Source organism: Copadichromis virginalis, linkage group LG10, assembly GCF_057382275.1.
Source record: "Copadichromis virginalis isolate Kocher_CV1m ecotype Utaka linkage group LG10, C_Virginalis_male_GT1.1, whole genome shotgun sequence".
In the NCBI taxonomy this organism is placed as follows: Eukaryota; Metazoa; Chordata; class Actinopteri; order Cichliformes; family Cichlidae; genus Copadichromis; species Copadichromis virginalis.
Window position 1 is genome coordinate 10,346,240 of NC_140627.1, and position 144,179 is coordinate 10,490,418.

At 38.4% G+C, this 144,179-nt stretch overlaps 4 protein-coding genes, 1 long non-coding RNA gene and 1 pseudogene across 6 annotated transcripts; 4 read left to right on the plus strand and 2 right to left on the minus strand.

Moving 5' to 3' along the window:
- Nucleotides 1–908: 908 nt before the first annotated feature.
- Nucleotides 909–83,884, minus strand: LOC146699845 (roundabout homolog 2-like). Its single transcript, XM_085469766.1, has 27 exons — nt 83,389–83,884; nt 79,783–80,109; nt 38,077–38,234; nt 37,796–37,916; nt 37,511–37,649; nt 34,930–35,066; nt 30,810–30,934; nt 28,901–29,072; nt 26,419–26,624; nt 24,334–24,415; nt 24,051–24,216; nt 23,345–23,511; nt 23,127–23,248; nt 21,383–21,614; nt 16,420–16,544; nt 16,156–16,327; nt 15,006–15,182; nt 13,911–13,937; nt 13,712–13,751; nt 12,021–12,148; nt 11,087–11,359; nt 10,125–10,287; nt 8,727–8,984; nt 7,674–7,876; nt 4,298–4,459; nt 3,903–4,157; nt 909–2,550 (listed from the first exon to the last, which is right to left on the minus strand). Coding segments are annotated over exons 1-27 (4,194 nt in total). The 5' UTR covers nt 83,444–83,884; the 3' UTR covers nt 909–2,548.
- On the plus strand, nt 12,529–15,113 carry LOC146699846 (uncharacterized). The gene is made up of 3 exons (XR_014922483.1): nt 12,529–12,650; nt 14,890–14,955; nt 15,047–15,113. It is a non-coding gene; the product is annotated as an uncharacterized LOC146699846 (long non-coding RNA).
- A 22,575-nt stretch (nt 83,885–106,459) lies between the features above and the next one.
- On the plus strand, nt 106,460–108,893 carry LOC146699847 (uncharacterized). Its single transcript, XM_085469767.1, has 3 exons — nt 106,460–106,474; nt 106,891–107,208; nt 107,477–108,893. The coding sequence occupies exons 2-3, from the start codon at nt 106,946–106,948 to the stop codon at nt 108,603–108,605; spliced, it is 1,392 nt and encodes a 463-aa protein (XP_085325893.1). The 5' UTR covers nt 106,460–106,474; nt 106,891–106,945; the 3' UTR covers nt 108,606–108,893.
- A 16,664-nt stretch (nt 108,894–125,557) lies between these two features.
- Nucleotides 125,558–127,157, plus strand: LOC146699848 (uncharacterized). The gene is made up of 2 exons (XM_085471362.1): nt 125,558–126,170; nt 126,303–127,157. The coding sequence occupies exons 1-2, from the start codon at nt 125,889–125,891 to the stop codon at nt 126,954–126,956; spliced, it is 936 nt and encodes a 311-aa protein (XP_085327488.1). The 5' UTR covers nt 125,558–125,888; the 3' UTR covers nt 126,957–127,157.
- Nucleotides 127,158–130,803: 3,646 nt separating this feature from the next.
- LOC146699849 (uncharacterized) lies at nt 130,804–134,949 on the minus strand. Its single transcript, XM_085471469.1, has 4 exons — nt 134,759–134,949; nt 134,085–134,165; nt 132,154–133,463; nt 130,804–130,855 (listed from the first exon to the last, which is right to left on the minus strand). Exons 1-4 carry the CDS (start codon nt 134,801–134,803, stop codon nt 130,804–130,806), a joined length of 1,488 nt encoding a protein of 495 aa, XP_085327595.1. The 5' UTR covers nt 134,804–134,949.
- Nucleotides 134,950–135,033: 84 nt separating this feature from the next.
- Nucleotides 135,034–136,210, plus strand: LOC146699850 (uncharacterized; annotated as a pseudogene). Its single transcript, XR_014922697.1, has 3 exons — nt 135,034–135,181; nt 135,258–135,362; nt 135,693–136,210. The product of XR_014922697.1 is annotated as an uncharacterized LOC146699850 (transcript).
- The last annotated feature ends 7,969 nt before the right edge of the window (nt 136,211–144,179 follow it).

Genomic DNA, 144,179 nt, shown 5'->3' on the forward strand with positions numbered 1-144,179 from the left:
TACGCTTCTTCTGGGCTATATTCTCAGCAGCATATTAAACATATCAGGTCCCCATAAGGAGAATCATGTGCTAACGGCTGTCTAAATGACTCGGGTAAAGTTTGTAGCATGCATGCTTGTTGTTTTTGTCTGCTTCCACTTGTCTTTGCACTAGGATGATGTCGGCGTAAATGTGCAGTCATATTCATTGTATTCCCACTAGTGCTGTCAGCGTTAATCTGAAATGACGTTAACGCCACAACACGGCAAATCTCCGTTAACAAGCTACAGCGGATCGCCCGTGCGTGGGGCTGGATGGCGTCAACACGTTAACGAGCAAACTGCTCTAACGCACTAGTTCCCACCCATGTAATTGAGCATTGCGTGGCACATCCGACATACTGTTTTACTTTTGTCCATGACGCGCTTACCTTCAGTGTCATACTTCACATGAAAACCAAAATAGTTCCAAAGGCCAGATCTGAATGAGGGTGGGGGAGGTTCAATTTGCCATGTTGCAACGAGCTTAGCTTCTGTCTTGCTAGCTTGTGCTGCGCTCAGTGAATCTGCGCTCGACAGTGCAACCTAGGCGGAGGAGTCGAACGCAGATCCACTGAGCTCTCAACACAGACAGCATCGTCAGAAGGAAAGTTGATAAAATAAATTAAAAATTTTGTATTGTTCGATACATATGTGTACCAAACCGTTGGACCCCTATAAAATATATATATATATATACATGTATATATATATATATATATATATGTATATATATATGTATGTGTATATATATATATATATATATATATATATATATATATATATATATATATATATATATATATATATATATATATATATATATATATATACATACACACACAGAGAGAGAGAGAGAGAGAGAGAGAGAGAGAGAGAGAGAGAGAAAGAATGACATTTCTTTAGTTTAAACTGTAACTGTGGAGTATATTTTAAAACCATTTGTAATGTAAAAATAGGTTAATTGTTTCAGAAAAATCCAAAATGGGCATTTCTTGTTAAAAACAAATCATATTTCAAACTCAGGCAATTGTGAGAAGAGAATTTGTGAATTTTCACATACACATTTTATTTTGCATCATAGGATTGGAAAAAAAAAATGGCCCTACTGTATGTGGCTGTGTATTCCTGAGGGCAAACCAATCTGGCATAAAGATTCTTCATAGGGAGAGCCATTACCAGAACAACGGTCAGAACATAACCATCCAAACAAATGTAAAGACATCACATTCCCAATCTCACTGGCAGAAAATGATAATTGGCTGTATTTTTTTAAAACTTTACAAAACATCTTTCAATTTGGCAGTCATTCAAGTCTATACATGTTGATGATAGTGGAAATCCATAACCATTCTCTCTGTCGTTCATAACAACAAATTTGAACAGTATCATTTCTTTGATGTTTAACATCATAAACACATGTCATTAAAACATCCTATTTCTCTACAAGTGACATTGGACATTTTTAATTAATCTATCCAATGCATTATAGGTGACCTGCTCCAAATTCCTGTCATCTTCTCATTTCACAAACTGTCATATTGTATTTTTAAATATTGCACTATCATCATGTCACTGGATGTAACTGTAAAAGGAACAGATATATATATATAAATATGTATTAAGAGATTAATGCTGGGAATGGCAGAGAAGTATATTTCCATTTGTGTTTGCTTTGGATATCACAGCTGATGTGTTACTTGGTTACCATACAAAATCTTCTATTAACCATTTGTTGAGAAACATTTTTAGTATAATGCATAATAGGTTTCCCAGCAAAAGAAGTATGAAACACAGTTAGTTATTTTGGCATATTAGTTTTCGCCTGTGTTTTTTGCCTCATAATTCTCAATAGATGAACATTTCTCAAAAAAACAAAAAATACAGCACAGCCAAGTATACATGTCTTTTTGTTTATGTTCTCGATTCCCCTCTTTGCCATTATGATTCTCCTCCTCAGCTTAGCTGACAATGGGTTTGTGCTTATTTTCACCAAAATGCTCTGTGCAAAAATACAATGATACAGTAGCTTCATCAAAACAAGCTAACAGTTTGAGCATTAATGAAAAAAAGGACTCATGGTAATAAATCACAAAAAAAGACAACATTGGGTTTGGCTTGCATAGCAAAGCAAAAGAAAGAGAAAAACATTTAAAAAATCTATTTACAAATTATGCAAGTCCGTTTTCATTTGAATCATTAGTCATTTTGTTAGTTGTGTGTTTTCTTCCTCATCTCCACTGTGTGAATTGTTGTACACCATGTGACAGAAAATAGAAGAGGACATATAACGCACTGTTTACTCTTTTGAAGAGGGGGATGAAAATAACACTGTGAGAGTGGTGTCTGTGTCTGTACATGACATTTACAGCTCTGCATTTTATCCTGCACAATTTTGCTTCTTTGTCTTTATTCTGTCTCCATTTTCCAAACGTCATACAGTGTCACTCGCAGAGAAAAATCTCATAGCGCTTATAAACAAGGTGTCCTGGGACAGGCAGCAACTGCGGGGAATGATGCTTCACATAAACTCTGAAAGAAAGACAGACAGACACAAAGGAAACAATGTAAAGTCTGGATGATATAAAAAACTTTACTCTCACAATCTGGATGTTCAGCTGCCACTCTCAGGATGTGTCTGAGGTGACAAGACAAAAGATTTTGTTCAATCTATACCAAAACTGTATTTTTTTTGTTTTTTCTAGGTTATGTATAGAATTTAATAATAAAAAAAATCCCAGGTGAATTTACTTTATTTTATTATTCCCCTTCCACCAGATTCTACCAGATTTCTTTTAACTGAATTTTACCATTCATAGGAACAGCCTTTTTAACTTTGGGGTTCACTGTTAGTAGAATATAACATCACTGCTAATATTGCAAACCCTTGAATGTGGTATACTGTTCCAGAGAACACTTAGTGTTTGTTAGATTTAGGAAAAACTGGCAAGCATAAGAGTGTCAGGAACATTGCCAATAGCCAAAATGGTATGGCTACACTACTGGTCAGAGCATCTCAGTCCTGTCAGTTGATCCCACATGACTGAGATGCTACGTTTTGAACATTACATACAAAAAATACAACAAAAGATAAGTTTGAACTGGTTGCATGAAGAGTGAATTCTAACCTGTAGCATCCACTGCTGAAAGCCTTAAGGCTGCTTATGAGAGAAAGGTGAAAACACAATGGATCTATATGCTTGGTGGCCTGATCTTATACATCACATTTTCAGTGAGGTGTGTTTCCCTGTTATGCAGGAAAGACACTGGTGCATAACAGGAAGCTATTATACATTGGAAGAGTGATGCTCTGGCCAATGCACTCATGTAGTTGATCCTTTAACATTTATCAACTGCCTAAACATTCTTACAGACTATCTACACCCCTTCATGTCCCCTTTAATTTGATTGATGATTCCTTCATACCGTAAATTTCATTCAAGACTAGGGTTAAAGTTTTCTAACTGTCCTCCAAATTTTCCAGATCTCAACTCAACTGAGCATCTGAAGGATGTCCTGGAAAAAGTCCAATCTATGGGAGCCTTACCTTTACATGCTACTAGTCATATTTAGAGGTTAAACGGTATTACGGAAGTGGTTTTAATGTTGTGTCTGATCAGTGTATGTAGTATATATATAGTATATAACTGAACCTGTCTAATGTTAATCTTTGCAGAGTGAAAATTATTAAATGCATCAGAATTCATGAAAACTTGCATGTTATTACTTTCTTGCTTGTGTTTGCTTTACAAGAGATATCCAATATTTGTAATGTGCACACATGTGTGCACACACACACACACACACACACACACACACACACACACACACACACACACACACACACACAAATACAGTAGATCCTTTTGAGGATGAACACTCACAGTGTTCCCTTTTCTCTGTGCCGTTTGTGGAAGGATGCCCGTTGTGGGAGGGTTCTATGCCAGCTCTCTTGTTTGAACCCCTACTCAGGGTGGCCCTGCTGGATGATGTCGTGCCACTCCAGGATGCCATATGCTGCCGCTCCAGCGTGGACACACTCACCATGCACTCCTCAGAGGGGTCTGAGGGAGCAGCTGCCCACGAACTGTGCATGTGGGAACCCATGCCGTGCAGGGACTTCATGGCTGGTGTGTGGGCTATTGAGTGGATGGTAGATCAGGGTGTTTGGCAAAGGATACGAATCAGACGTCACGATATGGGCATTCTCATTAAATGTACTAAAAAGACTTAAAATAAATAAAAAGTAATAGCTGGGGGTATTAAAGTCCAGACTCACCGTCTGTGTTAGTGTCTCTTCGTCTGGGAAGAGTTCCAACCTTGTCTGTCTGAGGCTTGTTAGCAGTGAGTGGCGCCCTCTTGTGTCCAAGGCTATGCGAGCCTTGTGTACCATGGTCTGCTGTGCCAAAGCTGTCTGAGAGACACTGCTCAGAGGCCTTACCTATAATGGACCGAAATGAGACAGTTATTGAATATTAAGGTTTGGGTATGAATTCAAAACCAAGTATTTGGAAAACCCATAGAGGATCAGCAGATCTATTAACAAGCCAAACGTGTCAGTTGGAACGACAGCGGAACTCAAAGCTGCGATTGAAATCAACAAATACTAGAAATTTCAAAAACTGTCTGTTCTACATCCTAGCCTATATGTGATGTCGAAACAGAAGGTATGAGAGCATATTGCTACTGAATGCCAGAATCAGAGTACAGAACTGTTTTTCTTTGTTTGAGTGACAATAAAATCAAGCTCTAAAACCAGACAAGCATTTGAAAATAAATAAATAAACTATTTAAAGAAGTACTCCACAAATGCAATATGGCAGCCGCTGTGGAAATACTGCCACCACAAAAAAACCTTATTCATGTTTTGATTCACTGGACTGAAATAATTCCCTCGCTGTGACTGAATGCACTTCTAAAATAGGAAGAACTCTTGACAGCTAAATATGAGTTCATAAAATGTTTGCATTGCTAATGTTGGTAAATATTTTTAGTCACACTGATCTGCATTTTGCCCTGCAATGGGTTAATAAAAGGGCTTAAAAAACACATATTCTCAATTCACATTTCAATTTTAACCTTTCAAACAATGGAGTCTAAAAATGGTACAATCCTGTCCCTGTGGGAGAAGCCATCAAGTTTCTCTTTAAAGAAACATTTTCACACAGTAAACCTATTTATAAATGCATCAAATCTTAAATGCAAGATGTGTTTCTTTTCAGTAGAGCCCTACTAAAGATGTTGAAATATCATATATTATTGCTTTGACATCTATCCACGGAGGACTTCAAGCAGCTTTTAACAGACTGTCTTAATATTTCTTTGAAAAAGAATAAAGAGGTATTAATGGTTAACCCTAAACTATCTGAATATCCTTGAGATGATGAAACTGTTTTACATTTGCCCAAATGTATTGTCTGCATCACATTGCGCGCAAATCGCGGTCCAAACGACCAATCAATGTCCTAAAAGACCAGAACAGTGTACGGGGGGCTTGCATGCATGTGATTAAATGATCCATTTTATGCTTTTGTGTTTGTGTTGCCGACCCATAATTGATTAGCAAGGCTACACACTGCAAAACATTTTCACTTCAAGCTTCAGTGGCCCAACCACATTGGCAGATAGAGTGTTGATATTGAAGAAATCTGCAATGCCTTGGATAGTTAGAAAGCTGATTTTCTTGATTATTCACTGCTGTTTTTACATTATTTACGTGTGATAATTGGATAGTGAATATTGTTAAAAAGACAATATTGGTTGTCACCCACCATAAAAGGCACTTCTTCTTGTTGCGAGTTAAAGAATGTATTTCAGAAACTATCTGACATGAATGCAGTTTCTCAGATTGGCTGAATGTATGAACAAGAAAAGCAGAATTGTCTCCTCTTTGATATCGTCCTTTTCTTAAGTACCCCATTCAAAATCTCTGATAAGAGACAGATTTCCTTTTGTTGCATTTTGACATCTGTATTGTTATATGTTTTAAATCTACACTTTTGTGGTTTTTCAGTAGTGATGACAGCAAAACACATGTTTCCTTTCAGTGAATCATAACTATATCCACATGTCTCCCATTCATATGCAGTCATGGTGAAAAGAAAGCACACCCTCTTTCAATTCTAACTTTTTCCGTATCAGGACATAACAAATAATCATCTGTTCCTTAGCATGTCTTAAAATTATTTAAATACAACCTCATATGAACAACAATGCATGGGATATTAGATAGTGCCATTATTTATTTGACAAAAATTAAGGAAAAATGTTGAAATGATGTGTGAAAGTCTAAATACAGCCTCACTTATAGCCTCAACTAGGTTACTAATCAAATGCATTAACAGCAACTACTTTTAGCAGTTTTAGTCTGGAAAATTCAGGTGTGTGCTAACACGATACCAAGGAGGAAAACCATCCACAGTGATCCTAGAGAAGCAGTTACTGCTGCCAATCAATCTGGAAAGCATTATGAGGCCATTTCCAAACAATCTGAAGTTCATCATTCCACTGTGAGAAAATTATTCATTAGTGAAAAACATTCAAGACAGTTGCTAATTTTCCCAGGAGTGGACTCTGCAGTAAACTCACCTCAAAGAAACTGAAAAAAAGAAAAGAAAAAAATCTACATCTCAGATGCTACAGGCCTCAGTCAGTATGTGAAAAGTTAAAGTTTGTGACAGTTTAATTAGAAAAAGACTGAATATGTATGGTTTGTTTGGAAACAGGTTGCCAGGAGAAAGTCTCGTCTCACGAAAAGAACACGGCAGCAAGGTTTAGGTTTGTAAAGTTGGATAATCTGGATAATCTGAAGACTTCCGAGTGGAGATGTTTGGCCATACAGCCCAGCACCACATCTGACAAAAGCCCAAGACAGTATATTACCACCAACACATCATACCAGTTGTCAAGCACAGTAATGGAAGGGGGATAGTTTGGGCTTGTAGTTTGCCATGGGAACCAGGAACCTTGCAATCACTGAGTCGAATATGGACTCATCTGTGTTCCAAAGTATTCTAGAGTCAAATGTGAGGCCATTTGTCCAACAGCTAAAACTTGGTGCTAAAGGTAATTGTATAAGCTACTGAATCATGGCTTAGTTTTTCACACACTGCTTCAGCATTTTGGCTTATTTTTTGCTACATGGTGTAATATGCAATGCATTGTTGTTCATCTCAGGTTGTATTTTTAAAAAAATGTTTTTTTAGTTATGTCCTCCAATGTAAAATTTGGAAATTGAGAGAGGTTGTACTTTCTTTCTTTTTATCATTATGCTTTTCATCGACTACACTGAAGATGAAAAACTTCTACTAGCTACATTCTCACATGGGAATGATATTATTCTTAAAAGTGGCATGCCTTCAGTGAGAACACATCAAGTGAAAGCTATGAATTAAAAATGGGCTCCATAAATAAGTAATAATCATACCTCGGTTTCACAAATCATCCATATTCCTAATGAAAGTGCTATCGGTGAACTTGGTGTAGGCATATAAAAATATAATTAGAGCATGCATGTTAATATCTGTCATATTTTCAGCACCTATGCATTATTATTTACCCATATTTCCATGTGAGCATGACCTCATAGTGTCAATGACTCAGTGGTCTATTCACTTAAAAATGAAGACAGCAATTAATTTTTAAAACATTTTTACCTGAGCCCTCAAGGTTATCCATGCTGTGACCAGGAGTGTATTCAAAGCCACACAAATTCTTTGACACCACAGCATATCTTTCATCCTCCTCCTCCTCTTCCTCCTCGTCTTCAGAAAGGAGAGTGGTTCCCAAATCAGAACCCAGTGTACTAGACATGAAGTCGATTGGGGAGTTGGACACGTTTGGACTGGTTTTCATATGCCTATTTAAATGTGGGGAAACAGTGTGTATTAATAAAATGTTTTTAAAGCAACAGAAGACAGATAATGGGCGTGAAAAATGCTGCAAAACAAGCATTACAAATTCAGAATCAGTAGATATTCAGGAGGGTGGAGATGCAATGTGCATACACTATGAATGCCTGCAGTGATTTTACTGATTACTTTCTCAGTGCTGGTGTGTGTTGTGCTAACACAATGGAGTTGTAATTGGACTGGATTAAGGATATCTGGATGGGCAGGGCTGTCACCAACATGCCTGTTATCTCCCGCACAGCTGTCCTCCATGATGGCTCGCATCCCACCATAGAGGAGATGCATGCATAATTACTAACTCTATTTACTGATGTCAGAACAGCATGTAAGACTAAACCCAGTCATTACCCTCCATGTCGCCACTGACTTGTCAAGTTTTCCAATGCTCCATCAAAGGTGTAATCAATGGAGAGATGTTTTTATCGCTTGCAAGACACACGGGCCGCAGGTCTGAGCTGACACATGTAAATACCAGCATTGAAAGGCACTCAGACATTTTCCATTGATATGCAAAATCCAAACTTTCACCAGAATAAAATGAATAAAATTACATGCATCTCTCTAACAGAGCAAAGCAAACATAGTTGAATGGATCTGCGTTACCATGCAAAGCTTTCACACTTTCACATTATTACCAAAAACAAGAATATGAAAGGTGGTCTTAAAAAGCCATCTTTGCTTTTCCTTGTTTGCTGTTCTAGCATTTTGGTTGTGAAGCATTTTGTGATGCTTACTGTATATTGAAAAGTGCTATATAAATAAATTTTTATAAAACCTAGCTTTACAAGGGAATCTTACCATGCCTGTTTGGCCACTTCATACTGGTAGGCTCTAGTCAGCTCATCCAAGTGAGCCTGCAAGATGGACTGCATTTCTTCATGGTGGGCAGAACTGAGAGAGGACGATGAAGGCTGACTAAAAGTAGCTGCTGCTGGGGAGGAGGACCTTCCTCTCAGGGGAGGAGTGGGACCTCTCTCTTCCTCTACTTCATTTTCCAAATTCTGATGGCGGTAGGTCTGGACAGACATTGGTGGTGCCCAGCTTCCGTTGTCATATCTGGCATGTGGACAAAATGTTTTCATGTTAATCACCACATTGACTTTCCTAAATAACTGATTAGAGATGTATGCCAAAGACAGAAAATACCTGTAAATATTCCACTAACAAAAGTGTTCTCAACACTTTTAAATGATCAGAAAATAGCAGCCACAATATGTTTAGGCTTTACAATGCAAGTGTGACTGTGCAATTCAGGATGGCAAAATGTGGTCCTGAAGACATCTGCTCTAGAAGATTTACCACACAGAGAGTAGCACTTTAGCCACCATTCAGAAAAATCAGAATCTGTCATATCTCATCATCATATCATATCCCAAAAGAGCACTTTGCTCTCTAAGTGCAGGCTTACTTGTGGTTCCTAGAGCTTCCAACAATACAGTGGGGGAGACAGAGCCTTCAGCTGTGAGGCTCCGCCCCCGTTAAACCAGCTCCCTGTTTGGATTTATCATAATCCATAGACAAGCACCTAATATGGATATCTTTGGTGTGAACCCACATAGGCACAGAAAGATCCCCAGCTAGTGGTTGGGTTCAAACACACCCAGTGGTTTCACAACTGTAGAAATGGTGCTAGATAAATAACAAAAAAAAGGAATTCACTCCAAGAACTTTTTAATTTTGTTGAGTTAAATTATAATGTTTTGTTTATATGTTAATTAGCACTTATTAGCAGCTATGTTAAGGATATAGCTTGCTAACTAAGCTCACACTGTTAGCGCTTCATCATGTGGTTTAAATATAGTCACTTCTAACTCGAAAAAACATGGCATAGACAAAAAACAAACAAAAAGGCTTCACATTGCAGAGTTCAGAAATTAGTGTGGGGCAGCATGGCGACCACATCCATTTTTCATAACAAAGACTTTAGCTTAGTCTTAGCCAAAAGGGCTAAATGTAGGCCAGCAGTCACTCAGCTAACTAGGGTACTAGCGTTTAACAGGCTAATACAGCTAATTCTTTTTTCTTTCACAAGGTAAATTAAACAGGCAGCTTATATCCAAATTCTGATAATAACACAAAGCCACCCATGCATACACTCTGCTTGGGCCCCAAGTGCAGGCTCTGTGTTTGCATGTGTTTCTTTTCTGTTTTTATGTATTTTAGTACAGAGACTGATGACATATGAATGTACATTACCCTCCTCCATGATTTTCCTGGGGGTAACAGTCAAGGTCAACCTCAGTCCCAGGCAGGGGGTTCATGGGTGGTGGTGGCAGAGGCATGTTAGCCCAACATGTCCCATTTGATTTAGAGGTTTTTGTTCCACTTTTTAGCTTCTTTTTCTTCCCAGCCTTTGCACCTGGGGGTAGGCAAAGAGAGGTTTAGCTTCCTCTATACAAAATACGCAAGAGTATTATTCTACTCTCAGTCCACACACATTCGGTTTTGCTTGGAAAAAGGTACCTTCTATTTTTCTCTGCTGCTTCTCTCTGTGAACTTTTACCCAAACTGTCTTCTACCCAGTTTTCATTATTCGTCTCTCCTGTGTGCTGACAGCACATTACAACATTTTCTAAATGTTGACATTTCTTAAATAGGCATCAAAACCTGCGGCAAACCACTTTAAGTTGCTTCTCCACTTGTTCTCTTTATCTGTGGTTAGCTTGACATTTAACTGAGCACACGGCCTATAGTGCAAAAAAAAAAAAAAAAAAGAAAGAAAACACAGAAAAGCCTCCACGACTTTACTAAATGTATATAAGCTACATAAATAGCTCCAAACACTGAGGGATTTTCTTCTTCCATCTAATCAAATTAACCCAAAAGAAATGTGTCATGATTGCGTGACATTTCTAGGCAAGATAAGCTCCCAGGGTAGAATTGTGATGAAGACAGAAGAGTAATTAAGGACATTATCCTAAGGGTTTATTTTTAGTGAATATGTAAACAAATTCTCTCCTTCCTAGTTTGGTCTTTCCTTGGTTTAGCTCCCAGTAATTTAAATGATAGGGAAAAAAGTGCTTGTGATTTTGCTGCAAAGATGCTACACTTAGTTCACAGAGACCCAAGGAGTTTATCATAAAATGAAAAAAACCCCAAAACAAAACCAAAAACAATCAAATAAACAAAGATCTTGATCATTTCATCGTGGCTCATACCACTGCCAGGGCGTCTGTCAGTTAGCGAGTAGCCCAGGTTTGCTATTTCCTGCTGGGCTTGAAGAGAAGCCTTCCAGCGGGGATCTGGCCTATCCACCGCCAGCTCGTGGAAACTATTGGACTGAAGTATTTGAGTGGTGGCATAGGGGGTGGGCTGAGTGCCTCGTGCTGGGCTGCTGTAGCCTGCCTTCCCCATGAAGTCGATACTGCTGTAGATGGCACCATCAGACAGCATGGTACCAGTTTTCTCCACCGCTGCAGACGGTAAAACATCTGAGGCAAAAAAGAGGATGAACACAGAGAGGGGAGGGAAATGGAAAAGGCATCATGGAGAGATAAGTTGACATGAAGTTAACGATCTTTAAGGTCATTAACACTCCCTGCTGCTCCAGCACTCTGTATTAGTTAAATACATTTCTCAAATGGACTTGATATAAATGAAAGTGATTATCAACAACCATAATTAGCATGCAATGCTCTGTGGGAGCCGGGTGGAGTGCTCACAAGAGGGATGCTCAAACAGTGCTAACCTTCAGCTCAACAGTCTTGCACGAATAAAGCCTGAAGCTCACCAGGGTTCCATTGAACTTTGAGAACATGTAGGCATACAAACACATAATGGAAACCAATATACTTCAACCACTGTGCGCAACCTCGAAAAACGGACAATGGCAGAGCATGACAAAGAATGATGGGGAAAACAATATCTAAACAGTGCAAATTTAAGCCAGATATCAGGCTTGTCACATCAAATTAGTAAAACAGAGCCCTTGAAGGCTGTTTTAATTTGTGTGTGTGTGTTAACCTATTTGTGTATATGTGCTTAAGTGTGACATCCTGTCAGCATGCTTCCCAAGGGATCAACATCAAAACTGTCCAACTAGGCATCGCTAAACCGTATTCTTCATCGCTCCGGCTTGTTTATGTTTCTTACCTCCTCGGCCAAAGTTGCTGCCGCCTTTTGGACTCCCTAAGCCCCCGTTAGCTGGGAGACTTGTGGAAGGCCAGGAGTCAGCTAACCAGGGGAGGCCTGGATCACCTGCTTTTAACAACCCTGGACGGCTGTGAGAGAATGTTTAAAGTCAGACAAAGGTGGATGAGAGGTGGAAAGGACACCAGAGAACCAGTGACATTGTTAAATATTCAGCCTGCCCTGCTTATTTTCTTCCTGCTGCATCAACAACAAATTGATGCGAAAACTCATTCAGCATATTCTCGCCCGTGGAGCAGCCGAGCACGCAGGCAACAATAAACAACAGAGAGACATAAAATGGCAAGTCTATAAATCAGACTTCTGCCTCCCCTCGACTCTACCACCCCTAACTCTCCCTGGAGAAGCAAGGCAGGCCTAAATACACACTAAATCCACTTTAGAGCCTTAGCACAACAGAAATTTACATTTTAAATTGAGAATCATGGACAGCCTCTGGCAGATCAGCTACACTGCTGCTCAGTCTCCATAGCAACAGAGACAGCAAAAGCCCATTAGGTGGTTTAGGAACGCTACCATGTCATTTTGTCTTTGTGAAGTACAACGTCCACGAATAAAGGCGTTCGCTTCAAGGTAGGAAAGTTGTGGGCAGCAATTCAGGGAGGAACAAAAAATAGAAAAAGACAATTTACACCCCCTCTATATCAGCTGCTGTAAAAATGGCAAAACATTCACATGCCTGCACATTAAGTAAACATACCGTGTGTCTGCATATGTTTACTTAATGTGCAGCTTTACAGTGAGTTTTCCACTGAGCCTGATTTACCAAGTGCCAGGGGAGTTGTTCACAGCTGACTTGGTGATGGCTCAAAGGTGTTCAAACAATTACGTCAATAATTTCCATTTTAAACTACACAAGCATAATACATATATTTACATATATTTCCTTGGAAGAACAGGGCAAAGCTATGCACAGTAGCGCAAGCAGTCTGTGCACCTTCAGCGTGGAGAAAGGCACTCATGCAAAAGGGTTTTACAAGAAAGCGTTTATTTTTAGTCTATTACTTGCAACATTTGTTCTGGCTTTGGGCTTATCTGCTTGCTTAGGTGTAACAAATATGTAGAGCAAACCACTGTCCACAGAGCAAATTCACCTCTTTCCCCCTGTTGTTTTCAGGAATACTTTGATATTCTGTGGACACGCTGTCTTTGCTTTGGGCATTTTGAGCAGTCTGGAAATTCTATCGGCCACTGAGAGGAGTCTCAAGGTCCGACGCATTGTTCTTCTGTCTCCACATAAAACCCATGACTCTACTTACTCTAGGCCAAGCTTTTTAAACAGCACATTCATCACCTCTCCCCTCCTTTATTGACCTCTGGCTCACTCAGATGAACTGAGAAGCGCGCCGGTGACTAAAACACCTGCATTAGTTGGTAGCTCTCAGTTCAAAGGAGTGATTAATGATTTCATCACAGTGAACAACAGTGGAAATCGTGCACTGATACAATATGAATAGGCGGGGGTGGGTGAAGGGGGGGCATAAATGCAAATTCCATTCATCAGGAGAGAACTCTTCATATTAAGTTTTACGATAGCATGGTGTCATTAAAAAGTTCACCATGTGACACCGAAATGTCCGCTTGGAAGCTTTAGCAGTAGGGTTTCTGAAGGTTTTTAGTGGAGAAATTCTCACCTTCCATTGCGAATCAGGCCTCTGTCTCTTTGGAATGTCACTTGGAGGGAAAAGAGGGAGGAGAGAGAAACAATTAAACTGTCAAGTAATCAACAGCATGACTGTAGATTTGAATGGCTGATACATTACTGCTGTCAAGAATGAAGGCACCTAAATTGCCGGGATATTGTATATACAATGGCACAATGTAAAGACATACCTGCTCGAGTGAAGGTGAAGGACTGAACTGCAATTTAAAGAGACATAAAGAGTGTGCGTATCAGAGGGCATATCAAGTGGCATAAAGAGTGCTTAGAAATATTAAAATGATTCAAAATGCTCTCGTGTTCAAAAGATATGGATTGTGTGCTTTCATTTTTGCTTTGTTTGTTCATCCATCACTGATATGTCAGCACTGTGATCATATTTTGATGAAGCTTGGGCAATAACGCAGCTAACATTCCAGCATTTTCTGATTTACACTGACTGCCCTGAGGGAGAAGTTTAAATGAAGGTGACATTTTTAACCTTTTATTTTTTATTTTTGCTCGCCTCAGGTGATCTGCACTCTCATCATAATTCTATTTTTTTATGAAATCCTTCCAAAATACATCTTGAAACAGTACGTGTGCAACAAGAAAGACAATTACTGATGCAATAGCATTTTTAAACTACTGCTATAAATTATTTAAAAATGAAGAAATCAATGAATTTTTTAAGTCAATGGCTCTTATAGAAAAAAAAAAAAAAAGAATCCATTGTTTTCCAAATGGAAATATGAAATTTTGGACTTAAACTCCTGCAGTTTTTGAATAAAGGGATCAGAAAACCAGCCCTCAATCACATAAATCCCTGCTGAATTAGGAAATCGCACTGCTCTCTCCCCAAGTCACTAAATAAAAGCTGCAATACGCATTATGAAATTTGCACACAGCTTCATGCTCGACTCGCAGTGGAATAAAAGAACATTCCATACATAAACCTAGATGTACCTCATGTTAATGTGCAAACAACACCAGGCATGGTCTGATAATGGAAGGGGATGTTAAATTACTTATCTCGCATGAATGTATTAGAGTGTTGAGGTGTGCTGCTGATGGAACGCAGCACAGTCGATGCACATCAGTGCACAGTGAATTAAAGTAAATAGGGCCTATTTCCATCCGCGCTGAATACATTTTCTTTGTTCTGCGTTTCAGCCAGCTCAAATGGAGTCACATCTGTGATGGCATCAGCTTCCGCTGGAGAGAGACCTACTTTGCTTTGTGAGCCAGTTTTGATGCAGAACCATGTAAATTGATTTTTTTTTTTTTACCTGCATAGTTGCTAAGTCCTTTCCTCTTTTTTCTCCTCCAGTACAACCAGGCACTGAAGCCCATGAGGACAATCCAGCAAGCCCCTCCCAAAGCAGCGATGAAGGCCGGCTGCTTCACCACATCTGAGATGCTGTTGTTGCTGTCCGATCCTGTCATTACGTCCCTCAGTTCTGCACCTGGAGGCACCACACACCCACACAGGGAGAAAAGGGAAAGAATTTAGAATTTTAATTTCAGTATGAGTGAATGAATGGGATTAAAAAAAATATTGAGCAGGAAAAAATGCAGTTCAGAGAAATTAAATTGCAACAAAATTTTATTCAATATCATCACAATGTTTGACATAGAGATAAATAAATATGGTGAAAATGTACAAGTTTAAGCAAATCAAAGAAGTGTGGAACACACTATGTATCAAACCAGGACACATGGACTACAGAGACCACCGAAAGATGAGCCCGTGAAAAAATACAAACACAAAGAGATAAAAAAAAAAACCAGCATCAGTGCATCCAATATAGCGTTAATCAATTCAGCAGTGCACTTATCAACTTGAGCTGCAAGACACAAGATTGACAGAGCAGCTCTGACAGAGTTTGATTTTCTGTTGCGGCTACTGTGCTGTGAAATTAGATTCACAGTCTCCAGCAGGAACCACCCCCCCATCATTAAGCTTCATTCCACAGGCCTGTTTCCCTTTCTCTGGGCGTTAGGGGTGTTATTATATATCAGTCAAAAGTCACAGATGAAGAGCATCTGGCCTGAGCTCCCATATTGATTCTGGGCTTATATACGCTGGGCATCCTTTAGTGATTTCATAAGATGTGATAGGCTGATAAGCTCCTACAAAAACACTGTCTACTTTGTTAGCGCCAGCTGCACACATATTGGAGAGGATTATTGATATGGCTAACAGTACTTGGCACAGTGTTACCAGGCACTACACTTAATGAACTGCTATTGATTTCTCTATAGACATCTGGCGTTGTAAAGCGCAATTTTCTTTCTTCAAGTGCGATAAATTGATAAATCATTTTCCCAGACCCCCAATCTGTGATAGAGACCTAGGTCTCCTATCTTGGGGTCATTTTATTTGACTCGAGGTTTGGCGTGTGTGTGTGTGTTTGTGAGAGAGAGAGAGTGGATTACCCAAAGTGATGAGCTGGGGTATGCTCTTGACCCCCACCCCTGCGCTGGTGCCTGCAGCCACCTCTACACGGTACTGCACTCCAGTCTGCAGACCCCCAACTACCACTGAACGGATGGTCGCGTCCACAGACTTATTGACATGAAAGCGAGTTTCGTTGGCCAAACACCAGATCTGACAAAGACAGACACACCAGACAGATTTCATTGTGTGGTTGTACATCACTAAATCACTAAACTATTCAGTCTGGAGAAGCCTGGGCTCACCTTGTACTCTTGTATGATGCCATTCTGTTGGTCAGAAGGAGGAGGGTCCCAGGATACACTGATGGATGTGCTGTTGTGGTTTCCCACTGTCAGCACTGTCACTTGCTGTGGAGGCGCACTTGGTGCTGATGGGTCACACCGGGAGGGGGTAAAAAGATTAAAGAAAGAAAAGGTAAAAAAGAAAGAAAGAATGAAATCACTACACATAGTTTATTCTGAAAAACGAGTGTGTCTTGTTTTATTTATTTCTTTTTTCATATGTCAAAGAGGGATTTGTCTCACTCGCTACCTCAATTCATATTAATTCAGCAAGCCAAACAACATGGGTTTTTCCATTTCCTAAGCCAGCCTGGCAGATGGCTGCTGGGAGTACTTCATCTCAGTTTCTTATCTTAATAGTGAGATTCTTATTGTGTTGCTGAACCCAGTAAGTAAATCACTTTCATCATGTCCTACGCGCACTACACCATATTGGCCACATGCAAATGCTTCCAGTGTAGATGCACTCAATTTAGCATGTCTGTTTGAATAAAATTGGTCAGTACCCATGTCTGATAATAAGTTTGAGGTGATTTCTTGGTGTGTATGTGGAGACTAAGGGCATAAAAAACAAACTTTAATAGTTCTTTTTTAAAATTAGAGATTGTGGCACCCTCCATAGATAGATGTAAAATTTAAAGAAACTATAGGCAGCAGGAGGCAAAAAGATCATATCTATGGAACTGTGCAAATCAGGCAATCCCTGGGCACATAGTCTCTCTCGATTCCTAATAAAATCATCATTACGTTCTGACTGAATGGATGAAACAGCTAGTTTGAGCCCGATTAAGGAGGCTTAAAATAACAATACTAATCACAGTGTTTCAATATATGGAAGGCACTGTCTTACTGTACTGAGAAGTAAAGGTGGAAATGGGCGTTGTGAGTCAAATTCTCAAAATGGACATGGTGTCTGTACTCTCAAAGTCAAAAGCACCAAGCCATGTATTAGCGCATATGAACTAATGACACAACAGCATATTAGAAGTGTATGACAGAGCATTTGTGCAAGATTTGATCCTGACCTCTGCCAGTTATTTGACATCTGCAAAGCTCAACATCAGCCTCAGGTAATTTACATAGCAAAAAGATGACAAAACAATAGATTTCTTTTGTTGCCAGATGAAACAAATCTCCCTGTATAATGTAGCTTGTGCTTAAAAGAGCGGCTATGAACAGATATGGCTGTGTCTGCAAAGTACTTGACAGGCTGGCAGGACAAAGGAATTAAATCAGCCATAGGAGATGCGGTTTATTTTTATTACATTTAACAAATTAACTGAGCTCAGTTTGAGGATATCTATATTCAGACATTTAGGCAGTATTGACTTTCCAAAGCAATTACCGTTAAACAGACTCACACAAATTACTGTCCCAGTATTGAGATGACTATTGTTCAGAAGGAAGGAAAAAATACACACGCAATGAAGGAAGAGTCAAATATAAAATACAGGATATTATATTATACCATATCATCCTGCCACAAATCTTTACTCCTTTCATTCAAGTAAACATTTACAAGTAATTCCAATTTGATTACAGGTGAAGGAATTCAACTTTCTAAGTCATCAACAGTCTGAACAAAGAAGGCTCCTAATATTCATCTTCGGGCTCATAATATTTGAGGCAATCGTTTTGTCTCCGAAGACAAAAATCGAATCATAATAACTAATCTGATGGAGCAAAAAACAAACAAACAAAGCATTCCATAAAACACAGACCTCTACAACTGTTTGAGGATTTTTGGGGGGCTTTCAAAACCTCAGCCAGGAACAGTTTATTTGTCAGTTTTGTTTGTTTATCTTTTCAGTTTTGATTTTCTGAAAAAAGGAAAATACACATATACAGATAAAATCAGAAGGTATGCTATATGTCAGAAAGTACACAGAATAATGGGCATGTATACGGTTCCACATTTTTTTAAATAAATGAAATGATCATAATTTCTGATTATACCACGTTTAACATTTTATTTCAAAAGTATTCATTCCTTTTGTCATTGCACGTTATTCTGGAAATACTACCACTGTCTGTATATTTTATAATAATGCTGCTTCATACACTTTCCACAAGGCACCTAGTAAGCTTAGAGCAAGCTTAGAGCAGTAGTAGAGTGACCAATAAAAAAAAACTGCAGGAGGGCAGTGACCACTAAATGCCTTCAGTGCTCCAAGTAGGGTAATATCAGGTCACAATTATCCAAGTAACTTTCAGCTTTCCAGATGTCATTTCAGAGGTGCTCTTTTAGCAAACAGTGCCTTTCCAGTCAGTCAAAGGTCTGCATTAGGAGAAGACAGGAACCATTAAGTGCAGTTCTACAATTTCCATATGTACCACAACAATCCCCTTGGATGAATAATAGCTAGAATACCAGTAATGACTCAGGATAATATTACTATAAATGGCTGCAAAACCAAGAAAAGGTCAAAGATTATGTTCTTACTAATGTGACTAATACTTATATTAGGACTGATGTGAACTGTAGCTAGAGAGTAATTTCAAGCAATTAATGCTTCCAATGTCTAAGTAAACATTTCAGGGGTTTTTTTTACCCACAGCTGTGCAATTAAACAAAAGCTACTAAAGCTGCTTAATGTTCTGCTATGCAGGATATGAAGTAGTAAACATAACCTGTTATGCAAATGGATGCATAATTTAAGCTAATTAATTCATGAACTGGTGAACATTACTCTACAACACATCTGCCCCCGCCCCCAAAAAATAAAAACAAAAACAAAAAAACAGTAATAAACTCTATCTAGCAAGAGAAGGGAGCTCTGTTTCATATGAGAATTTCAGCTTTTAGCCTCACTAATGTCCATATGAGACCAGGTCAGATCAGAGGTTCTCATTTTAACAACTATACAAGCATAGAACCTTGACTCATGGGTTCATTTGACTTGCTGTGAATACTGGCTGAAAGCCTACACTCCTCTTTAAACTCACTGAAAGGTTGTGAGGTGCATTAGTATACAAATTCTCCCTTGTGCAGTAGGGAACTTCATTTCCAATCTACCTTTGATGGATAACAAGTGATTTTCTTGCAATTTTTGCAAGAATTGCATTTCTGTGCAGTAGAGAATAGGTTGAGCAAGGCAATTTTTTTCCCCTCTACCACAATGCCTTGTTTCTAGGTATCCCTGAGCAGACCATATGCCCCCATCTGCAAAGACCTCTGTGATCCTGTGTGGCCGTTTTAATTGGGCTCCAGTGAGGTGAGTCTCTCTTTTTTCCACCAGCTTTATCCCCTAGACTAAGCTAGCCCTGTTCTCCTACTGGGGGGAAGATGCAGCCCTGTGATCCACTCATCATCAAACACAGATGCTTTGGGCTAATATTTTCTCTGACATTAATGGCCTTGTCATGACTTGTTTTTCAGCGCAAGCCAAGTTCCACACCATTCAAATGATGCAACACCTGAATGATGCAATGAAGTAAGTGAAGATATTGTCTTGTTCACCCACAGGCAACATATGTAGCTGCTGTAAATGAATGATGATACAGTGCATTCACTTTTTTTTACTCTTGAAGTCCAAAATGCAGTCTCACCTTCAGGGGAATTGATTAAATTTGAAAACAGTGTTAACCTTAATGCCATAGCCTGTATCACCCGATCATGTTTGCTCAGTTGTTATGGAGATCTTTTGCAAAGAGAGGACAGTAACTCTCATTGCTTTTAGCACATTTTCAGATGAGCCGGTAACGGCTTGCAATTTCGGTGAAAAGAAAAGCTAGTGAGTGGATGTTTAGTTGGGATTGTCACACAACCATATTCAAGGTTAAAGTGGATTTTCACATCAGGGGCTTTAAATAATAAATATTGGGTGATTTGACTGGAAGGTATAGAGAAAGTTAATGAGAATCAATGAGAGCATGAATCCTTTAACCTGAATGAGTAGCACTGATTCAGTGACTCCACCTGTAAGATTCATATGCATAATTGAAATTTTGTAGTTCTTTCAAAGTTGTCTCCTTAGTCAGCACTCCACCTGCCTAAGATCTTTCACTCCACAGCTGAGTTGGTGCATCTTAAAGCCAGTGTTTTTGACACCACAGCTGAGATAGTTTCCACCAAATGTTCAAATGCTCCTTAGAATTCTTATAGTTAAGCTCTGTACTGACAGGTTGAGTCCAGGGGTGAAGAGCCCATTCAATGAGAAAACACAACGAGAGTGATGCAGCAAATGAAGTCGCAGCCATGACCTGATTCTCTACCTTTGGGCTTTGTGCACTGTGGTCTCTTTCACTTCAATCTGCTTTTTCACCTCCGATCACAGAAAACCCAACATAAAAGTTGGGGTTCATCTCTTGTGATGTTTGCATTGGCAGCATTAAATAATTTATATTATAGCATTAGCATGCAAAGATAATTCTTATCATTTCCTGTTTGCAAAGAATTGAGAATGAATAGAGAAGTCTGATATTAATAACATTTCAAATAGCCGATGAATAACACGAGGAGAAAGACGAAATCAGGAAGTGTAATTACACAAAGAGCTCATTGGTGTGTGAGTGTAAGTGAGGTGGGAGGTCATATCATGTACATTTAGACAGAGACATGGCAGCAGGCACAGACGAGATGAGAGAGAGTTGAGCTTTACTGCTCGCCCTCTTTGCCCACCAACCCACAGAGGCTCGGGGTTGTCATAGAGCCCTACTGCGCTGTCTGGGAGACCTGCTTTCACACACAGGGGACATAGCACTGCAGCAGTGTGCGTATGTGGGAGGGTGTACTTGAAATGCCATTATCCATTCCTATCTAGCCAAGAAGCCATTAGTAGGAGCAACTAAATATGAAAGTAGGTAGAAACATTTACACAAGAGCTCCTGCTCATGCATTAGTAACTATATCTTACTTCTTTCGAACATTAAGTCAGCAGAGAAATTAATTTTTATCAGAAATGCGAATTAATTTGTGGCTCACCTTCTTCCATGGTGCGTGCTGTCATGGATTCACTGTCGGCGCCCTGAAATTCATTGAAATACGGCCGCACTTTAATCTCATATACAATGCCTTTCTTCAGACCAGAGAGAGTTATGTCCCTCTCTGAGGCAACCTTCAAGTCCTGTATCTGCCACGGCCCTGGGGAGGGCAGCCCTGAAGTTTGCCGGTACAAAACACGGTAGCCTTGGATAAACTTGGATGGATTCTCCACCTGAAAAGAGAGGAGAAGGAGAAAGAGAGAGACACGCTGCATTGTAATTGTGCGGAAGGTGTCATAAAAACTGCTATGACTCAACATCCGCTTATTTAATCACACAGTTCAATTAGCAGAAGAGAAGCAAGAAACCGTACAAAAACAGTAGTAGTGCATTTGCCATATCTGCACAGAATATGTTTTTCCTCTTGTTTTTTTTTAATTTTCCCAGGTTCTTTTCAGGACAGGTACTTCTTGACAGGGGGAGAAGCAAGAAAAAGCTTTTACAAGGAAAATAACACACTGGATTATCACCAAAACAGTGCAAGAGTGGCTCTTTTCTGGCTTATTTCTTTTCTTTCGCTGTCTCTCTGTTGTCTCAGCTTGTATGTTCTTAACAAAATGATTTGTGCATCTAAATGTCCCATAAGCCATCTCTTTTTCCTTTTTTGCCTATGTTTAAAAAAGGAATTACTGTTATTGGGAGTGTGAATAAAAAATAAACACAAATTCCTATTTTCTTCAAAAGATAGAAAAAAGTAATACAATTGATCCAAATTTGTGGAAGTTTGTGCACGCCGGTTCTTACGTTCTCAAATCTCATTACTACCAAACCCTTATCTTTACAGAAATGTGATTTTTCATAAGGCAGGAAAAATTTGCTTTGTGATTTTTGATGTCTTAGTGGAACTGTTTCTAGTAAATGTAATGTCTGATGTAATCCTGCACAAGCTGTGCATATAGGCCAGAAATGTGGAGATCCAAGTTTAACAAGAAGTATGCAATGAAGTTCTCATCTACCACACAGACAAAGGTGACTGACAACTTTATGTTCTGAGCAACAAAGTACTGAAATTAAAGTTGAGTAAAATCCAAAAAACAAAATGGGAAATGCTGTTTTTCCCAAATAACATGCAAAATACAACAATTAAGAAAGATTCTGCTGCAACTGTTTAATACATAAAGTTTGGGTACTGAAAAAACTTCTGTTAAATGGAGCCAGGTCAAATAACGCCTGTGAACCTATTCAGATCCACCACAAACACAGTTGTCTCAGTCTAAAAGCTGTGTGACAGTACACGGTTGTCATGCTGACAAGCATGAAATAGCAGACTGCAGTAAATGTATCCAAGGTGTGTTATTAACCTACAGCAGCAGGCACTGGGACACCTTGCCAACAGACAGAAATAACATTTCCCAGATAAAGCACTGCAAACTGCTTCCAGAAGTGACACATGTAGTGCCTAATGGTGATGTATTTGTCCTGAATAGAAACATTAGTCTTGATTCCTGCATCGCTTCACACCAATCAAAATTGATGCAGCAGCAGCTGTTCATTCTACAAATGTGTATCCATCCCCTCATATTTATTCTGTGTGTGTGCCAGCTAATCCAAAACAAAGTAACGTGCCAGGTATAAAGTTCTCAAACAAGCTTAGACCAGATTTGTTTTTCTTATATTGCTCCAAAGGTAACAGTCGGTACTTCGGCTATACTTTTACAAATCTTTTAAGGGTTGTGGGTACTCACAGTCCAGGTGACCTGCACTGAAGTGGAGCTGAGGACAACAGGATTGTGCATGTTGACTACAACATCCCCCAACTCTTTCTGCACACGACGGTGGTCCACTCCCTGTGCTGTAGGACTAATGTCTGTGACAGAGAAAAAAACCAAAACACAAGCAATGTAAGTGGGAACAGGAATTCTTATCGCTAAAAATTTATTAGAATCCATTCTCATTTCTGTACCTTGAGTGCGAACGGGCTCAGACATTGGGCTCGGATCCCCGAGCCCTTGAGCATTGACTGCCCTGATGATGAACAAGTAGACGGTATTGGGTCGTAGATCTTTGACTGTGAACTCTGTGGTTTTCACATGATCTGCCACGGTCTGCCAGCTGTTACTCACTGACTGACTGTAAAAAGAATAAATTAAATAAGCAGTGAACAACTTCAAATGTAAGAAATCCAGACAATTCATTTGAGATAACTAGATGTACTGCTGAGAGTGGGAGCTCAAATGATGTGCCACATAGTAATGAAACGCCAGAATAACTATTGAAAGGCTTTGAAAAACATTTTGTTTGGTGAAAGAATAGTCAGTCCAACAAACACAAGACACACACACATACACACAAAAAGTGTGCTAATCATATTCTGCTTAAAAACAACCAATAAAGTTATTATTTACATTTAAATACAAGCTACTTTGTACTCCTTGGAAATTAACTATATATATATATATATATATATATATATATATATATATATATATATATATATATACACACACACACACATATATATACATATATATATAAAAGAGCTACTCATGAATGTTCTCCTTCAAACTGCCCAGGCTTGCTTGACTGCCCACAGAAACACCCACATCTGTTACTGCCATGAAAGTTCGGGGTCACTAAATGTTGCTCGAGGCCATAGGTCGCAGACATACCCAAAAGCCTCAATGACATAGGAGGACACTGGGGAGCCCCCCTCTGGTCCCGGTTTCCATGACAACGAGATACTGCTCTTGGTAACATTAGTAACCTCGGGTTTGGAGGGAGGCCCTGGGAGGGCAGTCGAATTGTGAGATATGAAGTCAACGAGGTCAGTAGCGTCTAAGGAAACAAGACAGACACAATTAAAGCAAAAAACCCACACAAAAACAAAACAAATGCAAGCCATGTTATAAGTGATATGCATAAAACATGTGAATCATTTCTACTGAAGCAGACCTCTGACATCCAAGTAGGCACTCCACGATGTTTCTCCACTGGAGCTGGTAGCAACGCAGGTATACAGCCCTGAGTCAGACAGCTAAGAAAAACACAATTTAAATTTCAAGTTAATTCAAGCTCCCATTTCATCTGAACTCTACAAGAACTGGGCAGATTTCAAAACTGCAACAGAAACCAAATTCTTTTGGGTTTTTTTCACTAAAAAACAGTAACTAATGATAAAAAATAATAATAATGATTGCAGACACTGTGTCTATTAAACTAACAAACATTTTCTGCTCATCTGCATCATAATACAGCTTTTCGAGTGTACTCTGTTGCTTTGTACAGCTGAATCCAACTCTGATCCCAGATGGTTTCCAGAAGCTCTTACGTCACTCTGGGCTTTGCACCTACTAGTACAGTAAAAATGCATTAACCTCCACTGGCCTGCATTTGGCTCGAGAAAAGCCGGAGAGTGGATGAGAGGGAACTTTAATGCTGGCCAATGAAAAAAAAAAAAAAGAGAGATCCCAGTGAAAGCTTACATTAATTTTCTTAATTGATTTGCTCCAGTAATGGTCACCCGCCATTCCAAAAGCCATCGACATTATCATCACTAGTGCTGACACAGGAAATAGTAGATATGACAACCAATTTCATATTGGCAATGCTTTAGGAGAGACTGACAACTATGTTATCTCTCGAGAGAAAGTACACGAGTGAGGAGCACTTTGACATTGTGACAGTACAGCGTATATTGGAGATTCTCCATTTTATTACCCCCCTTCACACTTCTGAATTCAGACTATATAAAAGACTTCAAAAACTAACAAAAATCTATACTCACTATTCATCATTTAACAGCAACCTGACTGTACCTGTTCATCTGTAATGCATTAAAGCTGACATCATTTATCAGGTACGTAGATTCCTCTTTATTCTTTCACACGCAATGCAGGGTGTGAAAGCTACACATGCAAAAACAAACAAAAGCCCCATAGACTAAATATGTTGTTTTCCTTTGATGTGTTTATGAACTGCATTCACATTCACTTCAATGTCCTTCTCACCAAAAGAGAAAGATTTCACTGCAAAATATACGAATAATTTACAGGTCAGAGGAATGTGAAATATGTGCAGTGGGATTAATTGAAGGCACAATAATCAACAGGAGATTCAACTGATATCCTGCTGAGAAGATAACAAGGGCATTTTAATTTTGGTGGTAAAACACTGTCTCCAAGATTAATTAACTGTCCTTTATTTTGATTAATTAGTCCTGAGGACCTGATTGAACTATTGCAAAGGACACTTCAATTCCGTCTGCCACATCTGGCATAAGGAAATATAAAGGTCGTACGTAATGCTAACTGGCAGAATGTTTGCTGCAATTGTGGTTTATCATTTCATATATTTGGTAATTTGTTTATCTCTTTTAAAAAAATTAATTAGACTAAACCAAGTGAACAACTAAAACCTAGGAAAACAGCTGACTGGCAACAAAGATGGATTGAATGCCAGGAGCCCAGCCAGCACTTAAAAAACAAAAAAGAAAAAGAAAAAAGAAACACTACTCTATATGCTTTAAACATCTACAGACTGAGCAGAAAAGTTAGATGTAACTGGAAAGTGATGTCAGTGAAGAGTCTCCTAAAACTCAATTCTTTCTAATGACAGGCATGGAGAAACGTAATTTGTTAGAAACAAGATTAATTATCTAGAAGTCTAGAAAAAGAAAAAATACAACTTTTCACTCAGCAAGTATGTCTTACTTCTGAATCACAAATTTCATTTAGAGTTCAACGAACACTTAAGTTGAGCATGATTCACCACTATTTTGTGGCAGATCAGTTGCTACTCTTTCCAATAATATAAGAGAAAATGCCTTTAAAATAAGAGTCCAGAAACCAGTGATCTATGGTTAACCCATCAACTTCTTCCAACTGGACTTCAATCATTTTTTAAAGCAAAGTTATGGGGAAAACAATTAAATTAGCAATTAGAGCTATTCTTTGGTGGTTAGTAGGCCACTGTCCCCAGAAGAAACTACAGTACATATTACAGATACAAGGTATCGCTCGCTACTTCAACATAACCCACCCTGGTACTCTGGATCTGAAGGCTGCCATGTTCCAGAAGGGAAAACCTTGTGTCCTTTCCAAGCAGGTTGGCTCCATTCTTCCGCCAAGTGATTGTAGGCTCTGGGTCCCCAGACGCCTGACACCTGAGTAGGGACATGCCTCCCAAAGCCTGAGTTTGGTTGGATGGGCCCTGCCGGATGATCGGTGGTGGGCGGTCCTTCAGGGCTGAGTATAACAATCAAGAATCCGGTGTTATTATTTGAATGCTTTCCTAACATTGTAATTTGAATGTCATAGTCTTGGCAAGAAACATGCAACTGTTTTCTTGGAGTTATCAGATTTGTGGGAAAAAATACATGACCTTATCACAAGGTGTTAATTTGTGATTGCAATAATTATATTTGTGGTTGCATGCCCGAGATGTTAGGGTTCAATCTGGTGGATTTGTTGTGAGAGGAACTGACTGTTTTGTGAGGCTTTTCCACAGTAGGGCGGAGTGTTCATGGCACTGCATCACACCTTTGAGTTTTAATTACTAGGTGAGGATTAACGATGCTTCACCCGTGGTGCTAATTACCATACCTTCTTTATAACACCTTTCAGCACATTCATGCCTGTCCTCTCTCTTTCCACTTTGACTCATGGCTCTATCTCCACCCTTTTGGCAAGTCCCCCACAAACACACATGAACCAAACTCAGAATTAGCATGCCAAGCAGAACAACAATACAACTATTTTAAAGCTTTTTAGAGCATGTTATATCATCCAGAAAACAGCCTCTGCACTCTCAAACAGTAATTTCGGTAGTGTTGAATCTCTCTAGGCCTTGTAACTATCCCTCGCTTCCAATTTCCTCACTGCTGCTCTCCACTGTTATCAGGGCTGTCTCCATTCACACAAGTGTTTACAGCAGGCTCTCCCTGCCTTATCTTTCATCACACCTCCTTCAGGACAATGAGCAATACAGCAACTCAAGCAGAATAACAGAAAAATCAGGTACAACTAGGCGCAGCATAGTGTACAGTAAGCAGAACCGCATGTGATTTTCAGAGAGCTAAATTGTTTGCACATATATGGCAATATTATCACGTTGTGTTGTTGGAAAGTATATATTAAGGTTTAACTTAGATGTAAATGTGAACATTAAATAAATGGGAAGATGCCATTATTACTTTTTCTAGTTCAACACAAAATTAGTTTATGTATTATCTAACAAAAGATGCTCTAGCAAACTTTTTCTAATATTACATTTGCTATAGAGCACGCTCTCATTATCCCAAGTGATTACGGTATAAACAAAAATATGATATTGCTGTTCCTGATTTAGTCTGCTCTGTGAAAAATGCAATCATACTCACAAACCTTGGTGACAAAAGTAAAAATTACAATACTGCTTTCCAAGGTTGTTACAGGGATGCAAGAGAACACTCTCCAGTATTAGTCCCTGCTGCTACTTATTGAACTGTATCAAAACACTAATTACTGATTATGCATAAGAATATCAATTTCTACACTGCTGGTCCAGGTTGGTACTCTTCAATCAAACATCACAGCTAAAAAAATAGCTAAAGTTATAGCTATACTTACATAGTTATAAAGTACTTTTACACTCACACATTTATGGCATATTAGAGAAACCAGCACTTCAGAAAATCCTAATCTAGTGGACACATACAGTATGGCAGCTGATCTTACAAGCTTAGTGCATGCTACAAAACGATACAATTCAAGCTTCCAAACATCCCAGGCGTCACGCCAACTCTATCCATCTTTGTTTTCAGCCATAAGTCAAAGGAATTTATCCTATCCCTTGCGCTCTACACCTTACATTTTGATATTTATCCATCTCCTCTGAGTGACAGAACAGAAGTCATTTGCTCTCCAAAAAAACACTTCAACAGATGCTAATTTAATAATGTGTGGGAGAAAAAGCCAAGAAACAAATGGGGAGAAGGGCATTAACAGCTCCCAGCTGGCAGCAGCTCAGCACTTAATGCTGACATTAAAGCTTTGTCAAAAGAAAAAGAAGCATTGCATCTCTCCATGAAGTAGATCGTTTTATTTTACATGTTTTCAGTCTTTAAAAAAGTAAGGTGCATATGGAAAGGTTCATTATCAGTGGCTGGCTTTTAGAAGATACAGATGTATCTTTGCCAGTAAATGTGGGCAGATAAATTATCTTTGATACAGTGGTGTTCAGTGTTTGAGTAATGTTATAAGCTATATGTGCCCCATCAAAATAATAAACATTGATGAGACTCTTAAGTTATGCACAATGTTATTATGCTGATATACTTTGCACAACATTGCAAAATCACTGTAACTTCAGGAAGCAAAGTTTTCTTTAACATCTCTCATCTTTCTTTTATCCTATCTGCTCTTTAATCCAGCTGAACTGTGTATATATAAATTGCATAACTCGATAAGTGTTATTTTCCTTCATAGGTAAACATTTTCTCTCTCTGTGAGGATGGTGTCTGCTATATCTACTCTCGTCTTACCGTCTGCTACTTCAAGCTGGGCCTTGGCCATGATGCTTCCGGCCACAGTGAGGGCTTGGCAGATGTAGTACCCCGCATCTGAGCGCTGTACAGGAGAGATGGTCAACTCTCCATTCACAGACACAGACACTCGGCTGTCTCCTTGTGCTTGCTGACTGGGGAAAAGAAGATCCTATTGGGAGGGACAGTGGGGAGAAATGTAAATACACTAGATGATGTACTTGTTTAGTAGCACAAAGGTTTGGTTCATATTAACACGATAGCATCACACAGTTGATGTAGATTTGTCAGCTCCACATCCATGACACAAATCTCCTGTTAAACCACACTGCAAAAGAGCTCTGTTGGATTGAGATCTTGTTACTGTGGATGCCATTTGAGTACAGTGAACTATGTTTAATGTTCCAGCATCCTGCTGGAGGCAGCTATCAGAAGATGGGTATACTGTGGTCATAAAGGGTCGACATGGTCAGCGAGCAGACTCAGGTAGGCTGTGACATTTAAACAATATTCAATTGGTACTTAGTGCCCCGGTGTTTGTCAAGAGCATACCTCACACACCATTACACCTGCAGCCTGAGTTACTTAGCCAAGGCAGGATGGATCCTGCTTTTATGTTTTTTATGCCAAATTCTGACCATACAAGCTAGCTGTCCAGGCAGAAATTCACACTCATTAGACCAGACAATGGAATTCCAGTGTTATCCAAAATTGTACTATGTTGAGCCCGTGAAAATTGTAGCCTCAGTTTTGCATTTCTCTGATGTGGTCTTCTGCTGCTATACCCTGCTTCAAGATTCAAAATGTTGTGCATTCAGTGATGCTCTTCTGTATAATTGCAACAATTGTAACAAAACAACCTTATCTGACTAACTGTTGCCTTCCTTGTCAGCTGGGAGAGGTCTGGCTATTCTACTCTGACCTCTAACATCAACAAGGCATTTTTTTTCCTCAAAGAACTGCCACTCTTTGGATATTTTTGGATCATTCTCTGTAAATCCTAGAGACAGTTGTGTAAGAAAATCCCAATAGATCAGGGTGTTGTTGCTATTCCAGCCTGTCTGGCACCAAGAACCATGCCAAAGTCACTTAAATCTAATTTCTTCCCCATTCTTAAGCCTGGCTTGAACTTCAGCAGGTCATCTTGACCATGTCTACAAGGCTAAATGCATTGAGTTGTTGACATGATTAGATTAGATATCTGTGTTAAAGAGCAGCTAATCATATTCATGTAATTAAGTGGACTGAGTGAGTGTTCTGACAATGCTCGGGTCATGTGTTTAGCTCCCCAGTGGTTGAATATGATGATACGCACTATTCCTGATAGTTATAGTTATTATTAATTATTTCAAAATGATTCTTCAGACCAAAACAACATCAACACATGCTTTCAATATACTTGAATATTCACTCCCCTGTGTACAATTCGGTTAGAAAAGTGGGTCAATGTCTCTTTCCTACAAGGTCTGAATAGCTGTTTACCACAAGAGTGCTAATTCTACTGTGATAACCTGAAGTCATGGTCATAAAACTGAGGCATCAGCGTTGTCCATTTCTGCACCCTAGGCAGACAAGCTGATGGGCAGGAAAGGACATTAGCCTGCTTTCATTATGTCTAATGACTCTAATGCAGTACATGACATTGTCTCTTGCTAAGTGAATTGGCTAGTCAGACCAGTGTAGATTGATGATAAATGACCACTTCATTATATGCGTGTGGAACAGAACCGCACTGCTTTCCATTGGCTTGTTCCATGTAGTCAGATTTTGACCATTTTTTGAAAAATTATTATGATAGCTGTGGAATCGATGCCTGTATAGGAATGCAAGCCTAAAAGAGACACGCACACCACCCTACTAAAAAATAAAAATAAGTACATATCGTTCAAATCACAGTCTTTATCCTTACCTGGCTCCCTTCTCTTTGCCAGAAGACTGTGGGTTGAGGTTTTCCTCTGGTCTCACAGGGAAAGGTTGCTGTTCGTCCTTGAGCGACTATTTGGTCACGGGGACGCACCACAAACTGAGGTGCCTCTGAGTTTAAAGGCAAAAGAAAACATAAAACAACTGCAAAGCAATTTTACAGAATTCTGATTGTGTTTTTAACAGGACTCCAGTTAAACTTTCAAAGTAAAATCCATAAACTGAATGTCCAGCTGCTAATTGAAGGGATTCATGCACTGGGTTTTACTCACTGAAAAGCTATACAGCTAAAATGAGCTAAATCCAGCTGCCAAAGTATCAGAATATTTAATAATAACTCATTAGAGTGCCCATATATCTTCATTTTTTTCTAAATAAGGCACATCTCAAATATCTGTAACTCCTTTTATTTCTTTTTAAAGTGACGTGGTAAATTTAAGGACTGCGGGAATAAATCAGTGGTTGACTAAAACAACCTATATATGCATGTCTAAAATTAGTTTGATGGTTGCGTTTGTGGAATGCCACAACGGTACATGCATACTGAACAGGTGTGTGATTAAAAACAAAGAGCAGCGCATGCACAATGGGATCAGCTCTTACTTACCAACGGGGCGAGCTGATGACACAACAATGGTGTGAGTGAGATTTACACACAACACAGAGAGAAGGAAAGCAGAGGAGTAGAACAGAGGGACAGAAAAAAAAAAGAAATTAATGAAAATCAGAGATGAATGAGATGGAGTTGGGTTTCCATCCATGAAACTCAGGGACAGGGAGGGTAAAAATCAGTCACCAAAGCAGGTGATGACGTGGACCTTAAGGAAATAGTACCTTGTTGGTGTTTGTGAGATAAGAAACTGATGGCAAAAAACTGCTGAACAGTTATATCGCTAATGATTTATCAGCTTTAAGACTAACACACCTGCAAACTTAATAGATCTGTTGGTAGATTAAAAGTCATGTAAATGAAATGGATCATTGATGAGAGCGGGCTGATTAAAGATGAGATATGTTGTGTACATTATGCTGTGTTTTCTATGCATTTGTTGTTAAGAAGTTAAGATAATTAAGAAGATAATTTTAGGTGATTCAAAATAAGCTGCACTTGGTTTCCTTTCTTCTGTCATACATACAGTCTGTTCTATCATCAAAGTGTCAGCTGACATTTAACATGTCCAAAGTTTAAAATAAGAAGGTCAGAATATGTGCTGAGGTAATGTAATCCTTTTGAATCCATAATTCAGACTTTAGACCTCCATAACTGTTTGTTTTTAGGCTTTTTTTGTGTGATGTCATTTAGCGCAGATAATCTTAATATGGTTAATTCAGACACACAGGTCTGGTTGTGGACACAGCATCCGCCTTCCATTCAAACCTTTTTGGTTATGTTTCGTTAAGAAAGTTGGCTGTGGGGCCGGGGGGCGCTGCTGCGCTGGGCCCCGATCTGGATGGGCCTGGGCCCCCTTTCCCTGACGGGTTGCAGAGTATGGGAGTGCCTACTGGGGTCAGCGGGGGAGCTGGCCCCAGGGAGGGGTCACCTGCCCCTCCCTTCCTTCCCTCCCCATCTCCAGCTGCCTCCCTTTTCCCGCTCCACCACAACCACCCACACATGCAGGGCCTTGGAGTAGGGGTGCAGAGGAGGCTACCCCCCCCTCTGTCCCCTTCTGGCTGCCTCTGCCTCAATTTTATCCCACAACTTAGACCTTCACATTACTCACACTCTCATTACACATACATATAGGATCTTGGGGGTGGGCACGATACACGGAGTCCAAATTACCATCAGGGTGTACACCTCACCCCTGGCGTCGTTGCCCACCTCTCAATTTTGAATACACGTAGACATTGAGGGCTAGCAGGAGGGACTATGCGCTTACCTGCTGCTCTCTGGCAGGTAGCTCCATGCCCTCCTGGGTTTTAAATGCACCTTAGAACACACATGCATCAACACTACAATGAGCGGGTGGAGGGAGGTTTGGAGTCTTCTCTCACCCCCGTTCTCTGCGGCCTGCTGGAGCGGGGGGGCTAGGAGGAGGAGTTGGCCGTCCGACTGCGGTCCGGAGTGTGGGGCCTCCCTGCTGCTGCGGAGTCGGGGCGGTCTGCCTCTCCCCACCGCAGGGAAAAGGGTAACACCACCTGGGTCTGGGTGCAGTTCTCCCCTCCAGGGGCAAGGGTACCTAGACCCGGTTCGTAGAGTACGCTTGGGGAGTGTGATTGTGTGTACAGCGTCTCTTTATGTCTGTCTTCATGTTGGTTGAGTGTGGAGTAAGTGCATATGAGAGCATGAGGGTGGGAATGGATGTTTGTATCTGTGTGTGCCTGTATGTCTGTGTCTATATGTCAGGTTGGGTGTCAGGCGCCACCTCTCTGGGGACATCTCAGGCCCTCCAAGGTTTGGAGGCCTATCTCCACCCACCACCACTTCCCCTGCCAGTGGCGGACTCCCTCAGGTGTCGGTGCGTTGGTGGTTCTTTGTGTCTGGGGGTGGGCGTCCAGGTACACACCGGCTCACTCCTTGGCGGCCGCTTATCGGGGCCTGGAGCCTGGGGCTTGCTCGGGCCACTTCGGAGGTGGGGTGCCCCCGGCCTCTCGGCCTGGGGCTCGGTCACTCAGGCACAGCTGGCTGCCGGCGGAGCTCACGGGCGCGTCACTGCAACTCCCCTGGCTTCTGCTCCGCGGCTGCTGAGTGAGCCCTCATCTGGGACTCTCCTCAGCTCTTACTGGGACAGTGGCGCGGCTGCCCCTCTGTTGGTCTTCCTTGGTCTCTTGTGTTCTGGGGGCCTCTGAATGTCTGGAGTTTTGATCTCCTCCATACCTGCTTCATACCCTGGAGGACGGGGCTGTGGCTCCCCACACTCCCTAGCAGATCGTTACATGGAGAAACCTTTGGAAAGCAAGCATGCTGATCCACACAGGTATGCACACAGGTGTACACACAGGTATTCACAGACGCGGACTACAGCTTTCTTGGCTGCTGCCTCAAAGCACATTGTGCGCTGTCTATCTTGCGTGCTGCACAATATCGTTTATTATTTAGTATCTACTGTTATCTACTGCTAGCTAGTTTATTGTGATGGTGCCGTTTTTTTATTATGTTGCTCTTTGTTGTTTGCTTTCTCTTCTGTTTTTTTTCTCCATACAGGTGACCCAGGTGTTTTGTTTTTCTTTTTTTTTCTTTTTTCTTTCTTCCCCCCCTTCTCACCGTCTCTTCTCCCCTTTGGTTTTCTTTCTCTCCCTCTCTTTCTTTCATTCTTTCTCCCTGTCCTATCCCCCAGTCATGTCTGTCCCGTTTGTAGCAACTGAAAATAAAATAAATTCATAATTATAATAAAGGTCAATCAAATGGACCAATATGGCAAGGCCATGATGATCCACTTGGTAAAATAAATCCGCTTGGCATCTTTCTTGGCCTTAAGACAACAATTCTGATGGCTAAAGATCCAAACGGGACACACAAAAAAAAAAAAAGAAAGTTGGCTTAAAGTGAAGGAAGGAGAGCTAAACCAACTCATTTTAGGCAGCGGAGAAAATACACCAAGGACAAGTACAAGAAAAATAAGGATTATTTTGATGTTTGAGTCACGTGAAGCTACATCAGTAGAGTCCAGGAACAAATATGTGGAGTGTATGCAAATGAGTATCCCCTTTTAGCTCTGTCAACAATGTTTTTTCATGCATAAAAAAAGAAGGAAAGAGAAAAACGAAAAACGGAGATAATGTTATTGGTCTGAATTTGGCTTAATTTTTGCTTGAGCTTTTCAAAGATGAAACAGCTTCTTCCCACTGATAAGGTGTAAATATGGAGTGAGTGGCTGGATGGAGAATTAGCCCCCCAGGAGAGGTCATAAAAGTTCACTTAAAGCTGGTAAGATTGTTCATATCTGGCGCCTAGCTGGAGATCTAGAGCAATTAACTACATCAGCCCACTGTATGAAAGAAAAGCTGAGGCCAGGCCTAGCCTTTCAGCAGGGGGGCAATAATGCTCATAAAGTGGGCAATAAAGGACTGATTGTCCTGTGGCCTGCTTTGGGAGATACAAAAAAAAAAATATTAGGGATGGGTTATGAGCTTTGCCAAGTGTGAGTCCACAACCAGTTACCCACCTCTGATAGTCAGATAGGCGGAGGCCTCCGCTTTACCCACACGGTTCTCTGCGAGGCACGTGAAGGTTCCCTGATCAATCACTGATGCTTTCTTTATCCTCAAAAGGAAGTCGTCTTTTTCATATCTAATGTCATACCTGGTGACAGAGAGGAACAGTGACAGCAAGTCAAGTAACATTCCCAGCTGATTTAATAAAGCTGGAAGCATGATAACGGTTATATGCAAATTAAAAATCTCAAGTTTAAAGTGTAGTGTAAAAACAACAAACAAACAATGATATCAAATTGCTGTTGTATAAACTACCGTGTGATGTTTTAGATGGAAGCTTTAAAAGGGTTGTGTCCTTTTTTTTGATACATTACAGGCAGACTTTCTAAGGCAATTTCTACAGTGCTAGAAAAAGGGAAGTAATTATATTGTGATGAATGCATGGCAAAATGAAAGGTGCTTTCAGCTGGAACCCTGACTGTTCCACTTTTTCAATATTTATAATGACGAACCACCCACTGTGGTGTGGGCTGTGCAGTATACTTACGTGTGTGTGTGTCTAAGTGTATGAGTGTGGAAGAGAGCAACGAAAAAAGACAGAAAGGCAGAGGGAGAGAGAGAGAGAGAGAGAGAGAGGAAGAGATAGACAAACAGTCTGAGAATAAGGGAGTGGCATAGTCTGACAAACAGAGTATGATGAATGAGCTGAGCAGTAAGAAATGACTAATTCATAGAGATGTTCCATGCATCAGTGTGTATCCACCAGTGCAGCATACTGTAAGTCAGCATCACTGAAGTTAGAGTGAGAGAAACATCTAAGCTACCAGAGTTTAGATAAGTGCCTCATAGGGGCTACAGACAGAATGAGTAAAGGAGCAAGGAGTCGGGCTCTCCCTCTCTCGGGTCCCTTTTGGCGTGAGCGATCCTGTGAAATTGTCTAGCCAGCCATACTGATTCAAAGATGGGAGACAAGTCGAGCAGAGAAATGGCACAAGGGGTGAGAAAAAGTCACATCAGAAATAGCTCTTCCAAAGGGTGTGGGCGGAATATCGATGGGAGTTGTGGGGTCTGTCCAGAGTCTGGTGAGGACTCCATTCACAGCACATCCCTGACCCAGATACAGACTTCCCAAGAGGCTGGTGGGTTTCGGAAAAGAATGAAAGAAGTTGAAGGAGGGAAGTGAGGCGAGGTAGGCCTGAAAGTAGGACATGTTTCTGGAGTCAGGGGGTACTGAGGTACAGGGCATAACATAGGTAAGCAGACAGACTGCCAGACATAGGGCGGCAATCAGTTGTTATAGTCTAACTCAAAATATAATCTAACACAGAGGCACTTTATAGCGTGTTAATGGCTTACACCATGTTTATTTCTTTTTAAAAATAAAGCCATTAAACAGCATTCATTTCGACATGAATAATCACATTTTTGTATAAAAAAGATGAACTACTATGTTTCAGCTAAGGAAAACATACCCTTCAATGCTTTAATTAACTAATATAGCTGATTAATTTCGAAGCAGCTCCAAAAGTAATTGAAAACATCTCCAAGAACAAAACCTATAATTATTTTTGCATTACAGCTGCAAAATTGAATCTCAGAAGCAGTTCAGAGAAACAAATAAACTAGTTAAACAGTCATAACTATAGACTGCTGTTGCAATTAGCATAATTGCAGTGTACCTAGAGCTGTACTCGCTGATAGGCTGATAATATTTATAATGAAATAGTTTAGACAGAATGCTTGCCATGGTTGTTTTTTTTTTAAATTTAATTAAATGTAATTGTCTGTTACAGTTTGTGATAAAAATCTGATTCATATCACATCTTGTAAAGTCCTTGAAAAATGCCTGAAATGACGAGCTGATGTAAGTTACATACTTCAGACAATGACAATTTATCAGTCTTCAGACTTCAAACTTCAGTTAGAGAAATGTAGTGACTGAATCACACTGTTTCTATACAGAGATCATATATTTAAAGCATATAAAGCACAAGACAAACAATGATAGGCTAATAATAACTTTTTTAAATGAATACTCCTATGTGATACACGCATATGCATATGATGTGATCTAAATGTGTGGAACAAATCGCAGGAACACTACATATTATAATGCAATCCATTGCAAAATTACCATAAACTGGATTAAAACATGACATGATTAAATAAACACCATTACAGCTGAATATCCAGTTACTAGGCTATTGTAGTTTTTTTCCTTTATACTATAGACAGTATATAGGATCCTATTGTGTTTCCATCTCTTTTAGTGCCTTTTGTGCCACAATTGAATTGTACAAAGCTGGCATTAGTAAAAAGAACAAAAGGACAGACATTCATGTGCTTTTTGGCCGAGGAGTTCAAACAGCAAAAAAATGAGATTCTCTGCAGCTAATAAATAATTTTTTGACAGACTAATTAAAGTCTCCCATGAGTAATACAGTATGTTAAAACTTCTTTTCCTGATGGGACTCATTAGCTCTCCTCAAACATTTATCTATTATCGTTTTAGCATCGGTACACATTCACACAAACACGAACGCGCACATGGCACACAGACGTGCACTAAACACATTCAGTCACAGTCCTCACCTGCCACGAGTAATATCCACATCCTCTTTTTTCCATCGCAGCACAGGCGGCGGGTCACCATGGACTTGACACCTGAACTCTACGCTCTCGTCAACTAAGACCACCTGGTTCACTGGCCGTTGCACAAACACTGGTCTTTCTGGATGTCGGCAGGAAAGATAATACAGAGGCGAAATTTACTTTTGATATACTGGTTAAATGATGTAGGTGGCAAAAAAAAAAAAAAAAAAAAGCTATGATCTATTATTTTCTGAACCGAGCATATGTGCGTGTCAGACTTCTTACCAAAAACTGAGAGCTGAGCTTTTTCACTATCTCTCTCCCCAACCATGTTGGCTGCCACGCAGACATAAATCCCTGAATCACTCTTCTTGGTATTTGAGATGGTCAGCTTTCCTCCACGGACCTGAGGAAGAAAAGGCACCTGTAACTAGAATGAACCGGGTTCAATACAAAGTCCTTTACCCCCGTGACAGTTCCGGGTTAATGTGAGTAGCTGAGTATGTGATTTAGTGTATAGGTCCTGAAGCAGCAAAGGAGTCCCCTCCCTAAGGGAATTAACCTACTGTGATCCTGTCGTCCTTGAGGTCAAGACGAGTTTTATCTTTCCTCCAGAAGGTGGTTGGTTCCGGATGCCCACGTGGCGGCTGACACTCAAAACTCGCAGTCTCTCCAACTGCCACAACCACGTCCTGTGGATTCTGTCTGAAGTCATCACGCAACACTTAGAAATATAAAAAAAGAGAGCAAGGGTCGTTACCATTTCTTTAAGAAAATCTACTTCAGGTCACTAGTTTAAATTTTCATTCAAGTTCAGCTGTTCCATTATGTGAACCAAAAATTACCTTTAAGATTGAGCACAGGCTAACAGAACTCTATGACTTTTTTTTTGTAATTTAAGAGTTCAAAGATAATTCTGTCAAGTAGACTGTCGCAGGAGACAATCGCCCATCTGTCTCCGATAATACAGTCATCACTCTGAGGGCATACTGAATGTATGGGCTCTGCAGATAAATGCAACACCATGTATATATCTAGGTGGGGTTAGCGGTACAATGTGCAAAGGAAAGACACACCAAAACACAGAAAGAGACATGAAAGCAAAGCACAACTATTAAAGACACACAAACAGGCAAGTCTAGATAAGAAGTAAAGTAAATGATCATGCATTAAAAATTTAAACTGTAATAAGTCTGACTACTTGAGGCTGAATCACTCAGTGTAAAAGTACCTGATAAAAGCAAGTGAGCTACACTCTGGTAAGTGCACAAAAGACATTGGCATACGGACATAGACATCAGCCTATGTGACTCTATACTAGCAATGATCAGGTCAACATTGAAATACCTGATTGGGTGAGGTGAAAAACTTTGATCATCTTGCTACAATGCAATGTTATCCTTTGAGTAGAATCTACACAAAACAACCCTGATTCCATGAGGTCACCTACAGCCTACGGGATGCAAGGCTCCACAGCTAATGGGCTAGTGCTGGACACCACAGTATCCTCCTCGAACTAAACACACTCAGCAGGTTCAATCTCAGGGTACCATGAATTATCCCGGCACTTTAAAACTACTAATTTTTCTAGAAAACTTTGATAGTAAAGTACACACTGGCCTGAAATTCACTGGGTCCCTAATTCATTAAAATTCATATTCTGTGAATTTTGAATACTCCAAAAGCAGCCCAGTAAAAACATGAATAACTCTCTTCATAAGTTTAATAGCCAGAACTTACTATTTACTCACTTGCTAATGAAAGTTCATGAAAATGGATACTATGGTTCAAAATGATATTAGGCGTCGGTGTGTTATGGCTATGGTGAAATCAGGCACCTTGAGATGATTGAAAATAGTCACTCTCCAATTCATTATTGTGTTTACTTTAAAACACTACCGAGCTGCATCAAAGGCTGCACAGCGGACTCTTAAATAATTCAAACAGTTATTGAACATTTTCTTATACAAAATCGATGATTTTCAATGTTTTATGAAATTCATTACATTCATACATTCATTTCCTGTAATATTTCTTGACATAAAATATTTATTTATTTTTTCTCTTTCTGAGACCTTGGATGACAACAACGGTTGGTAATGGGCCTGAATTTTTCAGCAGACACAGGGTCAAACTTTGGTTTATTAAAAAGAAGTTGAAACACTGCATATAGGAGTTAGGAGAGGTAGTGCAAATAGTGAGTGGGGATACCAATTAGATCAGACTCTGTTGGTGGATGTCTATGAAAAAACACAGGAGCAGGAACAAGGCCAGATTTAGAACTAAGGATAAAAATTTGTTTCAAAACAACATCTTTAACAGAGATGCTCACGTTATACCTGAAGTTATACACTGACATGATATGCTATGACACCTGGATGAAGTATGGTGGTTAAAAAATATGCCTTGTTTATTCTAATTTTCTGTCTAGGGAGCTGTAGTTCATTAGAATGCCATTCATGAGCACATTCTCCTTTCTTCCTTTCTTGTCAACATTTTAATTTACCCACGGCAGGGATATCTGCTCTTGATTTTGTGTGTTCAAAGGATCCGAAACATCAAGGATTGTCAAGCAGTCCCTGTAAAAACCATGCATTTTGAACAGATGTATGTGATAGCCGCTGCTAAGTTAAAGGTTAATGCTTCAAAAACTCCCCACTTCTGTCACAGTTGTTTTCCACATATCATTTTTAAAACTAGTTGTTTTTTTTAACTAACCACAGGATTGACTGTACTGTAAGCCATCACTGAAATAACAGTTAAAAATAGATATCATGATCTGGTTCATGCAATGAGCTGTTGCCTCTTTACATTAACAGCTTTTGACGTCTTTTATTTATTTATTTTTTTAACAAGTCTTGCTCTAGGCCTGTTTTAAATTACAAAGTGTGCTGTATGGCAACAATGATGATTTACAAAATTAAAAATAAATAAATGAATAAAGGGAAGTTTTCAAATTAAATAACTGTCTGTTGTTTAATAAAATTCTGCTGTTTCTAATTTTCAGTGAGATGAATTAATGAAAAACTAGAGCACTTTATCATATCCCACACTAGATGATAGCCTGTGTTTGCTTTTCATCCACATTACTGCCATAAGCTATTCTGCTGATATACTGTAACATGAATTCCAAGTCCCAGAGGACACCTCTAGTGAAAAAGCAAATCAGGAAGGAGCCAACAGCCCTTTGGCCTAACTGTCAATCACATCCAGTAGCTAGAGTAAACGAGCCTCAGTCGCAGACACTACTTTGGCACAGACATATGCCTAGCTGGCTGTCACGTTGTACTATACGCTTGCTGACCCATTCCATGAAGGCAACACTGCACTCATCCAGTCACACAACTGCTTTCCTGTTTTTGTGTTGTCACATCAGAGATGCTTCTCTAACAGCTTGTCCCAAGAGACCGTGAAACACACAGGAATAACTGGAAAACCAGTTAGTTGAAGATGAAGTGAAAACCCAATTACAAGAAGTAAGTCAGGGGAAAAGGCAGTCTGTCTTAAACAAAGGTTGCTGGTTTAATGTAATGGTGGAGTTTATAACTGTCACACTATGCTGGCAATACCATAAAAAAGAAACATATTCTAGGCATGATGTCTGGTGTCAGATACTAATCCATTATCAGCCACTTGCAGCTATACAGTATCTAAATCTAAAGTACCAAATTCTCCCTGTCTCAGTGTGAGCTTGGTCGAGCAGCCAAGAGCCGAAATGTGGAGGTCACAAGTCCAAGAGGAGTTTTGAAATATGAAGCACATTTATTTCTTCTTCCAAAAAACACAAGAAAACATATTTCTAGCCAAAACCTCTAGCCAGACACCAATTCAAAATGCAACTAACATAATCTCTACTCTACTTTAATCCTATCTGGTGCATACCAGATAAAGAAAGAGTTTCTTGCACACACACAAAAATGCTCAATATCCACATAAAAAGCACTTCCAAAGCAATTTACAACGTCTATCTATATTGACAATTCCCCAAATGCAAGTAAATATCATTCAAATAAATATATTAATACATCTAAACAGTAACACTAAACACCCTTCTAACTAATACACACTTGATAATACTCTCCAGGAAATAATAAAAGACTCTACTGGGCCTAGGCTTCTGCTTGAACATATCGAGACTGTGGAAGAGGCAGAGGTAAATTTGTATAATGGATGGATTACATTGTAGTGCTTGTGTGCTAGTAGCTGGGCAGCAAATATCTGTGTATCAATTACTCCCATTATTAATAGCAATGTTCTGTGGTAACTGAATATAACTAGCAGTTACATTCTGATACACTGTACCTATTGTCTCTGGGCTATTTTTACTTGTGATGCCACACATGATTTAAAATAACAATTTATCTCTTGATTTACTTTGGTTTGCCATGAATGGTGCACACAATCGGTTTTATCTAAATAGTTTTGGAAGAGAGTAACTTACAATTTCTTGATGATGGGCTACTGCAAACTTGAAATTTGGTCTCATTAACAAAGGCTGCACAGTTACAAATTATACACTTTAAGGCGCAGCGTAGTAGTGCAGGGGTTTGCACTGCTGCTGCATTGTAAAGCAAGTTCTTGGTTCAATCACCTGTCGGTGTCCAGTTACTCTGGCTCCTTCACACAGTCCAAAGATATCTAAGTTAGGTTAATTGTTGATACTAAACTTTGTGACGTGAGATACTTAAAGTGTATGAGTAAAACCAGAGAAGTGCTATGTAAATGGCATTCTGTGAACATTATCAGACTATACATAAAGCAAAAATAATAAAGCCCAGCAGTCTGACTGCTGCTTTCTCTCCGATACACTGAAGTAAATATGTTTTCTTATACAGGAGAGATAAGATTGTCACAGTACACAGACTCGTCCTGTCTATTTCAAATTATTTTGATTCACTAACTTACACGAGGCAGAAAGAAGAAAATTGTTCCTTCTGTATGTTTCCTGAATTTTCCATGCTCACTTATTCTCTGTGCAAGGAAAGAACATTTCTACACAGATATTAGTGACACCCACTGAGAGGTCTAGGCAGGTTTCTGTGAGTGCTAAACTCAAACTTATGCGAGGAATAAGGTTAAGGTGATGTTAATCTGTTGATCTTAAATGTGGAACCCCTGTGGAGGCAGCATCCATGCGTAAGCTGCCACCACTGCCTAATGTTGTCTGATTGAGTACTGCTCAATTATTCAAACAAGGCATTCAGAGGACTCACTCATTTGCCAGTTACATTTATCAAATCAGAAGGAGAGTGACTTGTAAATGGGCTTCATTTCGTGGCACAATGGGTGGTAAAAATATGTGACAAGGTAGAAGTGTCTGAATACAAATAACTATACAGAGGCTCATTCTATGATTAATAGAAAAAGGGTGGTAATGTGGCAGTTGTAAATTCTGAGATATTCCATCTCACTGTTTTGATTTCTTGAGACTCTCTACAGGCTCACTCTACAACTGAATTTCATTACAGCATTTCACCAGCACATCAAATCTGTGAAGATCCCACTTGAGTACTGGATGCATGTTGCTCAGTTTGCAAGCTGCCCAGATGACTCAGAAATAGAAAATCATCTCCATTTTGTCACAAGTACATGGATTTAAAGCAGTATTTATTAACTTACAGCAGGTGATGTTTCAAAACATGCCTTGCTCTATACAGACAGGGCATTTATTAGACGCTGTATTATCTGGTATAACTGCTGTCTCATGTACCCATTAGGCATGCATACATTTACTGCAGAGTCTATCTCCAACAATGCACATCAGCTTAATATTAGTCATAATGCATCGCTTCTGAAAAAAAGTCATAGTCATGAATCCATAACGAATAAAAATTGATTTAGAAAAAGTTAGCCCAGAGCAGCTCAATTAGATAGCTAGATAGGTGAGGTAATGATGTAGATATGTAAATTGGGAGGTTTATTCTGCGTATTTAAAATATCGGAGAAAAATCTTTCAGGTCAATGTAAGAAAATGCAGATTACATTTTTTAAAAATCATTGTGGACCTGCTAGTCGAGTCATTTCAGAGCAGTAATTAATCATAAAAGGCATTTGTACAATATACACAGTGACAGATGGTGACTGTGTATATTTAAATTACAAGCAAATTAACACAGGAAGAATTCTGTGTCTCATTTCCTAACATATAGTGTTTAGAGTGCCTTTATGAGTCAATGTTATATAAACTGCTTGAGGTATAGCAGCGCTATACCTCAGGAGCCAAAATGAAAAGAAATATGTGCACAAAGTATATGACTAGTGAGGAAAGATGAAGATAGTAACATCTGAGTTGTTGTGTGTAACAGATGGCTGGATTTCCATTTGGGACTCACAGATGCGGTGAAGAAATGAGGTGCTTCATGTAGACAAAGCTTGACACATACAGTCAACATATTATACATTCAGGTTTAAACAGCATATCAGCCTTTATTTATAGAAATTGTTATAGCAGCTCTATTTCTGTGATTACATTGTATTTGAGCATAAGGAAAATCCTGCTATTGTACAGCCTTTTGCAGTCAATGATCCAGTGTCCACGAACAAACTACAGTCGTGCCATTTCTTGTGACAGAGGTCTACTACATTTTTGTTTTCTTTTTCAAGTTTGCTTGAGGTTGTTTTTTTTTTTTGAACAAGATAGCCTGTAGGGACATGTCATGTTCTCAGCAGCAGTCAAGGATGTCCCATATCTGTCACATGCATAATATCTACACTGACATACACGCACATATACACATAAACAAACAGAAAAACAGCTGGCCTGTTCCTATATCACAAACTGTGCTGATGACCATAACACATCATCACTGTTCAAGAGATAGAAACAGAAACCAAGACAGTTATGCCGACACGCACTCATGGAACAGGGACAGGGAACATGGAGTCAAGAAGGCTATTCGCATTGGGCTTTTTTTTTTTGAATAAATAAACAACTTAGCATGTCTGTGCCCTAAAAAAGTCATCAGTAATCAGTCAGGACTAAGATCAGCAGGGAGATGAGGAACATTTACACAATGTCCCCTGAGGCTAACAGCCCAGTACAAACGTGCATTACCTATTATAGTTCTGGCTTCCCAACAGGAAGACACAATATGAGTAAATTAAGCCCCCCTTCTTTATATAAACAACACGGTAGCCTGAATATAGAACTATATACACTTGAATTTCTGCCATAATTGCAAGGTGTAAGAGTATCGATGACATCAAATGTAGCAGAAAACAATAGACTGCATTGGCTTGAAGCCTTATTGGTGTCTCTACACACTTTCCAAGTATAATTTGTATTCCTGACAGCTCCTTAAATATATATATGTGAAAATCTTTATTTAATTCAGCTATACTTATTAGTGCACATTACTATTAAGTCCAATTATGACCCAATTTTATTTCCATTCTTGCAACATGAAATATAGAGGGGGAAGACCAGGAGGTACATAGTAACTGAGGTCAGCAGCCTTCAAAAGTATGTTCAGACAGCCCTAGCACCGCTTTGCTTTGCTTTTTTGGCATCATTAGTGTCAACACCAATTAGTGTCAATACGAGAGCTGAAAATAGATGAACGGTGAAATCTGTGTACGCCTGTGGCAACACAAAAATTTAGCAGAGTTTTAGATGCAATTTCGTTTTTACTTTGACTTTAGCTAGCACAGGCAGAATTTAGTGAATGCTATTTTGAATTGCTGTTTGTTTAAACGCTCCTCCTTAGCTTCATTATTAACCATAAAAGGACATTTTACTTTTCCCCTCTTTTCAACCAGATATGTGACACACACTAACACAGGGCACATTTTACCCATATCTTTACTCGTAACCTTTCTTTCCATGGAACGTTTGAGTGAGAGTTTACACCTCACGCTATAAAAACAGTCATTATGAAATCTTTGGCCTTTGAGTTAGGAACCAGTCAGCCACCGTGAAGGGTTAAGAATAAATGCCCGATACCATTGTCATGTTTAATTAACCTCCGTTCTCTTGTCGTGTAAAGTAAATTGAAGTTGTGGATGGTATAGGAGGAATCACCCCTCCTCCCATTACCCACTCCCTCATCTCTCACTTGCTTTGCCTCTAGTTACTGTAACAGCATTCCCTCGGACCACATTTCCACATCTATAATTAATTACTCCTGTCTGCATGAATTTCTTCGCAAGAACACATTCCTTTATCTCTAAGAGTAACCTATGTAAATCTGCTTCTCCCTTCTCTCCAGAGTCACAGTTTCAATCTCATCTATATAAACCGCTAAATCCAGATGCACTGTTGTTTGTACAGCAGTGTTCAAATATTTTTGTGTGGACTTAGTTTGTGAATTTGCATTTATCGAGACTTAATTCCTACCCATTCTTCCCAGTGTTCTATCTTTCTAGTTGGTATCTAAAGATAAAGAAACCTGCCTTGATACTTCACTGTTAGTTATTGGAGAAAGAAGAAAAGGAGAGAAAAAAATGGAAGAAAGCAAGATATATAAAAGGTCAATCACAATATTTTTTTCTCAAAAACCATGGGTGTCATAGACCCTTAGAGCAATATTTTGAAGAAGTACAACATGAGCGGAAAAATGAGTCAGGGATCAGAATCTCACATTTGATTCGCCTTGTTTCACTAAAGCAGTGGTCACCAAGGGGAAGAAACCTTACTTGCAGACACTAGTTATATCTAACTGAATTTATGCACCCTGCTGTGTTTTATATTCATCATTGTTATTATCATCACAGTACTGCACAGGGTAAAAAGAAAAGCTATTGCAGACTTTTAAAAGTTAAAATGGCTTGATCTTTTCTAGCAACCACTTTTTTCTCTTCACTTTTCTGTTCACTACAACCTTGTCCCAGCTTTGGGAATGGTCACCGTCTTCTGTTTATACCAGTAGAATATATGCAATTTCCAAGCTGTCTTGAGTTATGTGGGAAAAACTGAACTAAAAAAAAAAAAGTCAGAGAATATCAGAAACAGAAAAATCCAACTGAGATGCCATGATCTAAGCACCTGCACAATGATGTCCACCAGAGATAGTAGTAGTAGCCTATATATAGAACTATATGATTGAATTTGAATGAATTATTGGAACAACTATGTAGGGCACAGCTCCTCAACTACAGCTGTCATTCAACACAAAAAAGAAAACTAATTAATATGATAATCTCAGTCAAACACATTAACTGATGATATATGGGAGGTTTTGTTACTTTGATTGCACGGATTTGACCTTTGATCTCTAAATGAGAAAATTAACTGAATTAATCAAATATATATGAAGGCTGGATATATAACAGTCTATCAGAATATAAACTGATAGCCTGTAAAAAATGTACCATTTCTCATTCAGGTCTCATCTCTGAATCTGAATACGTAAATTTTAATGTTTTGGCTATGGCCATTTTGAAATTTGTCAGATTTGGACGAGAGAGTAAAATGCCAAGTTATAAGCTAACGTGACTTAGCTTGGTTAGCAAACTGTAACCACAGACTGAATGGATGCAATATACGGACACAGATATCTGCTAGTTAGAACCAAAAATGTGCACTACACTTCTATATTAGAGATTCTCCCAAAACACCACAAACATGGGGCAGAAGATGAATTCTGTGTCTCAAATTAGCCAAGGGAAACTTAGCAGAAAGCTAGCAGCTAAGCTCTTTAACTTGCAATAGGTGAGTTATCAATGCTATATAGACCCTCTTCTACGGGCTTCAAGTTTTCAACAAGGCACAGGACCGTATTATCGATTCTGTGCCCTCATTAAAAATTATAATAATAATAAAAATCAAAGTAAAAAATAATAATTGAAAAATAATTTCTCATAAAAATAGATCACCATCAGCAAGCCTAAACTTATTTCTTCGCAGCTAAGAGTTTTGACTAGAATATAGATAAGCTATTTAACAAATCATCAATTTAAAAAAATCAACTGAACAGGACAAAATTCAACTTATTTTTCATTCCTTGGTACAAACACAATCACACCTACACAGCAAAATCTCCAGTGTTAACTGATTTTCTAACACTGGAAAATAACTCAAAATGTTAGAAATATTCCAGTGTTAGAAAATCAGCACTGCTTAGTGTTAGTCATTGTAAATCTTGAAAACTGACTAGGTTACTTTTAAAAATACAACACTGTCAAAAGTGTTCATTTAACACTCAAAGGAGTGGACACATATAGACACTCTCTAGTGTTAATTTAACACTGGAGATTTTGCTGTGTAACATCTAACATTTACACTGATTTAATAGAGCTGATGAGCTAAAACTGGCTGCCCACAATGTTGATGTATTAGTCAAAACCTCATTTAGCATTTCAAAGTGAAAATCCCAAATGCACAAGGAAGGATAAGAGTCCAGTTATATCTCCTAGTAATTCTTAAGCTTCTCCCACAGCCAACTAGCCTCGATACAAATACTCCCTTGAGCAGTTTAGGAGATTATTCACCACAAACTGCAGTTAATCACATCTATGTACACCTTCTGGTAAGCCCCAGGTCACCAGTTACATACTCTGTATGTACACAGCAACTGGAAGGGAGCAAGTGTTGGTGGCTGATCCATACCTGCTACCTGCAGTACCTTCCTATGATCCCTCTGTATGTCCTCCATCACATAAAGCAGATTAAAAAGCACTATCTATGAGACAAAAGACTTTGGTGCCACTTCAGAAAATGGCATCAATTTTTCATATATGACATTTCCATAGAGAGATAGGTATGGAGAATCAGACCAATCTTCCAGTGATAGCCCATCATGGGGTGATCGGTCTCAGCTGAGCGAGGGCGTCCTTTCCTGCATGAACACACACAAGCATATTCATCCACACACAGGGAGGTACATGTGCAAACACAATCACACCTAACTCCTCTATCTTTCTCTCACACACACATAAGACAAATCTGCTCCGTTCATCAACACATTCTTGCTGCTGACATCCACATTTCAATTTCATGTCTCTCTTCATCCTCTGTCTTCTATTTTTCCCCTCACATTCTCCATCTGTGGTACATTTTTGCAAAACAAAACAAAGGAGTTGGCGTCTTTCAACTCTTCAGAAAGTTCTGTTTATCCACGTAACCAGGCATTATTCTGTTTCACAGCAATCTAACCCGTCTATCTCCATCAAACCATGCTCCCTGAATCCCTCCGCATATCCCTCCCTAAACACAAAAAAGCACATGTCATTTTTCACGATGAATCCAGCGGCAAAAATGTAAAACAAAACAGACCAGGAAAATCAAAAATCACAGTTCGTTATTTGAGCAGAGCGTGTGGTGCACTGCTTGACAAAATAACTGTAAATACTGACACGGCTAATCTCAACACAGCTGTTAGTATTAGGTCCTTTAATCCTGGTCCAGATCGGTGATGTGCTCACACTGGCTTGGGGACAGATGAGCAACAGCCACCAGGCTGCCAAGTAGGCTAAAGGCAGCAGACTGGCCTGACGCTCACTTTTCGACATGATAAGCCGGGAATCCGTGAGTCTTTGTGGTGCATCATACAGCCTTTGACTAAATATCACACCAGATCACTGCAATGTATTTTTTTTCTTACCTTTGATCATGCCTGTTACATACATCTGTGCTGACAGAAATCCTACTTCTGAACAAAAACAGGGGTGCATGACAGGAGTGGTGCACAATTTTTATTTATCTGGTATTATTATTTTTTCATTTGTTAATATTAAATTATTAAAAGACAAATAATTTCAGTGTAAACAGCACTGATGTGTCGGGTTGAATTAAAACTATGTAGGTGATACCAATTTTTAAAAAAAGATGCTGTAAGCTATGGAGTGGCACTATGCTAATAACAAAAACAATGACAGCTAATGCTCTGCTCAGCTTTAGCTTTCTTCTGAAATTAGTGTAATGTTTTTGTAGTATTATAACAGGAACATCTAAAGGGAATTCTCTTTGAATGTCCTGCAAACCTGTCTCTATGACTGAATAAAGCGACAAACAAATCTGAGCGGCACTTGCTCTCTGAACCATCTATTGTTGATTCATCAGTTGCTTTCCTTCCACTCTTTCTTCCTCTAATTATAGTGTGAATACTAAGTAAATCCTTTTAAGCCTGGCAGTAAAGGGAAAAAGTAAACACACGCTACATATGACGTGCATCAGTACAGTTAGCTCAGATGCTCTTCATATAAAGAAGGATAATACCTATTTGATTTTCTAGTCCAATGTTTCCTCTGATTTTATCAAATCATATTTGTTCATGCTTTCATAATCTGTCAATCACGGCTTCTAACTGACACACTATCACTCACTGGTGAGTGCTCCCTCTGATGAAATACTGTGCACAACAGAGGGATGGTTCTTTTCCTTCAAGCATCATAATAACCCTTTAAATCTCTGTGAAAATGACTGCTTTGAGAGGCTGACTGTGCAAGTGCTGCACTTCTCTGTTGCTGACATGCTGGAGCCAGTTGCACTGACTTTACAGTCTGATCTGCATACGACGCCATGTGCCAGACCCGATTGTCTGTGGTCAGGAGAAGAAGCGAGAGAAAGAGACACGGCAGCATCTGTGCCACGTATCTGTAAGAATAAAGGTCATAAGTGTAAGACATGCAATAAATGACTGACAGATGGAAGCACAGACATGGATGCCAACTCAAATTCTCTAGGTACACGGCGTAAGGAAACTGACAATCCTGTCTCAATCTTCTGGATTAGGAAAAACAACCAACACCCTTGCGGCATACACACAGGCAATGCAAACAAACTGTACCCTGTTCTGTACAGCTTCTTCATTGCACAGCTGGAATCTAGAGAGAAACCGTTAAAAGACAGAATTCACTAAAATTATGGCATCCTAAATATATTTTTTAAAATCACTGGGCAGATATTACACCAAATGTATTTTAGATGTAAACTGCAATTGTGAAACTGGTTTATTAACCCATTGGTGAGCCTGTACAATCTTAGTCAGAAAGCCCAGGTAGGAAAATGACAACAAAGATTTAAATCAGCTCTGTAATTGGCTATTAAAAGATACTGCAGGTTTTATATGCCAAAACCAATGAACAGGTTTCCTTTAACTGCCAATTAGTAAATCTTCTAATCTTCTAGGTAAGTGCTCAGATGCTTTGAAATGAAATTTTCAAAAACAGTAGAAAGTGATCAAATATTATCTTTTCATAACAACGCCACCCTGTTATGATTTGCGGTGTTTTTTCATTCATTTACGGCGCAAAACTATGAGGGCAGTGGATGTCAAAAGAGAAGAAACAAAGTTGTCAATCATGACACGTAAGTTGGCTTTTTATAGTTAATAAAGTAGTATTCAGCCTGTGCTCCCTGCACTACAAACACTGCACTTATTATCGTTAAGTTGCACCAATTACTGGCTGGCAAAGGCATTTGAGAAAAGCACCATTAAACCCAGCATCCGAAGAAACAGAAAACAGCCGGGTGTTTTCTCTCAGGGAATGTAATTGATGAGACGCTGTGGAACAACACACCCACTGGAGCATCCAGTCCCTCAGCAAATTATTACTTGGCTTACAGTATGTGCGGCGTCTACCTAGTTGTCATTTCTTATATATCTCCTTATCATTACATACTTTGACTCATAGATATCAAACATATATAATACTGTGACTATATAACATCTGCTACCATAAAATCAAACCTTTTTTTAATTTCTTTTTGTGTACAAATGTTTAATTGCGCTTAATGTTCATTGTAATTATTGCCATATTTGGAGTCAAGATTAATGTTTGTGCATTTTAGCATCACACATCTCCGGGAAGCAGTGATGTGCATAAACAGAGCTGCATTCAAAGTGTGCTCAATAGACAGTCTAATCCACACAGCAGCAGGAGAATCGGCTTTCAGACTGACACCATGAGCCTTGAACATCCACACATTAATAATGCACTTCCCCCCCCCTAAATTCTTTATATTAGAGGCTATGTGTAAATAAATTATTTCTGCATCTCTGAATGAAATCCACAGGGTGAGCAATGTGTAAAAAGTGTCCTTTGCTAAAAAGCGCAAGCAGTAAGTGGCAAACACTGTCACCAAACAGCAAGGAGGCCTCAGGCCTGAAGTGAGTTTGCATGTTTTCCCTTTGGGTTATATACCTCCCTCTACATTCCAATGACGTGCACGTTAGGTGACTTGAAAATTATGAATTGCTTGTAGGTGGGAAAGTATTTGTGGTCCATATGTGACAATGGGAAGGAAAAACTCCCTTTTAACAGCAGGGATCAGGCTCAGAAAGGGGAGCCATCTCCTTCAACCAGATGGGGGTAAGGGGAGGTAGATGGGACAAAAGACACACTGTGGAAAAGAGCCAGAGTTTAATAATAACTAATGATTAAATGTGTATATACAGAGGTGAAGAGCTTAGTGTATCATATGAAGCCTCCAGCATCCTAGGCTTATTTCAGGGTAACTAAGGGCGGATTCAGGATCACCTAATCAAGACCTAATTATAAGCTTTATCAAAATAAAATTTAAGTTTTAAGCCTAATCTTGAAAGTAGACAGGTTCCACTGAGGAGGGGCCTTAAAGTTGAAAAGACTCTGCCTCCTATTATGCTTTTGAAATACCCTGAGAACCACAAGCCACCACCCTGAAAGCAAAGTGCTCTAGTCAGGTAATAAGGTGCGAATAATCTTAAAAATTAAACCATAATGCTGAAAGTCCCTTTTTTGTTAGGTTTATCATGCAAGCAGTGACAGCTAAGGACTAACAACTGTTTATCAGTTCACCAATCAAATATTTCAAAAGCTTGATTTGTTGGGGTTTAATTCTGAGATATCCATGCTCCACTCAGGGTGAACCAAACTTTGGGCAGGTCAAATGTTTATGCAACTCCCCTTCATGTGCCTCTAGGTGAAGTTTCTATTTACTTGTAACAGAGAGTTTGAGAGCATACTAAGGAAACTGTTATGGTATTTGGGGTTAGTGTTTTGAACTGTATTAAATGCCAGGTTTATCAAAGCCTGTCTTCCATCATTTAACAAATAGACTGCAGCAGCATGTTTAGTTATAATGTCTAAATATATATGGGAAAATGAACATCAGGTGGCAAATACACATAATGTGTATTTGTACTCATGTGACCTGTTTCACAGCTGTGGCTGGTGATTTGACAGCCACATTAATATCACATGCTTTAACTGATTGTGTGTCAGTGTGATAAGTGCCACTCCTTTTGAAAAGGATAAGGCCTGTGAAAATTGACAAATTTCATCAGTAAAAGTCTGCTGAAAACTATTCATGGATGTGTGAGGTGCAGTCAGATAGATTACTCTTGAGTTTCCAATATCTGGAATCACATCTCTGCCCCCATCGGCTTAATGGACTGAATCCTATGGGAACCTTCGCTCCTATGTTACTGCTCTACACCACTTCTGGCTCAACAAAAGCCAAAAATATTACCGCATGAAGGTGAGTAGACTCTACATTCCCTTCGAAAACGAAATTCAAAAGGCTACGATTTATCCAGTAAGCACAAGAATCTTTCTTTGGCGCATGCAAGACCTTGAGGAGTCTTATCCACCTTGTCAGCCATTTGATGTAGGTATTAAACTATCCCTTCATATTCTGGGTGCAAGGAGATAGGGGCCAAGCATAATGAGCTAGGCTATCACATAAGGGTAGGCTTCAATATCTTTCAATTTTAAGGAAGGCTTTCTTCACTATAGCATTTTCCATTAGCTGATTTGTCTTCATCCTATGCAAGCAGTCAGAATTATTGCGAAGCAAACAGTTTTCTTTGTTTCCTTATCATTTAATTGATCAGCGGAACGATCTGTAATAATGAATTGTTTCTGAATTGCAAATTCATAAATGGCAGAGCGCAGCATGTAGTAACAACTTCATTAGCCGGTGCTTGAGGTTTTATCAAAATGAAATGCTCATCGTAGTGTTACCTTGCATTCACGATCCTATCTATGACCAATCCATCTTAGAGCAATATTTAACAAAAAGAAGACATTCCATTGTAAGCAGTTCTAGCTGAACAAATTCTACCTTAGACCGTGTGTACTTTTCTTTGTTTGAGGAGTATGCATGAATTAGTAATAAGCTCAGTGATCCCCTTGCTGCTAAATAGGTTAGTGGAAAGAATATATAATTATGTATGAGGGAAGATGGAGGTTGTGACTGACAGTTCTACAGATATAAAAAAAAGGAAAAAAAGAGAAGAGTTTGTTAATTCTGGATGGGTAGCTGTATAGTTCCAACCTTGGTGGGTGAGCTGTTGAGCACTACATGCCTGAGTTGATCTGCACTGCATCTCACTGTGGCTCACTCTAAAAAAACCCTCACCCACAGAGAGTTCCCCAACTGTCACATGCCACTGAACCACAGTAAATACAAACACACACGCACACACACAGCATAGCCATTTTCATTAACAGAACCACTGGCACACTCAACCCAGCTGGTCCCTGAGTCGACACTGGAACTGCACATCTGGTGTCAATGCTCTGTTAGAGGGAGGCCATCTGGTTGGGTAGAGGGAGGGGAGAGGGGAGACAGGACCAGAGTGGGGAAGTCTAAAGACGTTTGGGGAGACAAAAAAAAACCAGACTTCTCATCGATACTGTGCCATCGGAGGTATGTGCATTAAAAAAATGGATCTGTTTGTGAGATGTACTACATGCTCTGCGTGCATTAGTTCGCTTCCGAGTAAGAGGATTAGATGTCAAAGTCGGGTTTTTCTCTCGGAGCATTTGGAGCTAATGGCAATGAACAGATAGCTTGTTTAATGGCTCTGACTCTCAGCATAACACACGTCTTCTCAACATGAATAATGCTCCCTCTGTATTGTCCCATGGCTTCCATGAGGAACTTAATATTACATAATACATAGAAACATTAATAATTCTTAAGTGTTTCCATGTGACGCTGCAGTACATTTTTACTTCCCTGTCCTTCTTGCTGTAATGTTTTACGTTATTAAGCATTGCAGTTCCTACCAGTCTGCTTGTATTACACGACTGGCTGTTGACAGGATGCCTGTAAAGAATCTAGGACTATATGATATTTACCTATATTGAAGAGATTCTCCCCTTATAGCTGCAAGCGTAGGCCAGTGCAATAACCGTTTATGACAACTAGTTCTAAAGACATTTACTCATACACAAGTCCAGAATGTATATGAGAGGTCCTGCATTGGTTTGCAAGCAGACAGAGAACAAGTGCATAAGCATTAATCTGTTACTGCCACTTTGATTACATTATTAAGGACTCATACCACCAGTGTGACAGTGATATAGTCATGCACCTCACTTTTAGGCTTTTGATTTGTGTCAATGTGAGGAGAAAGGTCGGAAATTGACCACCAAAACCTTTGAATGCACCCCAGCAATGCACTTTACTTTACCTTAAAGAACATACACACACGCACACGCACAAAGTGCCTTCTGCTGCCAGTAGCCGACTGAATCATGCTCTTATTAAACCTTGATCGGAATTCGAACGAGGGCATTATCCACTTACAGTTATTAATGCTGCGGCTCTCAAGGGAGGACAAAGCAGACAGCGACGGACGGGGTGGGGGGTGGGTGTATGCACACCGCACATACAGATGTTACTATAAAGTTCTGTCTGGAGGTAGGGTTCCTGAGATTGTATACATAGATAAGGTTTGCACTTCCATTAAGTAGGAGTTGGATAAATATCCATCTCTCATTAAATAGAGAAGCCCACGCACACACACATACATACACACACAATTATCAAACTAATCATCAAAATGTTGTATCTGGATACAATAACCACACCAAACACCAAATGCTTGATTAGTGATAGGAAGGACTGCTCCTAAAATCCCAGCCTCAAGGAAGTCAAAGAAAATGAGATTCTCATTTTACATTTCCAATATACTACAACCTCAGCATCTCTTAATTAGGAACCAAAAGACAGTCTTTATTTTGGCAGAGTTAATTAAGAAAGAGCAATATTTGCACAACTATTGCAAGGTACAGTAGATAAACATAAGAGCACGGGAAGAGCAAAAAAATATAGATAAAAGTGCTCGTCAATGTACTGTAATGCCTTTACGGGAAGGCAAGTAGAGATTAGCTGTCAGTCCTGTGAAAGACAGAGGTAAGGTGTCAATAGAGAATCAGAAAGAAATGTTGCCGTGTTACGGAAGTGATAATTCTGTCTCTGCATAGCATCCAGGGGGCATTTTGTGAAAGCATCCTCTATGAAAACTATGAGAATTAATAGCCTTAAATTCTATCTCTGCTTGAAGGTTTTGCACTAGAGCACATGCTCCTATAACACTGACATCCAGAATTAGTCTACGTGATTTGAAAAAAACACATTTACTTACAAAAGCCTTGGAAATACACTATTTGGACTATTTCCAGTTTTATATGCTTTATTTTTTTTAGCTCTATGTTTGTGTAACGATTTAAACAAGGCAGCACCTCTTAAGTGTGCTGCTGTTTTCAAGGGGCTTTGTTTAAAACTGTGAACAAACAAAGGTTGTATGGAAACCAAATTGATTTTTTTGCCACCTACACACACTGCTTTTAATTAGACAGAACTGAATCATGCGACTGTTTCTATTGTGTCTGTGGAAATAAATTGCATATGTGCATTGCACTTGGATCATTCTTTGCCTTACATTCATTTACACACAAGTTTCTATCAATTTGATTATTTATAGATGGTATTGCACATAAATTGACAGTGACTTTGTTAGCTAAAGCATCTGATTTGCACCTGTAGTTTGCAAAAAAAATGTCCTCTCTCTACTCCCAATGCCAGCAACTTGAGGCTTTGTGCTTTTAGCAGTTTATCATCCTCCCTAATCCCAAATAGCCGTTCCAAGAGTTACAGCACCTGTACGTGCATCCGCCGAGCCACATGAATTTTCCTCTTGGGGATTGCATGATACCAGCAAGGTCTGACTGCCTAGACAACGCAGTAATACAAGGGGAGTGGCTGCTGCTGAACACAAGCCAAACCAGCTAGACGGGGGAGGGGAACACGTGCAGGGAAAGGGAAGCGACAACTGTGGTTGGATCTGGCTTTGATGAGAAGGCTTGAGAAGAGGGGAGGCTCAGTCTTCAATGGAAGCAGGTGTGTGAGGAGGTGATAAGAACATTGTGACAGGCACTACACACAAACACCCTGGCACACACACACAAACATGCAAACAAATAAATAAATAAAAAATACTCCTGCAAACACCACTTACTGAAACTGTTCCTTCAACTTCAACACTAATTTAAATGGCATCCCTTCAAATAACTGAGCCTGCACTCCAACTCTTTTCTGGTCCCTCGTAAGAAGACAGACAGAGAATTATGGTGTGAGAAGAGAAACATTTAAGAGGGGAATGAAAATGATGAGAAAGGGGAAATGGGAGCGAGGTTGATTTAGGCAGCTAATATTGTGGTAAACAACTCTTTACTAGCAAAGACTACACGTGTCTCAGTTTGCACTGTAAGGGTTTCAGGCTGCGCACATATACTGCACACATATATATTAATTTATAAGCATCCCCAGTGGGTGCTTTGTGGTAACATGTGTTACGGCACAGAGAAAAGTAATTTATGGATAAGATATTTGTTTGGCTGGCTTATTTCAGAAACCATTAAGATTAATTAAGTGCTGCTAAATGTGGTGCTGTGGAGTTCAGATGTTGCAGATGCATTCTCGTCATTAGCTCACAGTTTATTTACCCCGCTTAACAGCTTCTAATAGCCTAAGTAAAGCCAGACCAGAGCGTTTTAATGGCTGGAAAACAGCAAGTATGATTTAGTGATCGAGAACGACTATCAAAGTGTTAATGTATAATCTATAGTGTGGGAATGTAAATCTAAATCATGCACACTTCAGCACAGTACACACCTGCCCATGCTTGTTAATCACAGGCAGAGAGTGAGTGAGATAGAAAGCAGGCAATTAGACACTCTGTCATCAAATATTTGGTTTGTTTGGCAGGAAGACTGCATTAAAGAGTGAAGAAGAAATCGCCAAGTGTCTTCAGCCTACTTTATATCCAGCCTTATTTCAAATAGACGTTACACAAGTAATTAGCTCCAATCAGGGATTAATTGAGCTAACACAGAAGGAGAAGGAGAAGGGTGGCTTTGGAATTGTTCTACTTCAGCATTTGTCCTATGTCCAATTAAAAAATCATTTAAATGACTGCCTAACTGCTCACTACAACTTCACAATGTGTTGTGTGTGCAGTTGCACTGCATAAAGATCCTGGTGTGAACATCTGCACTTCCATAGAAGTGATAAAATTCAAACTTGAGATCATAACTATTACAATGTGTGCAATACTACAGAAATCTTCAGAAAACTAAAAGGTGGATGATAGTATTTTGCCAAATGTTGTTTATCGAGGTCAAGACATTTTCACAAGATTATCTTTTCTTGATTTTCACTGCACTGAGTCATGTTTGCTCAAGAGAAAAAAACTAAAGTGATCACAAATATTCCAAAATGTCAGCTAGTAGTTGTAGTTATGTAGTTCTGTGACTAAAAAGAAAGAAAGGAAGGAAAATGTGATTAACAGTCTTCTAAAAAAATCTAATGTTGTAAATACTTAATACAATATAAAATAATTCAATGAAATATGCAAAACAGACAAGAAAAATCATATTTGATGTTGAAAAATACTTATGCTTGACTGCTCAAGGAATAACTTGTGCACAGAAGCTGGTTATCTGAGGTTATCTGAAACTTACTGAGGCTGTCAGAGGAAAGGAATGGCCTCTTTAAACGTGGACACAAATGTGAAACCAGTGTTTGGTTGCACCACTAAAAGGATTTTTGCTTTGTTTTTCAGTCAATTCAACTGTAGACTATTTTTTTCTGCTTCAAAAGAAAATAAATTCTGCTAATTTGTGTCATGACTTACATTGGCATCATCTACAGTTTGGACAGAAGTAGTCAAACTGAGGAACTGGCAAGTTGTCTGTGAGCGGCATTAACCAGCAGACAAAGGAATTTAAATTAGCAATTTTAATCCCATGGATCCTTTTTTTCAGGCTCTTATTAAAAACAATAGTCATGAGGCATCTGCCACTGCACCTACCAACATTTGTGCCTTTTTTAAGTGAAAAAGAGTCCTAATTTCATGAATGCTTTTGTGTCTATATAGACCAAAACAAGCAGTGTTTGTTCCTCTTGCAACTTTTTGTTGTATGGAAGGTAAACATACTATTTATATCATAACTTTTTAATTATCATCATCATTCCTAAAACCATGCATAAGAAAACTACACATAGTCATCCATTTTCAGAGGCTCAAAAGTAGTTGGACAAACTACCCTAGGTTTGAATACAAGGATTGCTTTCGATTCCTATCTCTCTTACTCTCTCTATGTCTTAAGAACTACAACATTATTTTTATTAACTGAAAATTATTTAGTTTTCATTTTTGTAGCCAAATTTAAAACAGCATACTGGACTTTTCTGAGAAGCTAGAAATTAATCAACCATAACACTGAACCACCAACCACAAAAACGGTTTTCTTTGTTCAGGAATGCAATCTGGGCATAGTAATGGATGAATTATTACAAAAACCATTAAAGAGGATTTTGGTAATTTAGAGCAGCTGTGGAATAAACGTACAACCCACTATAAATCTTTGAGGATGTCAAAACAAAATCAACCTTGTCTCTTAAACATTGACTCTAAAAAACTTGAGCTGTCCCTCTGATGTACTCATTTCGGTCTATGAAAGTCTTAACATCAGCTCTGCTCCCCTCCACCTCAGCCTGCTGTCTTTTTGTTGGTGCCATGGTCTCAAAACCGTACATGGTAGTAGGTCCCACTACCTTCATGTACACCTTCTCATTCACTCTTACTGCTATCCTTCTTTGATAAATCACCCCTGACAGTTGTCTCCATCTGGTCCACCATGTCTGCACCCCCTTTCAACAACTGACTCAAGGTATTTAAACTCATCCGTCTTCACTTCTCCTCCATACATCTCCAGCATTACACCTGTCTCGCTCTCATTCATGACATATTCTGTCTTGCTTCGACTGAATTTGATTCCTCTTCTCTCCACAGCATACCTCCAGCTCTCCAGGCACTCTTCCACTCATTCCCAACTTTCACTGCATATCACAATATTGTCTGTGAACATCGTAGTCCACAGAAACTCCTGCTTAATCTTCTCTATGATCCCATTGCAAACAAGAAGGGGCTCAGAGCTGATCCTTGGAGTAATTACACGTCAGATTCAACACATCTATCACTTGTGCCGCACAGGTAACCACTGTCTCGTTGTCCTCATACTTGTCCTGCACCACCTTCACATACTTCTCTGCCACTCTTGAATCCATGATACAATACCACAGTTCCTCACTTGCCACCCTTCCATGGGTTATCTCTAGATCCATAAAGACAGTGCAACTTTTTCTGACCATTGCTATACTTCTCCATCAACACTCTCCACGACTGTGTTAAACAGTCTGGATAAAATCCAAGTCCACTGTCTCACTGGCATCTTCATACCTCAAGAAGTATGTCATAATCAACTTTCCACTCTTCATCCTCTTCATAGCTGACCTCACTTCCTCCTTACCAGTTTACTGCACTTCTAGATTTACTTCTCCATTCATTCATCCATCCATCACCCTTTCACTCTCATTTTCTTCATTCATTTTCTCAAAGTTCTTCTTCCACCCTCTCAGCACTGTCTTTTTGGTACATTTCTATTGCTATCCTTAATCACGCTAACCTGCTGCACACCCTTTCCAGTCATTTTATAATCTATCTTTATCATCTTTGCCACCTCTCTCTTTGCTGTATCTCACCTCCCCATATTGTACTTTTTTTTTATTAACCTCTTCCTCTTATATTGCCTCATTCCACTACTAAGTTCTCTCATCCTCTTTTCTTTCTTCAAAAGACACAGGAAATACCTTCTTGCCAGTTTCTCTCGTCAAATCAGAGCTCTACTCTGCCCCACTACCCAAAGCCTGTCTCAATGCCTTCCTGAAGTCTGTGCAATATTCTTCCTTCTTCAGCTTCAGCTCTCCCTTCCCTCCCTTCCTCTTCTTGATTTCCAAATTCATCCTACTGACTACCATCTGATGGTACCTAGCTACATTCTCCCCTGACACTCCCTTGTATCTTTTTTAGATTGCACTGTCTACACAGGATACAGTCCACCTGTGTGCACCTTCCTCTACTCTTATATGCCACCCTATGGTCTGCCCTCATCTTGAAAAACATCTTCACCGCAGCTATTTCCAACCTTCTTTTCCCCGTGTAACACCACAGGAACAATAGTCAGCAGTGTGGAAATAATAAGCCAAACATGCTAGGAAAAAACAGTGTACACAAAGTAGACGAGCAGTGTAACTAAACTTGATGGTTCCCAGCTACCTGCAATGACAATTGCATCTACAGTACTGTGGTGAAGATGAATATTGTGGCAAAACTCAAGGTAGCCAACCATAGAAAAATATGGCACACTGATTGCCCATTTAAGAAAATGTCTGTGAATATGAATACTGGTCAATGCATCATCTGTACTACCAGTATCACTGAAACCATTGAGGTCATATATACATACCATTGCCACAGTAATCTTAAAATCACTTATAAATTAAAATCACAGATATAGATCCAAGATGCAGGTAGAGGAAAAGACAAAATCAGGGAAACCAAAAAGTTGGAGGATGTTAATTGATTGAGTTGCAGAAGGGAATCATAAGAGACACATTCTGGATGAAAAAGAGGTACAACAAGATAACTGAGGTTCTAGAAACTGTCAACTAAAGGCTCACAGCTGTGGTTACATGGCTGAAGAATTAGACTGTAGAATCAGTTTTCCAAAGATCCATTCAGAGTAATCTCTCAATAGCAGCTAAACTCTCAATGATCACCTCACAGCAAAGTGACTGCTAACAGCAGGTATTCACCAGGACTGATTGACACAGGGCAGAGCAATTTTTAAAGACTGCCACATATATCATGATATATCATATAATGGGCATGATAGTCTCAAACTACCAATTACCTCCACTCCACAACATGGAAGCTCCTCTCAGACATGGTAGCACCCAGGATGAGTAGGCAAATGAGTCGAAAAAATTGGAAATAACACCACTGGGCCCCAAATCACCTCCTGGTTGACAGAGCAACACATCAGGACTCTAAGACAAGGTAGAACTGAGCTGACAATAAGAATCCCTGTGACTCAACGCACCACTCATGGATACTGTAGTGTTTGGCACTATACAAAGGAATAAGATCCAAACCATCAATGCATACGCCTTTCCAGTCATTAGACACCCAAACTAAATAATAAGCTGGCAAGCCACAAGAAAATATACACACTCAGTATGATATCAGCACCATGCTAGGTCTAGTATCTGTCTAGCCAGGTTACATATTCAGCAAAATATTGTGCCTGCTAAAGCTCTGCACTGTTACAAAAAACATCTTAAAAAAATGGTAATATTCCGGCAGCTGGGGTGCCAAAATACTACCGTAAAATAACAGAAAATAACTCCCTCATAAAAATACGATTATTTCCAATAATGACAATACAGTTTGTTGCGCTAATTTTACATGGGATCTTGCCTTTTCAAGTGATTTTAAACATTAAATTAGGAACATGTTAATGTGATTAAACAATGAAATTACATATAAATAGGGAAAAAAACAAATAAAAAAAACGGTAATATTCCAGCAGCTGGGGCGCAAAATACGACCGTAAAATAACAGAAAATAACTTTCTCATGAAAATACAGTCATTTTCAGTACATGGGATTCTGCCTTTTCCAAGTACTTTTAGACATTAAATTAGGAACATTTTAATGTGATCAAACAATGAAATTAGCTATAAACAAGATCAATGAATGTGGCAATATGAATCATAATACGCAAATGTACAGAAATATACAGTTAACAGTTGGTTTAAATAATAATGGATTGCATGCCCTGGGACAGAGGCGAGGCTGCCATATCACACCATCGGCCCCTCTGGCCATCACTAGTAGGTGGTAGGTGAAGAGTCTTGACCACGGACACAATACCGAGAGTGTCCGAGCTTAGGCTCGAACCAGCAACCTTCTGATCACAAGGCGAACTGCCAACTCCTCAGCCACAATCGCCCTAAATAGCAATGATAATAATACTTATGTGATGTAACACAAGCTTATAGGAATCATGTTATATACTTTTCCATAGCATTACATTTGAATTCAACAGTTCGATCTTTCAAATAACGGACAGATATTTGTGAAATCATGATACATTTGTGAATGTATTTTAACAATCTAAATATGCACATGTACAAAAAAATATATATTTAAAAAACAAGTAAATTGTGTTTTACTATATTTACAGTGATGTTATGTTATTTTACCTTTGACATGTAAAATCACAGTCTACTTATGTAAATTTCATGATATTCTAGAAAGACAGTACAAAACTGTAAAATATACAGTAAGATACTTTGACATTACTATTTTTTGGAACATTGTGGCTCACACGCGCTCCAGCATTAGTCTATATTTTGTTGGTACTGCCAAGAAAATATTGAACATTTCATTTTTGCTTGCTGTGATGATTTCTTCATTCTGCAGTCATCACACTATAATCTGCTTAAGTGCTACCAAAAGCCTGAAACTTTATCTCTAACTTCAATTCAATATTCAGTGTGGCACTCTTTAAAAGCGTGTTGTTCATTAGAAATGAATGAAGTTAGGTACCTAAGTTGGATTGAAGTAGTTTGTCACAACAGCTTGCAAAAAAACACCCAAAAAACATTTGGCTGTACCATCTGAATTTATTTCATTAGATGTTACAGGGGAGTTATTCCAGCAATAAATAAAAAAGACTGTCACCATTTGGTCATTGGTGTTTTTGTCATATCCAGATCACAGCTATACCCTATGGCAAACCCAATAGAACAGCACTGACCTTACAATGGTTTATCTGTTGGATATGGAAGTGCTTGTCATCTGAAAGGCACTGGCTGTAGGTAGGCAATATAAACCAACAACTAGACCTTTTAAGGGACTTCATGACCCCTCTTGATAACTGCTTCCCTATTCAATATTCATGATAGGAAATGATGATGTGTATGTTTGTCTCCACTCTATATGCATTTCTGCACATTCTGACAGAAAGCTGTCAGCGGTGAAGCTGGAATGATTTTCCACTGGCATCCATGGAGAAAATCCTGGTTGGATTCAGAGCTGGCTTTTCTGATGTGTAAGAGCGCTGGAGACAGGCCTAGCAGGTTTAAGCAGATTAATTAGGGTGTAGCGTAGACTGTGAAGAAATCTCTCTTCCATAGATGCTATATCCACTGACAAAGCTTTGCATAGCAGCAAGTCCCTAAAATGTGCACACAAGCACCAGCATATCTTTTTAACTCTATAACACACACAAATGTGCTGCACATACACATAGATGAGACACTGTAGGAGGGCCAAAAGTCTGCCATGGCCCAGACTCATCCAATAATGACACCTCCCTCCCCTCTCTCTTCACTGAATATGTTTATCCTCCCTGTTTCCCTCTTACTCAGTTTTTGCTCAGAACACATTTCCGTTCGTTAGCACACTTGCAAGGAAAATGTTATTCTATTAGGGATAATTTTCACTTCCTGTCTCTTTCTCAGAACACACTGTTCAAGCAATCATGGGTGCCCTTGAAGTGAACAAAACAAACAAACAAACAAACAAACAAAAAAACAGAAGAGTGACTGACCCAGAGATTAGCAACCATGAAAGTCGGAGTTTATAATTCTAAACTGATGCTAAACACAAGCAGCGATGAAGCCTACTTTTTTGTGTATAATACTGAGTGCTGTTCATGATCGCATGGAAAGTGAAAAGGAACTCGTCCAAACTCAAACCAAAACTTATTACCCATGCTTCACTCTGTGTGACCACCATTTATCTACTGTCTAATCTCAATGCACTGATTGATACTGAAGAAAAGACAAGGGCAAAAAATAGAAGCACACCCCCTCTCCAACCCCATCCCCGCCTCTCCCTGATTCCTCATCACCATCATCATTTTCATCATTACATGAAATATGACCGAGAGCAGAATCCCACAATGCCGTGCAAATGTCTACGTGAGTTAGCATCAAGAAGACACAAGAGATATGCATGCATCATCTGGCCAGGAGAACATCACTTGTGGGGAGACAGCCAGAGGCCCTAAGGAGGAGAGGCACGGAGGAGGAGGGTAAGGCAAGGGGGTGGAGAGTGGTGGTGTTGATGGTGGTGGTTGTGTGTGTGTGTGTGTGTGTGTGTGTGTGTGTGTGTGTGTGTGTGTGTGTGTGTGTGTGTGTAGGGGTAGGGGGTGAATAGAGGAGAATGGTAGAAAGCAGGGGAATAGACTGTGTACAACAGAGGAAAACTGAGTGAAAACCAAAAACAGAATGTGGTACAATATTAGGGAAGAAAAAGGGATGAAATAAGTAGAAGATTCACTACGGCACAACCAAGGGAAATAATACAAAGAGGCAATCAGAGAAAATGGAGGCATAATATCCCAGCACTGCATAATCTCCACAGATTCAGGCATGATGTATAATCTCCACAGGTTCAACAATAGTCCGTGTGCCCTAATTCTGAGCCAATTACAAAGTGTGGTGTTTGCTTTTGCGTGCGTACATGAGTATGGATTTGAATAGGAGGACCTTGAATGTTCGAATGAATTTAGGATTTGTGGTGAGGGGTGGAGGGGTGGGTGACTTCTCAAGAGTGCTGACAGCTGGGGTCCCCATCCATGCAGCATCTATGCCCTTCACTGACCAGATTAAAGCTGAAATGACAAATGCACAAAGGCTGGAAACATCTGTTCTGGAACACACTGTCCGTCCCTCCCCACGTTGAGCTCTGTTGGTCACTCCTCAGCTCCAGTCCCCATGCGGACAGCATCTGCAGCAATGGACTAGTACACATTAACTACTGGAGCATGAGAGACCAAGCAAACCAACTAACCATGGGAACAACATCCTTTACAGAGGAACACTTTATAAAAATGCCTTCTGCAGTGCTACAGTCCTATTGTCTCTTAACCAAAATGTTAATTTTGTAATGACTCGTGATTCTCATTGTAGCTCCCTCATATTGCATATTTGAATTTGTTCTAAATATAAGATTTATCATGTGACATTTTGCTCTTTCCCATTAGTTATCTGAGGCGTAAAAATGGTTACGACAAGGATAATGTAGCGAGAAGAAATAAATTGTTGTGCTTTCCATGAAAATACTACTATTGTACACATAAGCATTTTTTTTCTGCCAAGCCAGTGTCGAGGGAGACAAACAGGAAAAACAGTGAAGAAGAACAATGTTTTTCTGAGGACTCTTTGGTAATGAAATCTTTCGCTTCTACAAAAATGAAATTTCACGGCGTGGCATCCCCCATTGTGAACTACTTTAAGTATGGAATTAAGACTCTGTAGCTCACGACATGTTTCCCATCACTTTTCACTCTGATAAGGGATTTTTACAGCTGCAGTAGAGGGCTTAAAAGTCCTTAGATATAGTAGCTGCATTGACAAATCCATGAAGTAAAAGGTACCTGACTCATCCAACAACCTAGAAAATCTGTTTTGTACATGCAACATAAAAAGAATAATCAAGAATCTGAAGGATCATAGTATACCTGGTCTCTGGCATATACAAATAAAGAACAACATAGGAAACGTGTGTGTTGGGCGCTGGAGAGGAGAAAGTAATAAAAGAGAGTGGAATGATAAGTGAGCTTTCAAGGTTGAAGAGAATATGAAATCAGAAAAAGCAGGGTTATGTAACTGAATCTAGAACTAAATAGAGCAATTGGTTTAAAGGAAATAAAAATCTGTAAAGTATAAACCAACAACACGGTATGAGACGGTTAGTAGCCGTCTTGATTATCAGAAATCCCACTTAGACCTAGGGATGGGTATCGTTTAGGTTTTATCCGATACCGGTGCCAAATCGGTACTTTTGAAACGGTGCCGGTGCTCAAACGGTGCTCAAACCGGTGCTTAAAGAATGGAGAACACAAAATTGGTCCAAAAACCTCTCATGTTCAGCTGTTTTTTGTAAAAAGATAACAATGTTAGCCTTTTCTGCAGCTATGGGGCATATATGGTATCACTCTTGGCTGGAAGCAGTGCTTAAACAATGGGAAAAAAACACAAACTTTGTCCAAAAACCTCTCATGTTTAACTGTTTTCCACTTTTTCTTTGGTCATTTTAGCCTTTTTAGCCAGGGTGAAGGGAGTATCTGCCATCAAACAAGAAGACAGCCGCATGTAGCTATGATGGTGTTTGCTAGTTCACCTTACATGCATTAATGTAATAACGTGGTTAGCCTACTCAACGTAAATTAGCTACTCACGCAGAGAAGAACGGCTGCTGCTGCCACCATCATCCGTCATCATTTCTGCTACACTGGCAGGGCTAGGGGCCAGGACTCTCCTCTTCGTGTTTTTGGGGGATGTTGCATAACAGGCAACCCACCCGCAGTAGATGTGCACGGTGTGAGGTCTCGCAGCAAGCTATCAAATACGGCGCATTTCTGGGCTTTTAAAAAAAAACGCTATGCATCGCCAGGTGTTTCATCGGATTTGAGGTGTTACCTCCTTTGACAGTATCACAGTATCAGCTTAAAGCACTTGTTGCAGGCTGCTGAGTTTTCATATTTTGCTGTGAAGTACAGCCAGACTTTTGACCGCTTCGCCTTGGACATTTTTAATCTGTAGCTCTGCTCTAACAGAACGTACGTACCTGGCCCCGCCTACTATCCTCGGAAACGTAAAATGATTGGCTAGAATCTAAAGTGTATCACAGCTCAGGAAAAAAAAGCACCGAAATAAAGCACCGAAATGTGCGCTGCTTTTCGGTCTGGTTACTACCGTTTATGTCAGAACCGGTGCCATCATGGCACCGGACACCGGTACCCATCCCTACTTAGACCCCTGAAACACTAGTCCTGAGTCTACCATCTAACCACACCAAGTGTAAGTATCACTTACGTTACACAAACAGACACATGTCAGATGGGATGTAATGTTATTTGGTGCCTTGTTGCAATTACACCCTTTACAGCAGTTGAGAATAAATTAAGACACACAGGGGTGCAGCACTTTATGGATTTGCTGATATAAAAGGTAGTGACAGGAAACATTCTGTCAGCCCACTTTGTCTTGTAGAAAGCATTTATTTATGAAATCACCTTAGCCAGGTAAAAGCACGAGCAGACAGATGCTCGTGAGTTTCAGGGTTAGATAAAAGAAAAATACTACATCCAGCAGGTTTCATGAATTAATGAAGCTTCCGGATATTCCCATTCCTCTTTACTCATTCAGGTGTGTACTGTGAAAGCCTGATGTCATTTTATTGCTGCTCTGGTCCTAGCACTCTCAACATTTTGTGAATCAGAGTATTGGGTGGATGGACTTCAGCATAGACTGATGCAATGGGAGTGAATGAATGGGCAAACGGAAGTCTTGCATGTGACACTTAGCAGTTATAATAGCGCTTTGGCCTAGATTGGGTAGAATGTTGGGTAGACAACATGAATAATAAACCAACTACAGAGACCCTCTGGCTGGTTGGTGATGTTCCTCACTCTCATCACCCCAGCCAGACTGAAGAAGGGAGTGGATAGGCACGCTTAAGTTAGCAGTATTACACAGTGAAACAGCAGATATTTCAACACATTCACTGGCTTCCAGCGATGGTTAATATACCACGAAAAGAATGATGATAATACGTTTTAATAAAACTGCATGTGTTATAGTCCACGGGGGATTTTTTTTCTTTTTTGCATTAGGGCAATCTGCCTAAATATGCCCTCTAACCCACATCGAGAACATGCATATATTGTACATCAATAACTGCAGTGCAACAATTATGAAGCATTATCATTTTGCTGAGAGACACACGCCTTTGCTTTGTCACACTCAGATGCACACACAATCACACATGAGTAAAGACACCCAATCCCACACGCAAACACACAAATACAGTGTGAACACATTATCATGCTAGGGGTCACTTTAAATTACTGATTTCTTTTTACTTTAAAAAGAAAATTAAATTCTTAATTTAATTTCTGAATATAATCCATTACCCGTCCTAATAGCGTCATGCCGCTTTATATATTTGTCATAAAACAAGGCTGGATGTCGCTTTCTGAAAACAGAAGGCTACACCCAGCAGCAGCTTCTACAGATGACAGAGGCAATAAGTTACAGCTATATCTGTAATAGTGTGAAGGCCCCATTCAAGGTCTGCTAATGGAGTAGCTCAAGCCAGCGCCAACTCATCTAAAAGGAGATGTATAGCCATATTTCAAATTCAAATGTTGGAACACGACTGCATTAAATTATAGCCAGTAATGTACTGTGTTTGGCATCACAATATAATACCTTGAAAAGTAGACGGTGGTATGTAATGAATCATTTTGTGATCCGTCATATTGAAAATGGATTTTGTAGCTGGTCTTTGCAAGCTCAACACAAACGTGTTGAATATAAAATGTATGCATGGCTGAATTCTTCTGACAAATACTGTTACATGTATGTTATTTAATGGTCTAAAAATAAATAAATAATAATTCTTACCACACAGTCCTCAACTTAGGCATTAAAGTTGAAGGCTACTTTGATAGTAAACACATATCTTTCCTCGCTGGATGAGAAATCTGTAGCTGGAAGCTGCAACCCTCAACACAATTTTGAAAGAAGATTTTCAATATGTGTGCAGGACTCCTCAGGTAGATAGCAATATTTGGTTTATTCATAACAACAATCCCCAGTCACAGGTTGTGACAGGTGCATGTGAGTAGCTTGACCCAATATGACCTAGCCACTGACTCAGTAAACACAATCGCTTAAATGAAAGGATGACACTGACTGCTGCTTTCATTAGGATGAATTCTATAGTTACTGGGACATTATAAATCCAGACACTTTCAACTTGTGAATAAAATAAGTCTGTTTATAATCTGTCAGACTTGTAACTATTGATGATATTTTCTACTATTAGAATATTAAATGCCTTTGCCAAGCACTACTCCCTGAAGTCTTTTAGAGTGCTTGTTTTTATCAGACAGAGTTAGTGTTGTTTTCCTTCTGAAAGAATGTGAAAAATAGTCCCAAACGTGATGACGCATCCGTAAATGCAGGATGATAAAATCCCAAGAGGGTAAAGATCAACTGACCATGAAAAGTAACCAGATTCCATAATTTAATAGTTAGCATCTGTTTGACAAGCAACCTTGTTTATCACTGACTTATGTAACTCAGAATTCTTTCTAAAACAAACAAACAAACTTTAGTCATCGTTTTGCTGGATAACATTAAAAGTGCTTTTTGAAGGGGGAACAGTTGTATTAGCAAGTTAGTGTGTTATTGTAAGTAAAATAAAATAGTGCTTATTTAAATAAACATTTATTCAGTGAAATTCAGTGAGATATTTAAGTACATTTCCATTCTTATTAAATGTTGTCATTATATTAAAGGAAAAACATAACCACTTACAAGCATTTTAAATATGACACTCGGGTAAAATATATAAAATAAGGTAAAAAGACAGGATGTATATGGGGAAACAAATTTTGATGTATAATTAAGACAGAGACATGGAGAGGGGAATGTAAGATGTTATATCTTGAATTTCCACTTACATACAAATGATTCTCATCATAAATTAGAAAGTTGAAACAAGCTTGAACACAGCAAATCAAGCTAGTGTGCTTCTTCACGCCAGGCATATGTTTCTTCCAACCAACTGTAAGAAAGTGCACCAGAGCTCTTAAAGGTGTTTGCATGGTCCAATTAACACCAGATGCTAGCCCTTAGCTAACTTACCGAACCTCATAATGCACAGACCTCCAAGGAGTGAACATGGTCCAGTTAGCACCAGATGCTAGCCCCTTCACTCACTGTCTTCAGCCAAAAAAAAATAATAAAAAAAAAAATCCATAAATTAGTTCTACTTCCTTGCCCTGGCCACCTCTATATCTGCAGTTTATAAATACTTTTAACATAAAACTGCCTGAAAAGACAGGAAAATAAATATGTGGTTTGTATTTTTATTACCTGGAAGAAACAAAAGTATTCTCCTACACTACTATTAAGACCCCAAAACAAATCGAGAAACATATCCAACAGATTCTAACACGTTCATTTGGGATTCTACAGTCATAGGAGATATGACTATATATACAGTACAGATTAATTCAGTCTTCTTTGAATTCAACACCTATTCTATAAAATGTGACTAGACTCTCATTCAGAAGTAAATATAGTTTTGAAGCACTGGATAGAATGAATTTCTTTAATAATTTTTTAAAAAGTTATTTAGCTATTTTTGTGTATATATGATATGTTTTCAATAAGTGACCTCCGATAGGAAAAAGTTCAATGCTGAGCCTTTCAGCTTTTCTCTACTTTGACAATCCAAGAGCTTGACCTTTCCAAATGCAAGTTCAACAGCAGAAATGAAGAAAAAATAACTAAGATTACTGAAAACTTATAGACATGTGTAGTATCCATTTTTGATGAACAGAAAAAAATCAAATATAAGAGCATGCACCATGCCTAGAGGAACATTTGTCATAAAATGATGGCATCATTTTACATGATTAAAAACAACAGCAAAAAAAAAAAAAAAAAAAAAGATCTCCACACACATACTAAACAACTTGAATAGAAATAAAGCCACCTTACGAATCCACGTACCATAACCTGAAAGCTACTCGAATACATATTATTCACATCATCTTCAAGGATTTGATAATTATCACATTCAAAAAGCTTCCCATGCATACTAATGCCCACATGAGTGTGATCAGGTTATATTTGCATGTGGAGTCTTGATACCATTTTCCCTGTCTGAGCTTCACAATGATCTACAAATGTAAGCCACATTTTAAGTGCTGTGGAAAAGACTGGATAGTTAAACACCAACAGACGACATGATAGGCTCCCTCTGTAGCTTATTGTCTAAAGTGAGTACATGTTTGGAACAGTTTGTAATGTGAATAACTATAATCTCATTATTTTAGAAAAAAGCCTAACTACCTAACAGGTGGAAAATCAGAATATACCAGCTGTGATTCAGCTGTGTTAACAATGCACCATGGTCTTTGTTCGTTTTTCATTTGGAAATTATATGATTTCATTTAGGGCTATTTGGGGGCTTGTTTCTCTCTTTCACTTCAAGGTTTCTGTTTTTGATGCTATACTACTAATACTAATATAGCTACTGTAAATTATACTGTATGTAGCTCACTGACATACAAGAAACTGATGGCTGATTACAGGCTGCTTAGCAACACCAAAATGGCCCTATGGAGAGAAAAAAAAGAATCAGTGTGATTGGGATCATAAATGCACGTGGAGAAGCATCCCTTTTTTTGTGCAATCACCTCTAAGAGGTATTAAAGAAATATACGCTTGCACAGTTTTGAATTATTTTTTTTACATCTGCTCGCATTAGATACAACCAACTTAATTGTGAAAAAAATGTTGAATAACCACACATAATACTGCAATGCTGCATCGATTTGGCCCAAATGTGCACGACAAATGTAACCTGCTAAAGTATGACGGCATGTATTAATAATGCTAATGATTCAATTTGGTGAAAACCTGAGAAAGCTCACTTCTTATCAGCTGGGTTCAAAACCCTATACTGGCTTAACAAAAGCAGGGTAAACAGAGGAAAGATACACAAGGGCTGGTGAACTGGAAACAGATTGTACAATGTGGCCAACCTATCTACTCATACAAAACATTGACAGTCTGCCTAGAAACACACAGGGCTGGCAGGCAGACACTAACCCTGGGTGTTTTCAAAACAGTGAAATGCATGATTAATGGCAAGTTGCCACTTTTTGAAGCACCACAAAATGTCTCCTAATAGAACGGCTACTAAACCTTGAGTGATTTACTACGTTTTCAGACTCACACCATCAGTCCTAACTACAGGTAAGTACCTTAAAATAGTAATGACTGTTCACAGCAAAACTCTAAACCCAAACAGCTTTCTGAAGAAAACCTCCCCATATGATATATACCAAATGTAAAACATAAATATGGTGATGTAGATAAATTATGCCTTCTATGAGATGAACTTTGTGAAAGAAGATATTTTCATGCCTGGAGAAAGCATTGCTTTGACTCTCACAGTACATTATACCAACCAGTAGCCCATGTTGCTCAGGGTAATGCGCATCACTGAGGAGAAGACAATGACAAGAAAGCAGTGAGTGATGATATAGATCACAGCACAGCTATATGGCTGCAAACTGAATATATTGCCCATACTGTACATGTTGAACATAATTGGTTGCTGAACTTTTTTTTAGTGCTCTTCTTTATATATGGTTTCCAAGGAGCAACACATTTTTTATTTATTTTATTTATTTAATTATTTAAATTGGACTAAAGCAATAGGTAATATTTTCTGGGCTTCTTTTGGACATTTTTTTTATACAGTTCTTGTACTAGACCATATTCAGAGGAATGTTCTGTCAACACATAAAAGACCACTTAACATGTGGTGTGCAATAATTTTAGAGAATAGGTAGAAAATAATATTTTTGCACCAACAGGATGATTCCTAAAGAGCTATTATTTGAAAACTTGGCCTGTCTTGGCATGGTGCGCAGTATTTATTCATTTTTTTTTTAATGAATTGAATAACTCCATCAAAGACCTGACATAGGACCCACGAGATGGATCTGATATTTATTCTGATCTATCTACTGTTCACTGAGAAAAGTCTATGGTATGCCAAATAAACAAGAAGGAGACTGAAGGAATCAAATTCTGGTCCAAAGCCTCATCCAAATGTGCAGAGAAGGTCAGGAAACCCGTTAAACCCGGAGGAGGCTCTGTCATGATTTGGGGCTGCATGTATATCACCTGTAAATCGATTGTCAACTGCTTTATTTTTCAGCTTGGCAATGATTCCAAACACACTTCCAAAAAGCACACCTAGAAAGAAAATCACACAGTGGAACATTATCAGTCATAGCTTGGCCTCCCCATTGGCCAAATGTCAACAATATTGAAGCAGAGTGGGACCATCTCAACCCTTTAAGGCCTATTGGAGCAGAACTCCCCGCTTTGCTGAACTATTTTTAAATCCCAGTAGAATTGCAACCATATAAGTTACCGCAAAAATGTATTTTGCATAGGAAACCGGAGGAGTTGTACTTACATCTTATGCATTCAGCTTGTCCTCGGTTTCCTTCCACATATGGTTTTGCAAAAATTGCACAAAGAGCACTTGCAGCAACAAAAATATTCCAGAAACATGCTTTTGCCGATCCGATCAGCTGTTCATAGCACTTCGTACGTTGGCATAGACTTCAGCATGAACAAACATGTCTGCCATGTCTGTCATGTTTGAGTTTATGCTTTTCTGTATAGTTTCTGGGACACTTAGAACTCAAATTGCACTGTTGGAAATAGTTTATTTTGATGCACATGCTGTTTTTTTGTTTTTTTGCAAATTTGCAATATAATATTTATTTCCGTTTTTCCTGCAGTATACAAAAATTGGTGTATCTAAAAAATAAAACTATGAAGACATTCAAAATTATTTTCCTGTGGTTGGAAACTATTTTCTGCAACTTTTTTTGTATTTACAGTTTTTAAGTATATACCTCTGAAATTTCTCTAACTAGAAATATGTTTAAAAAGCAAAAACTATTTCCTTTTTTTGTAGTTTATAGCCCTTTTTTGCAATTTATGTACTTACTATGGACGTAATGCATACATATTATTACATTTGGGATAGAACGGTTGTATTGACATACAGCAACTTGTAATGCTCCCAAAAATGGCAGTACAACATGTAAAGAGAAGCTCTGGCGAACTTGGTTCTATGGTGGAGAACAGAACAAAAGCAAACAAAAAAAAAGCTTTAGATAAAAGATGCCTGATGAACGATTCCTGAAAACTACTTGAAGAAATTGCAAGAAATCCAACAATCAAAAAGAATTCAGATAGTGCTAAAGAACAAAGAAAGTCTTACCAAATACTGACTTTCAAGAATTGTACAAACTTTTAACTTTTAACTTATATACTTTATTTCCATTTATGTTTGAACATGTTTCAATGAATCACTGCACCTATTTTCCCATTTTCCAGGCAAAATTTAAAGACGTTATGGGCAGCTCAAGACTTTTTCACATGTCCCACCTCGCAGATTTCAGTCTGAAATCAAACTGTCAGTAAATGAATTTACTCTTCTATTATACTAAAATTCCAAAATTTTGTGTTCAATATTTCAGCAAAAACGATTACCATAGGGATCTATGGTAAAAAAAATAAAAAATAAAAATCTAGCACTAGATTTATCTAGCATTGTTTCTGCTTAGTTCACTAGTTGTCTGGGACTGTGAGGATTTAATTGATGATTGTCTGGCTGAGTGACTATACATCTAATTCTCCTAGCACAGTTGAACAGAAGGGGACTCGTCTTGTTCTTGAGTTTGGTGCTAATGAATACCCTCGCATCTGCCGCCTCTCCGCCCACAACTCCCTTCAAAACATCACCGTTCATGTCTTTCTGTCCCTTCTCTTAATAGTTTGAGGAAGCTGTTCTAATTCCATCAACAGCCACTCACTCTGATGATTAGTGCCAGTCCACTGGTGGCCTGGAGGTTGCACAGTTGTTTGTTCACGTTGCTCAGAAGTAGCGCTCAGCTGTAATGTCTGACTTAACAGAGTGAATATGTAAAAAAGCTGCCTCAGTGGTTGGCCAAGTGTGATTGTACACACTGACAGCAGGTGCCTGTCGATTATTAAAATTACATACTTGGATGTGAGATCCAGGTGACATGTTGCAACAGTAGCAAAAACACAATGGGCCTTGTTTATCAAGAAAAAAAATACATGACATTCTAATAATAAACAGGTATTTTTTTTCCCTTTGAAATAGCTGATGTTATCATTTGTGTCATATATACACCAAATAAGACGGTCAGGAAATAGAATCTCGAGAAGGCTGAAAATTCTTCTGTTTCGTGCCTTGCTATAGTCCATCAGCTTAGAAAATAAATATGCTCCCATTGTCCACAGGATAAAATTTATGCTTTCTAGTCTTCATTTTTTTCCACTTCTACTTATTCAGGGTTAGTTCAGTCTCGCTCAGCTAAGAGTCAATGTAAATGTAAAACATTTCCTCTGAAAAACCACGGTGCTGGAAAATATCCACAGTGCGCTAAAAGATTTAACAAGGAAGGAATAACCATGCAGATGGTATGAAAATATGTTAATACTGTCCCTCTAGACATCACAGTTGTATTGAAGTCAGCCTGAAGCTAGATGATTAGGCACAAGAAGCAAGTTAAAGGCAAAGACTTTAAAATATGCCAATGTGTTAAGTGAATAACAAATCAAATAATGGAGGAAATAAAGAAATGGTGAGTTATGCACAATAATTTCTTCAGATTTCAAGAAAAACTAACATTTTGTCTGTCCTTTTAGATGATTCTCAACAACAACAAAAAAACCTGTGGTTTAAATTTGCACTGTTACTATTAATTCTTTAACATGAGCCCTGTTAAGGCATAAGGGGAGAAAGAAAATATGTGTGCAAATAGATGTTTTAGTATGGACTGGCTAATTTATATGACAAACAAATGTTGTGAGGTACATCATTTGTTGATGCCAGGCTGTCAGCTGTACGTTTGTCTGGCATATCTGCATAATTTACATATTTTAAGCTTTGCTGCCATCTTAAACAGCTGAAGTGTTTTGCATCACACGGAATGAATAATGTCTCTTCAAATTTCACTCAGACTCAAGCTCACAAAATGCATGACGAACCACCAAAATTGAGCTTGTATAGCACAAATGTACCCAAGGGAGCAGCACCCCTCTAGTTAGCTACATTTTCTGAGCCACTGGTTAAGATACAATGCTACAGCCCATTAGAAAATCTGAGGATGTGTGTGGACTCCTAAAGACCATTCTAGAGCTAGACTCACTGTCAGATCATCCCCACAGCACTTTCGTATACCCGTTTGCTCCCACCCGGAGCATTGCATGACAACTTTGGCTGCAGCAATACTGGCAGGAACCTGCAGTCCCTGGAGGAGTCATGTGATTATGCATCCCTGTAACCATGATATTCTGAATTACACAGAGAAGACTAAAATCTGCCCGGCATGTACTGTCCTTTATGTAAGAAAGGCTGTGGAAAACAAAAATGATCCCTTAACACTATGTACACAAGGCAGTTACTATAAATATAATACATACTGAAAATATGTGGATCCTATCCTGGGCTTCCTTATAATAGACAAGATATACTGAGCTGTACAAATAGATTAATGAGTATTTGGACCATTTATTTTTTGTTTTTAGTTTTGCTTCTGTACACCACTGCAGTGGACATCAATGAAGATTGATTCATGTGAAGGCAATTATTAGGGTGGAAATCAAAATAATAAAGTTAGAATTGGGAAATTGAACATCTGATACACTGCTAAAAAAGAACAAATGCACTGACAAGAACAGCAACACCAAAAAGTAGCATCTAACCAAGTCAAGTCATCTTGTGGGGGTAGGTGCATCACTGTCAAAGTCGTCTACATAAATGTAAATATTGGTCAATTGACGTTGCCAGAAAAAATGTGGAACATTTTGAAAAAAAAAAAAGAAAAAATCTTTGGACATATGAAACCAAGCTTGACTTGTTCGACAATTATGAGGAGTGAAAAGTATGGCGAAGGAGAGAAACAGTTTGTGATCCAAAGCATACCACATCATCTGTCAAACATGGTTGAAGTAATGTTATGGCATGTATGGCTGCCTGTGGAACCGAGTGGTTATTGATGATGTGACTGCTTAAAGAAGCAGCACTAGCAGGCTATGCTAGTGCTACTTCTCTGCTCAGACTCAGCCAAATGCTGCAAAACTGATCAGACAGGACTTCACAGTGCAAATATATAATTAATCAGAGCGCAGCAAAAGCAACCTAAGAGTTTCTCAAGGCAACAGAATGGGAAACTCTTCAATGGCCTTGTTACTTTTCTTTTATTAAAGAAAAATAAATTGAAGGCAGAAAGGCCCACAAAAAACAGGAACTAAAGGTGGTGGCAGTAAAGGACTTAGAGAGCAGAAACAACATTTCGTGATGTCCATGGGTTGTAGAATTCAGGCAGTCATTTCATTTACTTTTGGTAAATCCATTGAATTACTGCCATAAGTTTATACTCAAATCACATCTCGCTTGTGTGATTTAAATTAACTAAGGTGGTGTAGAAAGAAAAATACACACAAAAAAGTGTCATTCTCCAAATATGTATGGCTCTATCTAGAAATACGAAGTGTACTCATGAGGTGTACTCCTCAGAGCCAACACTGATCCTTCAAAATGTCCTCAAAATGATTACGATGGTGCTTTGAATACAAAAAATATAAACCAATTGGTGTGGATTCAAGAATGTATCCTATGATGTGCAACAAAACATGCCTTTCAAAGAATATTAAAGCTTTGCTGAGCCATGCTGAGGAAGACATTTCTATATTTTCTAATATTTAGGTGTTGCTACTCTATTTTGGGTAAGTCACATTTACAACATATGTATGGTTGCTACACATAACATAGGTTTCTCACGAAAAAAAAAACCAAGAAACAATTTATAAGTAGCTGCAGCTTTAACAGTGACAAAGAATGTGAGAATTAACTCAGAAAATGAATTCAGAATGCCGGTTTGAGCTACAGCATACAAATGAGCTTTATTGTGTTTAGGGAGAACCAGAAAATCCCCACAAAATCACTCTGACACAGTCACTGTGCTCATAAAGTAGGCATCTATTCAGTCAAGGGAATCAGTGAAGCCGCCAGAAGATGTGTCTCTTGACATTATAACGACAGTTTTGGGTCTCTGGTTTCTTTATGAGAAAGAATTATTCACTATCTTCAAAGACAACTGTACAGCTCAAGAAGTGCAGTGTAAATGTGATACAAAGTGCAGTGTAAATTCCGATTACAGTGAGACAGGGATGCTAGATAATACCAGCTATAATACCCGACACCACAATGTCTCGTTTTGTATGGGGAAGCCAATGTTGTATCCTCTGACGCACACATACACACAGACACACAGACACACACTCGTTCTTATGGCTCGATTTGTATGTCCTATTACATTGCCAGCATCTGCGTAAGCCTCAGCACTTCCAGGACAGTTCACTGCCTTGAAACAAAGACGAGGTATCATCAGTAAAAGAAGACAACAGAAACACAAGACAACAGGGACTGAATACAGCAATAAGGCAAAGAGATCATGTGGTGCACAAAAAGAAGGCACAGAGATTTCAGATAATGTCTTGAGCTACAATTAGCTTCATGGTTCTTATCTCAGTTTTTTTCCCTTCCTTTTCTGTGACTTGCCCATAAAGCCAAGGGTGACAAATCAGCTGAAGCCACAACAGTGCCATAATTCTGACTCTGACATGTTCTTGTTTTAACTGTAGTAATGTAATTGTAGTACATCATAGTCAAGTCATTAGGTTCATGTCTTATATTCACCTATTTTGGAATTAAAAAGCAAATATAACAGAATGCCATGGGTGGGTGAATATTTTTTTTAATTATTATTTTAAAACCAAATTGCAATATATTGTTTGCATGGAATTCCCCATCTGTGCTAATGATAAACACAGAGCAGGGGAGACGGTGTGGGTGTTTTTGTGTGCATGCATGTGCGTCCGAGCGTGTGTGCATCTTGTTCATGGCAAGAAATCAGCTCAGTTTAGCACATAATGGAAATGTGAATAGCCCAGAGCGCCTTTCTCCCACACAGGGAGAGAACTGGCTGGGAGCTGGCTGCGTCTTTCCAAATCCAAACACTGAAAGGGAGTTCGCTGGGTTAAAATCCTGCCTCCTTTTGCTCTCCCTCCCTGGAGCGATTCACAGCTTTGCCCATACATTACTCAAACAGGTCATCCAAACAGGTCTCACTAGCAGTCAGGAAACATATTCACACACATATGCGCACACACGTTATGCACACGGCTGGGTAAATTAACACACACTTGTAGGTTCAGCGGAAAGGTTATGTGATCTTGCGTGCACCGTGACAGATGACATCAGATGACATATACGGTAGAACAACAGCTCCACATTGTTTGCTTAATTTAACCTCTACTTTTTTATGCAATATTAGCACATTTTCATATTTTCATATACCCCACAAAAGGTTACCACCCTCACCCATGCTCCATATTCATTTATTTCCCTTTTTTTTCATGCGACATTGAGATTTCTTTGACCATGTTATTACCTTTGTGCCTAGAGGGGCACAATGAAAAGTCAAACTTACGTGCTACTTCTAGAGACGCGTTCCGGCTTTTGGCCTCCCCCAGATAGTTTCGGGCCACGCAAACATAGATGCCATCGTCTGGCTTGCTCCGTCGTCCATGAACGATGCGCAGGAAGAAGAGGGACCCACTGGGAAGCAGCATACGGTGGGAACGGGGATTTTCCCTGTTTGTCTCAACACGCTCCCCGTCTTTGTACCATTCCACCGTAGGCGGTGGACGACCCTCTGCCTTACAGTTGAGAGTGGCTGGCTCCCCCTTGGACACAATGAGGTCAGAAGGGTGTTCCACAATGCGGGGAGGGAAGTCTTCCTGGCGAAGACGAGACCCTAAAGGAAAGGAATGATGATAATGTTTATTTCATATACACATATATTTCTTTTTTAACCAACAGTATGTTTGGGATAAAGGTTGGTAACCCCTGAGTTACCAAAAACAGCAATATCAACTACAAATGAGCAACCTTTAAAAGTTAATAGGCACTGTGTCATACAACAGCAGTAAAGCAATACTGGCTTATCACAGTTTCTCTAAAATAAAAAAAGAGAGAAAAACAGGGAATTGTTGATTATCATACTTCTTTTGATTAAAATAATGACAGCTGATGACAGAGAGAAATCTTGGGGAATTATGTTGGAAAATAAGTAATGGTTTTCGTCTGTCACTAAAATAATAATTTCCACTGCAATTTAAACTGTAAATTATGCCTCTGCATCAATTTGTAAATATGATTGGTGGAACACACAAAATATAATGTGATTACAGTACCTGGAAAAAAAAAGAAAGCTGATTAGTGTCAGGTTTTTATTTGCTCTACAATATACTGTGTTTCTAAACTGAAGCTTCCATATTTACTTTCACAGACAGGAGCTGAGGAGTCATTACATCTCATTAACTTTTTCATTAACACGTTCCATCAAACACTGACATCATCAAACATGTTGTCACAGTGGGTGTATAACAGCAGCTGCTACAATGGATTTTTTGATTTGTACTTTAACACTAAGGATGTGCAAAGTTCACTATGTGCTTTTCAAATCAACAGCTATATTTCGCCATAAATAATATTTACGTTTTAACCCCCAGTATTTGATAGCTGATCTCCATCAAATGTCACGGGAATGCCTGATTATTTTTTTTTTCCATTTATTGACCAATTCAGTGGTGTTTCATATATTCCACCTCTAAATGTCACAGAGTAATGACCCGAATGTAGTGGCACTGTGTTTGTTTACCGACATGACAATCTCACAACTTTCATCTGTTCCATGGTGTATGAGCACATTAAAATATCTGAGTTAAAAGGTCTTCTCTGTCGTGTGCATACAAACAAGTCAAGTGTGTAGTGTTTAAGTCGCTAGAACTTACGTTTTCGACTGTCTTACGGAGAAAATAAATAAGATATATAATAAATAAATGAAAGTGATGTTTGGCTTCTCTTGTCTTTTTAACTGTGAGGGGGACAAATCATACAAACTGCAGAGGCAGCCGTGATCATTGACTGCTCTACAGCAACTGAAATAAAGTCATAAAAGTGAATAAAAATTGATGTGATGGTCTATAATGTTAAGAGGTTTGTTGACAAAAAGCGTTCCATTAGCTGGCACCAGCATGCCAAAGCAGGGAGATACACTGCGTATTAAAAATGCTTTTAAAACTCTATAATCTATAACATTTGTGTGGCTCTGCAAAGTCACACAAACACATATTTTGTGAAATACTGGCTTTGTTTAATTGGTCTTCCCATTACCCGGTCTCCACAGTAGCTAATGCAGAGTTTGAGGCTTGTTCTGTCAGACAACAGAATTTAAATTAGATGATTTAAGTTGTGGGTGGCACATTGGCTCAGTGGTTGGTACTGTCATCTAACAGCAAGAAGGTCCTGTGGGGTCCTGTCAGTCTGTTGGCCCTGTGATAGACTGGCATCTCATCAGGAGGGGGTTGTCTATTTCTTACTTGGGGCAGGCTCCATGGACACTATGACCCTGAATGTAAATGAGTGAAAAAAGAAGGGAAAGATTTGGATTTTTTTTTTTAAATGTAACTCCTTAAAATGGGGGTTAAAAAGGCAGATATAATTTTAATGGAGTCTGAAAGTAAAGAGTTATATTTAGATACATTTAGAACAGTTAAAATATTTTTAAAATATTTTGTCCAGGTCCAGCCTTTGAGGCTCATTTTTCTTCCCAAATATGTCCATTTAGTGAGAACTATCCATGGTGCTGAAGCCCACACTCAAAGCCTTGCAGAAAATAAGTAGTTATTTGGGAGCTTACATGCAGTGGACACTTTGATAAAAACCAGGTTACGCTGACAGTGTTTTACCAGTACAAGCTTCAGCTTATAACTTGGAAGATTCCTTTAACTGAAAACATAAGAATGGGTATGCTGGATGTGTATTAACATATATCTCCATATTAATACATATATATCCACAGAAACCCATTAAAACCAATGCAACAGCCATGCATTAACAATGGCTTATGATGTAACTGTCAGAATGTGCTGATTCAACCCAGTAAATGTATAGAAAAATGTGGTGTGCCAATCACAGGAAACACCTGTCAGCAGGAGTCCAATACAAACTTCAACTCCTATGATGACCTCAGCGTTCAATCAACACCCGCCCCCCGACTACAGGTTTCATAAAGATGAGATGATTGCTGCTCTTGTGTGCTGCATTGACACACTGTACCATATAAACTCAGCATTTCCAGTGTACAGGAAACACCCGTTTCAAAAGCCACTTTATGTGCTGTGTAGTGCTTACACCTGCACACATTTACTCTACTGACACAGATTTGTGCTATATGGGACAAAGTAGCACAAAACACTTCAGGAGATTGAACAACGCAAGATTCTTGAAATGTAAAGGTGCAAATGAATTTTTGTGCATACAGTGTTTATGTTAAAAGGTCCATTGTACTGAACACATGCACAGCTTGGGACAGATTTTAAGACTATGTGAAGGTACACTGCCTCCACGTCAGACTAGACATTTCAAATTTGAGACAGCAGAAGGTCCATTAAGTTAACTGATCAACCTGAACGTGAGGCCACGTATCTGACGCAAGATAAAGAGAATTAAAGCAATATGTGGGTCCAGCAGGAGCCATTATAGGTTTCGACATGAGTAGAACATGACACTGAAGGAGCAGAAAATATTATTTTTTCAGATAATATAGGGGGGAAAAGTTTGGCTGCCTGGACTTTTTCTTTTTTTTTTTTTTGTCAGATTACTCAATATTGATAAGCTGTCAACCATTTAATTCAAGTAAGAAATCTATTCAGCTAAGGGTACCCCGTATAAATAAATAATCACTTTGTCTACCTAACCATTAAATAGTTGGTCTGGAACAAAATCTTATACAGGGGCTAAACTAAAAAGAAAGAGAAGAAAGTATATAATATGATGACCAAGAATTGAAGGGTGCCAGCTGTTAATCGCGTACCATACTCAGTATCTTCTTGGTGGACTTAAGCTGGAATCACTGTGGTCGAATACGCATCGGGTCACAGTTGACTATTCTTTCTATAGCATGACGTGGGACGAGACATCCTTTTAACCACGACGCTAAGTAAGAGATGCATGCACTGTATGAACTTACCATAGGTCTGGGTGTGCAGAAGTCCACAGAGAAATAAATACTGTAGAGGACCCATTCTGGCATATTGGCCTCGTGAGCTATCGGCGCATGAATTCCTCCTCAAGCAGAAACAAAAAAAGAAAAAAAGAAAAAGAATCTCATCAATCCTGTTTTCACTTGTGAGACTTTGTGACGATTTGTGAACTAAAAGAACCAAAACAGTTATTGTAGCCGCCGAGGGAAATCGTTCTCATTCACATGTCCATTCTCCCACTCCAAGAGCGCACAAGTAAGCTGTGGTCTGTCGACTCGCCGACACGTTGGCAGTTTCTGCAGTCACCAATTGCAAACATCACCGACGCCCAAAGACCCTCCAGTGACTGTCGGTCCCCCAGTTCAGACGCATTGGTCTGATACTTTACAAGGTCCGACGGCGGTGGAACTCATCCATCCCTACGTGGGACAAGTTGAGGGATGAAAGGTGGAGACGGGATTCAGTGAGAGGTGAGCAGCTGAACGGTGCAGCACAGCACAGCTCAGCCCCTCCTCTCCTCTCTCTTGCCCTGGGAGAAAAAGCCGCGCGAATGTAACAAGCACAATAAATCTGAGCATTAAAACTCAGCAGCAGTTTAGATCTGAACTGGTACAGCTATGGTCAGGAGTCGTTTTCTTTCTTTCTGTTTTTCAAGGAGATCACAGACAGCTGATATACTCATAGGCATAGTCAGCAACATGATGAGTGTCGCGTAAATGAAAGCGCGCTGTTTTGGCTGGCTTCTATTAGATTTTATTTCCTTTCATTCAATTTGTATGTACTTGGACTGATAAGATCTTAAAGCACGCCTTATTATCCCTAACTGTTATTTCAAAATGTTATTATACATGTATAAATATATATTTAGCTAGTTCATCTCCGTTTGAATGAATTAAAACATCAGAATGCGTAACATACACTTGCTCGGTTTATACTTTTAGAGACTCGGTGTTAGATCCCCCAACACATTATTCCCATTCCCAACATTGCACCTGCAACTAGATATACTAGAGCCATTTTGTTTATCCAGCACACAAACATTCCTCCTTTATCTTGCAGATGTGCTCTCGCAGAGCTGATGCATCATTTCTGTTATCATTTGTCTCCTCCTGAACTCGACCCAGCGTCACCCCGCCAAAAGACACGAACGGTTGAGTAAAACGATTGAAACAAAGCTGTCTGATTTTTAGTAGCTGGCATTTTATATTCATGTTCATGGTTGAGAGAGCTATTACAAAGGTGTACAGCTGTGAAGAAATGGCACTTCATTCCTGCCCGCTGCCTGAGGCTCTTATCCAGTTTTTTCGTCAATACTGCTCAATATTGTCAATAGCATTATAAACGCAGTGCCTCACTGTTAGATGAGAATGAGATGAGGCTGTATCAGGTGCTATTGATCTGGCGAGTGAAATTAAAGCATTTTTTTAGTGCTGTGTTCACAGCAGTAGATCGAATAATAATTGTGGACAATGACTAAAATTAGTCTGTATGAAAGGGGTGTAAAGTGAACAGAATTATTTACACTGGATAGATCTCATTTATCACACAATTGTGTTTTCAAAATATTTTTTTTCCTATGGCAGCAGCCTTGTTCTTGGTGTTGTGGAGACATCTTTTATGTCTATAACTCTTTGCCTTAAAAGGGCAAGCCTTTACCAAAACTAGATTACTGTCATTAAGTGTCATCTGGGAGGAATAAAGTACTGCATTACCATTCCTGCCAAACCACAAAGGAATGGTCGCTTTAAGTGACCTGACACCAAATGACAGTTTTTCAAAATTTGATGTTCAAAGTGACCTTAGCCCACAGCGAGCCCTGCCTCTCGGAAGTACAAAGAGGAGATAATAAATAGGCTTTTCAAGAAATTAAAAACCTCACAAAATCCATCAAGGTGAACTTTAATGACAAGTAGAGGAATCTTCAAGAACACGGTGAGTGTAATTGTGGCAAATAACTTGATACATAATGCTGCTATTCATCATTAACACTGATGAATAGCACATGCTAACACATATTCTATGGTGCTTGTTCTGTGCTTTATTTTAAAATCCCAAATGTTATTAATTAAGTTACTTATTAAGTAAAAGTATTTTTAAGTATCCCTCAATTAAAATAGATTAATGAATGCACCTGAAAAAGGTTATGTTGCATAAGTATTTGTGTACTGGCATGTGAGATCTTGCATAAGGTTAAAAAAAAAGAAATACATTTATTGAGTGTGGTGATTTGATGTTTATCTTGAAGTTGAATAAGATAAGGGAGGCAGAGAAAGACCCCATCTTTCATCACACACTACAAGATAGACAGGTTTCCAGGCAACGTGGGATTCTGCTGCCTTTCTCACACAAACCAAAATCAAAAAGACTCTCATCAATCTACCTCTCTCCCCGCGCTGATCACACATAGGAGACAGTGTCAAGGTCAGAAGTTTTGTCTGCACCATTACCTGCTCATAGCTGTGTTTGTCCAAGCCAGAAGTGTTGGAGGTAACAGATGGTGTGTGTGACAGTGTGTTCAACACGCTCACGCTCAGCCTTACTGAGAGTAGACAGAGTAGACATGTGTCCTGACCACAAAGTCCAAACCTGCATACAAGTGTCAAACCTCTGTCTAACCGCTCAGGGTGCTGAGTGCAGTGGCAATGCCTTGAAAATCAAACTAGTGATCCGAGTAATTGATATAATAAAACTATTATAAAAATTGCTCAGATCAGTGACTTTTTTGGATTTTCAAGGCATTGCCACTGCACTCAGCACCTTAATAATAATATATATATATATATATATATATATATATATATATATATATATAGTATCGGAGCACTAAGTGCGGTGACTCCCAAGCTAGGCGAGTGGCTCCAGCAGATCCCGGGAATAACATCGGAGATCTCTGTCCAGAAGAGCGCAGTCCTGGGAACAGTTAAGATACTGCGCAGGACCCTCAAGCTTCCAGGCCTCTGGTAGAGGACCCGAGCTTGAAGGATAAACCGCCCGCAGGGGCGTGCTGGGTGTTATATATATATATGTATGTATATATATATATATATATATATATATATATATATATATATATATATATATATATATATATATATATATATATATATATGTGTGTGTGTGTGTGTGTGTGTGTGTGTGTGTGTGTGTGTGTGTGTGTATTTTCCATTTTCAATTTCTAAAGAGCATTTTTTTTAACTTTTCTTGCTTTTATACTATTAAAAGTAAGTATTATATTATACTTACTGTTTTTTTCTACAATATAAAAGCCAAATACTTTCCAGATAACAAACAAACAAAAATGTCAATTACAAGTCAATAGAATAATATCCACATGGTCTTACTTAATTAAGTAATACAGATCACTTAAACATTAAAAGCAATTAGTTCTAGGACTGATAATACTAGGTTAACAAACCAGACTAGTTAATGGAGATCACTGAATCATTTTGTTTCTTTGTTTATTCCACAAGATACATGAAGCTGTATTGATTCATCCATCCTTCCATTCTGTTAACTGCTCATTCAGCTAGGATACAGGGTGGTAGTGGGCACCCTCTGGGATAGTGCCGTAGCATATCCCAGAGGGGGGGTGGTCAAAAGGCAGAATATACCCTGGACAGGTTCCAAGTCCATTGCATTGCTATCTCAAGGATCAATGTATTCCAAAACAGTGCAATGCTTCAGTTGCAATGAAAAAAGTATTTTGTTGTGGTAGTAAGTTTCTCCCTTCATCTCCTCCCCCTATTTTCAAATGTGGTTGAACATCATGAATTATAAGGATCATGTGTGGGTGTGGTTTTTTTTATACATGTCATAGAAAAATGGTCTGACCTTCCTTCCAAATACAACACGATGTAGTTGGAAGCTTATAAAAAAAAACTAGAATGGAAATCTAAAATTGTGAAGGTCTGACTGACTTATGAGGGATCAAATCACTCTTTGGGATCTCTTTTGTAACAACACAACAACACAGCAGGCACAGTCACAAGGAATGTCTGTTAACTGGTGGACTACTGTACTTGGGTCTATTACAGTAAGAGTCTGAAGTCTGAGAAAAACAGCTTCACAGGAAAAAGAATGAGGTTCTGCTGGGGGAAACCTCTGTGTTCCTTTCTGACCTGGATTCTTTAAGGCTAGGGCAACGCGATTGGCATTGGCATCATGATTACTGAATTTACCAGTTGTAAATTTGAGTTTACACAACAAAGTGGGAATAATTACACCGAATTAGGCTGTAGAACAACAACAGTACATAAAGTAGAGTAGATGCTGCTTAGAAAAGGCCGTCATCTAACACATGCGCAGGGACATCACTGTATGCCATCCCACCTGTTTAAGGGCAAAGAGTATTGGCTCCTCACTCTGAAACGTTGCCCTTTGTCTCCTTGAGTTTGAGAAGGCAGATTTTATCCTCCAGACCCAGCAGGCTGTGAATAAAGTAAGTATGCAATGCAAATCAAAAACCATGGGAATAACTGTCTCCACTGAGGTTCCTTTGAGTTCCCGTGTTGCTGTGCTTTTCTGGATCAAACCTGTTCTTTAAATTTCAAAGTGTACCATACCTCTTGGGATACTTTTGTAGGACTCTTAAAAAATCAAAGCTAAACATCGCAAGATGTCTCTTTTCAAGAGATGTATTTTACTTTCTGGGAGATGAGTGGTGTTGTCAATGCATTACTGTCACTTTATTCTCTTGCCGTAGTCACATTGCTTCCCCTGTATAACTTCACGCTTCACAAGACACCATTGAACTCCTGACATACCTTGCAAGAGTGGGGAGAGAAGAGTCCAATCCTAGCAACTCCATTTAAATGCTTTCAAGGTGAAAAAGACCCCATTCAGCTTCTGAAAGAGGTACTTTGGGGACACTAGTGGGAAACTTCTCTGGCAATATATAGATGTAGAAGAAGCAGAAAGGGTTTTTGCTTAATCAGGCAAAAGGACATTTAAACCATTTGTTTTTCCTCTGGATGAGCACAGGGGAGAAAGAAGAAAACAAGGAAGAAAATGCTGAGAGCAATATGAGGTAGAAACCCCAGGAAGCACTGTGCACATTTTCAAAATGGCAGATAATAGACTTCTCCCATGCGTGTAAACATTGGATTTCCATAGAAATGGCTTCTTTCTGTGTTTCAAACGGCTAGTCATGGGTGAGAGAGTTATGTGGCACTCACCTCTTAATCTTGTTAGATGTTTTTAAAAATAGCACTGGTTCTGTGTTTTTTTTTGTTTTGTTTGTTTTTTAAACATTGAGAGACAGAAAGCTTGTGTCAGTATTTGTAATTTGAAATCTGATTTAAAAATTATGTTTCTGTTAATGACAAAGATATGATTTCTTTTAATATATGTTTTGCTGATGGACGTGACAGGTTATTGGCCAAATGTCACAGCTGAAATACTCCCCCCACCTCCCAAACATGTTTTCTGTTGTTTCTTGTAACTTCCTGTATGAAACCAATTTAATATAGGAGATTAAACAAGAAATTTCATGTTAGGTTTACACATGCTTCCAATGACAAAATGAATCTGCACCATCTCTTCCTGTGACTGGATTCATATCATTCCCATCATTATTGTTTATGAACAATTATGTTGTGAACATAGCAGTTTTTTTTTAAACAATTCATGGTTATATATTTTCACATGTGGAAAAGTTTATGTGATATTAACTGAAGTGAGTGATGACAGTTTGTAAATTGTTATTAGTACATTAAACCATTTAAAGTTTGTGTTTGCACTGAGATCCTAACAGCGCAAAGTTTTATTAACAAATGTAGCCCAAGGATTCCAATTCATAAGAAGTACAGATGATAGATGTGTATTAATAATGTGAGGACTGCTGCGTACTGTGTCTTGTTACAGTGCAATAGGTGTGGGACATTATGCATCATTGTGACATGCTTGTGTGTAGGCACAGTCTTGAGAAACATAATAACCCAAGAATAATGCATGCCAGAAAGCTAATACCTAAATTGTACTTACGCCACAGGTCTCCTCTTGAAATCTGTCATGCACTCCTCCATACTAGATGATCTTATTAGATTTTGGATGACTTTCCTGCATAAATTTGCATTTCTTTGAGTAAAAAAATGCATTCATTTTACTCTATCGAGTTTACACAGCTCCTCTACTTCTGAGGGAAAAGTTCTCTCCTAGATAAATGGCAGGCCGCTCGATTAATGGGGTGATATGATCCATGCACAGCAGTGCGGGTTTGTCAGGAAACAGGAGTAAGAGGAACAGTGAGTTTGCTGGTTTTGTGCATCAAATGAAACTCTGTTTTCTGATCAGTCTTCTCTTTGCCACTGACCTGTGGTCATAAGGCTTCTGGGCAGTGACCGAAAGAATGAGCCAGTGGATATAAGTGACTGAGGGTTTAAGGCTTGACTTTGCGTGACTGGGTAAGGGATTTAGTGATCCAAAAAGACTTTGATATTGTTGTTGCTCCCTCACATTGGCAGGAGGTTGTTCAGGCTTCTCTCTGGAGCCTTTGCCAAGTTTAATAGAAAATGTACTAAAAGCATTTATTCATGAATGTAAAAAAAAAAAAACCTCTTCGTGAAGTTTGTTATTATGAAACCTATTTTGTTACAGAAAAGGTTCAAAATCTTATGAAATATTTTATGCCTTCTTACAAAGCATTAGCTGACAAAATTGATGCCACTCTTATGCCTTTGAAAAAAATAGGAAACCATAACCTTAAAACTGCCATGTTATATGGTCCTTGCCCCCCACCCACTAATAAATAATTTAAAAAATACAGCTTTTAAAATAACAACTTTAAAATAACATAAACGAGACAAAAACTGCTGTTTTTACATTTTAGCTGTGATGGTACTGCAAGTCATTCAACAGGTCCAATAAGAAGAATTCTATAAGAAATTGTTATAGTGTTATATGAATATAAATTGGATGAAATATTGACTCATGTCTACATCCCTAAATTGCATTTAGGAATGTGGACATGGTCAAGACAAACTGCTGAATTTTAAACTGAGCATCAGAATGGGGAAGAAAGGTGGTTTAAATGTGTTTAATGCTGCCGGATAAGCTGGTCTGAGTATTTTAGAAACTGCAGATCTACAAGGATTTTCCAGCACGATCACGTCTGGGGTTTACCGAGAATGGTCCGAAAAAGAAAAGAAAATATTGTGCGAGTGACAGATCTTTGGGTGAAAATGCCTTGTTGAAAATGCCTTGGTCAGAGTGCTTGAAGCTGATATGAAAGCAACGGTAACTCAAGTAACCACTCGTTACAATCAAGGTATGCAGTTTTTCTGAACACACACCACATTGAACCTTGAAGGAAATGGGATACAGCAGCTTGCTCGAATTTTGCTGCATACATATTATAGTCTTATATTACTCACATAGTATTAAAATACTTCTAATCCTTAAGAAATATGCAATACACAGCTGAGAGGGTCAAGGCTGTTGTATATGAGAGAAATATCAGATTTATACTCAAATGAAAACAGCTATACTGTGTATTAGCTTCTCAGTAATATGAAGCTGGTAATGATTGGCCAAGCAAGCTACTTAGAATTACCTTTCTGTGTTATATATATTTCTCTTTTTTTAAATTTCAGTATATGTTAGAGAATGGCCTTTGATTTCTTGGAAATCAGGAAGAGGAATTCTCAGATATGTAGCTTCTACAGCAGTGCCACTGTACACTGCATATAGGGCATATTTTGTAAAATAGTTGGGTTTTTATTGGAGAAACAAAGGCATCAAATTGGGCTATGTCTTTCAATCATGTCCCCCTTTTTTGGTTAGGGGGATATAGACAAGTCTGATCGCTAAAGTAGTACAGACTGCGGATTGTGAACAGCCAGCAGGGATTAGACTGGTCTTGGTAGATCTTCATTAAATGGATCAATGTCCAAGGAGAAGCTCATTATTTGTGGCTAAATCAGGTAATACACTCAGATTGAATGGAGAGTGATTAGGTATAGAAGAACACAGGCTTGAGAAGCTGTCTGCCTGAAAACAGAAGTGAGACATTTGATGAGGAGATGCTGGTAAAGGAATTTTAATTTGCCAAAGTAGTCGTTGCTCTTGAACTTGTTATAGCTTCATTTGTCAACTCTACCTGAAGACCTAGCTATAGTGATATTCCTACAGTGAACGGCGGCGGTAACTGTTGGCTACGTGTATAGAGATCACTGTCAAGTATTGTTAATATTACATGCTGCAGTCTCTAACACTGTACACAAATCTTCATACTGGCTGGGTGAATTCTTGTAATAAGTATGCGCTTCTGTGCATTTCTTGTAATACAACTTTGCTGATTTGTCGGACGAGAGATATTTTTGTTCGAATATTCCTGTGAGAGATGACGCTAATATGAGCAGGCAGGTGGATTATTTCTGTAGCTGTAATAAGGCCTAATGCGCTATTGCTGTGTTAAATTCTGGTAATCCACAGCAACCTGAAAACAAAGCAATGACCTAAAGGCTTGAGAGAAATTAGTTTACTTTGTGTAAATATTTGAAAAAATGAAATGAAATTGGACATTTATGTTGGAAAATTGTATTTTTCAATATTGTTTTAGCAAGAAACAATGTTGGGAAATAGCGAGTAGTAATATCTCCATTACTGAAAGACAGATAGGACTGCATAGCTTTTTATTCTACACTTCTGATTTAAATCTTTAGGCAGTTTACAATACATTATGGTTTATATCTAAATACTACAAACTCATTTTATTCATATAGATGGTATGGATTATGATATTTCTCTGATATTCATGTCTACAAAGGAACCAATTAATAATAAGAATATGGCATAATGACATGTTTTAGTGTAAAGACAGCTCATACCAAAATTGTACCCAAGAATGTTCATTCCTGTGGCCCTAAATACCCTTTGGTCACTGTAACCCTGCACTGAATACTCATATCAACAGTGTGAATAGAAGGGAAGAAAGTATGCATCCCAGCTGCAATCATACCACTTTCCAGGTGCTGGGATTCTGGGCTAAATTCCAGTGTTTTGAAGAACATTTGCATGCATTGGAAATAGGCCTTATGCAGATTTATGGTGACAGCTGGTACTCTTAAGACCTAAAAGCTACACACACAGATCTATGTGCCATTTTTTTAGGTCTAGAAAAAACATAACCAACTGTAGAGATCGCTCTTGAACTGTTGTGAAAATTGTTTTGTGACCTCTGTTGCTTGTGTGTCATATATCTGTCACTGGAGATTGCCTCACATTTTCCCCCAAATGATCGAGTTGTAATTTATGTTTTTCAAAAAGCAAGACAAGAAATTTAAAACCACTCTCTCTGACACCAGTATTGTGACTTGCTGCAGTCACCATGGCAGTCAGAGTAAGAGGCCATTCTCTGCTGCTGAGCATAAGGAGCCTTTTTGATGACTTTGTAGCAGGTTGAGTAGACGAGCTTCTGTAGCTTCTTTTGTTCCAAACAGTTTTTCATCCTAAAAGCTGGTCTGAGACTTTGTTCAGTTCCATATGTTTGAATGACATAAGAAAATATAGTGGCTTTCTCTTTATGTTAGACAAGACCTCTGCCACAAACACAGTGTGTTCTGTTTCTAAAACCCATGCAACTTTATTTTAAATTCAAGTCGAGATCCAAAAGTTTGCAAAGATATCAGTCATGTCAGCTTGAATAATGGGGGAAAGTTTCCCTTGGTGTCAGTGGAGAGCTGACAGCGTGGATTAAGATGATTTTGAACCGCCCAAGGCTATGCAGACGTGAACAAAGAGGGAGTGACACTGTATGTTAAAGGTATTAATTGTTGTGACAAGTTTAATTCTATTTTATAGCTATTTTACTGCATAACTTTGCTGTTTGTGACTATTTAACACGCTCTTGTTAGCGTTCTCCTTAATTTTGCTTCTGCACTGGAAGATCCGGGACATCATGAAACTGTGGAACTGTCCTTGGAAGTCTGAAGTTGGATGAATGGATGGATGAAGACCACTAGATCAGAAATGCCACATAATGTGGAACAACAATGAACAATTAATATATACCTGTATGTTGTAATCCCTTTATAATAAACCATCTCACAAAACCACCCAGTGAGCTGGACGGGATCCTGAACTGAGCCTACCGAGTTGCTTAGACTTATGTCTGGAAAGAATTTTTTAACATCTTATGTTTTTAAATTTTTTATTTTTAGTATGTTTATGTAACACACTGAGTACAGTGGAAGCAATCAAAGAGATTGTGGCAGAGTGCTAAGCAGCTGTTGAAGTACTAAAAAATATTGAAATATTTGTGGCAACCGTCAGCTTAGTGTTCTTTTTTCCTTTTCCTTCAGACAAATCATATTTCCTGCTTTGCTGCCGGTGTATATTTATAATCAAAGCACAACATTTCCTCCATAGGCCAGCTCTGAATATCACACTATCACAGTCAGTCTTGTTTGCCTGCACATTTAAGAGGTATTTACAGGTATTTACAATTTTGAGCTGCACAGAAGCACACACTATGTTTATCCAACCTCTACCACAGCTTTGTCTGCCTCTGCAGTTGTTTTGATTATTGCCTTTGCTGCAATTACCAATTGTTTGTATTGCACTACTGCCCCCTACTTATGGGCTGTGGTAAATAAACCTTCTAGGAGGTATTCAATGCGCTCTTTTTTTAATACACTATGTTGCAAAGACATCTGTTTCTACAAAACTGCACATTTGCTGCCACTCCAACACCCACTGCTCACTAAGTTGAAAAAATGTTTATGCATTTTTGTTTGCACTTTTTAAAATATTCAAATAACTTCCCATGTTCAGAAAAAAGAAGTCTATTCTATTCTAAAAAATGTACAAAAGTAAAAATGAGAGAGACCGTCAGTGTCTCTAGCAGCCTCTAGACACTTGTTATTCAGTGCTATTGTTTTGAGTGTCAAACAGACAGAATAAATGGAAGAAAAGCGTATACATAATATACTATAGATGGCACTCTCAAGACAGCAGAGTTACAAAGGAATATATCCAACAGATTTGCATTCATACCCTGGAGAGGTGCTGCGCACTGCACATCTAGTTGGAAAATCAGCCTATTCTTAGATTCTTAGAGGGAGGGAAAAAAAGTTCCTTTCATATACATAAAATATGGTGCTGTCTTCAGGAGCAAGTAATATTCATGCAGAGTAATGTCACCTTAAATGTTAAAAACAAAACAAAACAAAACAAAAAATATCCATCCTTGAACGGACTCCTTAAAATAAAGCACATTCTCCTTCATTGGACTCTCAGGCAAACTCTGAGACTGAAAGCTGTAGCTGAAGAACATACAGTACATTGCATGCTGAACCAACAGTCAGTAAGATCTACCTCCTGTAGTGTTATCACCACTATGCCCTGAATTTAACATGCAGCTCTGTGACAGGAGTGAGCTTAAGGTGTCTGCTTCAAGTCATCAGCACATAATACTGCATCTGAGGTAAATAGATGGGTGGCAAAGAGAGGTAAAAGGAATATCTGTTGAATATAGCAGCAAGCACTAATAAGGAAAAGCTAAGCTCTTAGTGAGGCTTAAAACAGCTTACAGATGAAGAGTCTCAAATTGGCTGCAGTATTTTTTCTATTCCAAAAACTAAAATCTTGTGGGGCTTAGTAATTTCTTCACATATACACTATGCCAGACGGAATGAAGGGAAATCCAGATCTGCTGAAATGCATCCTCTGCTGCCCACAGCTTAAGTTGAGCTCATAATATGTCGTAAAGGGAGCTTAATTGGAAAGGAGATGCAGACACTTTCATTCCTGGCTGATGTAATTTTACACAATATTAACACTGATGCAAGTGAACCATCCATATCCAGCCGTGTCTCCTTGTGATTTAATTTTCCTCAAGTGATATATATTTGACAGAAGTTGGCACAGAGCAATGTGCATTTTTCGTATGCATTATGATGAGCGATCTACCAGCAGAAATGCAATGCTTAAAGGAGGATATGAAGTTATGTGATAGACGCAGTTCTTACATAGTTTTATTTTTTTTTCAAGTGGTAAAGTTTGGCTTGCAGAGGGCATGAATATTTCAGTGACGTTGCCTTCATTTGCTAGCTCTGTGGTTAATGACTCATTGGGGTGTTATATTTCTGCATAGTGGTTATATAGGAAATGTAACAATATAGGGCATCTTTTGATCAAATGAACCCACTAAAATGGACAAAGTCACATTCTCATATCCTACTAAGCAATAACTCTGCATGCCTAAGCCCCAAAATACATGCAGGTTCGGAACATTTAACTGACTCACTCACCATTTTTCTCTTAGCATATCTTAGTAAAAATCACATATAATTTTCTTTATGCTCACACAATACTCTCCTTAATTTCCTGCAAATTTTATTTTCTGAATTGTTTTTTTTTTTTTTTGCAATTTTAACTTAAAAAAACCAAATCAAACAAACAAAAATATTCATTCCTTTCCCAGTTTCATGATTAGTCCTTTTAATCTTGAGTTACCTACAAGATGAATTAGTAATGACTTTAGCTGCTAAGCAAGTGTGTCACTACTGTCGTATTGTGAATTTTAAGCAATGTTATGGACAAATACAGCTTCATAGAGTTCCTAGCATTGCTCTGGACACTTAATTATCAGTTTTTGCAAGCTGTTAAGCCCAAATGACCAGTTTTTGTGGTGTGTTTCGGGTTTATAGTGCTCATCATGCAAAGTGTTTTAAAAGTGCAAAAGCTATATACAGTGAGTAAATTAGGCTTCCAAAGAACCCAGCACAACAACACAGCAAGGACTGGGAAAAAAAATATATATTTTGAGGCTTACAATGAGGAGCAATAACAGAGAGGAAAAGACAAACAGATGGTGGATGTAACATACACGTAGATAAAAAAGTGGTAACTTCAGTCTCGGTCTCAGGTGGCAGGACAGGGACCAACAAATAAGAAATGGAAGAAAACAGGGGAAATCAGTTGAACTCTCCTGGGGCAGACCACATAATATGAAGACACTATACAGAGAAAAGTAAACACAACTCAATTTAATGGACATCAAGGACGACAATAATAGGAAAGTAGTGAGGAGAGCTATACTATTAAAAACCCGCCTCATTCAGAGTGCCTTCCTTGTTGCAGATGCTGCCAATTTGACTCTCTCTTCAAGCATGACCAGGTGCTGGGTATTTTAAGAGCTGAACTTTGTGCTGAGGCTCTCCCTCAGCATTAAGTGTCACTCACTACGAAGCAAAGGAAAAAGCACTCTGTGCAGCTTCCACAGCAGGACACACCACAATGCATTTGTTCCCAACAGCAACATCCCCCCCTCTCTTCTTAATCTAATCAGTTCAAATTAACCTTAATACACATTGTGCCCCGGGCTTTTGAATCTGTGCTGTATCTCCCTGACACACCTTGTATAACGTCCCTGTGTTCCTGGCTGAATGACAGCCGCAGCGCCTAACTTGAGGTGACGTGGGGAGTTTAAGAAAAGTTCATTGGTTGACAATTTTGACAAAACAGAATATGGGTCTCAATGCATCAAGGTGCAAGAAAAAAACAATTTTGTATTTGTTTGATGCAGGCAGTCTACTTATTGTTGACAAGAACCAAAAATGCTGGTTTAGTCTAAAGTACACAGATGAAAAGTCGGTGACCTTAAAATGCCCACGGGTTGTCTACATAAGAGCATTAAGAGCCAAAAACATTTGCTAGGTTGCATACAAGGTAATTACTTTACATTCATCTGGGAGTGGAGTGGACTCCACTTTGCCCCCAGAACAGCCCAACAACTTCAGGGCATAGAACCATCTAATTATCTCTGCCGAAGCACTGCACGGATAGCAGCAGAATGGTGATGGTTATATACAAAGCTGGGGTCACATCATTACATGCTGTGACATTCATAATGAAATATTCATCTTAGCACAATACACAGTGGTTTGTTTAAAGCATTAAAACTTTGCCAGCAGGCTGCCTCTAGTTCTCCTAACACTGACAGAGACTGCTTCACAACAGGCTGTTAACCATTTCAGACTTTTTCCTGCTCAACTAAACAAGACAGATTCCACTAAAGAACAAAGAGTATATCAGTATATATGCAGCTTTTAAAATGTTTGTGGCACACAGATTAAGTGGCAAAGTACAGGCAAATAGAGATCTCCTCAAAAATCAAAAGTTCTTCTTCTGTTTTGAGATCCAGATCTCTTGAGGTACTCTTTCACATCTCTAGGACACAGCATTCCTATTCCATGTGTCGATGTTTTGGTTTTTTTTTTGGTTTTGTCTTTTAATTAAACTGTGAATTAAACAGGGTGCATATTTCCCCCTTATCTGATCTAATATATTGTTTTAATCAAATGAAGAAAATCAAATGTCCACAGTTACACTGCCATCAAGTGGTGAAAAGCAACATTTATTTTTTATTTTTTTGGGAGTCATTCCACGTGACTAAATCATTATTCTTGCACTGAAGGCAGAGGAAAGGAGGAAAAACATACTACTGAGGTGTATTTGAATAGGAATGAACTAAATTGGAATATGGCAGATGAAAGAAAATGTTCAGATATAGAGTTTGGCATGCATTTGAGCCTTACACTGTCGCTACTGTGCAGTGTGTTCAACTATGAAACACTAGGTTGTGATAAAACAATAAAAACAACAAATGAACAACACATGGAGAGCCGCCTCTCTCATCACACACCAGTCAAAACAAGCAATAGGAAATTATTTTTGATCTGGTGCATGAATGAGTTTTGCTGCCATCTCCTGGTAACATCACCTTATTGCAGGTAATATAACACATATGCCCCACTTAATACAATATTGACTTTGCTTTCATAAATGTGCTCTGTTAAGCAACATTGAGCAGCCAAATCCATACTTATTTGCTCTACTTTTGAAAAATGGTGCACTTTGCTATTGGTCTCAATTCACTGGAATGATACAATGTGCAAAAGGCTGAAACTAGTTACCAGAGAAACAGTAGTTGCAGCAGTGACGGACTTGATTTGTTTAGTGTTTGAACATCCGAATTAAGAGTAAGCCCCTCGCCACACCACAACTTAAAACTCAATTCCAAGTCCTATTAACGATAAGGCTCGAAGGCAGCGTATAACAGTTTCAGTGTTTACATGCTGGGCTTGAGCCATTGTTTAAAGAGAGAGTTGTGCCAAACCTTGAAGCAGTGAGATTCGACATACAAGTTGGATTTTGTACTTCTGCTGCCCGCATATCTGAAATTTGGAACTTCCATTTTGGATTCCTTTGGTTTGACCTCGCAAAACACATGCTGTGGGACTGTGCTGCAGTTGACCAAGAATGACATGTGAAAAAGGATTAAGACTGTGTTTGGTGCAAGTATGATACATAGTTCAGGTAAATAATTTCATTTTATTACACCATATTACTCAGTTTCAATCATATACGCATATTCACACATGTACATAGAACAGAAATAGCTAATAAATGATCAAAAACTTTATTATTTCATTGGTGCAAAACAAGCCCGTTCCTACAGGCTGCGTGCAGTACTTCAATATATTTGATTAGACTCAGTTATATAGCCTTGACCTTTTACCTCAGATCTTTTCATGCTGCATCACTGCAGCAGACAAGTTTGGTAAGGGCTGTTGACAACCATGCACAAATCCAGCCAAACATGCAGGAGGGGGTTCCCTTGAGGGCAGCGTTCATAACTAGGAGGTTGATTGTTGTTTTGACGTTTAATTGCCTTTTAACTCAAGTGGGACGCAGAAGGTATTTGGTTTAGATGTAAGGACGAGGGGATAGGGGGAGAAAGCAATTGGAACTGACAACTGAAAATACTACCCTATTAAATATGTTAGACCAGTAATATACAGAGGTAAATAACATAAATATTTCATGAAAGCCGTACAGGTGGACCAGCTTGCCTTCAGGCTGACCACAGATGATTTAGCCTCTTTGCTTCTTTAGCCACTGGCTCGTCTAGCTTTGAAAACGTATATTGAAGTGCTATCTGGCAGTGCCTCTGTATTGTTGACAAATCTTGGTAATTGGCATCCAACTTAATAAGGTCCACCTCTGCTCCAGTGCAATAGTTTCTTTTCAGTGAAATTCCTCGTCCTTGAGGTGTTAGCGCGGCGTGCCACCGTTATAGTTCATCCAGAGTTTAACATGATGTGATTCCTTATTCCAAGTTCGTTTTTTGTTATTCAATTAAATCTAATTTAGGAAATGGCTTAAGTGAATATTTACATCACAGAATAATAATGATAAAAATGATTATGGTTTATTTTAAAGTAGGCAAACAACCATCTGAACAATCAGCTATTAAAACTGAAGATTTGCACAGCTAGCTCCCATTAAGTTCTACAATCCACTCAGCAAGATTCATTAACCATATTGGATCACCACAAGGAAATTAAGAAATGTGCCAGAGCATTTATGACACCAGTGTGAGAGTATCAGTTAAATGAAAGTTTTCTTGGTAATAGGTTCTTAAAGCACTATGTGTTCATATTAAGATAGCAGTCATGATATATTAATTATATATATATGTATTTATACACAAGTTGCAGTATAGAAAATACACTCAATTTATGTAACAAATTACCAAAGCATCTTCCATAACGAGTACTTGTACTATCCGGGAAAATATCAACGGATGTATGCATTGTCACGTTGTCACAGTGTGTGTGTGTGTGTGTGTGTGTGTGTGTGTGTGTGTGTGTGTGTGTGTGTGTTTGTGAGAGAATTTAGGTCACATGTTTGATCTGGTCACCTCAGGCACTGTAGATCTGAACATACCAGATCTACAACTACCCAGTTCAAAACATCTTTTTATGGGAAGCAGCAAATCAGAAAAAAAAAAGTTGGCTGAAAGGAATGGGAACTGGAACTATAACATCTTTTTGCAGACAGTGCATGAGCTGAAGGGCTGCACATAGCCCCAGAAATAAAATATGGAGCTGGAAATTAACCTGACAGGGTACTTTTAATCTCCTGTGCATAATCAGACTGTCAACACAAACCCGATCAAGGTGACATGCATCAAGTTATTGACTTACAGTGAGCTGCTGAACACATGATTACCGCATGTAGTTGATTTTTTTTTTCTTTTTAAGATCACAAACTTAACATAACCATGACATAGTAACATTTGGCTGTGGCATCTTGGCCTCAAGTGTTTACTACAAAAAGCTGGTGTGTCATCTTATGCTCTAAACACTTTTAATGTCCACAGCAATAGGCAGTATTAGTGTTATCGAATGTGTTCTTCAGCTGAATAACAGTAGTTAGATTATATAATCTTTACTTTACTTTAATTTTCAGCACTGATTTTCATGTAACAATTTATGCCACATCTTTGTTGATATACTGTATCTATGCAGACTTTACTTCCTCTGCTTTTCTCCTGACCAGTTAAAAAAATGGCCTCTCACCCTGTTACATTTACATCTACCATCAAAGAAACTTTGATGGCAGAAGTTAAAGTAATATTTATTTGTTATTAGGATAAAAGGCTTTGAAAACAAAGGTCCTGTGCAGATGGTTGATGATTCTTTTATCTTGTTGCACATTGCAAACTAACAAGTTTAAACAATACCCAAAAGGTCCACTAACTGAAGTTTGCATTTATGAACATTTGTTATAATGTATGTTAGGATATTACAGAAGATTATTTGAAAATTAGACACTGTTATGCATGCTGTATTGTACATTGTATTGGTTTATTCTGTTTTATAAACAGTGCTCCTTTTTCCAGGTCGCAAGCCATTTGACAAACTGTGACATTTTCATGTCTTTGTGCTGGTCCATATCACAACTGCCTATAAATCCCAAACTCTGTTACTGAGCCCACTGTAAACAACCAGAATCGGAGGGAAAGAGATGCTATTGTGCTTCCTCAGCATTTACCAAAGGACAGTGCTACCCTCAGGTACTTGTACTTTAATGTCATACTGTAATTTAGAGTCTTAAGACTAAAAACAAATATGGAGTGTGTATCTATGACAAACAGTAGCTTTCATATTGTGAAGGTTAGGTTTATTTTATTGTGATATTTGCATCAGTGTCATAATTCAAATGGGAATGATTATCCCCCCCCATAAGTTTAAATGAATGGTACACTATTTTCGGAATTATTATCATCAAAGCTCAGTCACATACATAGAACAAATATGGCTCCATCTTTCTAGGATTATTTACTTAATATGCCATGAGTGGCCTGGTACTGCTGATAAATATGTCTTATTAATTTATGGTGAACTGTCAAATGGCTTTTAAGGGTTATAAATATCAGACTGCAACATTTTGGAGACAGCTACACAGAGTGGGTGAGGAAAAGGGTCAAGAAGACAGGAGGACAGGATTTCTTTAGAAGGTAATTTCCAGTTTAGCCTGTTTAGTGCGAAGGTATGTCTGTAAAAAACACAATGTCTTATGTTTTAAAGGTGCAATGTGTAAAACACTTGTGGTTCTGAAGTCTGAAAATAAAATCAAGAACAAATAACGTCTTGTAATGTCATATTTTTCAGAAAAATGCTGTAGGTATTATGTTAGCAGATGGTACATTTAAACTGATACAAAAAAATAAATCATACCTTACATAATTAATTTTATAAATCTGTTAATATTTTTTGTGCTATAATTACTTACACATGTTTATTTATTTTGAGAAGTAAGAGGGCACAAGCCTAATCTGGTTGTTAAGTGATGATATATAAACTCCAAGTCCAAGTTTTACTGTGCTCATTAAGGCTATCGTCCTTATAATGTGTTCTAATGCTTTGTATCTTGTTCTATTTAATCTGAACAAGGCCCTAAAAATAGTCAGTGGTCACTATCAGCCTGTCTGGGTTTTTAATATCACTATTCATCTGCAGTACGTTTTAGTTTTTTAAACCTTATGATGTAACTACAGCCCACTGGCTCATGGTTTGCCAGACACCACATATTTTAACGATTAGAAAATAATCACTTTGGGGCTAAGGAAGACTTTAATGGGTACATCAAGATGAGGATCGGACAGTTTTCATAGTGAGTAATCCAAACCATGCATTAATGACTAACCTAGTGCTGAGGATAAATCAGCTCACACGTTCCTTTGACTGAAGGTTGGTTTTCAGCATATTTTTCCTGCCCTATGATTGCATTTGTCTCTGCTCATCCAGGACTCTCACGTTAACTTTTATTGAAGGGAAAAAAAAGGTTACAGTTTGTCCTTTAGCTTCACTGTGCTTATGTGTTTATATTATCCTAACCATAGCTCTGTAGCTAGTCACCACGTAGCCACAATTATATGCCAGCTAGTCCAACTTCAGTAACCCTACAAACAGTCACTGCTCTTTAGTTTTCTGTCTTTGTGTATGTCTGAAGTGATAGCAGAGCTATATATTTTAATGTAATATATATGGCAGGTAGCTCCATGCCCTCCTGGGTTTTAAATGCACCTTAGAACACACATGCATCAACACTACAATGAGCGGGTGGAGGGAGGTTTGGAGTCTTCTCTCACCCCCATTCTCTGCGGCCTGCTGGAGCGGGGGGGCTAGGAGGAGTTGGCCGTCCGACTGCGGTCTGGAGTGTGGGGCCTCCCTGCTGCTGCGGAGTCGGGGCGGTCTGCCTCCCCCCACCGCAGGGAAAAGGGTAACACCACCTGGGTCTGGGTGCAGTTCCCCCCTCCAGGGGCAAGGGTACCTTGACCCGGTTCGTAGAGTACGCTTGGGGAGTGTGATCGTGTGTACAGCGTCTCTTTATGTTTGTCTCCACGTTGGTTGAGTGTGGAGTAAGTGCATATGAGAGCATGAGGGTGGGAATGGATGTTTGTATATGTGTGTGTCTGTATTTCTGTGTCTATATGTCAGGTTGGGTGTCAGGCGCCACCTCTCTGGGGACATCTTAGGCCCTCCAAGGTTTGGAGGCCTATCTCCCCCCCCCCCACCACCACCACCACCACTTCCCCTGCCAGTGGCGGACTCCCTCAGACATCGGTGCGTTGGTGGTTCTTTGTGTCCGGGGATGGGCGTCCAGGTACACACCGGCTCACTCCTTGGCGGCCGCTTATCGGGGCCTGGAGCCTGGGGCTCGCTCGGGCCACTTCGGAGGTGGGGTGCCCCCGGCCTCTCGGCCTGGGGCTCGGTCACTCAGGCGCAGCTGGCTGCCGGCGGAGCTCATGGGCGCGTCACTGCAACTCCCCCTGGCTTCTGCTCCGCGGCTGCTGAGTGAGCCCTCATCTGGGACTCTCCTCAGCTCTTTCTGGGACAGTGGCGCAGCTGCCCCTCTGTTGGTCTTCCTTGGTCTCTTGTGTTCTGGGGGCCTCTGGATGTCTGGAGTTTTTGATCTCCTCCATACCTGCTTCATGCCCTGGAGGACGGGGCTGTGGCCCCCCCACACCCTCTAGCAGATCATTACATGAAGGAACCTTTAAAAAAAAAAAAAACAAGCGCGTCCATGCTCACAGGTGTACACACGGGTGATCACACCCACAAACTACACCCTTTTTGGCTCCTACCTCAAAGCACACTGTGTTCTGTTGATCTTATGTGCTGCACAATAATGTTTAATATTTAGTATTTACTGTCATATTCCCATATATCATTGTGATGTTGTTTATTCTATTACTCTTGTTCTCTTCTGCTTGTTTTCTTTTTTCTTTCTCAGCAGGTGATCCAGGTGATTGATATATGCATTTTTTTTCTTCTTTTTTTTTCTGCTCATTCTGTTGGTTTTTGTCTTTTGCCCTTCTCCCCCGTCCCTCTTCTCAGCTGTTTCTCTTTCCCTCTTTCTTTCTCCCCTTCTTTCCCCCAGTCAAGTCTGTCCCGTATTCAGTAAGTGAAAATAAAATGAACAATAAAAGGTGAATCAAATGGACCATTACGGCAAGGCTGGGATGGTCAATTTGGTAAAGTAAATCCGTTGGGCATCTTTCTTTGCCTTTAGACAACAATTCTGATGGCAAAAGAGCCAAACGGGACAGGCAGCAAAAAAAAAAGAAAAAAAAAAAGAAAAGAAAAGTAATTAATTTTTTAGAAATCCCTCAGTCGGAACATGGTAGATCATCTTAAGCGAGCTAACTCCCTGCTAACTTCTAACTCTATTAAACTTGTTATATCCAGTTTTTCATAGATGCCTGAAAGCTAAACTTTATTGTTACACCTGGCAGAGCTGCCACACTGATCATTATATTAAAATTGTAATAATTTAGACAGTATTAAACTTTCAGAGATGCCATAGTGTTTGTTTGACTTTGGGAAGTGAAGAGAAGTTTGGACCCGGAAACAGCTAATGATGTCAGACTTAAGAGGCAGATAGAATAATGCGGAAAATTCGGATGTTTCCTTAGCAACTTCTTAGTAGCTTCTAGGATTTGCCAGAACTTACCACATATAAATTAGATACAAGTTTGCTCTTTTGTTAGGTTTGAAATAAGAAAAATGTCAAATATTTAGAGACACCATTGAGGGTTTATTTATCATTTTCAGCATGATGCTCTTGTAGATCAGCAACAGATGACGACAACAGCATACACCATTGTGATGTATGCTGTACAGTACAGCGAGGAATGCCCAGACCTCTACATTGGAGAGACCAAACAGCCACTTCACAAATTTATGGCACAACATAGAAGAGCCACCTCTGCGGGACAAGACTCGGTGGTCCATCTGCATCTAAAGGACAAAGGTCACTCTTTCAAGGATGCCAATGTTCACATTTTGGACAGAGAGGACAGATGGTTTGAAAGAGGAGTACAAGATCATTAGGGGGTCCATTGTCCCTCTCGGTGGGTTACTCCCACAGAGCTTAAATCTGGGACTCTCCACCATATGACCCTAGAACTGAAGAAGCTTCTCGGATAAGAGGTGAAACGTCTTCAAGCAACTTAAAGAAGTCCAGACCTTTTCTTTCCAAGCTCCTTAGACCACCGTTACAACAGTAGGCAAAGCTCTGCTACTTATTAAGCATTCTTATGTACTGGCTGTGGCAATGTAGGGACTAGGGATGGGAATTGATAAAAATTTAGCTATTCCGATTCCATTTCTGATACCACTAATCAATTCTCAATTGGTTCTCATTGGCTCTATTTTGATAATAACCTTCATTGCTAAGCAGCAATAAAGAAATTAGATTTAAGCAAATTAAGTGCATGCTGCAGGTGAAATTTTTTTTTCATGTGTCTTGAAATATTTCTCCTCCTTGTTGCAATCATTGGCAGACTCCCAGGAAAACGTAATTTGTTATAATACTAGTTACATTATTTTCATGTTATTCTGTAAAATAGCTGAAATAAACTGCCTCATAATCACCATTTAACAATATAAACCTGAGGCTGCAACCCCCCACACCACCATAAATCCATAATGAGGACACACTAAGATGTTTCTCTTAGTAGAATACAAAGCTGACCACAAAGCAAAGATGAAAACCAGCACAAAAAGTGATTCTGCTTTAGAAAATGTCTGGCTGCTGGGGTTGACATTTGTTCAGCTTTCAGTCTGGGTTCTTGGCTAGCTTAGCATTAGCATAGTGGTGTGTGCCGATGTTTGCAAAGAACCAAAGTTGTGTTAGCAACAGTTAATCGAGCTGTTTCTTTCCTGGATGCAGTTCTCCCCTTTACCATTGTGCCCTTATCCTTTTTTGTAATAGAGGCATTCTTACTATTCGGTGCCATTTGAGTCCTAATGACATAATATGGTATATTTAGTGTAAAACTTGTCTAATGCTTATTTCTAAACCATTTTCTTGTATGTTTAACCCCCCTCTACCATAGAACACATTGATATATACACAGGATAAATACATTAAAAGTAAATTACTTTTATTTTAGCACAAGTCACTAAAGTACTATGTCCCCAGTCATGCTTGCTCGACTTCAGGTACAAATATAACTTAAAAAAAAAAAAAGAAATCTAGATTTTTCATCATTTCTGGATTGTCTTATTTCTAATGTTCCTCATCAAATGTTCTTTTTTATTATTAATGCATGTTTAATACTTAAAATCTTTAAAAAATGTTGTGTCCCTGAATCAACTGTCACCCCTGTTACTCTGATAAGAATTCCATAGAACACATCACCTGATTATTCTTTTAGTCACATGACACTCCCGGATGTAACATATTTTGGAGGGAAATCTTTCAAGAAGAAGACGAGTAAGTACCACTCTTTAATCAACCCTTTTTTCAATGTTTTAGCAAGATTTTGTAATGTGGCAAAGCATAACACGTCCAACCTGTTACGCTTATTAATAGTGGAAACAATTTTTTTTTGGTAATTTTTATAATATGGCTAATAAACATGTTAAAAATGGTTCTTAGTGGTCACCATGTACTAGCTTGTTGTTCATCATACTAGTAGTAATGGCTAAGTTTAGCATAAAATCTCCCCCCTGATACCGTCACCCCTGTTATTGCTATGCACTGTAACAGGGGGGACACATGGTAACAGAGGGGACGTAAGATGATAGAAGTTTAGTGTTTAGGGTTATTTATACAAGTGTGTATTGGTAATTATTATTAACCTGTATATATATACTTTTAGAAGATTTTGAATAGTATACATTTTTCAGGGAATGGCACCAATGTCTGCTGCGGAGAAGCAGCGGCGCTACCGAGCACGTCGTGATGCTGACCCTGAGAGAAGACAGATATATCTCAATAAAGAGAAAGAGAAGTGGAGAAAGGACAGAGAGGAAGGGGGAAAAAAAGAAAGTGGCAGATCTCAGTGAACGACAGAAGAGAGCACAGAGAAAGCAGTGGCGAGAAAGGAAAAGAAAGCAGAGGGCTAGTGCCAAAGGCAGGACAGAATTTGAGGCTATGAATACTCCTCCCCTAAGTCCAGAATATTCCCTAGAGCCAGAAAATGCCCCGCAACCAGGACCCTCAAGGTTAGAAGAAGAGTTGACAGTTCAATGCTTTGCTGATTAGGTAGATTTTGTATTTGAATGATAAAACGTGATTTTGCCCTAAAAAGAGAGAGAGAGAGAGAGAGAGAGTGAGTGTGTGTGTGTGTGTGTGTGTGTGTGTGTGTGTGTGTGAGTCTACCTGCCTAATACATTATAAACATATAATATCCAACGTCTATCTTATACTGTATCTAAACATTTATCTAAACATATATATATAATAATTGTGACAATATTTCCTGTGTTGTAGGCAATACATTGTTGGACGAAGGAATATTAGACAGGGAAGAAGGAGACTCAAGAATGAAATTAAAGAGCTAAAGGCCTTGTTGGAAAAGGAAAAGAGAAAAAAAGAAAAATACAAGAAGAGGTGCCAGCGTTTGGGTGGGGAAAAAAAATCCCCACGTTCTAAAGTGGATGCACTGCTGCGTCATGAAACAGTTAGCAACACAATTAGGAAAAGACTATTACTGCAGGAATCAATCATTGAGGAAATCAGGAATAAATACAAAAACACCAAAAAGGAACGAGAGAGGCAAATTATTGCAAAAACGACAATAGGAAAAATTATAAAGAAATACAGGCTACAGAGGGCTGCACAGACAGCTCTAGGCTTTTCAAAAAAGCGTGGTCAAAGACAAGATGGAGGGCTCATAACCTTTGAAAGAAAGGAAAGCAATAGATTACCAGTTGATTGCAAGCAGAAAATAAAGGCCTTCTTCTTAAGAGATGACGTCAGTCGGATGACAACAGGACGAAAGCAAACTGTAACTCAAAAGAAAATAAAAAAACAGAAACGTTTGCTAACTGATTCACTGAAGAATCTGCACCATAAGTTTCTTTCAGAAACTGAGCATCAGGTCTCATATTCTTGTTTCTGCACCTTAAGACCATTTTGGGTTGTGGTGCCCACAGAAGCTGATCGTGAAACCTGTCAGTGCAGGACACATGAGAACTTACAGTTCATGGCCAATGCCCTGTATGTCCAAGGTCTGTCAGCAACAAAACACATTGAAGAGATGGTAGATGCAACAATGTGTGATGCTAAATCCAAAGTCTGTGCATACGGTGAGTGCAAAGACTGTGTCAGTACAACACACACACTCTTGAGACCTCCTAACAACACAGAGATAGCCTTTACCAAGTGGTCTCTAGAAGAGAATGAAAAATTAAATGATGGAGAGGTATCTGGTAAAAAGTCAACAATTACAGTGAAGACAACTGTCATGACAACAGAGGATGCACTTGCAGGGGAATTTCATGACGGACTACTCAGATTTAGGCGGCACGTCTTTAATATCCGATGGCAGTATAGGGCCTACAGACAACTGAGAGAAAATCTGAGAAACGATGAATGTCTGCTACATGTAGATTTTTGAAGTTTCTTTAAGGTGGTATTTTTTGTCACTGATGTTATGTCCACCCTGTTACCTCCTGTCCACCCTGTTTCTCCTCTGTCCACCCTGTTACCTGTGTGTTTCTTTTGTTAATTAAATCAAATCAACAAACATAATGCATGTCTCTTTGGTTATTGGGAGGGAATGAATCAGCAAAATTAAGTTACTTAAAAATGGAGCCAATTTTTTTTAATATTCCCTTTGAATCTAAAAACAATCTTTTGAAATTACACTGTGTCTTAAAACTGAACCTGTCTTCTTTCAATATAATGCTTGTTTAAAATACTTCCTTGAAATTTCCTTGCAGATTTTAAAAAGGGACATTGTAGCTTTTAGAAAATGTAAATATTACTATAACTGTGCATTCAAAACAGTTATTAATAGAAAATTGAATGTCCTGTAACAGGGTGGACATTTGGCACGTCATGGTAAAGACTTTGATTTTAAAAAATATTATAATATAATATCCTTAGCTGGACCAATACATTTTTCTTATAGGTTGAAAATCCCTCTTTTAGATGAAATGTTAAAATAATTCAAAATTTTGTATTTTTTGATGAAGAGTGATCACACTGAAATGGCACCGAATAGTAGGAATGACCCAATAAATGTCCATGTCCATGATGTAGACTGCATCACCATTTTCAGCTGATTTCAGTGGGAGTGCAGATCTCAGTTCTCCTGTTAATCCTACTCCTTAATGTTTACTTGCCAAGGTATTCAACCACTGTCTACTGTTTTTTTTTCTCAGAATTTCTTTCAACATGATTGAAAAGAATCACAAACACAGATTCTAGAATTCTTCTTACCTTGGAAATTAAACTGACATGAGTAGTATAAGTGTGAGTTGTGAGGAGCAAGGGTAGGACATGCTGGTTAACATGCTGGCTTTAGTAGATATTTCTGAAACACAATGCATAAATGTGTCTGATATAATGCCATTAATCTTGCATACATATAGAGGAGCCTGAAGCACAGTACTGTTCAATTTGGCCTTATTCAAGGATTTATGAAATCTGCCCTCTGATCAATTGATGTATGGACAATGGAGAAAGTCAGAATTTTTTTTTTTTTTTTTGGGGGGGGGGTATGTGATTACTAGCAATGCTACCTCTTCCTGGCCAGTACAAAAACTACATTTCGGCTCTTGGGATACAACATGTCCCATAATGAGCCAAGCCACATGTTTGGAATGATTTTAAAACTGCTGCTTCTTTGCATTCCAGAAACAATTTTATTTATTTACTTACGACTAATATATATATATATATATATATATATATATATATATATATATATATATATCTCCTTTAACATCAGTATCTTAGTTCAGTTGAAACATCCTGTGCTAATATATAGCAATGCAAGACAAAAATAATCAGCCACTTCACAATATTTAGCTAGACCCTAATGTTGAATCATAGTTTAAGGTCAGTACGTGTAGTATAAAGCCACTAGATGGCCATTTTGTGAACAGTTTTGCTTTTATGTAAAAATAGCATTTTTTTTTCATAACACCTACATATTTAAATGAAATAAACCAAATAGTTTACCAAAAATTAAATACAGAAAAACAAACAAAAAACAGTTTGTTCAACAAAGGTGTTGATAAAATGTGTTGCAGACAACCTCGAAATAGCGTGCATTTTATCCCACATACGCGAACCAGTAAACACGTATCTATGAGCAGGTTTTATTATTGTTGTGCGACTGTACCTCGGCATTTCTAATTTACTGATGTGCACTAAAATGCTGATGCTGGTTTGACTCTGATACAGACAAGAGACAGAAGAATAACCCTTAATGAGGGGCAACAAAGCATGAATTTCTTTCACGGCAGAACAAGTGTTGAAATCAGTTTGTTGAAAACTTGCAAAGTGTTGTCTGGAGAGGAATAAAACAGCACTCAGTGGGATAGGAAGACACACATGACTAGAAATGATGGGAACAGCTTAACCAGTTCACCTTTTATGTCATTTTCCCTTTCTGGTACACACTTGAGTTAACAGAGAATACAGTACCACTGTGCTGGGTTCTCATTCCAAGCACCATAAGCTGCACCAAGACTCTAGGTTTGCTCAAATATCCCTGCTCTCTAATGCTCTGGGTTCTTTCTCTTTCGGCTGTCTTGCATACAATTGTCTGGCATGAGCTTGTGTGCTAAGCACGACTGCCCACAATCAGCTCTAAACAAATGCTCATAGAAAGTCTGTGGGGGATTTGGCATGGTGAAAAGAAATATTTTAACAGTGTATATTAAATGTTGTGTTAAAACAATGGGAAGATTTCAAAAATCAAAAGTGTCTGATAGCATTTCTTGGAAGTGTCAGTACAGAAGTGTTTATTCACAGCGGAAGAAGAAGGACATTTGCTGATTTGCCAAGGAGATAATTAAATGCTAAAATTAGAAACGTGACATGTTCTTATCTTATCTTACGTAGGATTGAATTATGGCTTTCTGTTCTTCAAGTACAGGAAAAAAAATAGATCTCTGTAAGGGTACTGACTGATTATTACCAAAATAACTGCAAACAACATTATAATCAAGATATGTTGTTAATATAAATGCAGGACAGCACAAGCACATAAGCACAGAAATAGTTGATGAGGAGATAATTTTACTGAATGCTTATGGGCATCCCCTGATTTCCATTCTAAGAGTAGAGCCCCCATAGAAGTTCAAAAAATTGTAAACATTTAAAATCAATGACTCCAATTAAGTGATACTAAAAGGGTGAAAAGCACTTGTTTTATCTTAAAAGACCTTAAGCGTTTTACAAGCTCATATCATATTTTACTCACTGCAAAATCTTAATCAGAAACGCATGGCAATTTATAGAGACATAAAAAGTGAAATACTTAGGTAGCATGACATGGAATGATTAAAGGGGTGGAGATCAAAGCAGCAGCTACTGCATATAATATGAGTTGTTTTGTTTTTTCATGTATTATTCCAAAAATGTACAAGACTAGCGGATAAAAGATAAGTGCATTATTTAGGAATGAGTTATATTTAAAAACTCTCCTACTAACTGCTTAGAAAGATGATAGGATCGATGCGTTCTGCAAGAATCACTGACAACATATATTTTCACTTAAGTGTCACTAATAATTGACAACAACAAGGTCATGTGAAGAGGAACAACAACTGTCTTGAAAGTTTGTGTCTCAACAGATGTGGTCTGCGGACATAAGACTGCCAATGGATGAAAACTCACATGACATTCTACTCAAGTTATGTAGTTATTGTCGGTAATACAAATGATAGCAATATACATAAGGTAGCAGTGTCACTGCTGAACATTTTATAGTAGCCGTTTCTTTTTTCTTTTCTTTTATGATCCATCATTTTGAAATCCATGAGCCGAAGATAACTTTGATTGAGTTAAATAAATACAAGCAAACGAGTCTGTCTGCCTGCTTACCTGTTCTCGTGATTGAGTGCCTGGAGGAAATCACTTCAAATTTAGCGCAAATGTTAATGTAGACACAAGGAACCAATTAGATTTTAGCGGTCAGTAGTCAAAGGTCATGGTGACAGTGACCTCACATCCAGGGAATTCTTTCCAAGTCTGGCACATGTCCCTTTGGATTAAATGTTGAAATGATTGGATTTGTGACTTAAAGGTCAAAGTCATGTTACCTCATGCCCGTTCCACTCGTGTGCATACGAAGACATTCAGAAAATTTCATTGATTCTGATACAAGCATTCCCTCGTACACAAGGAAAAACTTGTAAATTAGATTATGGTGACAATTTTCTAATTAGATTATTCATTAGAATCTGGTGGTTGAATGAGAAATGCTTTTCGTCATAAGTCAAGAATTCATTTGCTAATTAAGACTCAAAATATAGTAGGATAAGATGTTGAAGTCTTGCAGTTACTCAATGCCATGATTTAGGAACAAGAAGGAGAATTGTTACAAAGTATTACATTTAGCTAGATACTTAATTGGAGACAATGATCCTTGGTGCCAACCTTTTAAACTCCTTATATCATATTTGTATATAGCCATGCTAATATAAGGAATTGTGCTGATTTGCCCCTATAACCAGGATATTAATGAGTACAGCCAGATCTCCTCCTCTTCCGCAGCACTGTGTACACAACCACTAAGTTATTTAAGCACTGTATATAAAAATGCCTGTGATGACTAAAGTCAATTCCCCCCTTTTTTCATTGTTAAAGATAAACAGTAACAAAGATAGATGAACAAGTATTGCTGTTACTAAATCCTATTATGTAAATGTTATTACCTGTGATGTGCATTCTCTGCAAAACCTTAAACTGAATTTATTGAATTTTTTCTGTTGCATGACATAAAATAGATATCATACTTAAATGTCATGATGTGACAACAGCTTATATATTAAAGCCACTTGATTTAAATCTGAATGCCCTCACTTCAATTACAACTTGATTTTTTTGATTTAATATCCATTGTTATGCTATACAGGGCAACACTGAAAAAAGGGTAGATATAAAAAAAAAAAAGCCAGAGACTTTAAACTCGAACACACAGTCTCATCAGAAAGCTGTTTTATAGCACTTGGGGTATTTTTAACTTGGTAACAAAGTTAACAAATTTCTAACCTTTACCAATTTTGATCTTTTATTTATTAAACAATTTTGTTTTTTATCATTTCATATTTTTTGCCTAAAATCTGATAAAAGTTTTACCATAACATTAAGAATTCTTGGGGAAACGGTGTATAATGCCCTGAGCCCTTATAGTACGGGTAAAAGCCAGTTTTGATAGTAGTAGCAGTAGTAGTAGCTGATAGAGTTAGAAGCATTTTGACACTGATAAACTAAAAATGGGAGTTTCTGTTATCTAGTTAATTATAAAGGGAAAGTCAGCCATGATGACATGTTGCCATCATATAAAACTTTAATACTCACACATGTGAAGACCGATGTATTTGTCATAAGAATTCATAAATGTTGTACTGCAACAATCGCATAGAGTGACAACTGTCTGGGGGACGGGAGAAAAATGGTGCCGTCTTTGTAAGGCAGAAATGTTTGCACTGCTGAAAGGAATCAGTTTATTGTACATTCAGCGCCAATGTTAATTCCTCATAATAATAGGGGTATTTGATGTCCTTTATCATCAGTACTTATGCCTGCATAAAGCAATTTGTTCAAGTTATTTGTTTACACTGTCATGCCACTTCTTTTTCTTGTTTAAGGCATCTTTCACATTCTTGATGAACACTGTGCAAACAGAACATCAAAAAATTACAGAGCAGCATTAACACTGACTAACACAGCATGGCGAAAAATGGGAGAAAGAATTGCCTCCCAGCACTTTCACAGCCCTAGGAGATTTAAATAATAAAAAGCACTGGGCCTCTGAACAAACAGGATAATTATGGCCTACAGTCTTGATGTCGCTCGTCTGGCACGACCAAGCGGAAAGAAACATGTTATTACCACTCAAAGGTTCTGCAAGGAGAATTAGGAGAAATAAATGTTTCATGTGGAAGGATAGCTCCACAGTGAATCCCTCTGACCAAATCAACAGCCGCAGTTTATTGCTTTCATTTATTTTATAGAGCAGCAATGACAAAAATGTACTGTGTGGAATGTACCTTATTACTTATATTATTTTTTATATTACTTTACTTTTTTTTAAATGTTGGATTTGCTCAGTCAAGTCTTCCTTTAGTTTAGATAAAATCATTCATTTACTTTGGTTAAACACATTGTTATGATCACAGAAACATTAATATTCTGTAATTGTTTGCTGCCTTAGATACTTCACCTTATTCAATCAAATTAACATCAGAGCTTCTGAAAAGGTGAGCTCATGGTGTGGTGTCACAAAACGCATCAAGCAGCGGAAATTAAGGAGTTTCACTCTTAGGTTGAGCTAATTAAAATCTTCGCCATAAAATAACTGTCAGGTTTTCACAGGGCACTCGGACCTTTCTGTCTGGTTTCAAGGTACAGCTCCAACATCTGTGTAGCTGCCAGCAGAATGTTTCAGTGGAACAGATGGTGTTGTAATGGAATGAGCTTGTCTCCATTAGCAGCTTTCCCTTTCTGTAACATAGTCATCCAAGGCAGCCATTGCTTTCAGATTGCTACACTTTTCAAAGCGTAACAATGTCAGCAAAACGCTATATGACCTTTATGTCTGAGGCTGCATGACTGTCATACAAAGGCAGTGTCTTCACATTGATCTATTCCTTCATTTTGCTCATATATTTTTTTTTCCACATAATATAATGAAATCGAGAGCACGATCTTATTTGCAATCCCTTATTATTTAGGTATGATAAAAGATGAAGATTAAAAAAATGCTACAACAGCCTGGTTACTTCCAGTTTAAACAGTTTTTATGTTTAGATTTAGCTGCAACTTGAGATGCACAATACTTGAGCAAATATTTCAGGCATTTAGATTTTTTGTAATGAGGTTTCATGACCACGTATGTATAACTACTGACAAGGCTGTGCACAGAGAAATTACATTTGGTCTCTATATTTTTCAATTTTAATGAGGAATGCTGCATGCTCTAATTCAAATGTCACATTCTTGCATCTTCTTTTCATATTTAGCTTGGGTAAGACTGAAAGACCTTTCAATCAAAAAAAAAAAAAAAAAGCCACCTTCCACCAGACTTCGTGTATTAATTATGAATATGCTTTCAGGGCAAGGCCATCCAGATGTCTTGTGGCAATTGGAAAACCTTTTTGCTTCTTATTTTTGAATTCAGGTTGTGGGATTCCTAAATGAACTCAGGAGGCCATTTCCACAGCCCAATTAGCATCTCAAGCAATTATAGTAGAGAAGAAGCCCATGGTAATTTTCAGTGCAGGGTATTTGAACCTTGGGTTAAAGCATACTGTGCAGTGGAATACTTGCAACAAGAGAGCAAATATGCAACCAAAAAACACAGAAATCTAATTTGTGCTGGAGAATAGCACTACAGAAAAATAATATTTATGCAAATGCCTTTTACAATATTGTACCCTGGGTGTCCTGTTAAAGGCAGCTATGGCAGATGCAGCAAATGGTATACAGTGTTGTGAAGAAACCTTTTATTTTCAGTCAATTTCATTGCTCATTGTGTATTAACAACTCAGTCATTTTCTTTGACATTGCTTTGGAAGCATAATGAGATTTAAAGTGCGCCGAGCCTTCACTCAAAACACAGACTACAAATAAGACTATATTAAATTGTGCGTGCTGTGTGTAATGCGCACTCACAATCAGGCAGCTGAAAAGGCAAAAGCAACCAACTTTCAGACGTTCAAATGCAACAATTAAATCTCACCATGTCACTATTTATGTTGCAACACCATGCTGAAAAATGTTGAAGCTAAAAATGGGACACAATGTAACAAGGTTACCCATATCTGCAATGGAACAATTATATAGTGATGATGATTGCAAGACTTAAAATCAGGGTCCCAGAAAGCTGATGGTTTCCTTATAGAAACATATATAATGGATTACAGTAATAGTTATAATGTTCTTCCTGGCTTCTCTGACGACAATCAAAAAACTAAATTAATGTTGCTTCTTTATAATTAGATATCAAGCAGGACACAAATAGTATATAGCAAAGAAAACAAAATTGATATAGAACAAGCAAAACATGATAGAAACACAGATTTAAAAAAATAATAATAACACTGATGGGTATATATGAGCCCCAGCTCTTACCTTTAACAGAGTAGATAACACTTGATAAATGACCTAGCTGTTGCTACAACAACACTGTGTTTTCTTAACTGGCTTCTGAGTCCTTGTTAAAATGCTGGTACAGCACCTTAGGTGAGTCCTGAGCTTGAAGTCATTTGCCATCTAAAATCAGCAGTCGCCGAAACTACAAATTTCATCTGCACAACATTGCCTCAAGGTTGAAGTCAAACTCTTGAGAGCCATGGAGAGGAACATTAAGATATTTAACTCTTTTTAATATTTGCTGCAGCGTCACTGGCTCAAACCAATGTGCCTTATTCAATGTCAATTAAAAAAAAATCTCTGAATGGGCTTACATAAAGGACCCAGCTCCACTTTACACAAAGACTTATCTGAAGAGATCAATTCACCTGTGACATTTTCTTAAACACTATACTGCGTCTGCTGGTGTTCTATCTATCAACACTAGTGAGTCATAAACACTACTAAAGAATATTGCTGCTTGGTTTCTTATGGCCAAAGGGCTTATGTGATGCCCTCCTCTTTTGTATTGGATGCTGTCCTGGCCGACCTCAGCAGAAACCTGGCTACCATGGAAGAGTAGTTGGTCTTGTTTACTTGGGCTTTACACGCTTTAAAAGCTGGCACATGTGCTCTCTCCGCATCACCTTTTTTGCTTTTGCCCCTTCAACACCTCCACAGCACACACAGAATGCATATCCACTCCTGCCATCTTTTAGTACTTCTGTTCTCCACGTCGCAGTCTTTGCTTCTGTGAGTTTTAGTTTTAATAAATTGCATTTGCTTTCAGTTAACCTTTACATGGGCTCCCTTCATCTATCACAATGTTGAAGCCAGATTATGAAAGAGTCAAAACAGATATAAGAAACAACGGGAAACAAGAATAATCATTGCCTTTTTTGCAATCTGAGGTAAAATAGCAGATTGTCAGATACTGAAAATCAAGACAAATACACAGTATTTTTCTGCTTTATTATAGTCCAACACTCTGGAGGAAATGTCGATCTTGCTTGAAATCCATAAATACAGCACAGTTTGAAATGCACATGGTTGAAGCATTCTTCCAAGAATTCTTAAGAGAGAGACTAATCCTTAACAGAAATGTTTGCACAATTAAATATTTGGCTCACATAATCATCTTTCCTTTGCCACTCTGCACTCACTGGATTCTCTCAAGGGTACGACTTACAAAAAAAAGTGTATGTGCAGCTTTTAGATGACTAAAAATGCAGATTCTGGGTCTAAGTAATAGAAACAATAATCTGAAAGTCCTGTTATATATCATATTTCTCAACTCACTATAATATTGGGTGTTTTGCTATAAAATGTGTGTGTGGTTTTAGATGTATTTCATCAGGCAAAAACATTTAATTTAAAGCTGAGTGCTGAAATGATGAATGTATGATGAGTTACATGGAGAATGCAGATGGCATACTCTCCCCCATCTCTGTCCATCCCACACCATGTTGCTCTCACACTACATTTCCTGCCACCGTCCCTCAAAAAAAGGGTGTACTTTTCAGAGAAGGAGGCTTTTAATTGCATTTTCATGTAGGTGTTTTCTGAGGGTGTCGTTCCCCAGGCAGAAGGAAGAGTGCTCTGAGACGAGCTTTACATGCTCACCAGTGCAGTCAAGCCCCACTAGGGGAAGTGCGTCAGAGTGGAGAGGTGCTGGAAGTGCAGACAGCCCTGTAGGGACACTTGAAAAAGCCATAACAGCCAGAGTATAAATAAATGCATGGGAAGAGCATTTTTCCTCATGGATGAAAAGCCTTTAACCTTTTGGTCTACATAAGAGCAAAAATCATTCTGTGACATTTAACTTGCATATTTGTCCTTTTTTTCTGGATAGATAATTTCTGGCTTTATAGGTAAATCGACAGAGCTTTATTGGACTCCAGCAGTCTATTAAAAATTCTGTTTCAGTGCTACTGAATTTGAATTTGGAAATTCCAAGGGAACACTTGTGAATTTCAAGGTGCAATCCCTTCGCCCTTGGACAATTTATTCAGCATTACTTAACGGTCATCTCTGTTTCCTCCTGTGTAGCCAAAAAAAAAAAAAAAAGATAGAAAGGAGTTTGTTTTAGCCCCAGTCTAGGATGCCACACTGATGCATAATTGATTTGGAAAAGGACAGAAAAGGAAACGGTGACATAACCAGAACAGTGTTCTAATCTAGGGTATGCTTACTGGTTTGAACAGATTTCGCAAAGAAAAAGACTGATAAGAAGTCAGAAGTTTGCACAAAAATTGGAAATATTTTAATCACCTATAGTTTTGTGGCCATCAACTCTGTATGCATTTAAACTAATCATTTGACTACACTTGTTTTTCCTCGTTATTAAAGTCATTTGAAAAGAGATTGAATTCTGTGGTTTTTGACATTTAGTAGTCAATCTGTTCTTTTGCAAGCATTTGATTCACAAATTCCACCTTCAAAATAATAAAGCAGCAAGAAACAAAGGATGGCTGATCAATAGAGTCAGGCAACAGTTATACTAGACAGCCAACCACTGCCAAGACATGTTCACATATCCAGGTTTCACTGGATAAATAATGGTTAAAAAATCCACCCAGTTTCCCATCCATTGAAGTAGAAGAACAGCTCCAGGCTGTACATCAATGTGACATCACAGATCACAGACATATATCTCTGAGGGCTCATTTATAAAGCTTGTATACACTGAAGATACACCCTAAAAACTGTGCACAGCAGCTTCCCATCTCAGAGGCACAGATTAAGAGAATAGGAATGTGGTCATGTGTCAGTGCAGAGGGAATAGCTCTTAAATATTGAATACAAAGGAAGAGACGATGTGTAAAAAATGATGTAAACTTGTTCTTGCTGAAGTGTACCATGAGCTCTCGCAAATGACTAACTCAGATGCCGTATAAGGCAAAATTACTAATTAGCAGACTTAACGAGCTTGATGAATATGAGTTTACACAATTTTACATTACACTTTAGGTTCTCTTCACCAGAATTTTAAAAAACTAAGAATAATTAAAACAAACGTCTTAAGAGGAATGAAAATGAGGTAATTATGGCTTAACTATTTTATCATAAATATACAGTTCTCTGAATCATACGCTGTTTACTGTATAAATAACAGATGCCAGTGATTAGTTTGTAGACTCAAAATTTCTCTTACTGGCACAGATCTGTGTTTCTGTTAAACAGAAAGTTATCTACACCCTTATAAACCTTATAACCAACTTTATTGCACACTTTAAGGTAAATGGGATTTTAATTTACAAACGGACACAATTTAATACAAAAAAACAAAACAAAACAAAATAAAATATACAAACATACACGGTAGACTGGAGAGGTAAGGTAATAAATCATGTGATACTTTTTCTCATTGTTTTAATAAACAATCTTACATTTGCAGGCGTTTTTGTTTTGCTTTAAATTAAAAGATATTCAGCTCTGACCAATTTAGCAGCGTTCAAATAACGGTTCTAACAGGTTTAAGTGACAGGGACGACTCACTCAATATTTAACACATAAATGGTGAAATTAACCACTACCTCAAGAAAGACCATGCGCTAACCCATGGTCCACATTGCATATTGTACAAAACACTTTTTTTAATCTGAAAAAAATATTAATATCCTTTTAAACCTTAGTGAAATAGAACTGTTGACTCAAAATACGGACTTTGCAGGCTGATTTAGTGAAATTATACAGAGCAGAAACATGACATTAGGATAAATATATGAAGGGCATTACAAGATGGGCACAGAACTAGAAATTGCTCAGAGATAAATGCACATTTTTATGTGAGGAAAGAAAAATGTTTGTTATGAAAATGTTGCAGAATGCGACTAAATAGTCACAAAGGAGATAGAGAATGAAATTTAAAAAGAAAGATTTCAATAATTCAGTGACCCATCTGTCCTGGTTTCATCAAAGTGAACCTGGTGGATTGTAAGTTACAATATTTACAAGGTTCTAAATTTTGACCTTGACATATTATGTCCCCATCAGGCACATACACTTATGTGTCTGATGGGGACATAATATGTATTCAGGCACAAACACATAAGTGTATGTGCCTGAACACTGGACAGTGCCAATAAATAAATAAATACAAATCTGCTTTGATTGAGGTCACAAGAGGAGTATATGAGTTTGGAAGCTTAGGATACATTTACTTTTGTCATGTTGTCGTATTTTTTAAGTTTATGTTCTATGTGATATAAATTATAGATTCTATAATATATATATTCTATGTGGTATATATGAGAGTTCTTATTTCATTTCCAATCATCAATCTCATGAATGACTCAGCTCAGCTGATTAAAAGTTGTGTAGTATATATGAGACTTGCTCCAACTTTAAGCACCAATATCATGAATGACTCAGCTCAATTTTGCTGAAAGTACAGATAGATCAATGTCCTGTGGTTGTACTATAGCCTACACTATCCCGATCAAAGTGTGTTGACAAGTTTGCTAACATAAAACGAGTGTTCGGGGCAAACACAATTATTTTCTATCTACCTTTGGGAATAACTTCAACTCTGGCTGGCTGCTCTCCAAAACATGTGGCTGAACAGCCACATTCACAGGAATTAATCGCGAATCAAATGAACCGTCCCTGAGTGTATTCACTGCAGTTGGACAGCTTACGAGAATTAAAGAATATTCTCCCCACTCTAATTCCACTCACTGGTGTTTCAAAAAAACAAAAACAAAAAGTCTGCATCACCAGTCAGTCAATGCACAAAGCAAATGAAGTGCATTCAGCAGACTGGTGTTCAGTTTCTTTAGACCTTTATTGTTAACATGCACACTAGTAAGAAATAAGTTATAAGATATACTGTACAAGGTTAGAGTTTGTATTAGCAGTGTATCTGTACACTCGGTGACTTGTAAGAAATGTAAGAATCTTTGTCCTTACAGCAGAGGTCTTACATTTTCAGTAATTCACCATGGATTTTCTGGAGGCGTACTCAGAGAAAAGGGAGTTTAAAAACCAATGCCATGTTCTATTTAACAATATGAGTGAGCTGGTCACTTATTTTTGAGTGTTGGTCTCCTTTTTTTACTCTCTGTATCTTCCTTCTGTTCTCCTGGGGTTTCTGTATTGACAACCTCAATAAAACTCCCGGGCAATTTATTGTATTGTTTTGATCTTTCACTTGCTATGAATTACCCATGTATGTTGCAGAAAATGTCACAGGAGTGTGCGCTGTATGAAATAACAAAGCAGTTCACAGTGTGCAGTCTTAGCTGTTCTTTCCTCTTGTTGCCTGGCTCTCATGTCTGCATCTCTCTTTGATGTCTGCATTGAAAGACACCAGGGCTTGAATTTGTTCTGTTTTTGTGCGTGGAAAGATTGGGGAGGGTTTCACAGAATGCTCCTGAATGGTTACTCGACTCTTCCTGTCGGAAAGAACAACAGTTGCTACATGTCAAACACAAATGGTAATAAATTTTTGTCTTATTGCAGGATATTGTAAACAAGTCACAGCACAACAGTAATACTGAGATTTTTCCAGTGTTTCTGCATCTCTACCCCCCCCCCCCCCCCCAATAAATGCCTAATGTTCAGGAAGAAAACTAAACAAATATTCTTTCCAGAGCCTGTGTAGCCAGGAGGCAAATTTGTGTAAAACAACCCTTAGATGCAATGCCATGCTGTATGAGATAATACATTATTATAACTCAGATTCATATTCCTCACCTGGTCTTTTCTGATGTTTTGTCTGCTTTACCTGCAGGCGCTATCATTCTTTCAAACTCTTTCAAATTTTATCTGATTCTGTTTTAACAGCAGCCAAGAACAACACCATACTTGGTATGAAGTAAAACATTAAAATTGAACATAAACATTACTTATTAAACAATGCTAATAGTCTGCTGCACAGATACAAGGACACAATAGGCTGTTTATACGTAGTGCCAAAGTAAGCTATTTGGCTGATAAATAGCTTGTCTTTACAGGTAGGTGGGCGATGGGTTCCATTAGCAATTACAAAAACAGGTAAAACATTACAACTTAGTCCATAAACTTTCTTATTATTCGGTTTCAGTCTACTAATAAATGTGATATTTCCACTCAAGGATATTCATAAAATGCAGGAAAAAAAAATCCCCAACAGAAATAGCCAGAGGCATGTAACGGAAATGTTCTTGTTTAGACAATGTTCAGTAATGTTGCTTTAAAACATTAATGTTTCAAAACAAATAGAAAAATCCCCTTTAAAGGTTGAGAACAAATACAGCCTTCAGTAATTCATAATTTTTTTGTCTTTGCTTGAAGTGCACATTTGTGTGCGTGCCTGGGATAAAACAGGTGATTTATCAAAAAATATATAAAAATGTAACCTCATGGCTGTGGACAATGACTGCTTTTTTTCCTCATTATTTTTACTGATAAAATAACACTAACCTGGTTCTTTATTAAGTGCACCAGTTTAAGTCGTTCGTAATCCAACTATCTAATTACCCAATCACATGGGATCAACTCTGTGCATTCAGGCATGCAGACATGCTCAAGATGACCTGCTGAAGTTCAAACCAAGTCTTGGCATGAGGAAGAATGAGTTCAGATAGAATGACCCGAAAAAGACAGCATGTAAGAAAGGACCACACAAGTTGCCAGTCCTTTCTTGTAAGAACAGAAAACTAAGACTACAATTCACACGAGCTCCCCAAATTGAACAATAGAAGGCTGGAAAAATGTTGCCTGGAATGATGGGTGATGATGTGCATTGCAATATTCAGATGGTAGGGTCAGAATGTGGCATAAAACATGAAAGCCTGGAGCCATCCTGCCTTGCATGGATATAGGCGATATTTTCTTTAAATTATTCTTCTGGGTTTTTTTCTCACCTGCAAATTTTGTTGAAGATGAGATAGGAAAACAGAGAGAAAGACGCAGCAAATGGCCATAGGTCAGAATAGACCCCGGGTCATTCTATTTGGCCTTGCAGCATGTGGTTGCCTGTTCAGCCACTGAGCTAATCCAGCACCATTTGCGCACTTTGGACTTTGGTACCAAGTGAGCATCAATTGAATGCTCCAATCATCTTAAACTGTTTTCTTTAAGATGGCAATGAGTTTACTGTACTCTAGTTTCCACAGCATTGTTGGTGACTGGTCATTGTTGTTGGTTACTTGAAAAAAATAATTAGCAACTAATTACTGATTACTTCTCCAAAAAGTAATCCTGTTATTTTACTGATTACTTTTTCAAAAGTAATTAGTTACTTAGTTGCTTAGTTACTTTTAAAAAAACATGATACACAACCTCAATAGGTAATAAAGTAATAGACCTTTAGCCCAATTCTATTTTTCTCCATTATTCATCATATAAAAGGCAATCAAATGAATGTGTCTCTTTCTAAAACTTGTTTTCTTAGTTTTAATCTTTTAACTGTATGCACATTGCATCAAGCAAAAATAAAATTATATGCAACTGTCTTTGACTTGAAGAAATGTGTTTAACATTTAAACCTATTTTCTGCATATTCCAGCATAAAAAATAAAATATTTTTTTCTGTTTACACTCACTCTTTCAAATAGATGCAAGTAAAACACAGCAGAAAATAAATAAAATCAGCAGCACCGAGTCTTGTTGTGCTTAAATCTATTTTCATCAGTTTAGCAGAAGTGGAGCAGGCGGAGGTTTGCCCGGTGCCACAGTGGTCAGGTCAGTGGGTGAATCCAGGGGTTTCTCTGTGAATTTCACATTACTTGCTCAGAAGTTTGGGGGGGGTTTGCTGTAGAAAGAAGTTTTCTTCCCTTGCAGAGTGTACAGCAGACGCTAATATTATCACTTTAATATTAATATTATCACTTTATTCACTTGTTAAAGTAATATCAGTGCTTTCACTCTAAACACTGCAGGATCATACTCTATCCCACACTCTATATATTATCCATTGTTGTCTGTTAGGTTACCACGAACGTTGCACGTGCTTACTGCCCATCTCTGGTCTACAATCAACAGAGTTTAACCCAATATAGCACCTTTTGGATGCGGTTGAGGTGTAGATTTACATCATGAATCTCCAACCAATAAATCTGCAGCAACTGGGGTGATGCTGCCGTGTCAACAAAGTCCAAAATCTTGGAGGAATGTTTCCTGCACTCTTTTGAATCTATGCCACAAAGAATTAAGACGGTCCTGAGACCAACATTAGGTTGAACCAGCTACTCGCAAGGTGTACCTAATATAATGGCTGGTAACTGTATAACTAACAGCTTAGAGAAACAGACCAAAATGCATAAAAATGAGGCATTTAAGTCAACATAAACTTAGTGTACTGAATTGACTCACACAGTCTTGACAGTCTTGAGAAATATTTTTGGCAAAGTGTCTCAGGCCTTTAAGAACACACACACCGTGAAGGCAAAATCCATTAATTCCAATAATTCTCGATTTTTAATGGAAGAGCCTCTGCCTTCACAAACGGAGGGCTAGATATTTTGTCTTTACTCAGAGCCTGAATTAGCTATAAAACTACATGTTTGAAAATTTCACTTTTTTTTCTTCTGAACTAAAGCATTTTCACAGTCTTGCTTAGAATTACTTTGTATAATTATATGAGCCCAACCACCTCCAACAAAGAGGAAGCCACTAGAATATCTGCACACAGTCAATTATGGATGTCCTCTCTTAGATATACATTTTACTTTGAATACTAAAGTAGTAATCAGGATAATTGCACTCTTCACTGTCTTCAGTATTACAGTTTTTTACAGTCGCTAACAAGCGTTTGTCCAAACAGTTGTCACATTTGCAAAACTCTAAACACAATTAGCACAGCATTGGTCTGTTGTGGCCATACCATTCACACATTTCATGTCGTGTTCACCCAATATGCAGTCAGTGAACACATTTCCACAATGCTTACATTTTCTTAACAGACAAGTTATACCTCCCAACAAAACTATGGACTGTTCTTGTAGTATCTACGAATGTTAACACACAACATCCCACAATAGCAAAAACAATATTCCAAACCGTAGATACAGTATAAAAACCTCTGCCCCTGCAATGATATCAGTACAAAAACAATATCAATATCAAAATTATATCTCAGCTGTAAACAAACAAACAATTGAATAATTGACACACAGCTGATTTATGTTGGGTAAATTGGGCCAACCACACCTTCCATTCTGGCTTAGACTCAGTGGGGTTCATAAGGCAAGACCTTGAGGAGTGATGTTTTTGGAAACAAAAAAAAGACAAACACTGTAATGTCTGGTCGAGGAAGAGTAAGAGCAAGGGGCCCAGGGAGAAGAACAGGCCCAAGGAGAGGGCAAGGTAGAGGTGTAAGAATGCGTGGTGGTGGCATTCCAAGGGCTGCAAGAACAGTAGTCAGTGATGAAATTCGTGCCACTATCATTGACCATGTAATCAACCATGGTCTTTCACTAAGAGAGGCTGGTGAAAGAGTGCAGCCCAATTTGAGGCGGTCAACGGTTGCCTCCATTATACGCATCTTTCAACAAACCAACAGGTAAGTATTGCATTTTACATGGATTGTTTCTATTCTCACTTGACATGTCAATATGGTCATACAGTAATGCATATGTTGAATTTTTTGTCTTTCTAAAGAATGCAACGTCTTCCACCCTCTGGGGGAAGAGGAAAGCTCCTCAGTAATGATCAGGAGCTTGCCATTGTAGAAATGGTTACTGCAAATAATGCAATAAAACTGCGTGAAATTCAAACTAGAATTGTGGCGGACCATGAGATATTTGACAATATCGATAGAATCAGCCTCACAACCATTACGCGGACATTGTCCAAACACAGAGTGCGGATGAAGCAGCTCTACACTGTTCCCTTTGAGAGGAACAGTGAGAGGGTCAAGGAGCTACGACGACAATATGTCCAGGTATAGTGTATATTCAATCCAATGTCCAGTTCTATAAGCTTTGCACTTTGCAAGTAGGTAACCTACACAATACTAGGTTACAGTACAGTATGGTATACAGTAATAACATGACTTACATAAACTTTGTTTCAGAGAGTTATGGAATTGGAGGCCAACCAGGCCCCTCATGAATTCATATACATCGATGAGGCAGGATTCAATCTGGCCAAAAGGCGTCGACGTGGACGGAATGTAATTGGAAAAAGGGCCACAGTTGATGTGCCAGGACAGAGAGGGGCAAACATTACCATGTGTGCAGCAATTGCAAATGCAGGATTACTCCTTCACAAATGTCAGGTTGGACCCTATAATACAGAGCGCTTGCTTGCCTTTCTCAATGATCTCCACCAGCGCCTGGTTCCAGAGCAGGGTCAGGAGGGTGAAAACATGAGGACCTTTGTAATTACCTGGGACAATGTGGCTTTCCATCACTCGCAAGCAATAACAACATGGTTTGAAGTCCACCCAAGACTGGTGAGTCTCTTCCTTCCACCCTATTCACCTTTCCTCAACCCCATAGAGGAGTTCTTTTCTGCATGGCGGTGGAAGGTTTATGACCATCAGCCACATGACCAGATGTCCCTCCTTGAAGCCATGGATGCTGGCTCCAGGGACATCACAGTTGACGATTGCCAAGGGTGGATCCGACATACCAGGCGGTTTTATCCCAGGTGCATCGACTTGGCTGACATCAGATGTGATGTTGATGAAAACATGTGGCCTAACCCTGAAGATCGCAGAGATTAGATGCAACTTTTTTGCCTTATTTTAGCCCCCCTCCCCCCCTTTTTATCTTGGCTTTTTGCTGTTGTTTTTTTGTTCAGAATGCTCTTGTGTGTTTCATGGATATTTTGTTCACTGTAAGCAATACTGTAAAACTTTCTCTGTCCTATCATACCGTGTTTCTACTGTACCTCCTGTGGTAAACAGTAAAGAAACAAAAACTTGTTTGCTTTTTACTGGAATGCTTTTGAATGTGAACATTACTGTACATGTGGACATACAGTTACCAACCAAGACATTTCTGGTGTCAATATGGTGGATTGCATGTTTCGCATGCAAATACCTGTGACACTGAAACATAAAAGTCTATGCAGTTTTTGTAATGTCAATAATAGCCAGTATTTTGAAACCTGGTGTACTTTGATTGACTGCATGTACCTTGTGAAGTGAAAACAAGTGTTATTCTTTGACAGACTAATTTCATTTTGAGTCAGATTTATAGTGTTTTTGTACAGTTAGTGTGTGCAGAGAAAGATGTGTTCTAATTTTGAAATGAGGAGTTAGTATATATTTAACAAAGTGTATTTTTGGGAAGGATATTATCCATTTGGCCAATTGTGTTTTGTAGGTGTGGGTCTGTGTTAAGAGTTTAGAAAAAGTATCTGAAGTATGGGTAGGCGCTTGTTAGCGACTGTAAAAAACTGTAAGTGACTGTGAAGTACAAACAATCTGTGCTCTGCCCTCTGGTTCAAGATAAAAAAAAAAAGGGTTTCTTTGATTGTATAAAGTTAATTTAATATAACTTGACAAACTGAAATATAAAAAGGAGATTGGGAAACTCTGTTATTGCTCCTTGAAGAATGTAATATATCTTCAATGTAGTACAAATCACGTATATGGATCTACTTTAATGCACTATGCACATCTCCAGTCAGATTCCCTGTTTACTCTTGCAGAACAACAGGAAACACATTAGCAGTATGAGCTGCTCACTGGGTTGGGCACAGAGCAGTGGAGAGGTAAAGTGTAAATTAGCTTTTTGTTACCAGTATGTGTTAGGCAGGCAGCCAAATATCTTTCTCAAGGTATTATCCTGAAATAATCTAATGCATATTGTGGAAACATGATTCTAATCTGACGTTATTATTTTATCATTACAATATTGCTACTCATTCTAACACCGCACATAGTGTTTTCCACTCTAATTAGCTTTCTCTGTTATTACTTTTAAACTATTTTACTATATTATTGACCATTAAAGAAATTAATCGTTCAGGTATCAATTTATTCTTATCATCATACTCACATTATTACCACATCATCACTGTGTTAAAAGGTTACCCACTATGACTTATTTACCAGAATATTTCTTGTTTCGTATAATCTGACTTAAACAATTGCCTGTTTAGGGTGTTTTTCCAATTTATTCAACAGCAAGAAGAATGGGAAACATGTCCTTGAAAAGGGTATTGATGTAAACTAAAGTAAACCAAATATTACTGGGTTCACTGTAGTTCACTTTACTCACACGGTAAAAAGGGAAAACGAATTAAATATTTGTACCTTTAAAAAAAAAAAAAGATTCAAATGTAGTTTTCCAGCTAGATGAATATTTCAAGCAGAAAAGCTTTGATAGAGTGCATTTGAGAGTCGGTGCATGTTGTGTCTCTCTACAATGGGTTTGGCTCATGGCTCATGCTTAGAGCACTTTGGCTGCAGTGTGGCAGAGGGAGAATGGCCTCCGTCCAGCTGAGATAATGGAATTGGTGTGTTCTCCCTGAGCTGTGCTCCTGGCTGGAGTTAATTCTGTTAATAGCAGGAGCTTCCACAGTCAAACCCTTTCGCTGGCTCGGGCAGCGTTCAGAGAGCACAAGAGGTGGCTTCTGTAACATTGGTGATGGATGTATAATGGATTAACTGGAAAGTAGCACATGCAACTTGCAATTGTTCTCAAAGCTGCTAATGTGTAATCATAAAAAGGACTTGGCACTCTGTGTTTAAATATTCCATATTCACTCAATGCTGAATGCATTACAGCATTCCTGTATTCAGTGCATCTTTCTGAGCCCACCACTGTTAACATCAGGAGTCTCTTTTTGACAAGATAAGGCTATTTGTGGAATACAAAATTACATATTATACCTTCATGGGATTTTTAAATCCATTACACATGGGATCCACTCTTCTCTCTTTTATCTGTTTAATTTGTCATGGAATAACAAGGGAACAGCTCTCACCTGGCCATTAAAATCAGTTGTCACTCAATACTTCGATTACTTCAGAGCATCAGAGCAGTGCTTCTATTTAATCCCTTAAATTCATGCTGAAAATATGTGCTTTGATCATAATTTAAATATTAAGTGGCAACTTTAACAAAAGAAGAAAAAGAAAAGAAAACTAACTGTATATGTAGGTGGCAATCAGAGCTGTAAATGATCTACAACTCTCTATACTAATTTAATTATATTTATGAATTGATTTATAATGCCTGGTATGATATGATCAGTGATATCTGATGTGATAAAATAAAAATTAGCAATTCAGCCCTCACTGTCTGCATGGACAGCTTAATTATGGAAAAAGGTAAAAGATTAAGCTAACACATTACTGTTTATATACTTTTCAAAATTACCCTTTCCATAAATGACAATAAAATGTTGTTGTTTTTTCTATTTAAAAATGCACATATATTTTACTAACCTGTGAACTACATTCATCATAAACACATGCAAGTCTACAGATGAGCCAGCATACCAAACATGTCTGACAAAACAACAGCCTCACCATGACTACCTGAACATTGGCAGTCACAATCATAGGCTTCTTCTGTAGATGTGGTTCTTACAGGGACAATACAAATCCCTCGCTTTGTTCTCTTGCTTATGGTATAAAAGTGCATTGCCATGCACAGTACAGTTGCCATAAATATGTATCGATAACAAATGCCAGCTGGGGAGATTAATATGCAGTTTTGACTGCCGTCACACCCATTCGCTGTCAGTTGGAGTAGAAGCTGTAAATGAGGCTCATTGTTTTGGGCTTAGGTCAGAATATGAATTCTGCATGATGTGTACACACTAGAGAAGAAATCTCCCATAATCTTCACCTCGAGTTAATTACTGGAGACAAACATTATGGAGACCGGAGAGTCTTATCACTGGCTGTTTGAACACAGAGGAGAATTGCCCCACATCTGATATGATTTTAAACTAAATAATCATTGCAACAAAACAATCTGTTTGCCCTATTGTGAAATTTATCCCCTTTTTCATGAGTCGATCTGAAGGAGATAGATGTACATTCTCACTAATTACAGCAATTATTACTAGGTGATGATATAATAAGCTCTCAAACAATTACTCCTTCTCCCCTTACTCTTCTTCCCACATAGTCTCAGAAGAAGTATTTCATTGCACAAATATATGCTTGCCATTTATACTAGCTCATAAGGAAAACTACAAGCATATCATTCATTATTTTTGCATGCCAGCATGGAAACTAAACAAGGCCATCACCCGGGAGCCAAGTTACTTCCTGCTGAGCACAAGATGTTGAGATGGTGACACTCTCTATTCTGCAAATTTACAAGACTGCTGACTAAACTTGTGCTTATGGCTTACATACACAGAAAAATATAATGCCTGGAGTGCATCCACCTTTAAGGTATTGTAGAACTTTAGTGACTGTACCATCATAAACCAGAGTTCTTAGTCCTCTTAGTCCTGATTTAACAGTGTTTACTAAAAATGTTTGATTTTTTAAAGCAATAGCTGTGGAAAGAAGTTAGAGGTTATGTGAACCAGCACTCACAGCTGGGAGCTACCGTGTACAAACAAAAGAGCCTTGTCTTGTTGCCCTCAGAGCAGACGTACTACTGCAGTTTCTCCATGTCTTCTTCAGTGTCCTGCTCAGGGGCATTTCCGCTATGGTGGATGACAGCAGTGAGGTCACTGTATCAGATTCTTGACCATATTTGCTGCTATGGTACCAGCTTTATTTGCAGCACACGCTTGTTTTTAACTGTGACCAGTGTTGCACCATAGATGAATGAGTTTGTTTCTGTACTTTTCTATACGGCAGTACACTGCAAATTCCTTGTAGCTTGACAAGATTTATTGTCTTAATTTTAGCCAGATTATCTTGTCCATCTTGTTTTGAACATTACAAGCTAGTTTCCAGTCTCATGTGTTAGATGATTAGACTTGTTTCAAGTATATATTACTTTTTTTCCTTATTTAGTCTGTATATCTAAAAATGAACCATTTTACATTTATTTCAAGCAAAAATAGCTTTTAGATAGAGTGTAAAACAAAAATTATCTCAAAATAAGAAACATTCACCTTTTTCCTTGAAATAAGAAAGTCACTCATTGGAAGGTATTTATTTCAGGTTTTTAAAGAAAGGACATCTTCAAGGTTATATTTTGTCATAACATAGACACTGTTTCTGAAATTGACTGGGTAATATGACGTAAAATCAAGTAGGTCTTCAACATCAGTCAGTTCAGTTGCTTGGGCAAGGTTGGGAATTGCAATTTCATAGGCAAGAAAGTCTTTGTTGAAACCCAAGGTTTCATACACCTGGTATTCAAAACAATAAAGTACACTATTAACAATAAAAATGTTTTTTACAAGTCCAAAGATAGGGTTTAAACCATTTGCTGAAATGAGTATAAGAGACCTGTCACAGATGTATTTGTTTCCATGTAAAATAAGCCACTTTACTCTAACGGCATGATGTATAGCATCTTCAATCCCCAAAAAATCTACAACCTTTGATTGCAAATGGTCCATATTAGCAACCTCTGATACAGGACCTAGTTCTTTCTCATTTACAAATATCGGATGCTCAGTTCCTGCTTCACTTTGGCAACACTCCAGCAGCTGATTGTGGTTTACAAGAGACTTGCACACATTCTTAAAGTTTAATTTGGATGACCATTGTTTAAAAAAACTGTGTTTAGACTCGAATCTCATGCACATATGACGTATTACAGGTCCCAGGGCAATAATTTGAGAGGGAAGATGCAGCATGTAATGTTGCTTTGGTATTACATTTTTTTCTGGGAATAGTTGCCTGAATTGTTTAAGATGATCTTCTATCATTTTTTTTTAGTTTGGACACAGTTTGTAAAGACACAACTGGGGCAAAAAGTATTTTAACAATTTCAATTAAATCCAAAATAAACTGGATAAAGGGATTTTTCTCTACAACACTGTACAATAAGAATGGCAAAATCTTGATCAATATAAGCATTTGTCCAGAGGATTGTTTGAGTCTGTTGCCACTTGAAGCTAAAGTAGCAATACTAATTGGTGAAGGCTTGTCACGTATGTCCACTGATGAAAAAGGAAAGTTCTGCATGGCAGAATTAAACAAGTCCAAATCCAAATTTCCAGATAAAACAAGGTATTTCAACACACACTTAATTTCCATTGGTGCCACTCCTTCAAGAATTACATGCATAATATCCTGTGGCATCTGCTCTATGAGATTAAAACCTGGGAAATCAACTAATTTGCTTTGTCTATTTATGCCAAAAGTCGTTTTGAGCGAGGATTTCAAAAATTCGGTAGTTGCCCTTTCTATTTCAATGCACTGCCTAATGTGTCCGTCCAATGTCCGTCTGGTGAAACTATGTTCATTGAAATTTTCTTGCATTTCATCAAAAGTACACTCACAATGACGACATTTGCTATACGCAAAACCAACTCCTTCCTTAAATCCTGCAAGCTCATGCTGGGCAAGAGTGTCTCCACACACAGCAACAACTGCTCCGTTTAAATAAAATTCCCCATTGACAGTGTTAATCATAACACCATCGTACAGTAACTTCAAGTCCTCATTGATTCTCCGCAGTATTATATCTACCCCACACTCATCTATGTTCCTAGACTTTGCGATTGCGAGAAGTCTGATGGAAGCCAACTTTGATCTAAACTTAGGGTCTATGTTGCCTAAGGTGTAATAAAACATTAGTAGTTTATTTACACTCGCACGTGACCCTAGGGGGTTACACATTTCTATCTCATCAGAATAGAGTATCAGTTGTAAAGCAGAGTTCTTCTTTGAAAACAGTGGGTGGGTTTTGAAAATAATTCCATCATTAATGTCATACAAAAAACTGCCGTTGGGGCAACTCTGAGGTCCAGCACTGAGCATGTCAAATAGTCTTGAATTGGATAAAAGCTGTTTCAAACTTTCAATCAAAGGAATGTAGTAGAAAGACTTGTTTTTGATTGCAAGAACTCTCGATTCTCCCTTTTTAACTCTACAGGCATAATTGGAAATGATGATCTCCTCAGGTGTGACAGGGTTGAAATGCATCTGTGTTACACGGTCCTGTAGGTTTGAAGCTGCACATATGGGAAAGGGATCCTGAAAGTTGTCCAGTGTTGAAAGAACTTCTTGTTGTAAAGGTCCATTGCTGTCAGGTTGCCTTTCAAGGATGGTCTTTATTTTTCCCCTCAAGGACGTCAGAAGAGCTGTTTGATACTGTTGGACACCAAGGACAATGTTGTTGACACTCCTCTGATGGAGGAAAAAAAAACACATCAGAGACATGAAAGCGTAAATAGAAAATATAACAGAAGCAAAATGCAACTCTATTTCTTTAGCTCAAATTAATGAGCCACTGAATGTTGTAATTTACCAGTGGAGCAGTAGAAGAAGAAATCAGCCAATAATTGGCATTGTTTTGCATGACATGCCACATGCATGACTCACGTGGCACAAACACATTGCACCGAGCAAGATGGAGGAGCATGAAAGGTTACAACAGAAAAAGTGAACAAATGATTGCCTCATTTATTTTTTTTTATGTAATTCTACTTCATTTGTCTTTTATGCCTAAAAGTGAACACATTTTACACTGTTAAGCCTATTTTAAACTGTTGAGTGTGCCCAGAGTTACATACATTGCAGTGAACTGCACAACTCTTGTGCTTAACTTCTTCGTAATGTACATTTGTTCTTAATAACTTATATAGGTGAAAGTAATAGCTGAATAAAACCAGCGATGAAAAACAATCAATTAATTGCAAAGATAGTGGACAGATTATGAAAAAAAAATCATTAGTTGCAGCCTTACATTGAACCAGACTTATTAACAAGTTAACAATGACACCCCCATAATATCAGATGAAGCAGTACCTGTGATAGGTGGCATTGCTCCCGCACACCAATAGCAAATGCAGCTGCACATCTGGCAAGATCAACAGTTTCTCTTTTACCCTACAGGACAAAAAGAAAAACAATTGTGTAAGAAAAATGACTCACTCAGAATGTGTTTCAAATTCCACCAGATGCAAAACAAAACAAAGAAATATTCCAAACTGTTGTACATTTTTGCTATTAAAAGATTCATACTACAATGGATAGCTAATGAAGCTGCAAATGTTATGAACAATTTAAGAGTTATTTAATGAAACTTAACCAATCTTTATGGAATCTACTCTGAAGTTAACTGAAAGAAAAATTTGAAAGCTGCTTGGTTCATGGAGCATCTAACAACAACCAAGGCAGGTACACAACACTGGTAAATAAGTTTATTTATTATGTTTAAGTATGGTAACTAAGCCTACATTGTTGTGCAAGCCTGAATTTCAGCGGATTCATGCATTTGAAATTCAGCACTGGCCTTCATACCTATTAAAATATTCTAATCAAGTAGTTTATCTTAGAAAACACATAACTTTAAAACTATAATTTTCACTTGAACTGAGTACATTTCTGAATTGGGGTAACTGTGCTTGGTTAAGGTTAAACAACACACATACATTTAAAAATTCGCGCGCGTACACACAGAAACACATAAAGTACATTACCTGATTCTGACGAGGTGTTTGAAGCTCAGCCGCGTCTTGCTCCATCACGTTCTGACTTTCCTGTCGCTCCTCCTCCAACACCTCCGATGTTACTGGGGGGTCTAGTGGTGGTGGCTCTACTTCAGTGCCATTGCCATTGCTAACAGTTTGTCTGGGTTCGGCAGTATAGTCGGCAAAAATGGCTGTACCAAAATTTTCGCCTCCTAATACATTTGGTGTGGTAGTAAAGTTATTTTGATTTTATTTGTCTACTTATTTTTTTAAACCTATTGTAGGCGTTGGGTGAGCTTCGCAGAATTTTGGATCCCCACAACAACAAGTTCATCAGTCAAGTAAAACTGAGATGGGAAGAATTCTGCTCCAGGGTAGAGTTCTACGGTGTGTCAAAGAAGGCAATGAATCCACCAATGACCATGGACAAAAGTAAGTTTTACCATTTGAATACAAAGTTCTCATCTTAAAATTTATGTTTATGAAGGTTTGTTTCTGCTTTGTCCAGCTGAAGCCCACCTTGCACTGATGAAGGCTCTTCCTCTTTCCCACACCTGCCCATCCACCAAAAAAGATGGGGAATGCTTCTGAAGCATTTCTACATGTCCTACATGTAAGTTTTATAAAATTTGCTTATAAAGATCTACAGAAAATTTGGCAAACAAAATATTTCGGTCAAACATGACTCAAAAATGCTTTTTCAGTTTCAGCCGAAAGACTTAAATCTATAATTTATTGTTTTCATTAATTTATAACGTATTTAATGTACACGAGTGTGGTCACATAAGGAGTCGCTTGATAAACCATAAGTCAAAACTACTATAAAATGTGTGTAACCAACAAAGAACAGGATAATGACATCTCCAACGTTATGACCAAATCCCAGCAAAAAAACATACAATTAACATAAGATGTTGACTGTCATGTCTTTTGTGTCTTGCAGCCTACAGAAGATCCAGATGCTGTCCTCCAGAAACGAAGCTTGTCATGTCCAGTAGTGATGTTCGATGGCTGCAAGTGTGTCATTGCTGTTGGTAATTTACCAGTTACAACATTTGACAAAGAAAAAATTGGTGAGGCTATGATATATGTGATGGCATACTTTTATGCACTCCATCTGACTTACCCCAAATGCGTGGCAACCCTGCTGTCTGTCATTCAGACAGAAGTTCTCCAGGATGCCATTCATGAGCATGACACTACATCATCTTACAGAAAAGCCCTGGCAGAATGGCATGCATTTATTGGAAAGTAGTGTGTAAATTTCAGATAAGATTAGGAGAGGGCACTTCTGTTTTGTTTTTGTTTGTTTTTTTTTTCAATCTGGGTCTTATTTCTAAAATGGAAAATGTTCATTTACTCACCCAGACAAGTTTTGTGGTATTTGGTGTCATTCGGAAGAAATTAGAATCTTTGTGGTCTTCCTATGTCACTCGTCAATTTTAATGGGGCAATGGCGAAACCTCTAAGGCTATCGAAATGTTGAAACCACTTAAACTCATAATGTTGGACCTGTACTGTTCAATTGTATCTTTATTATCTGCAGGTTATTGTTAAAATGGACAAATAAAGATGGACACTTTTACTCTGTTTCAGTTTTGTTTTGTCCTTAATCAGCAATATAATCTTAAAGTAGTGTTTAGCTAAATTTAAAAAGAAGAAATATCTTTAAAATGATTTAATGTACTAGTTTTTAGATTATTTGCCTTGATTTGTTTGTTAGAATAAGTGTTTTATGCCTATTTTCAGATTTAATTTCTTCAACATTTTACTTAGAACAAGTGGTTAAAGCTTATTTTAGGTTTCAAGCCATGATTGGTTGCCTGGAATAAGTGTAAAAGACTTATTTTTAGCTTTATTATCTTTATTTGTGGCCTACAATCAGTGGTTAAAGCTTATTTTAAGTTTCAATTGTTCTAATTTGTTGCCTGTAATAAGTGTAAAAGACTTATTTTTAGCTTTATTATCTTATTTGTGGCCTACAATAAGTGGTTAAAGCTTATTTTAAGTTTCAATGTTCTGATTTGTTCCCTGGAATGAGTGTAAAATACTTATTTTTAGCTTTATTTAAATCTAGATATTGTTCTTATTTCAAGAAATCTTATTAAGAAAAAAACACTTACCCCATGGGCAGATAATTTCACTTGTTTTAAGCAAATCTTCACCAAAAATAAGTGTATTTTTCTAGTATTAAGGAGGTGGGTTTTTGCAGTGTATTATTAAACTTCAGCATGAAAATTGCTTAGAAAACAATATTGAAGAAGTGATTCCTCTCTAGGAATACTTGGAATCTCATCAAAGTTTTCTTCTCCACTCAGTCTCTGTCTCCAGCCAGGATTTTGTGTGCCACATGCCAGAGACTGTTGAGGACCCGTGGGGGAGTGAAAAGTGAGTACAATGGACAAAGGCATGTGTGGCACCTTACATCCATTTTTTCTCTACCTTGCAGCTATTATTGTATGAAAGTGCTGTCGACAGCTTTTGCACTGCACCATGACTTCTCAAACAATGGGAAACTTACCTTCCTTTTCTACATGGAAATAGTGATGCCTGCAAACCTAAAGAAAAGATCTTGATCACGTGCAATAAAGATGCCCCTGTATCTTGAAATTTACTTTCGCCACTCAAGAATTTAGGATTATGAAAAAAAAAATGCTTTTACAACAGCACTAAAATGTGCCAAAGTTGGGTCTGATGATTGCTCATGATTTTACTTCCTCATCACTACAGACAAGTATTGCTGCATGTCAGTTAAAATTAGCACGCAATAATAAATAAAGTCTAATAACTAAATAAATTGGTCCAGGAAAAAAAAAAAAAAAGTAAAATGTACAGTACAGTACAACCAAGGCAAATTTCTCTTACGCAGAGAAATTTTAAAATAAACATAACCAAGGTGAAAACAATCTTGCTCCTTATAGGAATATGCTTCGTCCTATGAATAATCTCGCAGCGCTTACCGGGTAGCACTTGCTAATACAGCCTGTTAATAATATGGTACTGGTGTAATAAGGTAGAAACAGGGGGGTAATAATATGGAAACATAAAGTATATACTAATACCATATGATAATAGTATATGTCAAAATATCAACCAATATTACCTCATTAGGAGGTTACTACCACATAAGGTTATAAAAGTTCTAGTCCACAGTCAATACAATGCTATTGCTTGCAGGTTATTATATTGTTAACAATATGTTGCTATACTATTATTAATTGATTGCAGAATAGTTTGTTATAGGCAAATATTATTACATTTTTGCCTTCATTTTCTGGCCTGTCATTACCCAGTTAAATAAATTTCAATGTAATATTACTCATCCATCCATTACTACTTGGCATCCATCCTCTAAATTACTGTCATTTTGCAGCTGCGCTTGGTTGCTGGATTGTAGCTTGACTACCAGACATTTAAACGGTTGTTTCTGTCATTTTCATGAGCATTTATATCTTTTTAAGAAAGGCTAGAAGCCTCATAAGCTGAGAAGGGAGCTGACTGTTTTGGCTGTTGTGCATGCGCATTGTGGATAAAGCTTTGAGAAACTATGCACATGCAGATGTTATGGGTCTATTCTTTTCACATTTTTTGTGCTTATATTCCAATCCATGCATGCATATTTAGGATTATTGTGAATAAAGAATACAGTATGCGCATTCAGACCGGATTATGTGCTAATGTAGTTCAAATCATGAACTCATCTAAATAAGCACATATGGATCTGTACACAAATTGTGATACAGATTCAGAATGACCATGGCTTACTTGGGTGTGATAATGGTTGTCACTGGCAACCATTATTTCAAATGTGATCTCTGTAAAATGTTTTGGGTTTGTTTTTTGTGTTTTTTTTTTAAATTTTGAAAATACAATTTCGACAACCACAAATACTATTTATATATCATATTTGACATTCACTTTTGAGTGCATTCTCTCACTGAAGTGATGATGTGAAGCTCATCATTTCTGTTAATGTCACTGGAAACAACTAATTGCCTGGTCAACTTTTGTTGGTACTTAAGCTTCACTTAGGTTTGGACTTAATTTTATGTGGGAACAAAAAAGTAGCTTAGAAATGAGCAAAACAAAAACAATAACAAAAACCACTTTTCTTTTAGGCTTTTTTTTAAGGCACAAAGCACACTGCTGAGTCTCCAACTGTTGCAATGATACTAGCATTTTGATGGAGGTGATGATGGAGATTTAAGTTATCGACATCTGCTCATCCAGTGCTGAGTACTCCTGTTCTAGGATGACTGGCAAAAGAGTGGACTCACATCGATGAACAGCTATCAAAATATTGGAATTGATGCTGAAGCCATTTTGCTGCAGTTTGATGGAGAGACACAGAATGCACTTCAAATGGTTGGAAAAACTACTTCATTTTATCTTGTCATCTGACATTTTGCTTTATGTGAGTGCTGCACATAGTTGATATTGTTTCCGTGTCCAGTTTTAATAATAGTGTTCCTGTTACATGCAGAAATTCTCCATATTAGCAAATTAGGTCAACTTTGAGAGGGGAGGATAGGTGCATTATGTGAATGGGTCCTGCTGACACCACTGGTGTGGACTAGCATTTAATAATTATTTTAGCACTTTAGGAAAGTCCTGACAGTGATGATGGCAACATCAACTCTTACCATGGGTTTTATTAAACAGGCAAGTTGAACATGTGCAGACTCCAGCAGACTTTTCAGATTAGACATATGAGAAATTAATTTAATTAACATAGGTAGATGATGCATTTAGCGTTTGTTTTAATTTATTGTGTTTCAAATGACATTCAAATAAAAATGGGCAATTTGATTTTAACAACAGTTTTGAACTGAAGCAAAGGAGCTCTACCCTCAACTAGATTAAAGATGGGGAAAAACTCCTGGGCTCTCTGGTAACTTCTGGCCCCACTAAACCAGTGAAAACCTTGATTCCACTGTACCAGGCCCAGCCCCATGCTTCAGATCCATGGATCACATGGGTGCCAAACTAAAGGTTCTACTAACAGAGCCCTGGACCACAGTCTGAAAAAGCAAGCACTGGAAAAAGTGTTCTAATTCCATCCCATGGTCCCAGAACAACCAGCGGCCAACAAATTCAGATAAAAAGTAGACTTCACTCCACTAAGAAGAACCCTTCAATCGTGTTCACAAAGCACTGCATGGAATTCAACTGGACCAGGCCCTTTTATAAAATTAATTATTTACGCACCAAATGTTTTTAAGGTGGTGGAGGTGAGTAGTTGTGAAACAGCTTGGGTGAACAACTGCAGAAGATTGATTTATTTGAAGCATTTCAGTCAAGATTTAGAGTTCACCATAGCACAGAAACAGACTTAGTGAAGGTTACCAATGATTTTTGTGGAACCAATTCCCAGTTTAAATTGAAAAGACAGACATAAAACTTTTCACTCTGATAAAACTAATAGTTTAAGGTTGGATCAGGTGACGCTGAGCCATTCTTTAGTAATACTATAGGCTCAGACTGTTGCAATGCAGAATGCAATTAGATTTCTGTTTGCTCTGTCACTTAATATGTGTTTTGTCCAAAGAGAGTTTGACACCCCTGCCTTAACACATTTGCACATTCATATTTAAAGCATATCTGTGATTTTAACGGATAGAGAGCATAAGAGTTTACTTAGAAACAGTATGAGTTATATAGATTTAGTAATGTCGGCATACTCAGCAAAAAAAAGGTGCTATAGTATGGTTCTGAAATAGCTGAATAGGTTTATTAAACATTTATATCACGGTAATTTGTTGTTTAATACTAATAATTAAGGCAATTTCTGGTAAGAATAATCATTTTCATAATCTCATTCTACTCTAATAGTATCAGTCAGAAATAGTTCATTTACTATGTCCAGCTGTACTAGATCTTCAAATCCAGATGGACTGACACCGTACGAGTCATGCTTTAGTTCCTGGTTTATGGTGGAGCCCAGCTGGTGAAGTATTAACAGATTTGCCACATGCCCTTCTTTCAGCTTTTAAGATTTAATCCTTCTGTTTTAAGTATTCCTAAGATTCCAGTGTTGCTGTGAGTATAATGTACTGTAACCGCGTATTTATTTATTTATTTCAAAATGAGATAATTACTTGCCGCCAGTATGTTTATTATAAAAGCCAATATAATAGCAAGTTGGACACACATTTTCTATGGCCTTTGGATGCCAAGATGTAAACTGCTGTCTAAGGCCTTGAGATTCACCTCCAGTCTAATCACACCATTAGTGTTTCCCTCCGTGCAAATGTGCCTGTTGATGGGCTGTCTAATGTGAGAACTGTGGCCAGGCCTGGAAGAAGTCATCCACTCGCCTCATTTGTTCGCTTCATTGCACTCTGGGAAATTTTTCATGAGGTCTAAGTGACTAAAACACGCAGTGAGCATTTTTTATCAGATCTTTATAATTTAATATGGTTGAGATATTTGAAAGTTTGAAGCTGAGTAAAGCAACTTACAAAGTCTTACACGAGCCTAGGTTTCCGTGTATTTTAAGAGCGTGTTACTGATAGTAACAAAGCAAGACCCTGATATTGATACACAGTAAATGTCACCTCAAGGTTCTTTGTATTGTAAGGTTACTGAACCTACGATATTAGAGAGAAAACTCCAACAACAGATGGTTTTCTTTGAGCAGGCACTTGGCGACACTAGGAAGGAAGAACCTGACATGCAGTGGTGGTGTATAAACACTTGAGGAGCGAATAGAGGCAAATGGAGAAGAAAGCCTCAGTGCTGCTGGTTTTATGATGATTGTAGGGCCTAGGTTGTCATGTGGGGTGAAACTCAACTTGATAAATATCAGGTAAACAAAAAAACTGCTAATTTTTCCAGTAAAAAATGAAGTGAATTATAATAGAAACTCAAACGGCAATTTGGGTTACAAATCATTTGTTCTGAGAGCTCAAAATAATATGTCAGTCTTACTCGGTATACTCTTGGTATCTAAAGTGGAGAAACTCAAATACATTTGAGGCAAAAACTTAAGTACATAGATATATTAGACATATAGGCATATAGAGTCAAGGTTCCTGTATGCAGCCATTTGGGGAATAAGCTCAGGTGAACATGCCTTATTGGTAAACATTATGGTTTGACATTTAACAACTTTATACCTTTGCGATTTCAACTTTTCATCATATTAATGCTGTCCTTAGGGGGCTGGTGTGATTCACTGAAGCCATGGCTTGACGACCCTATTCACCAATCTTATCACCAAGGGAGCTACCCTTTACTGAAAAAAAAAATTGCATTGATATGATATATCATAGACTGCAGCCTTGGTTAGAAGCAAGTGTCTGGGCACAGTGTCAGGTAAGAAAGTCTGTAAGATATAATAAGAGACTTGTATTGCACAGTATGGCTCAGGCACGTAGACTCCCATAATACTATTCACAGGAATCTACAGTATATGCCAGTTGAGTCAGCAGATATCAGATGAACTCATGCGTTTTACAATTGTACAATAACAAAGAGGGCTCTCCACAAGCTCCTCATATTTAAGGGGCTATTAAACCACTTGGGTAAAGCATAAATGTTGAAGCAAGCCACTGATCACTGAGTGATCTTGCCAAATGATTCTTAGGCCGATTATGGATCAATTGCCTTGGACACAGACTGCAACATTGGAAATGAAAGGAACTTGAAGCTCCTTTTGGCTGCTTCTTTATTCACAAGGGGTTAGCACAGTGAGTAGCTGTGCATGTTTGATTTGGTAAACTTTTGCACTGGACACACTTCCTGGCACAACCCCAAAGGGACTTGTGTCTCCTCCCAGGAATGAACCAGGGATGTCTCACTTGTTAGGTGAATGTGCACACCACTTGAAATAACTATGAGAATAGCTGTACATGTTTAAGTAATATCTACACAATGTGTAAGTTATGCATTAAAAAAAAGAAAGAAAAAAAGTGAAACTTGTTGGGGAACTCTGACAGACCTCAAGTAAAATGGAAAAAACAAAAAGTGTTTCTTGAGCAAAGTCAAGCCATGGGGGATAGGTGTAGTTATTAAATGTGGAGCTTCAGTGCATGCTTTGGGTCTTTTCAGGCTGACTTTTTGACTTCTGCAGTCAACCAGATTTATACTTTCTTGTTTTTCGTTTTCTGTTTTTCAATTAACTCTTCAAGAGGTCATCGCGGTCAACAAAATTGTGTGTAACACAGTATGACTCAGCGTGCTGTTAAAATAACTGGTATTTATTCCAGTATTCCAGTGCACTTGTAGCCATAGTAATACAATTTCTAATGGCCCAGCATTATTAACTGGTTTTCAGCTTAATTATCTTAAGACCATATCTGTGTTGTTAAGCCTGCACCTTTACACATTCATTTAATCTTCATTTCTGCAATGACCTGGAATGTGTGAATGTGTTAAATCAAAACTTTTCCACTTACCATCTTTGGTAAGTGGAAAAGTTACTGGAAAAGTTACTGGTGATGTAACTGGTTATTATTATTATTATTATTATTATTATTATTATTATTATTATTATTATTATTATTATTATTATTATTATATAATGACACTTCATGAAGACTTCTAATAATATGATTAATAAAATTTTACTATTTGCCTTCTGTTGTGTGTGCCTTCCATCTAAGATTAAAGAGTTAGTCTGGTCCGTTTAAGAATTCTTTCAATATCTTAGCACTACTTTGTTTCATTTGACTTTTTTGTGTGTCATTTTATGGAACCCCAACAGAAGATGAATGAGTTGCTCCCACATGGATGAATTAGTGTCTGTTCTTTTCTGTTATGTAACTATCTGGCAGAATACCTAGTACTAGTACTCTTATGCATGAGGACCATAACATTGTTGTTTGGGTTGAGAGCCCAGATTTTGCAAAAAAAAAAAAAAAAAAAATACATTATTCAACATGACACAAAACCTCATGTTTTGGATTTGCTGTTGATCTCAATGAGGACTTAAAAACACCATTTACTGAGATGTGCATTTATAGATGAATTTATGAAATGAGTTGTGTTTCAGTGTGTCAAGGCTATATAAATAATTATTTCACATCGTAATTCATGGTTAGGTTGGGCAGTTAGTTATACCTCAGTAAATACCGACATTCAATACCTATAATCAATCTAAAATCAAAACTTCAAAATACAACTTGAACACAGTACAGAATATGTGGACAATAAATCAATTTACCACTACAGTGCATCCGGAAAGTATTCGCAGCACTTCACTTGTTCCACATTTTGTCATGTTGCAGCCTTTTTCCAAAATGGTATAAAGTCCCTATGGCTGTACAGTGGAAAGGCCAGCATGGAAAGGCATGGTGGTTAGCACTGTGGTCTGTGTAAATCTGTTCTACCCCTGTTTGTATAGGTTCTCTCCAGGTACACCAGCAGTAGTACCCATGCTTCACTGTAGGGATGATACTGAACAAGTGATGAGTGGTGTATGGTTTTC

Coding starts and splice junctions, on each gene's coding strand:
- LOC146699845 (XM_085469766.1), bottom strand. CDS start 83,443: ATGGGTCCTCTACAGTATTTATTTCTCTGTGGACTTCTGCACACCCAG. Junction 29,073..30,809: donor GGCAAAGAGAAGGGAGCCAG/GTAAGGATAAAG, acceptor CCCTCCCAATAG/GATCTTCTTTTCCCCAGTCA. Junction 21,615..23,126: donor CAGTGCAGGTCACCTGGACT/GTGAGTACCCAC, acceptor CTCTCTTTTCAG/GTGGAGAATCCATCCAAGTT.
- LOC146699849 (XM_085471469.1), bottom strand. CDS start 134,803: ATGGAGCAAGACGCGGCTGAGCTTCAAACACCTCGTCAGAATCAG. Junction 134,166..134,758: donor AAACACCTCGTCAGAATCAG/GTAATGTACTTT, acceptor TTTGTCCTGTAG/GGTAAAAGAGAAACTGTTGA. Junction 130,856..132,153: donor AAGATTTTGCCATTCTTATT/GTACAGTGTTGT, acceptor CATCCACCATAG/CGGAAATGCCCCTGAGCAGG.
- LOC146699847 (XM_085469767.1), top strand. CDS start 106,946: ATGCTGACCCTGAGAGAAGACAGATATATCTCAATAAAGAGAAAGAGA. Junction 107,209..107,476: donor CCGCAACCAGGACCCTCAAG/GTTAGAAGAAGA, acceptor CCTGTGTTGTAG/GCAATACATTGTTGGACGAA.
- LOC146699848 (XM_085471362.1), top strand. CDS start 125,889: ATGCAACGTCTTCCACCCTCTGGGGGAAGAGGAAAGCTCCTCAGTAAT. Junction 126,171..126,302: donor TACGACGACAATATGTCCAG/GTATAGTGTATA, acceptor ACTTTGTTTCAG/AGAGTTATGGAATTGGAGGC.